At 44.7% G+C, this 144,179-nt stretch overlaps 2 protein-coding genes across 3 annotated transcripts; one reads left to right on the forward strand and one right to left on the reverse strand.

The window, feature by feature from the left end:
- The first annotated feature begins 2,443 nt into the window (after positions 1–2,443).
- LOC117059328 (myelomonocytic growth factor-like) lies at positions 2,444–12,886 on the forward strand. 2 transcript variants are annotated; one of them, XM_033170967.1, is made up of 5 exons: positions 2,444–2,622; positions 5,069–5,223; positions 7,059–7,166; positions 9,965–10,111; positions 11,060–12,886. In XM_033170967.1, the coding sequence occupies exons 1-5, from the start codon at positions 2,607–2,609 to the stop codon at positions 11,210–11,212; spliced, it is 579 nt and encodes a 192-aa protein (XP_033026858.1). In that variant the 5' UTR covers positions 2,444–2,606; the 3' UTR covers positions 11,213–12,886. The 2 variants fall into 2 exon arrangements, with proteins under 2 accessions (XP_033026858.1, XP_033026859.1); XM_033170968.1 differs by having other exon boundaries at positions 2,612–2,682.
- A 13,338-nt stretch (positions 12,887–26,224) lies between these two features.
- On the reverse strand, positions 26,225–80,006 carry MED24 (mediator complex subunit 24). The gene is given in 32 exon segments (XM_033169167.1): positions 26,225–26,414; positions 28,598–28,746; positions 29,676–29,756; positions 33,525–33,624; positions 36,888–36,981; positions 38,163–38,344; positions 39,672–39,936; positions 40,787–40,962; positions 42,250–42,349; positions 42,937–43,115; positions 43,669–43,751; positions 45,335–45,372; positions 48,428–48,449; positions 48,452–48,569; positions 49,930–50,015; positions 50,018–50,040; positions 52,305–52,394; positions 54,823–54,905; positions 56,175–56,222; positions 58,996–59,109; positions 60,876–61,026; positions 61,136–61,247; positions 61,833–61,905; positions 61,908–61,951; positions 61,954–61,998; positions 62,001–62,056; positions 66,112–66,191; positions 68,794–68,813; positions 68,816–68,831; positions 70,045–70,127; positions 75,343–75,479; positions 79,956–80,006. Coding segments are annotated over 31 exon segments (2,961 nt in total). The 5' UTR covers positions 75,476–75,479; positions 79,956–80,006; the 3' UTR covers positions 26,225–26,297.
- Between the last annotated feature and the right edge of the window lie 64,173 nt (positions 80,007–144,179).

The following is a 144,179-nucleotide window of genomic DNA, read 5'->3' on the forward strand; positions in this document are numbered from 1 at the left end:
AAGGGCCTCTCCAAGCGAAATTATAGATTAAAAACACAGCTGAAATCGAGAAACCAGTTAAAAGCAAATATACATAAAGCCATCATAATTCAAAACAAAGATAAAACCAATAAACAACAAATCTGGGAACTAAACCATGTCTCTTGCTGATAGGCTTGCTGAAACAGAGAAAGTTTTCAGTAGGCATCTAAAACAATGTAGTGAGAGGGCCTGCCTGGTATCAATGGGTAGGGATTTCCAAAGTACCAGTGCTGTCACACTAAAAGATCGACTGCTCATAAATGTGGCATGGACATCATGTGGCCCTTTAAAAGTGCACGTTCCACAAGCCAAAGCAAGACAACCGCTTAAGTAAACTGGTCCAACATTGTGTATGCAATCAAATGCCAACAGTGCCCTTCAGCTCTCTATATTCGACAAACAGGCCAAACTCTACGCCAAAGGATAAATGGACATAAATCTGATATCAGGAATCATAAGACAGAGAAACCAGTAGGAGAACACTTCAATCTCCCAGGACATTCTATAAAAGATCTCAAAGTAGCTGCCTTAATACAAAGGAATTTCAGAAATAGACTGGAAAGAGAAGTGGCTGAATTGCAACTAATCACCAAACTTAAAACCATGGAGAAACCTGGTCTGAACAAAGACATTGGATTCTTATCTCATTATACATGACAAAGCTATCTTTAGCCATCTCACCCCTTGCCTTTTCCCTGCAAGACCAATTGCAGTCATTAACAGCCGTCAACAGGTTTTCCACACCTATCAGTTGATCACCCATTCCCACCACCCTTCTTAGTAATACCCCTCCCCACTCCCTCACTATATTTAAGGGTCTGGTGACTCCTATTTCAGTGTATCTGAAGAAGTGTGCATGCACATGAAAGCTCATACCAAGAACAAACTTAATTGGTTTCTAAGGTGCTACTGGAAGGAATTTTTTTTTAATTTGTTTTGACTATGGCAGACCAACACGGCTACCTACCTGTAACTGGTCCCATGATCAAGTTATTATGGTCCAGGAATAGTTGGACCAGCTGAAGATGGTGAAAGGCACTCCTAGTTGCTGAGGCCACTTGAGTCTCAAATGACAAAGCGGTACCCAGGAGCACCCCTAGGTTACATACCTGACGCCCTCTAGAGTAGAAATCCACTCAGGCAACAGACCAATTTCTCTGACACAAAATTTAAAGTGGTTTTAAACTGATACTTGGTGGCAACATTGTGGCCAGTCAAAAGCTTTTTGGCTAACTGATGGATATGTAAGGTGACCCCCTGACATGACCCCTGGCCATTAGGTCCAGTCGCGAACCACTCTGGGGTTGCAGCGCTCATCTCACTTTATTAGCTGAGGGATTCGAACCGCCGACCTTCTGACTGGCAAGCCCCTAGGCTCTGTGGTTTAACCCACAGCGCCACCCGCGTCCCGATGGATATGTAACCCCTGTAATAAGCCAAGTGTTGGAAGTGACTTTAAAATGCAGAGATAACTGTGGATTTTCGCTTTGCTAATGTGTTAACTAATACCCAGATAGAAATTGTTCGGCATATTCTCTTTACCTAGAGACATTACTAGATTTTAAAACCATCTATGTAAATGAGCTAATTCAACTAAAGGCACAGTATATACCAGCCTCTGCTTTATTATATATCCGATGTTTTGGGCTACAGTTCCTATCAGCCCCAAGGCAACACAGCAACCTATATAATTTGTGACTGTGGCGATACTGTATGCAGGATAATGGATGCAATCTGTTGTATCTTCTTAAAGAGAGCTAGCTGCTTGAGGGGGTGTGAGGTATGATCTGGCACTAATGTCAAGTCTGGTCAGCTATGTGAAAGTAAGTGTGTGTGTGGGGGAATATGAAATGGTTGAGAGACCACTACCATTTATTAATTTCTGGTTTGCAAACAGTAGATTTCCGCATGTGGGTGCTTCCTTAACTTGGTTACTATTTACGGTGCGTTTTTCTGCATTATTGTTCTAACAATTCTTTTTTTAAAAAAAAACAGAAGGGTAACAGTTTTTAAATCTAACATACATTTTAACCAACACATGTATTACATTTCAACCACAGAACCAGGAAATGCAATCCATTTAAATCAAATTTAAGCAAAACACCTGAAAACAGCCCAGGTCACTGAAACTCCCATTCCGCAGGAGGGGGACGAAAGGAAGTTCCCATTGCACAAATAGGGTTAACTGTGAAAAGGTAATGATTGGAGCCCTGCTAACTAAAATATTGGATCCCCACCCCAAGCACATTATGAAGATCAGAGCCCATTACTCTATTTACTCATCGACCCACAGGATATATTTTTTTAAAAAAATTACTCCCCTTTCTCAATTTGCGTTAATGGCCACACCTTTAATTCCATCGGAGGAATTTCCCCAAACTTCCTATAAATACCCCTAATGGCCGAAGGATCTTTTCACACTCCTCTTTGGACACAGAAGCAGCCAAGCCTCTCCTGCTCCTGGTGTGTTCCTTCCCGGCAGAAGTACAGTACAGGCAAGCCGTCATCCGGCATCTCGAGAGGAGGAGGAGGAAAAAAAAAGTGGGAGGAGGTCCGGAGCAAAGAGATTCAAAGTCTTTTGAAGGATGAGCTCAGAACGAAGTAAGTACCGAACTTTGGTCAGCCCGTCCTAGGCGCCTGGCGCAGAGGTCGAGCGAGCTGGTAAGTTGCATGCTTTGGGACAAGCGCTGCTGGATTTGGTTATTTATAAGGAGGGCAAATCTATTTACCTACCTAGCTGAAAGCCTGTTTCATACATTTGTGGGGCGGCGGATAGGGAAGGAGGAAGAGTCTCAGGTTTTAGCAGAAGAGCAGGTTTTCTTATAGAAAGGATGGTGGGCTGTTCGGTTTAAGGTAAAACCAGCTTGGAGAGATTTTTTAAGGCTAATAAACCTTGGGCTTGTTCGTTTGTTTAAGTCTTTTCTCTGAGCAAGGGGCTGATTCCTTGTTTTAAGTCTTAAAGGGGCAGGGAGACTACTCTTCGCTCAGATTTCCCAGCCTCCCTATTTAATCCACGGGCTCAAGAAGAAAAGCCAAATTCTTTCAAAAGTTATTCTGTGTTATATTTCATATCGTTCCTCAAACGAGCTCGAAGGAGACACTTTTTTAAGTTTCACAAGAGGTCCCCCTGTGACTTTTTGGAAAGGCGGAACAGCGTTAACCTCTGGAACTACCTGCCGCATGACTCCCTGATCTCCACACTACTTTAGCAGTACTTTTCGGGGTCTTCAATTTGCTTTCTAATTTGCTTTCAAATCTGCGGGTGGAGATCTTGCAATAAAAACCGGCCAGGATTCACCCCGGGTTTCTTTAAGCAAACAAACGACGGCAGCAAAATTCCACCCTAAATTGCACTGCAGAGGTGGGTCTTTGCGTGGAGGACTGCGAGCGCGGTTTAGTTTTCGTACTCGAAACAACTTCCTGGGGTAATTGTTCAATTCTCAATGGGCTTTCGTTTCCACCCGGCTCAGATTAGCGGGTCTACTTATTGAAAACACAAGGAAAACACTCCCCCTCCGCACCCTCGCAAGCCTGAAGTCCGCCGCCTATAGTAGCTAAAAAGTGATTTGCCACTGACCAGCCAATCCAGCCGAAACCACGCCCTGCGCGCAGGCGCGTCTCAGCGGCTGCCGCTCCCACGCCGCTTTTTAAACCAAAGGGCGGCGGGTTTAAGCGGCGTGGGAGCCAGAAACTTCGGGATGTATATAAGATACTATGATCCTCTGGGTGGGGTTGAGTTCCCCCCCCCTGACTCTTTTCCCATCTCCAACCCTTAACAGGAGCTTCTGAAGTGTGCATGCACAGGAAAGCTCATACCAAGAACAAACTTAGTTGGTCTGTAAGGTGCTACTGGAAGGAATTTTTTTATTTTTTATTTTGCCTTAACAGGAGCATAAACTAACAAGCGCCAGTTCTGTTTTACGCTTGAGTACTTTTGGATTTACCACCATGCATCCTAAATGTGTGGAGAGGGGGATTTAAGACGTCTCCATACTCGTGTTGCCAGCCCCGCCTCCGCCTCCCCAACTCATGGTTTTCTTTGCAAAAAATAAAAAAGCCGCCAAAATGGGCTGAGCAAGCAGATGACTTACTGCGAGAACAAATTTGGCAAAAGTACCCGCTGCGACCCGGCAGCAACAAGTGGAAGCGGGAGTGTTCTGGCTACTTCCTCCGCCTGCCGGAAGATATACTTGACCAAGGGGAGATCCCTCCAAAAGAACAAGATCCCTTCATTTACACCCCTCTCCCATTTGTGCGTCATGAGACACTTAATCTCGGGGTTGTGGGTGCGACCCCAAGTTGGACTAGAATAGATGACCCTGGTGGTCCCCTCCACCTCTACAATTCTGTGATCTAAATCCAGGACTTCTCCCTCTCCCCCTTGCCTAGTGTGGACACAGCACTTTGTGGACCCGAACTCCAGTTAAAATAGAACACACTGTCTGGGCTGAGTTGGTAGTAAGGGCAGCTGTGTGGTTTTTAAAAACCGGGTTTGCGTTTTAATAATCTTTGAAGTATCAACCCATATTGGGCAGAATACTTGCTGTATCAGGCTAGGCCAGCCATCAAAAGCATTTCCTTTTGTGTCTCTTATTGATTAAATTGAAAGCTTAAAATTCAGGCCAGGGGGGCTTGGAACTTCTCTGAGGGCCAGCCTCCCATCCTCCCTGTAGCTATGGCTCTGAGATGAGTAGTACATCTAGCCCCCCAGTTTTGTAACGAAGTGGGTAAGTGACCCTTGGATTAAAGAAGGAAAATGAGTGTATATTTATATTTTTTTAAGAAAGCCATGTGTTTCTAAATCATGCTTTCCCTGAGCTTGTTTGAAAGGTATTCCTTCCTGTCATGTAGGAAGGTGAAATGGCAAGTAGTACCTTTAAAGGTGGGAGTGGGAGCCTGGGAGATCTGACCTGCAGGATGCAGCCCACTGGGAAGTTCTCTTGTACAACCTCATGGAACCAATGATACTGGTGCTGGAAATTATTGTTTCTTTGTTCCACTGACTATCTTTATGACCTCATTCATTCCCTCTCTCTTCCTCCTCCAGGTGTTATTTTCCCCCTGATCAGCGTTGCACTGTGGTGGTTGATGTGCTCAGCTACACCCCTGCCAGAGACTTCCGGGTACCCAGACTCCGTCCTCGACAATTTGGAATTTGTGCTTAGGATTAGGAAGGATGTTGCTAAAATGAAGAATGATCTGGTGAGTTGTTGCGAGCAAAAGAGGAAAATGCTGGGCAATGAATACAGCAGAGATGAAGGTGTACAGTTTGTCTAGAGCAGCCTTTTTCAACTTGGTGCCCTCCGGGTGTTTTGGAACTACAACTCCCATCAGCCCCACCCAAGCATGGTCAGGGGTGATGGGTGCTGTAGCCTAACAACACTCAGAATCCGACAGGTTGGATAAGTCTGCTCATGATCAAAGCCTAAATCTACAGTTTATGCACACTGGCAGAACCTGTGGATTTAGGCAGCTGTCTAAAAGGGATGCCTTGATCAATGATATAAAAAAACTTCCTGAGAAATCCTGAAGGACCAATTCCAGTTCCTCGTATTATCCCTTGTTTACCCACCTTTTTAAAAAGTGTCAACTCCTTGAAACTGTGGTGCATTGTGAATCTCAGAGTACAAATATCAACTGATGATCCTCCCAAACATTGTGCCAGGAAGGGTTTGAGCAGAAATGGAGCCCAGTCCTGAAAAACTGCCTAATTTATCCTGTATATAACACACCTCCCCAGTAACATAACAACTTGGAAAGTGATTATGCCCTGACAGTTATTAGTGTGAAGCTCTTGGCTTTGAACCACTGTAAACTCCAGTACAAATAACTTATTCCCATCGGGCTGAGTTCTCGGATAAACAAAATAGTTGGCAAGTCATTCTGGTATGGGACTCCTTTCCCGGCATTTCCTTGAAATTGCAGCTTGCCCCGGAGACTTAACCCCATAGAGAGCGCAGCTTTCTCCCTTCTAGCATTGTGGGAGTCTCTCCCAGCCCTGGCCCCATTTAATCTGAACAAATGCATGGATCTTACCTTTCCCAGCATTTGTGAGGTTGTGCCAACCTGGAAAGGTCACCTCCCTCAGTGACAAAAGGAGGGAAATTGTTTGCAGACAATGAATAAAGCTTTGGCATTCTCATTGGCTTCCCTGCAGAGGGCGGAGGGGCTAGTTTGACTAGATCTGTCAAACTGATGTAAAAATGCATTTAATCCTTCTCTTATCCAAGCCTAACTTAAACCGGAAGAAAAGTCACGTTGTGATGAATGCCAGTATGTGCTGCTCAGTCTGCCACCCTTCAGCTAGAATCAGATTCTTTGGTTGGCATTTTGGGTGTGCGATATTTGCGTGTTGGTGCTTTCAGTAGTTTCAGTGTGGCATAATTTATTCCAATTTTGTTACGAAAAAAGGCAGAGGTTTCTGCAGGTCTTTCCAAACAGTAGAAATAGTATTCATCAGTCTCTTCCTCCAACTTCTGAGAGTTCATGCACTTGAGAGCATAACTTAGCTTCCCAACATAAGGACTGGAAACTTTGTGGTTTGCAAACGCTGCACTCATAAATTATAACTGTTCTGCACTATTGTAGTGTTGCTGTAGAATTCACACCTCCCTTTATTCTATGAAATAATTTACTGCTGCATTCCAAGTGATCCCATAGATGTTGATCTGTCTATTGACATGTAATCCTTTACTATGGACTCCTTATTCAAGCGAAGGCACTAAATAACGGGGCAGATTAGGTTCTTGTGAGGGCAGGGCAGAGACAAGGTCTTGTGTTAACAGAATGAGTAGATAAGGTTTCTGTACTCTTACGAACTGCAAGGCTGGGTGGTGGGCAGCAAGTATTGGGGAGCCCTTGCCTTCCTGGTAGTATCACCAATGCCTTTTTAAAGTATTGTAAAAAAAATTACAGGTGGTAGGAGCTCGTGGGGTTGCCAGTAGGGAGCAAGCAAGCTATATGTCTGTATTGGCTACTGGGGCCTTTGTCTCTTCTGGCCTTAACTCCTTGTTTCTCCCTCCGCCTGCTGCCCACAGCGCAAAGAATTCAGGCTTGGCAGTGACAGCGAACTGCAACTGGTGCAGGAAATCCTGCGCATCGAGCAAGTTGATTATTCCCATTGTCGGAAAGACCTCTGTAACAAGGTGAGCAGCAAGCCCTGAACAGTTATATTTCCCGTTCCTGTTAATGTGCAATTATATTTCCCGCCCACTCCCACCACCAGGGAGGGGGGGGGGAACCAATTCAATAAGGTGGGAGCTTTGCAATATCTGTTTACAAATAATGCAGGCAGCAACAGGTGGAAGGAAGCCAGAACCAAAAGGAGTGTTGGGTCCTCAAAGAAGTGAGCAACCGGCTTCCTGACTGCCTACCAGCTATGGAAACTTCTTGCCAGGCTCCTCACCTCCAGCTTCTTCCCACATTTATTTCTCATGCCCGCTATGAGAAACAGCAAGTGTCTGTCCTTTCTCCCATTTTTCTTTTAGCTGTAAAGCTGTAGGGAAATGCTTAGAGAACTGAGGCCATTTCATTTGGGGGACAAAACGATAGCACAGCTATAACATGGACAATGGCCAGTTTGTGGCACCCTCTGTGAGCCCCATCCTTGAGTGAGCTTGCCTCCTAGTTGCCATAGGCCTAGGGGGCTCTTCCTAATGCCCCCCCCACCTTGATTGGGTGTGGTCCTTCAGCAAATGCCTGGCTGTGCCGCCAATGCAAGGAGATGTATGTGTGCATGAGCAGGGTCTGTGGCAATAATTCTATGTGTTTTGCATGCCTTATCCTTCATTCATGTCAAAATCTTGGTTAAGATTGGCAGTCCACGCCTGACGTAGTAGTTCCCTGGCCGACTGCCAAAAATACACTTTTGAGGGTTAAGGGGGAATTCCTGTCGGTAAGCAAACCAGATGTCATCCATTTCCCCTGGTGCTGCAATCGTGACTCGGCGCGTTTTCAGGTTAAGCAATGAGCCAGCAAAGTAAAGGATTCTGAGTGGATTAGATTAGCTATGTACTTAACAGAAGGGCTTGCTCATGAGAAACAGAAGGATCTGCCTTTTCTGATTGCAAAAGGGTGGGGTTGGTGGGAAGAGGAAAGAATCTCAGGGGCATCTAGATAGCCATGTAAAAAACTGTAGCATTACAATTTCCAGGGGGTAGCTCTGTTTGTTGGAAGCAGTAAAAGGAGTTTTATGGCACACTTAAAATATGCTGTACTTGACTAGTTTTGGACAAAATGGTTGTTATGTGGAGGTGAAGTTTTTTAGGTGGCAATGTGTATTTATTAACACGGCAAGCTAGCCATGATGCTTTGCCAGGGTGGGGGCTCCTTCTCATTCTGCTGAGCGTAGCACTGGACCTCTGCCCTCAAAATCCAGCCCTGATGGCTTCACTGCATTTATAATGGCACAAACTTTTGTGGATTAGAGCCCACTGCACCAGAATATCTAGCATTAGTATGTTCACTGATAAATTGGACAACTTTATTACAAATCAACCAGGAGCATTTTTTCTCTGCTGGGCTACTGACTTGCAGTAATGACTGCCCTCCCCACCCACACAAAAAAATTGCTGGTTATAGGTGCAGTCTTAGTTGCGTGCGCGCACACACAAGCCTCTTCCAAAATGAATGCCTGGGTGCCACATGGATTCTCTGTTTATATTCAATACATGCTTTCTCTTTAGAACTACATGTGCACATTCAGTTGAGCATGGACTATGAAATTGGTAGCCACCAGCAAATTAAAACAAATTACACTTTAAGGCTAGCTGTTAAAAATCATTGAGGCTAATACGTATCTAATCTAGAAGCCCTGCCCACTCATTACAAAGTTTGGTTATAGTTAACCAGTGACAAAGGAAGAAGACTCCATACATGCTCAAATACCCAAATACGCTTCCATAGGTCCCCTCCTAGCACTCAAAATGAGTTCTGAGGCCGATCATGGGCTCAAATGAGGTTTGGTGAGGGGTACCCTTATTTCCAGGGGCTGTTCAGGGTACACCTCTGTAACATGTTGTGTATTCAACTTTGAGGAGTATTACCAAATAGTTAAGTATCCCTGATAAGAGCATGCAGAGAGAAAAATCCCCTTCATGTTTTCTTAGCACACAACAAATATTTCTTAACAATCTTATTGCTACTGGCCTGCTCAGCGAAAGCTTGAGCAATAATATAGATGTTGGACTGCTGTGCCTTTGTACTTAAGGAATGTCAATGTCTTGGCTTGCCTACTATGGGAAAACTTTTTCTCCTCTTGCCACTTATTCTGAGTGACCCTCTTTAATTTTCCCACCTTAAGTTAATATTTAAACCTGTAGCCTCTTTCTGATTTGTTCTTTGGCAGGGGAAACTGAGTCTTCTGCTTTATACCAACTTGAACTGTTCATTTGTTCTTCTGCTCTTTCCCCACCACATTTGATCAAACTGAGCCATTTCTAATATCTCACATGGTTTTACTTAAACTCACAACACACCCTAAATTGGGTTGCTGTGTATAGTGTTTAAGAGTTTAAACTGGTTTCAGAGACATTGCTTTCAGTGATCCACATCAGGTGTGAAGAAATTTGTGTCCCTACTGAAATGGCTGAACTACAGCTCCCATCATCTCTGGCCATTGGCTGTGTTTGCTCGGGTTCATGGGAATTGTAGTTCCATAGAAGATCCTCATCAGCCTACCTGAAAGCACCTTTCTGCCTCGCTGTAATGATCTTGCTCTGTAGATGCAAAAATGGATTGACTGTATCATAACTGCCCTGAGAATGAATGTCCTAAATAATTTAAACAAGCCCCCCTTTTAAAATACTGTCAACACTCTGGATGTGAAAAATTGTGGTCTCCAGCCTAAACGGGAACCAGGGAAAGTTGTGTGTGTGAGCGAGAGAGGTCTGTCCAGACAAAAGCTGTAACCCTTCTTCCCCACCCTTAAATCTTGTTCTTGCAGGAAGATTGCTTCAACCAGATACAGGCAGGCCTCAGCACCTACCAGCACAGCCTCTCGCATGTTGCCCAGATACTGCCAAGTTTCTCTGAGAGAGTGACTGGCCTCCAGCTGGACCTCTCAAACCTCTCCACCAACATCCAGCGGCAGGTGAGAAGCTGGCTTACTACTTGTTTAGCTTGGGCTGAGGGAGGGGCAGAACAGGTGGGAAGAAGCCCTTGCATGCTTGCACCAAGTTCTGTGGGAGCAGGAATATCCGTAGCCATTTTAGCAGGGTCTGTTGTCTGCACTTCATAGTTGCTTCCCCTCCTGGAAGACTGGTGATGCCCCTAGTGGTGACAGCAGCCGTGCTGGCTGCAGTTCCACCAACCCAGATGCATATTCTGGCATGGCTTGTCTTGGCTGCTATTGTATCAGTGTCTGTTCCACCGAATTCCATGGGCAACACAGAGACAGAATATGGAAGACTTAACTGCAGATGAAGACTGTTTCTGAGACAGGCAGCTCATCCCCTCTGCTTCCCTTGGACTCGTTCCTTGATTTCTTTTGGAACATATTGATTAGCATGTCAGGGTATTAATCTTCGATACCTCTAGCTGTCATTGTGTCCTTTCTTCAAGGAACGCGTGATTGTTAAAGGGTGTAGTTGTTTAGGATAATTCCTGCTCATGGAAATTGATGACCCACAATCCCCTCCTCCTTAAGACACAGCCCCTGGAACTTCAGTTCTTCTCCCCCTTCTCAGTGTTCCCAGTTTGCAGGCATGGGGAGCTTATAGCCCCGTCGATGCAAATCCCATAATCCTGGACCACTTGCCTTGCTGGCTGAGGCTGATGGGAGTCCCACCCTGATCTAGAGTTCTCCATATCTAATGTTGTGAAGACTGGTGCTCTGTATTTCAAGGAATGTTTGATCTCTCTTTAGAAAGCTTCTTAGTTTCTCTAAGCTCTGGGGTTGCAAGGTGCAAAAGGGTACCAAGTTAGGCCATCCAATTGTCAAGAAAAAAATGATCCTCTAAGGCACTTAGCAAACAGCTGCATTTCAATAACGGATGTGATTTCTCTTCTCCCCACCCCACTTTCTATCTCCCTGCTTCAGATACTTGAGAGTGCAGTGTCCACTGTCACCTACCCCCAGGGAGAAACCCTGGACTTGCAAAATCAGAGAGCTATCGGAAGCTATCTTGTCGTCCGCAACCTTGAGAAATTCATGGAAGCAATTGCCCGGGCATTGAGGCATTGTTATTCATAATGTGAAGGGATAGATGATTAAGACACCCTGGAGGTGGAAGCGCCCTGTGCATCCTAAGGAGGATCTAATAGGTGATAACAAACTGAAACAAGAGGATGTACTTCTTCTGCCTAGACTCCTCCCAACCTACAGAATTCCAGCCTCCTAACTTTTTATTATTTATTTATTGTATTTATTGTAAAGTTTTAAAAGCCGCTTGTTATCATGCAAAAGCAAGAAAAACAAAAGGCACAAGGATATTTAGAGAAAGAAGTAGCAGAACACCATACGCATCATTTTTAAGGAGTCACTTTGTGCCCAGTTTGATGTTCTGCTGCTACCAGCAGGAAGTACCGGCAACTCTTGTTAACTGAACTAATCTTTATCTTTTTTATAATCAAAAGTCAAGCACAGCCCCACGTTCTGATGTCTCTCCAAATTAATTGGACAGCCTTCTCCATGTTTGGGCATTTAGCATTTCTGTTTGTGCCAAACTAAATTCCTTGGTTGTTGTTTTTTTTAAACTAGACTTTTTAAGAGACTGATGCAGGGCATCTTTAGCAATTGGGTGTTGTTGCTGTTTTTATCATAGTGTTGACTTGAGACTCCTGCAACAACTCCATGGGTGAACTATTGCTATCCTCCAGATGTTGGACTCCAGTTCCCATCAGCCCCAGCTAGCATGACCAGTGCTCAGGGATGATGGGAACTGGAATCAACCCAAGACATTGGCTACTTCTGGAATTGGCTCATCTCAAGCATTTTGTAGAATTGCAATTTTGGATTTGATTTTTAATAAAATGTACTCTTCCTGCGACGCCAACTTGACATTTGTATGGAAAGATCTTGTTTGCTTTGCTGGATTTCTAGTGAAATATCCTTAAGAGTCAATTCCTACAACTGTGCGTTTTTTAATTTATTGTGCTTATTTATTTTATTTTTTATTTATCGTATCTTAAAAACAACAAATGTTCTACATCTTATTTCCCCCCCCCCTCAGACCTTTGGTCATTTCTCTGGTATTAAGAGTATTTATTACTTATTTAATATTTATGCCGATAACTGTCAGATTAACTGTTTGATAAGAACCTTTGTTTATCAAAGGCAAGGGAGTTTCAGCAAGTTTTACGTGTGCATCTTGCAACACTTACAGCCTTGCTGTGGCGCACATGTCAAGATGTATGCAATGTTAAATCACTGTTTAATATTTAAACATTAAGAGTACTGGCTATTGGTAGTCGGACCAAACTGCAGGGGGGTGAACAACAGGAGTATCTAGTTCCCACCTCTGGCAGTTTCCTGGGTACATGCTGGGCTGTGCATCTTCTTGTACTTGTTATAGATAAGCAACACTGAATATGAACCATAAGCACACATACCTATTGTTGGAACAGCACCAGTAGATAATTCTGAAACTGCTATGAACAGTTGCTGTATTATCAGTGGATCCCGGATTTGGCCAGAGGCTGCCATCTAAATTTCTCGCAATCCTCTTGTTGGGGGGATTGTGAGAAACTAAAATGGCAGCTAGACTCAGCTGCCTGGTGAATCGTGTAGTACTAGGCCATAAAATAAAAGTCAACACAAACATATGTGTGTCAGCCCCGGAAGTTGCATGAAGCAACCTGCTTCACCCTGTTGAATGGTAGGGCTGGTCCTGCCTTTACACCACTGATGGGGAACCTGTGGCCAGCTACAGGCTGCTGGACTCCAGCTCCCATCAGCCCCAGCCACTGTAGTCAGTAAGTCAGGGTTGATGGGAGCTGTAGTCCATGAAACCTCTGGAGAGCCATATATTTCCCCACTCCTGCTTTAGACAGAGAGATGTATCTAGAAACCAAAGCATTAATTTCCTGTTTGCTATCTGATTTATTCCTGTAACGTTCTACGCTAGAGGATGTTGTTTTGTTTTTAACTGAGGTTTTTAAATAAATGTTAACTTACGATTGTAAACTGTTTTTGTTATTTAAATGAACTTGTTTTAAACCAACGTAAATCATCGATCTGTGCAGAATTCAATTTCGTATTTTGTTTAAAATCGCTTTGCAGTTTGCTAGAGGTACGATGTTGCTTGCAGATTTTAGTCCGCCACCAATGCTAACTGTTCTTTCCTTCAAAACTGGACCAGAACTCTTGCTAGCTTCATATTCTTCCATTACAAGTCTCTGCAACAGAAGGCAGCTGGAATGATATGACTTGTAAATGTCTTGAGGTGATAGAGAAATATCTGGAATTTGGCTAAGAGCCTAAGCTCAGCTGAAGCATTGCAAAGCATTTATTTTTGAAGCTGTTTAGATTTTCTGTCACATCACTGCAGGAGTAGTTGTGCTTTTATTGTGACTGTAAACTGCTCTGAACACCCCCACACAAGTAGAAAAGGCAGGATATAAATACCTATTTATTTGACCATGACACTAAATGGAATGGACATTGTACTTTTAAATTTTATTTATATTTTTATTTTAAAAGGTATAAATAATTGGCTACTGGGTCATTGATTAGTGCTGAATATTTCTATTTAGAGTCGATGGTATTACAATGGAAGCAATCGGGTTTTAATTCTGTTACTACTTCTTCCGAAAATGAATTTTATTTATTTTATTTATTATGATGATGTGGTGTATGCAATTTCTGAATAGAAATAAAAATTAACATTTGTTCAATCAAAAATGTGGTGTTGAAGTTCATTAATGTGTGAGACCCAACTGAAGCATGAGAGTAACTAATTCATACGAGGCGGGGTATAAGTTGGGGGAGCTGAGATGTCCCCAGTTAAAAAGTGACATTCACATGACAAAGACGGGTCTAATGTCTAGTTTCCCCATAATCGTAGGCCACCTTATCGTGAAAACAACTGCAATAATGGATTGAATGCAAAGGCTGGAGTTCTATACCCACATACCTGTAAGCCCTACTGGATTCAATAGGATTTACATCTGAGCAGAAATGTTTTGAAATGCACTTAACGGGTGTTCTTGGGTCCAACTGAAGTCAATGTGAAAATTTAATTTCAACTAACTGAAGATGCATAGATTTCAGTGGAATTGTGAGTAATAGTGCAGTATAACCCTGTATATAATCTATTCAGAAGTAATAGTCTCGCTTATCCTTCATTCTTTTCCATCCTACTCCAATCGCCCTTATTCTGTGCCCATTTGGTTCTCCCTGGGAAGTTTGGGAACCCTCCATTCATTTAGGGTTTGGGGGGGTTGTTTTTTGTTTGCTAAAGGGTGGGGGTTATTTTTGGTACTACTACAAACCTCAGGCTTAGACTGCTTGTTGTTTAGTCGTGTCCGACTCTTCGTGACCCCATGAACCAGAGCACGCCAGGCACTCCTGTCTTCCACTGCCTCCCGCAGCCTTCCCTTTTCTATGTAGGTTTTGGCTACGCTGGTATGAGCAAGTGAAGAGACAAAGCTGGAAACAAAAGGAATCATCATCCATTACTCTGTACAATCACAAGACAGAGAAACCAGTAGGAGAACACTTCAATCTCCCAGGACATTCTATAAAAGATCTCAAAGTAGCTGTCTTAATACAAAGGAATTTCAGAAATAGACTGGAAAGAGAAGTGGCTGAATTGCAACTAATCACCAAACTTAAAACCATGGAGAAACCTGGTCTGAACAAAGACATTGGATTCTTATCTCATTATACATGAAAAAGCTATCTTTAGCCATCTCACCCCTTGCCTTTTCCCTGCAAGACCAATTGCAGTCATTAACAGTCAACAGGTTTTCCACACCTATCAGCTGATCACCCATTCCCACCACCCTTCTTAGTAATACCCCTCCCCACTCCCTCACTATATTTAAGGGTCTGGTGACTCCTATTTCAGTGTATCTGAAGAAGTGTGCATGCACACGAAAGCTCATACCAAGAACAAACTTAGTTGGTCTCTAAGGTGCTACTGGAAGGAATTTATTTTATTTTGTTTTGACTATGGCAGACCAACACGGCTACCTACCTGTAGCTGTACAGAGAGTAACACCCCACGAGAGGCTGACAAGGCATCAGATATTTTGTTTAGTGGGTTGAGGGCAGAAATGGGGGTGGCGGGGGTTTGAAATGAAGGCAAGGCAGGGACATTTTCTGAAGAAGCAAAGCAAGGGGCTCATTTTTCAGACTGACGGTCATATTTCCCCAGGGGTAACCTTCCAGGGGCCAAATGCTCATGGTGAGCAGGGCCAGAGGAAAAAAGGAGGTGTTGCCAGTGTTATAAGGGGGGGAAATGCTCCTTTTCCCTTATGGGATACCCAAGAGCCCATATAGAGTCCTTAAGTGGGTTTCCTATTGGTAGGAGAAAATAACAGAGGCCAGCCAGAGAATATTGAGAACCAAAGCGGCTAGTAAGCCTGATCTTTATACTGTTGCAACAGGGTCCCTACTCCCCACACACAGGAGGGAAGAGAGAACCCAGATCAATGGTGCACAACCCCTTATAAAGATTTTGTAAATTGCCCACCCTGTAGCTCTAGACCACCCCAAAAAGCATCATACATACATCACAGAAGGAGGCAGTCTACAGCAGAAATGCATTACAGGAGGCGTTCTACAGCAGAAATCCTGTCTCCCAGGGTACCTGATAATGGTCACTGATTGCTTTACCTGGGCAGTCTGACCATTCTTTTGTGATGGTTAATAGTTTAGTTCCTGAATCCAGGTCACAGGCTCACCCTATTCATACACAAATATGCCCTTAAGACAAGATTCGTAAGCAAAAGACAATGGGGAGGCTTTCCCATTTCCTTTCTCCTTGCAGAAAAATATTTGAGGTCACCGGGAGAGTCAAAATGGCTTCAGGACTGCTCTCCTGCACTATTTCAGACACGTGTTTTATATACTTATGTATGTGTTTGCCTTGTACATTTATGAACATTTAATTTATATCTGAGACCTTATAATTCTTATAACACCAGACGCAAAAGTGAGCAGAGCAACGGATGCAACTCTGACCTTTGTACCAAAGACATTCCAGTTACACAAAAGCAGTAAGTTTCTATGCACACCGTACACATATCTCACTATACAGGAAACCCAGAGGCATTGTCACAGTCAAACACTTTCTAGCTAGGCAAAAGCGCCTCAGGGATGTGTAGGCATTATCCCGTGGGTGGCTGTAGCCTGAGGAGGCTGTTCTCAGGCTTTACTGAATTGGCTTTATCCTGTGAGCTGGTGCTTCTGTGTTTTATTCTGTCCTTATATGGCTTTATGCTGGGAAGCAGTCTATAAATTTGTACACAATTAATATGGAAAATAAACAGAGGCCTAGAGGGCTACACTAGAGGGCCCTCAGGTTTGAGGCGTCTTACCCCTGCCATTAAGGTCCCCTTAAAGAGGAGGCCAACGGGACGCAGATGGCGGTGTGAGTTAAACCACAGAGCCTAGGCTAGGGCTTGCTGATCAGAAGGTCAGCGGTTCGAATTCCCGCGATGAGGTGAGCTCCCGTTGCTTGGTCCCTGCTCCTGCCCACCTAGCAATTCGAAAGCACGTCAAAGTGTAAGTAGATAAATAGGTACCGCTCCGGCGGGAAGGTAGATGGCGTTTCCGTGCGCTGCTCTGGTTTGCCAGAAGCGGCATTGTCATGCTGGCCACATGACCCGGAAGCTGTACGCCGGCTCCCTCGGCCATTAAAACAAGATGAGCGCCGCAACCCCAGAGTTGGACACGACTGGACCTAATGGTTCGGGGTCCCTTTACCTTTTAAAGAGGAGGCAAAACAGCCCTCAGAGGATGTCACCATATGGTTAAAGCACATTTATACTACTATAGCAGTCATGGCTGGGAACTATAGATTAAGGTGCTGGGGGTTGTAGCTCTGTGAGGTGTAAACTACAGTACCCGAGATCCTTGGGGAGAAAGTTATGACTGTCAAAGTTTTAAATGTATGGTGTGGATGCAGTTGATACCAAAGGAGTGGCACATAACAAGCCACGTCCCTTTTTTCTCTAGTTTGTAGTACAGTACTGTAATAAATATAATTTAGGCTGTGCACATGCCATAAATCAATTTATTTATTAGGAGCCCAGGTCGCCACTGATCCACAATTCCAAAACGAAAACATTCTAAAACAATTATATTTAAAAGCATTAAAAACAGTGACCACTATTCCTTCTGGTGATCCTGGGGTTGCCAGAAAACCAAATTCTTCAGTTACCAAGTGCCAGGGTAAATTTAAAGAGCACTGCCTCAAAAGAATTGTGGGAACTGTAGTTTGTTCCTCACAATTCCCAGAATGCTTAGAGAGAGCTACAGTTCCCAGGGTTCTTTGTTAGGGTGGATGGGGATGTACTTTAAACATATGGTAGGTACACAGCTTTATTTTGGTTCTTCAAGTTGTGTTTGGAACATACCAAATATACGAAGGGGCACTATTAAAAAGGTGTGGCTGAAGAGAAAATGGCTGCAGGGCCAAAGATTATTATTATTATTGCTGCTACTACTACTCCTACTACTACTAATTTTTTTACCCATCCTTCTCAAGCAGGTCCCAAGGCAGGTAACAATAATATAAAATTCAGAATTAAAACCAGTTAAAATAAAATTGTCAAGATTTTTCTCCCTACACATGACCCTCATTTGATGGCCAACACGAAGCGTGACGGAAGAATCACTAGGCTAAGAAGCAGGGCTGGCCTAAAACATTTTGCTCCCTGAAGGACGAAATGACACACACACACACACACACACACACACGCACCACCTAAAGAGGCTGACTGCAGCTTTACCACACCTGAGTGCAGTAAGCAAACTTAGGGCAGGGACTAATCCCTGACCACTGGCCATGCTGGCTGGGGCTGATGGGAACTGGGAGTCCAGCAACTTTTTGAGGGTACCGTGTTGGCTATTTCTGGCTAAAGAGATGCAGGGCAAGGCACTGTGGCACACACCTCGCTGCCATTCCCCATCCCCAGCACTTGCCATTTTAGGCAGCCACCTCACGCCACAGTTGTCCACACATGACAATGAACACACCCACAAGCTGCCTCTGTACATGTGCAAGTAGTTGTATGAAAGGGTGTACGCTTGTTCATTTGTACCACTCGGTTGTTGTGTATATTTGGGGAGTGTTACATGTGAAGATGGTACAGGCTCAATTATCTGCAGATTGTACACTGATTGTGATCTAACAGTCGATTCCTCAACTGTAAATAATCTGCAGAAAGAAATAAACAGTCAGGATAAGCTGGGCTGGGCTAGGTAAAGATAAAGGGACCCCTGACCATTATGTCCAGTCGTGTCCGACTCTGGGGTTGCGGCGCTCATCTTGCGTTACTGGCCGAGGGGGCCAGTGTACAGCTTCCGGGTCATGTGGCCAGCATGACAAAGCCACTTCTGGCAAACCAGTTCAGCGCACGGAAACGCTATTTACCTTCCTGCTGGAGCAGTACCTATTTATCTACTTGCACTTTGATGTGCTTTCGAACTGCTAGGTTGGCAGGAGCTGGGACTGAGCAACGGGAGCTCACCCTGTGGCCGGGATTCGAACCGCCGACCTTCTGATCAGCAAGCCCTAGGCTCAGTGGTTTAACCCACAGCGCCACAGCTGGGCTACCTTTCAGCAAACTTCAGAAGAGAAAATGGGAATCCTCACATGAACACACGAACACACCCTGCAACATTTTTTGAAGCTCCAGATAGTCAAGGCAATAATAAGAATAAACACCTTCAAGTCACCCTCAGGCATGTTCCAGACTAGCTGAACCTACTCTGAAGGCAAACACTTCTCCTGGGTGCTGAGTTATCAGCTGGATGGCTGCCAGGGCCATCTTGCTCCTTGAGGTGATGGGGCTGGTGTGGAATGCGTCCAGACTTAAACCTGAATTTGTCACACACCTGAAATAGATTTCCAGCAACACATTTAGCATCACATGTAGCTACACCCCAATAACAGCAAAAGAGGAGGCGGTTCCACCCACAAACGTATCCAGGTTTCCGATATAGTCATCTTAAAATTTTATTGACTTGATTTGAAGGGAGGAGGACCCATGACTCAGCTCTCACACTGCTTTGTCTGAAGGCTTACAATCCCAGTTTCTGACTCTGACCACAGATCTCAAGTCCATAGACACCATACCTTTAAAGCACTTCGCTCCCGCTCCCAAAATCCTGGGAACCAGGGCTGACCCAATATATTTTGCCACCTGAGGCAAATCAGCGGTGGCAGCAGGCAAGCCCCCTGCCCAGATCTGGGTGAGGCCAAGGGTGGGAGAAGGGGCAGCAGCTGGGATACTGAGAATCGTGAGGAGGTCTATATTCCCTTCACAGAGCTACAACTATCAGAGTTTCCTGTAAGGAAGGATTGATTGGTAGAACTGTAGCTCTGTGGGATGAATAGGGGCCTCCTAACAACTCTCAGCACCCTTAAGAAACTGCAGCCCCCATAATTCTTTGTGGGGAAGCCACAACTGTTTAAAGTGGTATCATAGCACTTTAATTGTATGGTGTGGAAATGGCCTGAGCCTTTCCGAAGTCCAACACATTCGCGTATGGTTCCTGAGGCAAATAAACTTTTGCACTAGGATTACCCAAACTCGGTCACAGGGTCAGATCTCTGTCAAAGCTTGTTGGTTCATACCTACTTTTTCCACTTCCTGGGCAGCTTGCCATGACATATCAGCCCTAGACCAGAAAGTTTTCCAAAATTGCTACATTATTCAGTGGCACTTCCTGCTTGCTGTTTGCCTAGGTTGCAGGACCAGAGAGGTGGAGAAAACGAAAGGTTAAGAGCTTAGTGTTGGAAGGTTAAGACCAAATACTGGAAAAACAGAAAGAAAGAGGGTGGGGGGAAACAATAAGGAGAGTGGGAAAACAAACAAGGAAAAAACCCTTAAAATGCAAAGCAGAAAGGGGAGATGGGGATGGGGAAGCATACTTTGTTTCCAAACATCAGGATTTAGCATTATGTTGACTATCCCAAGTATGTAATCCAAACAGCTGTGCAGCTAAGCAATTTGGACTTTGGACTTAATGGTCTTGGAGAAGGGACTCTTTACTTATGGCGGGTGCCTTTAAATATTAACATGTACTACTTCACTCACTTCAACTGATTTTGAACCACCAAAAAACACAGCCCAAAAGGAGGATGTGTTCCGACTGTGTTGGGTCTGGCATTATTCTTATTTCAAGCTGCTGGCAATCTTTTCATCCTGACAGTGGTGCTTTCAAAGTTTTGTGGTTGGTCACACATTCTTTGAAGGGGCCAGTAGAATGTTTAAAATAATTGGCCGCTATGAAGGAAAGAACATCACTTTGGTTGGGGAGGCAAGGAAAGCTGGATTTCACAGATATGATCCAAAATACAACCACTTTAGTGGGTTAGTGGAAGTTGAAAAGTTGGGTACGGTGAAGTTGTTCACTCTCCCTCATTCTTGGCTTCATGCTTGAAATTTGGGCACCCAAATGAGAATGACACCCCACCCTACTTTGAGGTCCCTCAGACACCTGTGGGATTCTTTGAAGTCATTCCTCATTGTTGCTAAATTCTGACTTGATGACATATTCTGCTAGGCCAAGTTCTTTGAAAGCGAAAGCATTTCCTTCTGCTTTCCACACGTTCAGACAGATCCCTGCAGAAATCACATTTTCCTAACCTCGGTTTTGACAAGTGCATCAGCTTGACTTAGCTTCAACAGGCTGGGCCAAGGGAAGGGAAGCCTTGAGTTGCAAAATGTTGAGAAGTGTCTGCAGCTGCCAACAAAAAGGACTGAACTTCTCAACAGGAGAGCTCGGTTTTTCCCACAAACCAACACTGCTTTCAGTTTGGGTCAACAGGACAAGCTTGTGACTCTGACCATGAGTTTGGATAGAAAAAGCAGTTTTGGAAAATGTGTAAGTTTCACACTGGCTTGGAATACTCCTTAGTTATCCATTTCTATTTGTGTTGACTATTTGTCCCAGCTTCATGAAATCTTGCACAGAGAGTCTGCACAATGACAGCTGTAAGATGGTAAAATTTTAAAATGTTTGGATTTTGAATGAGACAAGACATTTAAAGAGTTTTTGCTTGCAATTGTCACCTGTTTTTCCTCGGTTTGTGTGCGTCAGTCATCTCTAGTTTTACCTTTTGCTAGTTAAGAGTGTATCCAAATGCAAGGGAAATAAAACAGCTGTTGGACTTTCATATAATTTTGCCCCTGTATCTTCAATAAAAAACATGTAATACACTATAGAAAAATAGAACTCATATAGTGTTACTCAACATAACATAATATCAGGTGCTACTTCTGAAAGCATACACTGTTCTGATTACAAAACAATAAACACGTCCCTGTTCTGAGATGTAGCTATTTTGGCAGCTGTTTGGATTTTCAAATTTGCTAATTTGCTGGGGGCATATGCAGATACGGCCCACAGGCTACTCACTTCTGCTGTTGGGCCACTGCAGTCTCTAACAAGAAGCTGGGGCGGGAGAGGGGCTGGTAGTTTGCTTCATTTGGGCTATGTTCTTTTCACATTCTTATCACACCCTGTCATGCTAGAGCCTAGGCTCTACAGACATACTTTCCGCATGCCAAAGGCCTCCATCATATTTCAACTCCCTAGATTTACAACTCTGGCCTCTGTAGTCCCTTGCTCTACCAACGTCAATCAACTGCTGTAACAGGCAATAGACCTTGATCATCCCCTCCCTGGGCTGTGGGATTTATGGCCCACTCTTTCGTTTTTAAGAAGTCACTCCAACTCTAGGGGGTTACATAAGAATTGGACGACCACTCATGCTGCTATTTATATCTTGTACACAGGAAATAAGAAGGAAAAAAACAGACATAAGCACTCTCCAATACAGAGTGTAACCACTTTACTTTGAGTCACCCTGAGATTAATTTCATGCGTACTTGCTCCAGTGCAAATCCTGGCAACCAACAGTGTTCTGGACGATGATCTGGGGTCAGTTGTTGCTTCCTCATCCAGCCAAACAGGAAGGAAACACAAACCAGACTCCAAGAACAGCATCCACTCCAAATCCACTAGGGTCCCTTTTACGTGTTTCACCAAGCCAACCAGGCAAAAGGCTGACCATCCTACCGAGTTCAGATCACAATTCCCATTAAAATTTGTATGGAATACATATCAGCAGAGTCCAGTTTGCAGAGATTGGTTGGCCATCTTTCAGGCTAGCTGTGCGCTGGCTATGTGCCTGTGTGTGATTGAGACATGGGGATGTTGCCATGCGCCAGCCAAACAAATAATCTAGAATCTGATTGGAAACCCTGCTCATTCCCAGTTTTTCCTTTGCCGTCTTCTTTGTACATCACAGGCAATTCCCACAAGCATGGCTTGCAGGTGGTGAGGTTTCCTTACCTCATGCTTAGGTCCTGCTCGTGTCTAGAATGCCTCAGACTCTCTTGGGTTTCATGATTCATATTGGGAAACGCTTGAGGCAAATGTGCAAGAGCTGCTATGACACCCAGGATATCCTGAATGAAACGGCTTTAGGAATACCTGTAAATTACACTCAGATATTACTGGATCCAATGGGAGATCAGGAAGGGCTTACTGAAGATCCTGGGAATTTCCCTAGTCCCCCTCCCTATAAGCTATCAGGGACTTCTGAACCACTAAACATATCATTAGACTCAGCCCCAATAATATTTGGATCTCATACAGAAGGACAGAGGGTGGGGTGGGGAAAAGAGAATGCATGAGTGACTCCTCTTTCCATGCCTGTGGGTTATGTCCAGTGTGATGATTTGGCATCTTAGCTGTGGGAACACGCACAAGTTTTAGATTAGCATCCAGCTCAGGCTTGGTCTATACATGCAGCACCATGAGGAAGGAATGAGGTGGCAGAATGGATCGTATCACTTTAGACTGCAGGATATATGGATGCATTCATATAGATAGGTAATAGGTAGCTTTTCAGGAGACAATGGAGGAGTGCGTCTTTGGGGGGCGAGGTCAAGCTTTGGCAGGCTGCAGTGCCTGCCATGGCTGTAGAGAACATAACTAAATATTAAGCCTCCTGCAACATCTTTCTGCAGGTGAAGCAGCAGGAGTCTGATGCTTTGGATGTTAGCTGGAAGTGTCGGAATAAGTTTCACAAGATACTCTTTTCAGCCCTTCTGCACTGACACTGCTTTTAGCAAACAAATATTGGCTCAGGACAGGAATGATACTTGTGGTGGGAAAGGAACTGTCATGCCATCACTCAGGTTGGACTGTTCAGTGGGCAGGGCTTTTCATGCACCTTCACCAAGCAACTACAGCTTCATTCACTTGCTTGAATTTCCTGCCCATTTTTCTTCTGTATGCACTTAATTAACCAGTTTTGATCTGAAGGGGAAACCACTTCCTTACAGAACTGGTACAATTGAATTCCAGTGAGGGGAGAGACTCCATCAGGCAAGGCCTTCTTCCACCTGCCTTGCCCCACCCTCTGGCCCTGGGACTCTTCATAAGGGAGCTGTTCCTGAAGGAAGAACTGTGAGGGGAGAGACTGTATCAGGCAAGGCCTCCTTCTACCTGGCCCTGGGACTCCTCATAAGGAAGTTGGTCTTGGAGGAAGAACTGTGAGGGGAGAGACTCCATCAGGCAAGGCCTCTTTCCACCTGCCTTGCCCCCACCCTCCAGTCTCTGTTCCTCAATTTGTATTGTATTGTTTTCTGCGCTGTGGCTTTCTGTTGTTTTATCGATTGTAGTTTTGAAATTATTTATTGTAATTGTTAAGAGTGGGTTTCTGTTTAATTTTTGTATGCTGATATTATTATTCTATTCTATTCTAATGATTGTTGAACGTTATTTGATTGCTTATTTTAAAGCTATGTTTTATTATCACATTTTTGTATTGCATTAGATTGTTATAGGGTGTACATTCTTTGTTTCTTCAGCTTGTAAACCGCCTTGAGTATTGTAAGATAGAAAGGCGGTATACAAATTAAAAGTGATGATGATGATGAATTCCACCCCCACCAAATGAGCAAAGCCCATTCATCTCCATGAATGGATTCTGGACAACTTTTCCCTCCACCCACAAATTGCTTGAAGCTAGGCGGGAGTCTATCTGACATGGCTGCAGTTTTGCCAGGATGATGCCACCCTACAATGTGTGTGGAAGTAGGGTGAGGCCAACGTCATCACAAAGTGTTAGTTTTCGGCTTTGAGTTTCACCCAGCATGAAAATGGTTGGGTTCTAGATTAGGAACCCCACCACTCTCATGAGCAAACTGTCCCAGCTGTGTGGCACATAAGTGCATGACACGAAGCCTCTGGCGGAGTCAATTGGTCAGACTCTTCTCCCCCAATTTGTAAGCCACCCAGCTCTCTGACATCCCCTGTCCAACTTGCTAGAACTCAAACGAAATCTGCTACACACTGGGATGCAGGTTTCAAGCAATGTCACAAAGAACTCAACTGGTGGTAGCAATAATCTTTACAGCTATCTCCTTAATGATCCTCACCAAGTCTTCCATGGTATATTGAAAGGAAACAATTCCAAAGGTAATTTTAAAAAACCCACCACCCCTTGACCTTGCCACAAGGATCAGAAGGAATGCAGGATGAACTGACTATTACTCATGTGTGCAATAAAATAAGACAAATTGTTTGCGATGAGCGATCACATTCACAAATTCTGGAATTTCCAGGAAACCATAGGGTTTAGTGGCACTTCCTCATCTACAGCAATCCTAGATTAGGAATGTAAAGGCAACCCATTTCAAGGCAAACATTTTTCCAGAAGGGTAACCAGGTTAGGCTGCTGTAGCAGAAAAATAAAAGTCTAGTGGCATCTTAAAGACTAACAAATTTAATATGGTGTAAGATTTTTTTGATGGTAGGCTCCAGTTCATGGAAGCTTATGCCATAATAAAGCTACCGCAAGACTCCGTTAATTTTAATGTGCTGAGGGCTAAATAAAATGAGGTTGGGTGCCTTGAAACCCCTGCTCAATAGTCCAACACTATCCTATCTGAGCTCCTGGGATTCCCACCAAAAACGGCCTCCTTTTCAAAGTCTATTTTGCATCCATAATGATTAGAAATTTGCTGAGATTCCCAGAATGTTCAGTTATGTGTGCAATCCCAAACTCTGCTTCCAAGGTATGGTCATGGAACCAGGGGATAAACACAGCTCAGTGTTTCACCATATGAATTTATTAAGAGGGGACAAAAAGGATTCTCCCCAGTATTTATACAAAAAATCAATTGAAATCATCTACACTTATATGCACAAAGACAAGGAGGGGAAGCATGTAGGATTGTCAACGTTCTCCTGCTTGCAAAATTCAGCCTCTATATTCCTGAAGAGGAAAATAGTGTTATAGAATAAAGCTATTTGATAAATCAAGATTACAAGATATTACCTCTGCGCTAGCCAATCATATAAAACACTTCTTGTACAAATTGGTTGCCCCAGACCAGGCTGGCTTTGTTCCACGCTGAAACATAATAGACCTAATTAGAAAATTGTTAAATGTAATTATAATGATGTCTTGATCAGAAACTTTTTTTATTTGTTTTTGTATTTTTTAGATTGAGAAAACATGTACATTGTTAAACTGCTATATTGTTGAAAATGAATAAAAACTCTCTCTCTACACACACACACACACACACACACACACACACAAGAATACAGCTGTATTCTGTATTCTTGATTTCTGTAACTTTTAAAAATATCAAAAACAATGGCACTTCTGAGACACCTTGTAATGGGATGTGCTGCTTGTAAATGTAGCTTCATTCAGGTATTTGACCATTAAAGAGAAAAAGATACACCCAGGCATTTATAAAAACAAGACAAACAAAAGGGGGAGGGAAGCAGTAGCAAAAACTGATGGACACATTCAAACGTCACAGGTGTGAGAAGTGGAAGTGTGGCTTGAAAGACTTGGAATGCCAAGGATCCTTGGTAAAGCTGGGGTGGCAATCATGGGGACTCCAAACTGACTGGAAGGGCACTCTTGAGATGCCTTGGAAACAGACTCGGGTGTCTGCCCTGGTGTATTTTCTCATCAAAGCAATGCCCACTTCTGTAGAGCATGTGCGCAATTCAACACACACCAAGTGGCAGCTTCCTTGGAACAGAGAGTGTTCTCCATTATCCCACTGGTGGGATTTTGCTCTTAGGGTTCCCCCTCTCACCTGCAGCAGGGCCTGTGGAATGCTCACAAGGCAGCAATGGCTTTGGCAGCCACCCTGCGTCCCAGAGGCAAGCTGAGATCCGTGATGGCCAGCACAATTCTGGGGCTAGACATGGTGGATGCTTTCACCAACTCCGACACCTGCCCAGAAGTAAAGAAGGGGAAAGATGTCAAGGAGGACATGTCAGTGGCAAGTAGATACTAGCAGAATGAGCTCTGGGGTGTAGTGTGTAGGTTCCTCTTTGAAGCGACCCATTTTCCTCCATGGCAAAGCAACAACTGAAGAGAGCTTGTGGCATTGGTCCAGATGCACTGCCTAGCCTGTGTCTCATATCGCATGTTTATATTTATTTACTGCATTTGTAAATATTAGCAGACTTGGGCATGATTCATGGAATTGTAGGCTATAAATGGCTACAAAATGTCAATAAATTTTTTTTTATTGTCTTTCTTTCTTCCAAGGCATTCTGGGCAGTTAACAATTTTGAAATACAGGGGATAAGGAGAGTTACAAGAGAACAGCAGGCGTATCTCAGGCCACTGGAAGTTTGTTCAGGAGCTGTTGACCTAAACTCCTTGGCCTGGGCTTCTTCCTTTCTGCTTTCCCTCAAGGCATGAAAGTCTTTAATTGGCCTTTACACAACCCTCTTTTCCCAGAGTCTTCTGGATGCTGAGGAAGCTGGAAATTCCAGGGTGGTGCAGGAGTAGATTTCCCCATGAAATCTTTTTCCCTTTAAGAAGAGGTTGATAATGAGAATTTATACCTTCTGGCCTAGGCACTCCCAGCATAGGATTAACAGTAGCTGAGGAGATACTGGAACCTTACCTGTTATGCTCAAAGTGGAATAACAGGTAAAGCAGAATAACAGGTACAGCAGAAGTTCTGCTTGAGCCTAAACCAGGAGCAGGAACTTGTGGTCTTCTAGATGTTGATGGATTAAAAGTCCCAACATCCCCAATTAGGCACGCTGGCTGGAGCTGATGGGAGGTGGAAGACCGCAGGTTCCTGAGCCCTGGTTTAAATATTAAAAGGATGCTTTTAAATATAATAATGACAACCGTTGTTATTATTATTAGTATTTTGTTCCTTTCAACAATTGTTCCCTCTCATCTGTTTTTCTATACACGTGATTTGGTTGATTTTGAAAAGTCTGCAGGATTACATTCTACATCAACCCCAACGTTCTGTAATGTGCATACTCAATAAAGCTTTACACATACAGTTTTACATGCACACAACAGACACCATCAAAAGCTGGGGACAATTCCCACCTTCATATTTCTGCAAAACTCACATCTCTAGTGCTTCTTCAAACAGGAAGGTATGTGCATGTACGAGTCAGAGAAAGGGATCAATTATGTTACTTGAGTACATTTTCTCTCAACCTAAGACATGTGTTTAATGGTACATTCCTATGCATGCTTATTTAGCAGTTAAGTCCCACTATGTTCAATGGGCTTTACACCAAGTAATTGTACACAGGATTGCAGCTAAGGGTGACCCTCACTTACTCCTCTGTCATTGTCTCTGGAGCTGTCATTTCCTGCCAACAGACTCCCTCTAGTGTTTGCCTTTCCTAACAACAGTTAACGAAAGTGACTTGAACTCTTAGGATTCATATGGATCATCTGTACCGTCCTTCCTCCACCTGGTGCTCTCCAGATGTTTTATAGTATGTCTCCCACCAGTCTCAGCCAACAACGCCAATGGTCAGAGAAGATAGGAGCTGCATCATCTGGAGGGCACCAAGTTGGAGAAGACTGGTCTACATGCACTGGGGAACTGCAAAGGGGAGATTTGCTTGTGCCTTTCTGGGCCAGGTCATATGACTGTTGGGTATTTAGAAGGCATCCCTCCCCCCCCCCCACACCTAGCTCATAGTAACACTTTTGCTGGCATACAGTGCATCATCGCCACACACACAAAACCACCTGTTTTGTACACCACTGTTTAGCTCTAACATTATGTGGGTCTCTATCTGTTAAATTCATCCAAAACTGAACTCTGGCGTGCAAAGAACCAACTAGGACCGAGATCCAGGTGACAGTTCTTTCCACACGGCTCAGAAGTTCAAGGGGCTAAAATAGGGCACCCAAAGGTATGGAGGTGGCTTCTCTTAATGATTCCTTACTTCCCAGGGGCCATGTTGAATTGTGACTGCTGAGTGAGCAAAACTGCAGGGAATGGGCCTTTAATCAGGTCACATGGAAGAAGTCTTCCTGCAACCCCCTATAAGCCAAAAGCTTTGCTAGAGAGCAGCAATGGACCAAGAGCCCGAAGAGAGACTACAGAAATCTTCAAGAGGAAAATGGGAGTCGCTCACCATGGTGAAGGGCATGAACTGGAGGATGCTGCCACGGCTTCCTTGCTCCAAGCAGTCTACGCACTCCTCCATGAACCACTGAACAAACTGTGTGTGTGTCCCGGCTGTCTTGGCTCCCAAGATGGAAGAAATCAGCAGGAAGAGGTTGGCTGGGGAGCAGAAGAGGGAGGAACTAAGCATTGTCTCCTCTAAACCCCTATTTTGAGGCCTTTTCAGTTTTTTAAAAATACAGTCATACTTTGGTTTTCGAACACCCTAGTTCTGAAACATTTTGGCTCCTGAATGATCGAAACCCGGAAGTGAGTGTTCCAGTTTTCGAACGTTCTTTTGGAAGCCGAACGTCCAATGGGGCTTCTGCAGCTTCCGATTGGCTGCAGGAGCTTCCTGCAGCCAATCAGAAGCTTTGCTTTGGAAGTTGAACGCTTTGGAAGTCGAACAGACTTCCGTAACGGATTCTATTCGACTTCCAAGGTACAACTTTAATAATGTTAACAGTAATATTTACCATACATACATGCATCTATATCTATAGATAGAATTTCAAGTGCATCTTTTCTCTGTGATCCTTACAAGAACCCCGCAAAGTGCTGTTGTTGCAGTTATATCTCCAACAGGTTTTCGTTTGGCAGCCACGAGGTCCCAGATTCAGTTTATGTCAACATCAGTAACCGCACGCTGGCAGGCTGTGGCTTGCCCAAGGGCACCAAGCAGGGAGTTCATGGTACTGGAGAGATTTAACATAGTGCTACCTGACAGTGGAACAGACTGCCTCAGGAGGGGATAGGTTCCCCTGCTTTGATTTAAGCGAAGTCTGGATGACCACCTGGCAGGGATGCCGTCGTTTTATTCTGCACTGCAGATCGTGCATTGATAGGGGGGGTTGGATTAGATGACTTCAAAGACCCCTTCCGCCTCTATCATTCCATGAAACGTTCAAAAGCAGGTTTCATAGTTGAGCCCCTGGTGATCATCAAATGAAGCCTCACATAAACTGAGCTACATTTCAACCAAGCCAGCTGGGTTCCTGGCCTGCTTCTATAACTTTCCCCTCTGCTTAGCTAGGACTGAAGAGGCTTACCTAGGACTCTGTTGAGAGGATCTCTCATGCTGACTGTGTGCAGCTGCGAGGCAGACAGCGAAGTGCTCATCGTGCGGTCTGCTGAAAGTGGAGAAAAAACCAGAGCTTGGTGACCGGTACCTCGGCATGCAAGGTTAACTACTTGCGTCCCAAACAGGAAATGCCTTTGAATTGGACCTTCCTTCCCTTTTCTAATGGTTGCCTGAGGAGCTTGGGATGACAAGATGGCAGCAGCAGCAGCAGCAGGTTTCTGGCAAGTCACTTTGATCATGTTGGATTGCCATCCTAATGTTCAACAACGTTACACTAAACTAACAACACAATTTAGTATTTCCAAGTGTTCAATGTACGATACCTCCGCAAGGCCTCAAGCCATTTTCTCTCGGGCAATAGCCTCACATTTGCATTATGGGGATAAGAGCACTTGCCTACTACGCACGACTATTGGAAGGATTACAACCTAGTAATGTACGTGAAAGAATTTGGGCATATGAAAGCAGTCTGTAAGAGTTGGGAAAGCTCCAGCCTGCAGGCATAATTAGGCTTGTCAGCCCACTGCCCCCAATTTGTTTTGTGAGGCCATTTTGGACAAGCCCTACATCTGATGTAACATATGATGTCAGGTATGGGATGCATAAAGACCTGGCTCAAGCCAAATGGGGGTTTGCAGCGTTGGCGATCAGTTGATTGGTGGCACTAGCAAAGCCCTGTGCACAGGGCTTTGGAAGAATCAGCTGATCATCAAGTCCTGAAGTGTTCATCAAGATCCAGCAAGATCAACAGTCTTCCAGAGGAGTTTGCAAAGGGATTCCCAAGACCCAACAATCAGTTAATCACTGGCACTTTGAAGGCTGTCCCTCTGCCAGCACATTGATTTCAAACCATGTGGGCAAATAAGGGTCACCTGATATCATTGTGTGATGTCAGATGAATGACAGGTGGTGGCAATGCCCACTTGTCAAATTTGGACCTGGCTGTTGGGAGAGAGAGGGGAAATGATCTGGCCCACTAGTTATAACCAGTTCCCCACCCCTGCACTATATAAATGTAAAGATTTAACTTCATCTTACCACACTGCATGTTAGAACACTAAAAAAAGAAAAATGAACAAGGTGTAATTGAGCACCTGCTGCAAGTATCCCAAGAGGAATAGAAACTTCTTCTTTTTTCAAGAAGAAATGAACACGGAGATTGGTCAACTGTTAAATCCAGTGCCAATTGTGCCCAGATCTGTTCTATGTGGTATAACTGAGGAATGTATAAAGATAGGCTACAAAATCAACTGTACCACCAAGTGTTTAAAAGCAAAGCAGTCCAGCCTTGGACGGTAGGTTTCACAGACCTTCTCTATACATTTCCACAACTCTGCCATGGAATTGCTCTGAGAGTGGAATTGGATGCAATGACGCTGGGGGGGGGGGGGAATTCCAACACTCCCTCTGATTCATAGGTGGATCAGGGATAGAGGCTTGGTTGTAAATATTCTCGTATGCAAATCAGAGAGGAAACACGGATGTGCCAACTCACTGCTATGACAGGAGGAATTATGGGGAGAAAACTCCCCAGTTGCATTGTTATGTAGACCAAAGTAAACAAAAGGATAACGAAATAAAGGGAAATCACGGGCCTCAAGAACAATGGAAATATACAAAAGCAAGATCTCTGAATCACTGGGCAAGAATCCAAGGTGATGAGCAGTGATGTTCTCCATATCCATAAACAAGAGGTCACCAGTGTCCCTTATTGACAAAGTTACTGATCATTTGATCTCCTTGCGTATCTGAAGAAGTGTGCATGCACACGAAAGCTCATACCAGGAACAAACTCAGTTGGTCTCTAAGGTGCTACTAGAAAGAATTTTCGATTTTGATTTGATCTCCTGGTTCTCATCTGTAAGCCGATAACTGGAGCTGCATAGGAAAGTGGCCTTTCTCTTTGCATGTGGCTCTTGGTCCTCCAGAACACAGAAAGCCCAAGTGGCATTTGTGGCACGAAGCACCTTTTACAGTCAAACCTCTACTCAGATACGGAATCAGTTCCGGAGGTCCGTTCATGAGTTGATCCTGGTAGAAGCACCGTTCTACCAGAATGGCGCTGCCACCGAATGCCGCTTCTGCGTGTGCACGAATCGCGGCAAACTTGGTATTTACTTCCAGGTTTGCCGCGGTCGCGAGTCAAATTATTTGCGAGTAGGGGCAGTGGTAAGTCGAGGTTCTACTGTACTAGCTTTTATACCTCCTCCTGGACACAGCCCATCCAGGTCTCAGTTCTTTCTAAGTAGTTTTAAAAAAAAATATTTAGTTTTTCAGTTTAAAGTTTTACAGTCAATTATCCAGCTACCAACATAAAAACAAGATTTCAAAGAATCTCCTGAACTTCCCTCCTCCCCTTTGTGGGTCCTTGTGTTAACCATTTCCTCCTGTATCTTTTATAACAGTGTTTTTCAACCACTGTTCCGCGGCACACTAGTGTGCCGCGAGATGTTGCCTGGTGTGCCGTGGGAAAAATTGAAAAATTCAAGATAATTACTTTATATATAGTCAATATAGGCACAGAGTTAAATTTTTTAACAATTTCTAATGGTGGTGTGCCTCGTGATTTTTTTCATGAAACAAGTGTGCCTTTGCCCAAAAAGGTTGAAAAACACTGTTTTATAATAACCCAAATCTTTTACATCTCCATTATATCCAAAACTCAACATTAAGCTACAAGTATTATTCCAATTCGACTAATGGTTTTAGCTGTTTCCACAATGGTTTTTTAAGATAAATTATAAATTTTCCCCATTCCTTATTGAAATTTTGATCTTCCTAATTTCTTCCAGTCATTTTTGCCATTTCAGCATAATCCATCAACTTAACCTGCCATTTTTCTCTGGTGGGGACTTTTGTCTTCTTGCCATCTAGTAGTTTTTGGTTTTTAGTTCCTGCGTCATCTCTTCCTTCATATCAAGAGATTCTTCCATCCGAGTTGGATGCCTACGCTGAGCCAGACACGGTTTTGGACACTTCCACAGCTGACAGTGTCCTGTGCTGCACTGCTATCCTTAACTTTTAAAAAGTCAGCAAGGTAGGATTCTTTACCTTTACATGCTCCTGGTAGCATACCCTCCCAGGGGGCACAATAAAAATCAAAATGATGTGTAGAAACATCCAGGAAGGGCCAGAACTGCTAGATTGCCGAGGAGCTGCATTGGCACATGACCTACGTTGAGCTCTGACGCCTCTACCAAACAGCACACCTAAATTTTCCCTGAAGCAAACAAAGTAATCCCCACATTCATTCCCTGTGGCTTATACCTATTTACTTACTATCTTGGAGGAAGCACAGTTCACAATAAATAACTTTTTTAAAAAAGGCAAAATATTAAATGTTTTAAATAGATCAGGGGTCGGCAAGGCTTACCGGGAATGGGCTGGATCACTCCACTGGAGATTGTCCGTGGACTGGACCGGCGCAGTGTGACACCAGAAACCACATCTGCGCATGCCCAGATGCCGGAAATCACACCTGCGCAGAAGTGATTTCCAGAGAAAAAATGGTGCAACACAAATGATATGAATCAGAACCATGCGGTGATTTCTGGACTGTCCGCGGGCCGGATCCAGAACCCATTCGGGCCGGAACCGGCCCGCAGAGCTTAGGTTGTCGACTTCTGAAATAGATCCATCTAATCTGAATCCTCCTAGATGGGGAGAAGTTGTTGTTTTGACATGATACAAAGGAGAGAAAGTGGAATGAGCTCTAGACAGGTTTAGAATGGATTCCAGATTGGCCTGTCTTTTCCAGGGAGCCTGTTTGGACGCATATTAATTCCAGGAAAAGCTTTCTCACCATGATTCCACTTACTGGGGCTAGACAGGATGCTGGTGTCTTCCTCATTGGAGCTGAGCAGGCGCATCAGTTTGGAAGGCTGGGTATCATCCAACGGGAAGAGACTGGTGTAATCCTGGAAAAGAAATCCAAAAGGACAGAAAAGAGTCCATTGCGGTTACTGATAAACACAACCAGGAATAAGGCGGCCTGGTCCTGATTTTGTCACTCCTGTATGGGCTTGTACTCTCCTACCTTTGCCTCTCTAAAAAAAACCAAAAATGATTTAAGGATGATTCACATACTCCATTTCTCATCAACATATTTAAAAGAAGGAGGTAGAGGTGCCAGAGAGCCACTGTAGTGCGATGCTATCCCTCCTCTTGTTTGTAAAATGTCTATTCCATTTGCAAATGTGACAAGCTGCTTTTGCACACTGATCTCATGGAAACAGAGGAATAATAATAACAACTATTTATTTATTTATTTATTTATTTATTTATTCATACATACATACATACATACATACATACCCCACCCATCTGGCTGGATTTCCCCAGCCACTCTGGGCTGCTCCCAACATAATAATAATAATAATAATAATAATAATAATAATAATAATAATAAAGCAATAAAACATCAAACATTAAAAACTTCCCAAAACAGGGCTGCGTTCAGATGTCTTCTAAAAGGCAGATAGTTGTTTATTTCCTTGACATCTGATGGGTGGGCGTTCCACAGGGCGGGCGCCACTACCAAGAAGGCCCTCTGCCTGGTTCCCTGTAGCTTCACTTCTCACAGTGGGGGAACCGCCAGAAGGCCCTTGGCGCTGGACCTCAGTGTCCAGGCTGAACAATAGGGGTGGAGACACTCCTTCAGGTATACTAGGCCGAGGCCATTTAGGGCTTTCAAGGTCAGCACCAACACTTTGAATTGTGCTCGGGAACGTGCTGGGAGCCAATGTAGGTCTCTTAGGACCGGTGTTATATATGGTCTCAGTGGCCAGTCCCAGTCACCAGCCTGGAAGCTTGCTTTGTACCAAGGTCAGACTGTCGGTCTGCCTAGCAGAGTGTTTTTTACCCTGACTTGCAATGTCTCTCCAAGAATTCAGGCAGAAGTCTTTCGCAGTCCAACCAGGAGATGCTGAAGACTGAAACTTGGGCCACCTTCAACCTAAGTATATACTGTATTTTTCCATGTATAAGACTAGGTTTCCCCCCTAAAAAATAATGTCAAAAATTAGGGGACATCTTACACGGATACATCTCCCCTCATTTTCTTAAATCTGAGTCCTCCAAATAGGGGGCGTCTTATATATGGGGGCGTCTTATAGACAGAAAAATACGGCACTCTTGCTGAGCTATGGTTCTTCTCCTTCACTGGATCAGCTGAAGAAGCATCCAGGGAGCGAGCAAGAGATAGAATGAGAAAAAAAAAATGACCTTCCGGTTCTCCTGTGTGCCACACCTCTTGTTTTCAAACAGAACTTTTATTCTCTGTGTGCTCACTTACTAATAATTGTTTTTGGGATTTCTGACACTGCAGAGCCACATTCTTTAATGCATGGACTTTGGTGAAGTTCCCAAGAGCTTAGCGGACATAGGAGTCACTTTGGTAACATAAAAAGGTTCATATTTCAGGGATCTGCATATATTTTTTAAGATGCAAGCAAGTAAGGAAAACTAAAGTCTGAAGTTGTTTCAGACAGGGTTGCATGCAGTCCGAGATGCTACACATGCAGTCTGCCTGTGCAGAACATTTCAGCTTCCATTTTTAAAAAGGCAACAAGTTTCTAATTCATATGGCTTGAAAGTGAGCTGGCTGGGCCTTGTGAAATCTCAGAAAAGGAGAGCTGGGTAGCACTTACATGGTAAGGGAGTTGCCTGTTGATCCTTCCCATAAGGAAACAGAAAGCAGACCAAACTAGCAATATAAGTCAACAGGCACACGCCGCACAGTGTGTTATTTAGTAAGTCAAGGAAGTTGTGAGCTGAGCAAAAAGATAGCTAACCACAGAATGGCAGAATAAACTGATGGGACTATGTAGAACTGGCAAAACTGGCCAGAAGAATTAGGAATCAGAAAGACCAAAATGTTAATAAGGAATGGGGAAAATGCATAATTTACCTTAAAAATCACTGTAAACAATTAAAACTATTAGTAGGACTGCAATGACGCTTGCAGTCTAACGTTAGACTATGGTTTTATTGGATATTTAATAGAACTGGATTAACAGAGAAGATGCAGGAGAAAAAAGTTAACATAAGGACCCACAAAGGGGAAGGGAGAAGTCCAAGGGAACTTATGGGAATTCTTTTATTTGTTTGCTCAATGTTTGTTTGTAAATGTGAATATAATATTATGATCACACACACCATACCTTTCCATGTATAAGACAAGGTTTTTTTTTTACTCTAAAATAATGTTGAAAAAGGGGGGTGTCTTATATGCAGATAGTGCACAGGGGGGGGGGTGGTTGATTGGTTGTAGCCGCAAGCTGCAGCTTGTCAGGAGCGATTTTGTGGGTGATTGTTGGCTGGTGCTGTGGTAACAGGGTAGGTGATTGGTTGCTGCGTCAAGGGCCGCTGCAGCAACTGGGCGGGCGATTTCCGGCTGCTGTTGACGACTGGGCAGAATAGGCTTCTGCGATGCGAGCGGCCGCCAGCGTTTGTCGGGATACTGATTTACTGCATCCCCCGCAAAAAATAAGCTCAACAACATTGGGCAATCCTCCCCCAAAAAAGCTCAACAACTCCACGTCATCTCCCCCCATTTTATTAATTTTGAGTCCCCCAAAATAGGGGGCATCTTATAATATATAATACGGTATATATAGTGTCATCACCTTGAATAAAGCCAATATGTGTGGGTGGGTGGGAGATAGCTAATCACGATCAGACCACCTTATTGAAGGATTGACAAATTCATGAAGGACACATCTATCAACAGCTATTAGTCATGGCAGTGAAAAAGAACCTCAATACCAGATTGATTTTGGGAACATAAATTAAGGGAAGGTTGTCACTTCCATGCCCTGTTTCTGAGCCTCTTGGAGGCAACTTGACTGCCTGTTGCTGGAAACAAAACACTAGTTGATTTGAATCCTTGGTCTGATCCAACAAGGTGTTGCTGGTTTTCAATGTTCTTAGAGGTCAGGGAAAGACAATTCCTTTGCTACAATCTCAAAACTTACAATTTAAAATTGTAATTAATTTTTTAAAATGAAAAATCGTAATTAAATTTTACAACTGAAAATTGTACAAGTTTGCTTTCTTGCACAATTGTCCTTCCCCCATTCATTCTTCTCGCCTCTTCAAATCTTGCCACTCCAATTGCACTTATCAATCCACTGCGGCCCATTTTCCTTTTCCCAATATCCTTGTGGGAACAGAAGTTTACCTCTATATCTTCTCGGTGCCTCTTGCGCTGCCAAGCCGAAGTCTGCCCCTTGTTGTGGGAGGAGTAAGAGCTGGAGGCACACCACACAGACAGCCTAATGGAAAAAGAAACACACATCAGCTCCAAAGGAGGACAAGTGATTGATTTATTTATTTTTTGCTTTTTCCTACTGGATGAGGGTTTTCCCGAACCATGACATTCTCATACCGTATATGGAGTACAGAGAAACTAGCATTGTATTTGGAGGAGATTAGTAATCAGAGAATGTCTCCTTAAGTTTACATCAATAAATGCATTCTTCCACTCCCACTCTGCTCCCTGGACCCCATCATCCCTGCTACCCCAGCAAACAAGATGACATGCTAAGCTTGGAAGGCGGCCTCAACGGAGGAAAACAACATATTGCTGGGGCAATATGAGAAAAGCCGAGCTTGTGGTTTAATGGAGTGAACCCTAGAAGCTTGCATTTGGGTTGTGAAACTGTGCCATTTTTACTGCCTCGATGCATAAAGATATGTTTCTTGTTAGTGTTTGTGGGAATTCAGCTTTGACGTTCTAGGAAGGCCTTGGAGATGGGCTGGAAGGATTCCCATGTTTCTTTCCCAAAGTCTGCCTCTAACGGCATTTGCAATTTGTGGTCATTTTTTAAATTCCCATGTCTTATTGCTTCCCTGCTTCCAGCTATCATTATTTGACATTTTTTTAAGCGCTTAGCAAAATGCTTTCACAAGAAAGAAAGAAAGAAAGAAAGAAAGAAAGAAAGAAAGAAAGAAAGAAAGGAAGGAAGGAAGGAAGGAAGGAAGGAAGGAAGGAAAGACTCTAGTTTTCATGGCCTGAAAGGGTACAGGGCAATAACAACAATAATAATTTATTATTTATACACCACCCATCTGGCTGTGTTTCCCCAGCCACTCTGGGCGGCTCCCAACCAAATATTAAAGACTTCCCTGCCTTCAGATGTCCTTTAAAAGTAAGATAGTTGCTTATTTCCATGAAATCTGATGGGAGGGCATTCCACAGGGCAGGCGCCACTACTGAGAAGGCCCTCTTGTCTGGTTCCCTGTAACCTCACTGCTACCTGGTAACTACTGAATGCAGGATTCCCAGGAAGCTTCAGCACTCAATATTTTTTCCCTTTCTCATGGCAACCAGAAACTGAATAAATGGTGCGAAAAAATGGCACCCGCGTCCTTAACTTTACATCAAGTTTTGGCTTGTACATTTAATACCAGCACAGAATTGGGGCTCATTAAGACCTGTCTGCTCATCTCTTACTTGGCCAGAGCCTTGCCTGGAGGGTCCATCAGCATATGCCACTTGGAGGAGTCTGTGAGCAAATTGGGCAGGATGTGTCCGAGGAGGGTGAGCGTCAGCTGCTGCATGTCCAGGCAGAAAATGGAGTAGAGCAACTCCACAGCCCGCATTGCATGCTCTTTCCGTGTCTCTTTCAGCAGCTCCTGAGAGGGAAGAGAGGATGACAGAAAGTGACAAGAGCAGAGAGGTAACGAACAGCGACATTTACTCCTCGCTTAATGCCATGAGCGCTGAACTACTCTGGGAGCCTATGGCAGCATAGGGCCGCGGACAAAACTCACACAGACTCTCTCTCACCCACACTTTGTCAGTGGTCAGAAACAGCCCCATAGAAAAGCACTGTGCCACTAAACACAGCAGAAGAAACATTCCTATTGCAGTATCCCCAACAGAAAGAAGTGGAGGGGGCAGGTAGAGAGAGGTGCATAATTTTGACCCACATAAGCCCACCTCTCAGAGGCTTAAGAGCAGGGAATATACTTAGTAGGCATTCAGTCCACCACACGCAGCTACAAATACCCCCAGGGCTGTGTCTGTCATGGTCCTAAACCTTTGGAATCTGTCTGCTCTGCAGTTCCACCTGGGTCCATCACCGTGGACATTTTGTCTCTGTCTCCATCGTTCAGCCTGGACACTGACGTCCAGTTCCGAGGCCCTTCTGGAAGTTCCCTCATTGAGAAATGTGAAGCCACAGGGAACCAGGCGGAGGGCCTTCTCGGTAGTGGCACCTGGCCTATGGAACGCCCTCCCATCAGATGTTCTAAAGACACCTGAACACAGCCCTGTATCATTTTAATGTTTGATGTTCCTCTTTGCTTTTTTATATTCTGTTGGAAGCTGCCCACAGTGGCTGGGGCAACCCAGTCATATGGGTGGGGTGTAAGTAAATAATAATAACAGTAATAGTAGTAGTAGTAGCCAATGTAACGGTGGGGGGGGGGAGAGTGAGCTTAGAATTATGTGACTTGACTATTCCTAATTAGATCACATGTCCTTCTCAAATATGCATATAGGAAGGCATGCAGCTGAGGCCAGGCATCAGGAGACTGCAATTCCGAGTATCCTCATCTAGGCTGAATGTAGCTGCTAATGAGCTACGAGGCCAAGAATCCAAATCATGGCGTCATTGTGAGAATCCCCTGGGTGACTTAGAGGCAAGCCACTCTCTCTCTGCTTCAGTCTTGCCTCACCCAACTGGGAATGCAGAAAGAAATCTTTTCTGCCTTGCAGGAGAGTGGGCGAGGGTTTTCAGAACAAATTCAGAGCCCTTTGACCACTTAGGTAAAGCAACCTGTATTATGAAAAGCAAAGCTATTCCACTTATTTATTAAGCATTTACAACCCACATCTTCTGCTAAAGCATGGCACTCACAACAATTTCAGGAAAACCATTTACAACGTAAGCCTCCAATAGGTGAAGTCTTTTTTTCTAGCTGTTGGAAAAGTGCAGCACTCACGCGTGCCCCGTACCTTGACAAGGTTGTTGCAGAACCAGTAGACTCCACCCATGTGCAGAAGGGTGTCAAAGATGTGGATTGATCGGCTGTCCACCCAGCCTTTCTCTAGCACCTTGGAGAAGACGCCCATCAGCACCTCTTTGATTGGCTTCTTGGCAGGAAGGAAGTTCCAGTAGGGCATAGTGATGACCCCTGTGGCTGAGAACTTGATATTTGCAGCTGTCTGCTGCAGGACGTCAGCACACATGTGCTCAAGGATTGAACTCATGATCACCACTCTGGACGGGGGGTGGGGAGAGAAAAAAGGATAAAGTATGACCACCCTAAACCTGCATCCTTATCAAGGCTTCTTCGGCAGCTCCAAGTTGCTCATGCCCCCAAATTCCAAGCAACGTCAACTAAAGGCATCGGGTTGAAGCTCTAAGGAGACAACAGCCTACAAAATGTGCTGAAGGAATCTTTGACCAGAGCTTAGTATTTGCAAAATGACCCTTCAGAGCAGCAGTGATCGGGGAATAACATAACTATCTTAGTACTGCTGTGTAAATTTAACACTTGCTCTGGGACAGGAAACCATTGTCTCCATTCAGACCCAGATGAATGAGTGGCAATTCAGCAGTTTCACGTTGCAGGTTCCCTCTGATGTTGTTTTTGTCCCAGGACAGTGACAGTGTGGCCTGGTAGCCAGAGTAGCCCGATGTGGCTGATCACCTGTATTGCCTGTGGAGCCATAGAATCACAGAATGGTAGAGTCGGAAGGGACCCTGAGGATCATCTAGTCCAACACCCTGCAATGCAGGAATATGCAGCTGTTCCATACGGAGATCAAACCCGCAACCTTGGCATTATCAGCCCTATGCTTTAACCTAAGTGTATTTGAATTTTTTTCCATGCAGCAAAAAGCCTGGGCCGCTTCCCAGTTATCTCTGATCTTTCAGGATGCTTAATTCAGTGTGTTTTATGAGACACATGATATCAGCATGGAAATCATACAAAAAAGCAGAACACGCACCGGGGGCACAAAGCAGAACACAAGCAGGTTATCCTGCCCTGCAGATGCAGCCTTTACCTCACATTTTAAACCCTTAGCTTAACATCCTGTTTTTTGCTACCTGGACTCTTACTTGCCTCTCACTGTAGAACTGCAGGGTGTTTTCACCATACAGGGGAGTTGCCAACTGCCGGATCATCTGCAATGACTTCTCTCTCTCGTCCAAGCCCAGCATACGGACGTGAGCTACGAGCCAGGCCACAGCGCACACAGCCATGCTGCACACCTTCCCCTTGATGTTGTCTGTGATTTTCTGGGGAAGGGAGGAGGAGGAGGAGGGAAAGTGAGGCAAGAAGGCAGCTGTTGAGACTCTAGATTTTTTACTTTTCATTCATTGAGGGATGGTTTGGATACCAAACATACTGCAACTGCAGCAGTAGTTCTAAGATCACTTCCAACTCTCAATTCATAGAATCATAGAGTTGGAAGAGACCACAAGGGCCATCCAGTCCAACCCCTGCCAAGCAGGAAACACCATCAAAGCATTCCTGACAGATGGCTGTCAAGCCTCCGCTTAAAGACCTCCAAAGAAGGAGACTCCACCATACTCCTTGGCAGCAAATTCCACTGTCGAACAGCTCTTACTGTCAGGAAGTTCTTCCTAATGTTTAGGTGGAATCTTCTTTCTTGTAGTTTGAATCCATTGCTCCGTGTCCACTTCTCTGGAGCAGCAGAAAACAACCTTTCTCCCTCCTCTATATGACATCCTTTTATATATTTGAACATGGCTATCATATCACCCCTTAACCTTATCTTCTCCAAGCTAAACATACCCAGCTCCCTAAGCCGTTCCTCATAAGGCAACGTTTCCAGGCCTTTGACCATTTTGGTTGCCCTCTTCTGGACACGTTCCAGCTTGTCAGTATCCTTCTTGAACTGTGGTGCCCAGAACTGGACACAGTATTCCAGGTGAGGTCTGACCAGAGCGGAATACAGTGGTACTATTACTTCCCTTGATCTAGATGTTATACTCCTATTGATGCAGCCCAGAATTGCATTGGCTTTTTTAGCTGCTGCATCACACTGTTGACTCATGTCAAGTTTATGGTCTACCAAGACTCCTAGATCCTTTTCACATGTACTGCTCTCAAGCCAGGTGTCACCATCCTGTATTGTGCCTTTCATTTTTTGCCCAAGTGTAGTACTTTACATTTCTCCCTGTTAAAATCCATCTTGTTTGCTTTGGCCCAGTTCTCTAATCTGTTAAGGTCATTTTGAAGTGTGATCCTGTCCTCTGGGGTATTAGCCACCCCTCCCACATGTACATCTATGCATCCCACATGTACCGATGCAAGAGAAAGAAGAAGCCTATAACACCAAATCATCAGAAATGTGTAGTGAGTTTGTTGCTACAGTTTTCTCTCTTCAGAGAGGTTTTATATAAAGGGAGAAACACGCAGCCTCCCTGTTGCATGGTACAGCCCAGAATGTTTTTGCACCATTCCCGATTGGGATTTTTGCTTCTGAATGGTGGTGGTGAATAGCAACACATCTCCTTTGTATACAAGGCTCACTAGAAAAGTCTGCTCTTTGTCATTACCTGGACGGACTCAAAGGTGAGAACCCCGTTCTCCCAGGCGTTCAGGATCTCCAAAATAGCAGCAGAGATGCTCAGACACGCTTCTTGCCATTTCATCTGTCTGTTCAGATGCAAAGATATACAGGGAGGGAAAGAATCAAGGGGAAAACTGGTCAGGAATATAGGAGATCATTAGCCATTATCACGCCCCCACCTCCATTCCAAACCCGCCTCCTCTTCTCTTGAAAGCGTATTAGCGATACCTGCTAAAAGCTCAAAAGCGAGGGCTGAGCAAAGATTTCTAAGTGGCAGAGGGCTGAGCTCCAGTCTCTCCCTCCCCCAGTAAGCAGAATTATGCACCATTTTCAGGTTTTGTTGGCACCAAACTTAAACGTTGGTGAAACCATGTATACAGGATAAGGAAGGAGGCAGGAGCAGCAAGGGATGCACAGAAAATCTACATCTTAACTATCAGACAGCTCTGTTGAGACTGCCTGCCCTGTGTTCAACCAAGAGGACTAGAAACCTGCTTTAAGAAATCGAAAGCCAAGAGGTTTAGGAATCCGCTCTACGGCATGGACAGAGAAAACAACGAACAGCCCTGCAGCATGAAGAAAGCGACTGGCACTCGGGAGAGGAGGGAACCTTCAGCCCGCTATTTTTAGCACACCAATTCCTCGGCAAAGCTATTCTAGCGCAGCTACTTACACCAACTTCATTTCTGACGAATTGTTGAGCAAAGCAACTAGAGACTCCACCTTGGTGGAATCGGGCCGGAAGCAAGGGTGATCAGGGTTGAGGATCTTCCCTTCCTCTGGCATGCAGGTCTGCATCCAGGTCTCAAAGAAAGGCACTTCCCCAGGTGGACCAGCTTCAGAAAGGATCACCTGAAAGAGAGACGGCCAAAGGGGTTGGGCAGGGTAGAGACATCATGAATCCCTAGACCAGGCATAGGGAACCTTCGGCTCTCCAGATGTTTTGGCCTACAACTCCCATGATCCCTAGCTAACAGGACCAGTGGTCAGGGATGATGGGAATTGTAGTCCGAAACATCTGGAGAGCCGAAGGTTGCCTATGCCTGCCCTAGACCACGGCAACTGCGCCACCTAGTGAGTGAGAGGTAAAGAACAACACATGCAGGGCATGAACATGGGACCTGGTTTGCCGTGCCTGGAATCAGCTCTCACTGTCAGGATTTTAGCCACCCAATTTGTTTATTAATGGCATTTTCATGGCACCCTGTTGCAAAGTCCTCAGGGTGGCTTACGACAAAACTCAAAGCAAATTAAAAATATTCCTCACGGGTGGAGGGGAGAAGAGAGTGGAAAGCTCGGAAGGTACCCCCCTTTACTTACATCTCTGTGCCTATGCAGAGAACCTTTCCTCCACCATTACCTCTCCCTTGCCCCCATATTGTATACAGCATAGAGAAGACCCTACCTCAGAGCCGTAGGTCTGGGCGACATGGCACAGCATGAGGAAGGAAATGTCGAAGAGAAGCGCTCTGACTGACGCCGCTTTGGCTAGAGAAGTGGGAGGAAACCCACAATGATAAGTCCACACAACAACAACAGCAACAACAACAACAACAAGAGATATATCAGTAATTTATTATGACCATTAACGACATCTGATGCATAAGAAGTGCTCTGCAACTACATTCTCGTCCACTGTACCAACACAAGAGTTCTCTCGCTCTGTGGTTTTTCATTTCTTTCCATTCCTGAGTCCTTATGACCCACATTGATCACTGACAGCCTTTGATGGGGCGCTTCTGGCAGTCCCTCGTCCCATATGCCTCCACTGCACCACTGACCCTGCCCTGTGGAACTCCTTGCCAAGAGAAGTCCGGCAGGGCTTGACCCTGCTTTCTTTTAGACACCTTCTGAAAACAGTGCTGTTGACTGGGCTTTCGGTACATGCATCTTTCTTCTCTGCCTTTCCTCCAAACATGCGTATATAAATGACACCCCCCCCCCCGAAAAAACCCATGTATCTATCTATCTATGTTAAAAGGATGCCCTGGATGGTTAGGTCCAGTCGGATTCGATTATTGGTGTTGTGGTGCTCATCTCGCTTTCAGGCCGAGGGAGCAAGCATTTGTCCACAGACAGCTTTCCGGGTCATGTGGCCAGCATAACTAAAATGCTTCTGGCGCAACGGAACACCGTGACGGAAACCAGAGCACATGGAAACACTGTTTACCTTCCCACCGCACTGGTGTGCTTTCGAACTGCTAGGTTAGCAGGAGCTGGGACAGAGCAACAAGAACTCACCCCGTCACAGGGATTCGAACCGCCAACCTTCTGATTGGCAAGCCCAAGAGGCTCAGTGGTTTAGACCACAGCGACACCCGCATCCCTATCTATTCATTGGCCTTCTAGTAATCATAGAAAGCAGCAAGAACAGAGCAATGGACATCCCTAATGAAAATCAGACTCAGGCCCCCCTTTCCAGCTTCTCACTTTTTATCAAACCCTTTTGAGGGTGTGACAAAGATTAACAATTTCTAAGCCCTCTAAACATCTTGAAAATGAACAAGGAGGAAACAAAACTGCCAATGGCTAAAGAGAGCTCCCTTTCCCATCAGTCCAATGGAAGGTCAGAGGGTCTTTTGTGCATTTAATCACATGCAAAATGCATTCAGAATCCTTATCTTGGGATAAGTGGGATTCACACATCACTCCATCCAAAGGACTTGAGCTGTATGGACACTCAGAGGACTGTGGGGAGGAAAGGAAGGGGAGAGGAGAGGAGAGGGAGGGCAAGCTCACAGCTGCAAGTTAACCCTTCGCCTCCCAGGACCGAGGTCCCCCACCAAGCAGCACAAAGTGACTATTCTCAGGGGTGGTGGGGAAACGGGAGGATGCACGTGGTAGCCCAAAAGACAAAGAGACCCCAGTCATAACTTCAATGCCCCCCTTGTTGCATCAGGAATGCTGCGCTGGCACTGCCTACGCTGCCAGGCACTGTGGCTCACTTTCAATTCTTCCCCACCCCCTCCAGACTTTTCAGTAAACCCGCGAAAAACCTAGAGCCTCAGGAAGGAGCTGCGGTAACATTAGACTGAAGAGAAAAGAAATAAAGCAAGACAACAGGGACTTACAGCCTTCTCCGCTGATGTGCTTGGTTAGTTCATTAAGCCTAAAATGAGAGGTGAAGGAACAGAAAAGGGGGGGAAATGAGCTAAGACTGCATTTATTTCATAAGGAACCAAACCAAGTATCGTAACTGCCCCCACATATTAATTTTTTTTGCTTTCTAAAATGTTGATCACCTTGCGGTGCAAAACACAATGCGAACTTAAAAAGTAGGTCGCAATCATTCCCATTCCACAGATGATAAAAAGAACCAAGACAGCAACTTGGCAAGACTAAAAGCACATCTCAAGTGGGACTCGAATTTGGGTGCTGCTCCATCCTTTCATTTTTGTATCAATCTGATCAAGGTGAAACCTTTTTAGCCATTCCCCGGCTCCATTCTTCTCCTCTTAGGCTGTGCACACACTATACATTTAATTCACATTTCTTCTCACAATGAATCCTGGGAACTAGTGTTTGTAAAGGGTGCTGGGAATTGTAGCTCTGCTGTGGGTAAGCTACAGTTCCAATATGGGGAAGGTTTTAGATATGCTCTGAGAATATACAGTGTGGATGCAGCCTTAGTCTGCCTTTACTCTTTTGAAAAAGATTCAGGCCTTTCCCACCCAGATGTGGCTCATCTAGCAAGCCAAGTTCCCATAATGCAAACATTTTGACATTCTGGCAGGGCTTTTTTTCTGGATAAAAGAGGTGCTGGAATTGTTTAGGAGGAGCACCCAATTTGTTGAGCTTTTGTTAGGGGTGGGATCGCCCTAAAAAGCTTCTCTTCTTCGCCCCGCTCTCCTCACCACCAGTTCCGGAGCCTTATGCCGCCATCCTCTGCCGCACCGATATGCCACCCGCAACCTCTGCCGCACACCACCGTGCCGCAGTGCTACAGAGCTGCTGCAATGCGGCACATAGGTGACAGAACCCACCAAACTCAGACACACTCAGTTCCGGTGAGTTCTGGCTGAAAGTAAGCCCCGAGTTCTGGAATGGCACAGCCTTTCGCTTTCAACTTTCACATAGGATGCCGAATTACATACACAGCATCATATTCCACACTTGTGTGGACTACACATGGGCACAGCAGCTATACTGCAGCGCTAGAGCTCTCACGCTTGCAGCTTATACGTGGAGGAGTAGAGTAGATTTATTCAGACAGGAGTCTTATGACAGAAATATACCATCACATGGCTCAAAAGACAGTCCAGCCCCACCTCCCACTCCCGGTTCCCCCTCCTGACAGCAACATCAAAAACAAATCTGTCTTTACCCTGCAGGAGAATTGTTTGCTTCTAATAACGGGTGGGAGAAGACCCCCACCCTGCAATCTTGCTTGATTTGCTCAAGTACAGAAAGGCCTGAGTGTGCTTGTAAAATAGCCACTTGTGGGAGGTTTAACAGCCTCGTGAATGGCTACCTAATAGCCCCTTCAGCTAAGACACAAATGGGTTCAGAAAAAAATGCAGCAGCCTTACATGGAATTGGGGATGGGGATGGGCAGTGGAATAAAAGAAGAGGAATGGAGACAGGGAGTTGATCTCTTGTCATTGGCAGGAATTTAGAAAAGCAAAATAGCCTTACAGCTAAAATACATACAGTACCTGTGGTTCTGTTAGTATAGATTGGTTTACGGGCTTAGATCCAAGGCCAGTGCTAAACATTAGGGAAGCCACATGGCTGCCATTGAAAGCAGCAGGTCTGTATTTGGCTGCCCCCAAACTGAACAACATCTAAGTCACCATGTCAAACAGTATTTCGAGTTTCCCAACTCCCAGGGCAGAGGAACACAACATGCAGTGATGTCATGTCACGAGTAGTGTTTCACAAGGTGTCTGGGGAGAGAAACATTAACGGGAACTGCTGATTTGACACCATTCATGCTGCTCTTGCTGTGGGATAGGTCAGCCTACCATGCTACCGAGGCTTCGGCCACCACCTCAGTTCCCATCTATGGGAAATGGGAATTCTAAGAACCCGCCTCATTGTTTCTGCAGGGGGAGGAAGGGGGAAGAACAAACTCCAGATCAAGAGCGATTCGTACGTGACAGTGATATTTAACTTGTTAACAGCTGGGGCGCTTTACTCCGACACCTCCGGCACCTTGTGCAATGGTTCCCCCTCTGAACTGTGCCTGGAAGTGCTGATGCGGATCTCAAAACAGCCTGAATCCTATGTAGACAGAAGCGAGGTGGGGTACAGCTTCCAACACGCTCAACTGCATTTTAGCCGTTGCACATCAGCCTTGCAAGCTCCTTTTGAATGACAACAGCACAATATTTCATTCTCCCAAGATCAGAACTGAAAGTGCAAGGCTGGGTAAGACTATAGCCTTGGAGCATGTTGTTTATCTGTTCTGTTCTGTTCTATTTCATTTTGCTACTCTTTTTTACTATTGTACTATTTTATGTACTTCACTTTATTTTACTATTTTACTTCACTTTCTTTTACCTCCCCCCCCCAATAATTTTTATTAGTTTTCAATTACAATAATCCAATGGTACCCTCATTATAACAATGCCAAATCATAGTACAATTACTAATCCCAATCATTCAAATGTCAAATTATAAAATTTGGGTGGCCCCTCACATGTGCTAGAACTGATGGTTTGATGATTTACTTTGTTTCTGCATTCCAACATCTTATTCATCTCAATTACATTCCATTCAAAATAACAATCCATCATACAACAACTGTAATATTAATGACATTTATTCGACTTAACACATTAAATGATTTATAAACCTGTAAGTGAAGCATTCAAACTATATCCTTATTCCTCCTGTGTGTGACAATTATTCTGTCCGTGGTATTCCTTCCTGTCCTTGTAAAATGTTTTGTCTATCTTTTCCCAGCCATTGCTGCTCCCCATCATGCCTTGGGCGGAGCTAATACCCATTGTTTATTTTTACTATTTTACTTTATTTTATTTACTATTAATAAAGACTTTTTTTTTTAATTGGCCAGTTGTGTGTGCTCCAGCTCTAAAGAACAGCGGGTGGGTGTGGGTGGGTGGGTGTTTTAGCACTTGCACACTCTTGTGACCTAGTGACAGACTCCAGCTCCCCAACTTGAAAGGAGGCAGTGGCCAATCATATCCAGACCCACTCACTTGATAAATTTCCGGGCAAAGACTTCAGCTTCCCTGTAGCTGCTGCAGCTGCCAACAACAGATCCAAGCTCTTCCCGGACAGCATATGTCCCAAGACGCCCAGCAGCCCCTTCTGGGTTTTCGAGTGATCTGAATCCATTGTCTGGAGTAGCAGAGATATAATAAAGAAAGTAATTGAGTCAATGAAGGTTCCGATTGGTAGCCGGCAAGGAACAAACTACAGAGAATTGTGTAAAGAGAAATCCGTTCTTAGCAACTTAACTACATGCCCGTGGGTATTCATCACCATTCACAGAATTCAAATTGTAATGCAAAAAAAAAATGCAGTATGAGAAATAAAGAAGAAATAAAATACAATTAAAATCAAGATGAATGTGGGCATGCTGTGGTCCAGCTGAACGCAGCCAGCAGTCCATGGTGGTCCGCAGATCACAGTTTGGGAATCCCTGAACTATGTGAAGGCTTTGTCCAATATTAGAAAGAATTAACACAGAAATGTTTCCAGTTCCATTCTTTTAAAAAGAAAAAATATGACTAAGTCACAATCAATCAATACACATTAACAAAGCACCAACTAAGAGGGGGGGAAACACAGAATGTGTAACTTACCAAGTTCTTCAGAGAATTAACAGATATATCTGGATTGCATTTCCAAGACTAGTTCTTGGATGTCTTTCCAGAGGCATTGTATACTTCAGAGAGGGTCTATCCATGTTTCTTCGGTTACATGTTCAATAAATGTTGTCAGGCCTTGTAAAATGTGCCTGGCTGTACTTAACTTCAGAGTAGCAAAACCTGGTAGTTGTTTCTCCAATAAACCATACTTTCAGATACCGTTCTGTCTAGGGTCACGCTGTTTGCTAACTGGTAAATGTTTGTGTGCCACCCCCAATTCCTGTGTCACTTTGTCCCAGAGGGCATAGCCACACAGATTATGTGTGACAGCCCAAGGGTGTGACCTAACAACAGAATAGTGTGTGCTTTACTGTGTTCTCTCTAATATAAGCACAGGCAAACTACTCAAGTGGCTTCTTGTGCCAACAGCTGACCACTGTCCAAGGTATTGTGTACCCTGTTCCCTTTCCCCAAAATGCCTTGAAATCATTTGATACGCTTTGGATACACAAGGGTAGGTTCAAATCCCCAGTCGTGAAGCTCTGCTATCAGCCAGAGACAAGACACTTTCTTTCAACCTAATTTACAGTGCTATTCAAACCATGTCTACTTGGATTGCAAATAGCAATGAACTCAGTGGGCTTCACTTCCAGGTAAGTGGGGTTGTTCAGTTTGTAGCCTTAATCTCATAGTCCAACATAATCATTTTAAAACACAACTACTGTGCATGTCTACACAGAGGTTAAGGCCCACCAAGTTCAGTGAGAGCTATTCCCTCATGTGTCAAGGCCTCAGTAGCACCAAAGACTACTACAGCAGTAGTACTAAAAATAATAAAGGTAATCCAGTTTCTGTGTTCAAGATGCCATCACAAGGTTAGTGCCTACTTTCAGGATGTTGGTGACGGTGGGCTCTGCTCGCAGGATGAGGCCTGGGTTGGGTTGAATGTTAGCATTCTCAGGAGACTTTAACGTGGTGCGTGTTCCCGATCAGCGGTCCTGGGTGAGGTCAGAAGAAAAATACCCAAAGTTGAAATAAGAGGGTTAAAGAGCTCTTTAATGAAAGTGGAATGCTCTGCTATAAGGGCCACCCACCGGTACAAAATTCACTAATCTATAAGCTTCTGATGAAAATTCAGGGCAATGAACTTTTAATTTCCTGAGAGTTTGACTCAGGTTAACTTGCATATTTAACCTGTGGGTTCTCAGAGAACAAGACTTCCTAGTCCCTGTGGGCTCAATGCAGATGACAAAATGACTGGAGTGGTAAAGTTTTTTCTACCATGGTTTTGCATGGTCTATACCTTTAACCCTTTGGAAGCTTTTGGACTCCGACTCCTATCAGATTCAGCCAGCGTGGCCAATGGTCAGGGGGTGATGTAAATTGTTGTCCAACATCTGGAGAACTGTAGGTATCCCATCCTCAGTCTGTATTAAAGAAAAGGTGGGGGATTCGCCCCATCCGCTGCTGCTCATTCTAACGTGTGCTAAAGTTGAAGACCTTGTCATGTGGCTAGGCTCCCCCCACATTTACAGCTTATTTATTTGAAACATTTCTGTTCACTCTTCGGTAATATATTGGTGACAGGACAGTCCCTGTCTCCAGGCTCGCAATCTAAAAAAGACATGGCCTAAAGGAAATGCAACTGAGAGGGTGGTGGAGGGGCTGGGTGGGGAAGCCAACTCGGGAACTATTATTTCTTAGCTACAGAATTCTTGCAATGGCAAGCTAGAATAGAAGGATTTCAAGGAAAGGTGGAGCAAAAGGTTGCAGGGCTTTTGGAAGAACAGGTGAAGAAGGCCTGCAGTCCCAACCTTAATAAACTGGTCATCTGTATTAGTAATCTGTGGCAGGCAAATATGACCTGGAGTAAGGAAGACAGTCCCTGAGTTATAGCATTTCACAGCTACTGCTGTCTTTCAAAGTGAGATTTTTTGTCTCCCCTGCTTTTTTACCATAGTTTTTTTTTTAAAGAGTTTTTTATCCATTCCAAGTGCTGTTTATCATTTAAACATGCTGAAATATCTGCAGCCTCTGACAGGTTTTTTTTTTTAATTAAAAAATTAACTTAAATGTTTTAGTGTATTTTGTCGAGGAGCAACCTTTAATATGCAAACAGAACTCCTACTCACAAGCTGTTTGCGGCTGGATACCCTGAGCAGAAACTGAAAGAAAATGGAAGGAAAGTCTACGTACATCCTTGCCAATCCATATTAAAAAAAAAAAACAAGACTAAATCAGCATGGTCAGCTTACTACAGTGTGTCTGGGGGTTTGTTTGCTAAGGCGTCAGTTTGTGCTGTGTGATGGGAGGCAGAGTGGGGAGAGAGAATACAATTCCCCCAGCACCACCAACCAGTTTAAAAGGTGTGAAATTAAGACCAGCAGACGCTTCGCAGGCTTAAAAGCAATGCATTTAATGACTTTGCCAGCTTAAACAAATGCAATCTTTAAAAAAAAAAAAGCCGTATTTTTTTCCCCTTAAGAGAAAGAAAATTTGAAAGACGAGGGCGAGAAGTTTCACTGGCCTCTTTGAAACAACAACACTATTATCAGTATGAATAAACCCTTAAGACTGTGGGAATATACTGTATTAACCATCCACTTCCCTAAAGAAAGAACTAGTGACAAAATGCTGCCGCAAGGCACAGAGGGCGATGTCTTCCCCCCACTGCAGCAGAGCAAGTCAGTAAATGAAGCTGAAGCCATAGCAGCCACAGATTAAAACAAAGCCTGCCACAGTCACTTGTGTACACTTTGCACTCTTAAGCTTACATTTAAGAAATGGGCAAGCTTCCTTGCATTTACCACTTGTTAAGTTGATCGCATGCATTCGCCATGGTTTTAGAGAAGCTGAGAATAATGCCACAGCTGCTGGGGGAATGCCTTCAAGACAGTTGTTAGGCATCCGAGAACTTCCTTTCCTCTTCTCCACAAGTTAAAGGGCAGAAGCTCAGGAAATGCTGAAGCAACCACTATACAGTGGAACCTCACAAGACGAATGCCTCGCTAGACGAAGGCATTCGCTAACGAAAGGATGACTCATAGACGAATTTCCCTATAGCCGCGATCTCAGAAACGAAAACGTTTTGCAATTTTCCCCCCGTAAAACCACGCTTCCTCCGACCGTGCTTTGCAAGACGAAATTTCCGCTATACACAACACTTGCGAAACGAATTAATTTCGTCTTGCGACGGCACCACGTATTGCATTCTTTGTCCCTGCACCTAGCCTATCGCCCCTTTGTGCAAAGCTAGATAAGCCTACGTTTGGCTATAAGGTTGTTCATGTTGGCTTCGGAGAGCAGGCCCTGCTTGCCACATTCTTGAAAGAGAAGGCTCGTGCAGTCACAGCTGGAAGAACAACAACCAAAGAGGGAAAAAACATGTGTAAAATGTCTGAACAAACATGGCCCTAATGGAGACATGTTCTCTCGCTGGACCTTTTGGGGAAGGACACTAGATGGCACAAAGTGAATTAAGGAAGACGATGGCGGGAATACACTAAAGGTAACAGAATATAACTGGGAGGCACAGAAAGAATCCCCTGTTAAATGCCTCTCTTTGCATTGGGTATAAAGTCCTTGTGTTTCAGCTGCCGTAAAAGTTGTAGAGTTTTTATTGAGCGCCATTTTTGACATTGCAAATATAGTAACAATCGGGAAAAGGAGGAATACAAGGAGGATACCAGGATTCAACCTTCTAGTCTTCGCAGCGTTAAGGAAAGGACAAACCTTGAGTGGAAGCAACCACTGCTGAAAGGCTCAAAAGTTCAAAAGGGATCTGTGTGGTTTTCAGTGACTGACACTGCATGCTCTAAATTTCGCTTTGGGCCCAGTAAGGAAATTGCTCAACCTGTCCTGAATGGGGTTGCGCCTCCCACTCAAGGATTGGTTAGCATTTTGAGAATGGCCACAGATCTAAGTGGCCCACTGCGGTATGTTTTGCATTTGTATCCGTGCTACTCCTAAGTTTTGCTTTCATGGGGAATATGTCATTTTTGCACACAAATGCCTTCCGGGTAGAGACAGAAGCTGCTCAATGCTGCCAACCAGTCTTCCTAGTTTTAGGAGCAGGGATATGAACCCTGGTCTCCTCATCCAAGCTCAATGCTCCTTCCCATTACTGCACAGCTCCCTACAAGACCAACAAATTGGTTGGCTCAATTCTGTAAACAAAGCACATTTGCATGTATACCCTCACTTCCCTTTGCATAATCTATCTTGAGTTTTTCTGCCAGCCATGAGAGAGAGGGTCACTAACTACTGGACGTTTCTGAGCCCTATCCACTCATTTTTCAAGGCTACTTAACGGCATGACATCTAAAAAATAAAACCAAAAACCCACCAGAAACCTAAAACAAACACCGGGATTCTCAAGATGCTGACTTATGCAATTCTGCACTTGCAAGTTGAGATCACAGGAGCACAGAATGAACAGAACCCAGGAGTGTTGCCCATTCTACCCTACACCCTCCTTGGCTGGCAATTTATCATGTATCATGCACAGAGCACATCCAGCCCTGGCTGAAGGATTAAGCATAAGAAAGAACCACCTCAAGTCTGTGCTTATGTCTCCATAACAGAACAAAGCGTTCAAGAGCTGGGCACAATAAATTGGACAAAGTGATTCAAAATACTACTTTATGCAAGAGCGACACCGACTGCTTCACACATTGGGGAGTTTGGGTCTTAATCTATCATGCAGAACAAACAGTTCTAATTGCGAATCAGCAGCAAACCTATGCATGGCGAATTCTGTTTACAAGGCTGGTCCGCTTTCCCTGGCCCTTCCCCCAAGTTCTAATCTCCTGTTATATCCAACCCAGCAGGGGAAAACAGGGAATTTTCCTTGAAAATTTCCCATTTCAGATTAAACTGTACTCAGCTTCTACTTTTCTGTGTCAGTGCTATCGTTCTGTATTTTGTATATCTGTATTTCCAACGTTCTCTTTCGGTGTTTTGAATGCTTGGTGTTAGCCGCTTTGGACATGGCTCATTGTGGGAAAGCAGCATGTAAGTAAACTCAGTCAACCAATCAACATCTGGAATGTTACTGTGTTAAGAAAACACGGAGTAGGTTTGAGCAGGTGAAGAAGAGGCCCAGTCCTCCCACAGGCCTCTTTACTAACCAAACCAGTTTCTGTGGACTGGTGACACTTCAGAGAACTTATACCAGGTTCCAGTTTGAGTAACAAACACACCTCCCTCACGAGTTGGTCCATTTAACTTCCTCTGGATGACAACCCCCTCCAGCAATTTCTCCCACTATCTAACCCTGCTCAACTCTGCCGTGTCTATCAGGTTGTTCCCATCTCAACCTTGACTGTTCTCCCACCTTGCTTGCCCCTACTCCAAATAGCAAACTGGTTTTGGCCAAAATATCCCTCCAACCTAGCCTTCAATGCTCATTATTCAACTTGGTTCAATGGGGGGAAATAATGATGTGTTTATGTCCTATCATATCTCTAGTCACTTGCTGTATTTTTTTATGTTCAATTAAATATATGAAACAACAACAACAACATTTAATTTAAAAAGCAGCCTTCATCCTGACAGTAACTCTAGGGTTGCCAAGGTCCCTAAGAGTTAGACCCTGAGATTCAAGGAGTGGAGCTTTGGAGGACAAAGGATGGTGGCTGGCAGCTAAGAGAGTGGCATCTCATGGGAGCAGAGACCCTGATAAACATGGGAGTGAAACTGAGAGAACTCCCAGGCCATGCAGGAAAAGCCCTTGGGCTCTGTCCCCTCTACTTGAAGGGCCACAAAGAAGGGGAACCTACTTGCAGCGTTGGTCGGCCTTGTCCAGAAGGGGCGTCAGCTTCAGGAGGAACTCAAAGGCACAATTCACATCTTCGGTGAAGTCCTGCAATTGCATAATTATTTTCTTCCTTACATTCTAAAGGGTCTGTCAATGCTGTACTGGAATCCCCACCCATAATCCCCTATAAAGATAGGCCAAGGCAGTGCATCCCAATAAGCCCACTGAGAATATTAGCTCCTGGTAATTTATTTTCGGCAAGTTTCATGCTACAGAATTTGCCATTGAGTGAGCTAGAAAAAAAAAAATTCCAGCAAACTTAACAGGTTGGTTGTTTTGTTTCTCTTCTGTGGTGTAGAAGCTTGAACCACTTGATTAAGTAAACTGAAGCTCTGCGGACACATTGGTGAAGAATTACTTCTTTTGAACTGCTCTTTGCAAGTGGTACATTGCAGTTGGGGGGTTTATAGAGTAAGAGAGAATATGATAAATGTTTGTGGAACTGATTTTTTGTCTCCCCCCAGATTTTATGTGGTATGGAATTTAGAAAGAAAAAGAAAACTTATGCTGAGGTTTAAAAGAGGAAATCTGAATAGCAGGTGATTTATTTATTTATTGTATTTTTTAAAGGAAGCAGTCTCAAAAGTTAAGCTTTGAGGCTAATTTGTTTCCATCTGCCTCTCTTAAAGACCACATTAGATGACCTCTAGGACTGGAAAGACAGGTTCGAATCCCACTTTAGCCATAAACTCACTCAGTGGCAGAAGAACTACTTTTTAACCAAAAGCTCCATTTAGCCCAGCATTCTGTCTAAGACAGCAGACAGCAGACAAATGCCTCTGTGAAGCTCACAAAGAGGGTATGATGGAAATGCCTTTCTTCTTTGACCTAAAGCATGATAATCATAGAAATTCTGGCTCTTCATCCTTACCCATCATGGCTAGAGTCACTGATGGGCCTTGTTCTCACTGAAAATCCCATCTTTAACCTAAGCACTCTTAATTGCAAAACTAAAATCATGATGACTTGCTTCCATTTTTCTTCCCAAATAATTTTTCTTCCCAAATAATCTAAACAAATACAGTGGTACCTCAGGTTACGAACTTAATTCTTTCCGGAAGTCCGTTCTTAACCTGAAACCGTTCTTAACCTGAGGTGCACTTTCGTTAATGGGGCCTCCTGCTGCCGCGGCACCGCCACCGCATGATTTCCATTCTCATCCTGGGGCAAAGTTCACAACCCGGAGCAACTACTTCCGGGTTAGCAGAGTTTGTAACCCAAAGCATTTGTAACCCGAGGTACCACTGTAAATAGAACACTGACGTAGCTGTTGTTGTGCTGATGATGATTTGCTTTTCAAAAAGCAACCTTTACCTTTTCTCCTTGAGGATATTTTTTCAGTTTTACAAGTACTTGTGGAATCTGAAAAAGAGCAAAGTAAAAATTTAATAAGGGACCTCAAAACTACCGCCCACTCCCCTTCATCTCCTTGTGAATTTTGCTCCCTGGCTCACACATCCTGGACTGCCAAAAACTCCCTTTTCCCTTTTCACAGCCCCTCCTCCTCCTCCTCCTCCTCCTCTAGACCCTGCAAGACAGTTGTTCTTGACTTCTGTTCCATTCAGTCCCATTGCCCATTAACAATCCTCTGGCCCTCCAGATGTTGCTGAACTACAACTCCCATCACCCCCAGCAAGCATGGCCAAGGATGGTTCAGCCATATCATGAGTGTCCGAAGTTTTCCACAGCTGCTTGTAGTCCTCTTTGTAGTCCTCTTTCCCAAAACACCTTCCTACCTCTATTCTCCTGTGAACCCTAACTGCACACAGACCCTGTGCAAACTGGTCTTCACTTTCCTCATAAATGCCAAGCTGTTTTTCAACTTCCTATTACTATTATCTTCACACTCCAATGTTAAAACATTTCATGTTCCATCTACGAACATTGCATGACATGAAACTAGCCTAACTGATGCTCAGAAAAGGTTCGAAGTCAAGTCTGGTTGTTGCTTCCGGTCTCCTCATCAACCAAGTCAAAGTCGCAAACTGGCTTAATTACTTCCAGTGACAAATTGGGGGGCGGGGATGCTAATGTGGTCGAGGGCACTAAATATTGGATTGGAAGGTTTCAAATCTCAACTCGGCTGTGAAACCGATTTCTCCCTTGCTTTTGAAGATAAGAAAGCATTTTGCACACGAAACTGGAAATAAATATTCAAAAAACCAACAAACTCCTAAATGTAGAATTAGGCATGCCTAATCTTATCTTCATGCTATCATATGGCAACATGCTCCAGAGATTAACTGTTTGTTATTTCTTTTGCTTTCCACTTTGTTCAGGAGTGTGTGTGTGTGTGTGTGTGTGCATGTGTTTGTCTCTTTCATACTTCTTAATTTATTCCTCTTTGCATGGCTGATAAGTTACATGATGTACTTGAGTTGCAATGGAGATTTACTGAGCAGGCAGGGAATGCTAAGTTGCAATTTGCTGGATCTCTTTGGGGGAATCTAGCAGCGTCAGAGTGTGTTTACCAAGAAAGCCAGGGAGAAGGAAGACAGAGCCATCTGGCTTATGTTTACATTGCAAAAAATAAATAAATAAATAAATAAATAAAAGCAGTATATAGCTAAATACAGATACTCCTCCAGGCTCTACCAAGGATGACAGCCCAGAAAGAGCATAAGAAGAGATTGGTGTTTCCACTCACTATAATAGTGAATGGCATCCAACACCCCAGCTGCCAGTAGATTGATGCATTGATGCAGATGGGGGAAACAATGATTACAAAGGGCAAGAATTAGCACGGCAGAGGTTACAATGTGAGAGTAAAAGTCTTTGACCAAGACCCTAGAGGACTTCAGTATTTCTTCCTTTTTGTTCTTAATCCCTAATGTTGCACCTGCATTGTGCCAGGACTGACACAGGGGCAGCCATATTTGATCCTGATCAGCAGCGTGTTTTCCAACCCAGGGTTCCTGAAGCCAGAGGTCAGGACTGGAGTAGAGCTGGCAGAAGTTACTGTTCTGTTGACCAGTCAAAAGCAAAAGGCAGGGCTCCAAAGTACTCGCAAGACTGGCCAATCCAGAAGTCTCGTGCTGCCTGCCAATTGCAGAGGTCGATGTTGGACACACCTATCCATGCCTGAAGAGAACTCCGGGGCCCAAGCATACACAGCCCCAGGCTGTGAACATTAGGCTGGGTCCCAGCCAGAGTTCAATAAAGGTTTTAAGCAGAGATTGAGAATCTGTAGCTTTCCAGATGTCATTCAATTACAGTTCCCAATTCCTGACCCCTGGCCAAACTGACTCAGGCTGATGGGAGCCTGAGTCCAATGACACCTGAAGGCCACAGGTTTAAATTCCCTGGTTGAGAACCTAGAAAGGAGCACTAGAGTGGTCAAGTTATTGAGACACTCTCCTTCCCCACTTTGCTTAAATAATATTTCTAGACCTTGCAGTTGCAGAAAACAACCACAGCCTTGAACATATAACTCAGTTTCTGCTAAAAGTTTGGAATCAGTATCTGAATGTTCCACAGACATGTTTCCAAAGGTGTCCTTATCAAAAATGAAGCCAGAGACAGGGGGCTGCAGGTAGACCCCAAGGCTAATTGGGTTTGTGTGTGCAACCAGGCTGGAGAAACAGGAATATCAACCAGATATTTGGGAGAATCTATCAAGCCTGTGCAATGTCAGAAAATAGAAGCAGAAAGAAGCCTGATGCAGGAAGGAGAAAACTGTTTAATTACGGAGAAGCAGGGTAGGCGAGGGATTAACAAGAAACCCGTTCCCTTCACCTAGGTCAGCCACACAGCTCAGGAAGACACATGGGCTAAGGCAATGTATTAGGAATGCAGGAAACTGCTTTATATCAAGTCAGACTATGGGTCCCTCTGGTTCAGTACTGTCTGCACCAACTGGAAGTGACCAACTGTCTCCAGGATTTCAGGCAAGGGATCTTCCCCAGCCCTCACATGGAGATACCAAAGATTGGACTTTGGGCATGCAACGCATGCGCTCCACCACTGAGGTACTGCCCTCTCTCTTGTACCTGATGCCCTAAAACGACCACGAATTTATCCAACTTCCCATAATCCTTTTGGCCTCTGTTGCTCGGTAAGCTGGGAAACTCAGATGGCAACAAAAGAACTTTACAAAAGGGTGAGCCCCAGCGATTTGGGCCTAAGGGCACCTTACCTTGAGGAACGTGAAGGCTGTCCATTTGAGCTCCTCTGTCCCTTCAGGAGATTCAATCAGCCCCACAAAGCAGGCTTTCCAGATTTCCAGAATGAAAAGCGGGGACGGAATGCGCTAGCGGGGAGAAGAGACACAGGAAGAGAAGGCCTCAGGATCTTCCTCAGGGAACACAGTTTGAATTCAGAGTGGCGCAGTGTTGACAAAAAAAAAGGCTGGATGCAAGATTTCTAGCACACTCATTGTACTATCCAGCAGTCCCATTCCACCATCACCCCAACTTCTCACACAAGCACACTTCCCACACTCTGAAGAGTGTTGTGCATCATGATCCTTCAGCCAAGAGTCCACAAACCACAGCTGGGCTTGATAACCTGTAATAATTTATCCTAGCCAACAAGAATAAGTTCCTATAAGCACTGACAGTGCCGCTTTCCACTAAGCGAGTGCAGCGCACCCGCTTTCTCCTCCCCCACCCATAAATGAATGAGAAGGGCTTAGAGGACAGATGGCATGGCTCCTGTGTAATTCTCTTATTAGAAAGCAGATACAGCCCCCAACTCCCTTATAAGTATAACATATGCTACTAAATAACAGAGCCTCCCTTCCCCCAAAGTCTAGTCCTGGTTTTTCCCAACCCTGTCCAACAGCTCTTCACAAAAATACTGCCTCCGTCTCAGCTCCTCCAAACTCTCTCTACTCAAATAGCTTCTTCCCTGTTCTTTGCACCCACTTATACACAGATTCATTCATGCCTATACACAGAGAGGTAGGACTCCATTTCAATACCAGGGGCAAAAGGCCAGTAAATATATCCTTTCCTATCATAGACACCCACTCCATGTTTTGCTCTCTTCTTTGCAGCAACACACACACAAACACACACACACAACACACACAAAACTGCACACAACACATTTTTCTTTTAGTAAGGGCTGCACCCCTGCTCACCAAACCCCCTGCCATTCCTCCACATTAACCCCCTAGAGCTTCCTTCCCCTTTGCACCCCATACAATACTAAGCTTGTTTTCCACCTTCCCAAGCCATTTCTGAAGCCACTTCTCTTTTGTATTCTGCAGCCCCACCACCTACCGGTACCTGTTTTCACCTTCACCCTCATGTCCATTCCTCCCTCCTTTACAGAAAGCTCCCCTATGCACCACCTCTGTGGGTAACTTCCTGCATCTTCCTCCTCCTACTACTAAGCACCCTTATGTCCAGTTAAGAAGCCACCATCCCCTCCTACACTTCAGAGAGAAAGAGAGAAGCACCACAAGAAAACTTGGGCCTTGGTCTTCAGCCTGCTAAGTGAATAACGGCGGGAGAAATTATGTTGAAGCATTCTCTCCAGAGACTAGAAGCTCCCAGCTCTCCCAAGTTTCCGGCAAAAAGCACAGAAAGTATGCAAAAAGCTTTATCTGCCTTTTTCCTCTTTCCATCCCCAAACTTATAGGACAAAGCCAGCACTATACAGCCATTATAGGTCTCCTACAGTCATCTAACTCTCTTTTAATTTTCCATTGTTTTAATTTGTATTTCAAAAGAGAGGTACAACAGATGCCCAGGACTAGATAAACAGTTCGCCTCATGGTAAACTGATCCTGGACAGTACCTTTTCGGAATGCAAAGGAGGGACACAAGACTGAATTCACTACTGTACAAGCATGTATTCATATAGAAAGCTCTGTGCCAGGGGGAAGGGATCTAGCACAGTCTTCCTGCGACATGGTAGCTACTTAAGTGCTGGATGTTCTTCTTATTCATGGAAGAAAATTCAAATATGCAAGCATTTCTACCATGCGATGGGACTGCCTAGTCCAGTCCAATGGGAGTCAGATGCAGTGAGACAAAGCACCCTTCCTATGGTCCAGTCCAGCCATACCTGCATCCTTTTGACCATCATGAGTTGCTCCACCAGTGGCTGCGGCTCTCCAGTCAGGTTCATTGTCCCCTCTAGCAGCACCACGGCATGGATCGTGGGGAAGCCAGTTTTGTTCAGCTGTTCCGCATGCACAGAGAGCATAATGGGGATACTGTGCGGAAAATTGGGGCAGGGAGGAAGAGGGGGTATTAGAAGTTCGGTTCTGTTTGTGTACGGAGAGGAAAAAGCTCGCTCCTCACCGTGCAGCTGCATCTGCCCACCTCTTGACAAGGCCGATGCACTCCTCTGCCTGGCTTTGTAACTGGCTGTTGCTGATGTGTCCTAAATTGTCTCCCAGCTTGGAAAGAGACTGTTCAATCGCGCTCCAGGAAGCTAGAGAGGAAAAGCAGTAATGTTAAGTTCCAATAAGCTCTTAGCCCTTGGTAAGAGATTTCTCCCCAGTTCTTCTGTCTTGGGAGATTGCTAGGGGTTGACCCCAGGACTTTCTAAGCATGTAGTCTACCTCTTTGCGAAACCGTTTCCCTAAGCTGAGGCTTTTATCGTGACCAGGTAAATTTATTAATGTCTGGGATCACACCTCGAACGTTGAAGATGCTGTTTCCATGTTGAACTTTTTAAAAAGGCAATAGAGACCCTGAAGTTTAAAAACAGGCATCAGAGTATTTCCAAATATTAAATTTTTTTTGAGGGAAAGCTGTGAAACAGCAGGCTTGCCCAATAGGGAAGCAGCAGTGCAATCTCCATGTAGGCAAAAGAGAAGAAACAAGGCCCGTGAATAAAGAAGACTGGGGTGGTGCTACTTCAGATCTTGTAAAGGGCCCTTTTTTGAAGGGGGGAAGCCATATCAAAACTACAGGAGAATTCTGTAGTTGGCACTGGAATCTTGGATTCAACTCAAGCCCTACAGTTCTCAATGTGAATATTTGTCTCTCTCCCACAAGACCACCAGCCACGTACGTGTCTCTTCCAACTTGGCTATGTGAATCAGGGCCCGGTTCTTGGTGCTGCCCAGGATCTTTGCCAGCCGCTCTCTAGGCACATCGTGAGCTGGTTCTCAGCAGACCCCTGCTCAGAGGCTCCTTCATTTTCTCTGTGTAGAAGGCAGCACAGCGCAGCATCCAGTGAGGACACTCATCAAGGCACGGCAGAGGCCAATGCACTCTTCTGCCTTGCCATGGCAGCTGCACAAAAAGCAAAAAAGAGGACAAATCCAGTCACATGACTTCATTGGCCCTAAGAACTTCACTTTGGGACACCTGCATCATTTTCCAGGTCTCATTCCCCCCCCCCCCACTCCAAGTTCCACTTAGATGTGCATGGGAACTTGGGAGACAACGAAAGAACCACCAAAAGAAAAGTGTGTCGAGTACCATCCTGTAACTTCTATGGGGGGGGAGGAGGTGGCAGGACAGAGATAGCAGCAGAAAAGACAACTTGAATGTGAACACACAGGGAAGGTCTTTTTCCTATTTGTGTTCTGCTTTACTGTGCCAAATGAGACAGGCAAGACTGGAGGCCTGAACTAGTAGAAAAACAGTGAATGGCCACCTAAATACCTTTTCATGCCCCCACCTTCATCTTCAACTCCATTCCCATGCCTCACACTCCCTCCTTTTGTGCAGTCCCCTTTGCCCTCTCATTTTCACCTTCATTCCCCTTTTCCCTACACCCTCCTTACTTTTCTGAACTCTCTCTTGCACCGTTTCCTTGCCTTATCCCCTTTCTCCTTTTGTTTACCCCCAGCTCTGCTATTTCTCCTTGTTAAAACTAGTTTGCTTGCTTTTTTTTAAAAAAAAAGAACAGTCCCTCAGTGTTTCTCCATCCTTGCTTACTCAATTTCTGCTGCTGTCTGAGTACAGCAAGAAGGGAGAAACACTGAAAGGGGTTGGAAATTGTTGTTGGAAATTTTTCTCTTCCTCAGCTGCCTCATGTGAGTTTCACAGTAACTGGTTTTTCCACAGTGGTGTCTGAGAACTCTAACTGCCCTTACTGAAGAGATACAGTAGCCTCATTCCTGAGAGTCCCAATGGTCTGGCAAGTCTAGGCATATTTACTATGTGAAGTTGCTGAATGCAATAGACAAGGGGTTGGGTGGAGGCAGGATGCATTCATGGCATAAGGGGAGTGCCTTCACTTCATCCACAGGAAGTAGTGAATAAAAGCTGCAAGCTGTGTGGTTCAGTGAAAAGAAGACCAAGTACATTTTCAGGGACTCTGTGCAGCCTATTAAGAGACTAAACTGCAAACAGGAAGTTCCTGGTTTCAAATCATATTTTCAACAGGAACTTGCCAAGGTGCTCAGGCAAGCCATTAACTCAGCTTCAACCCTTCATCTGCTATATAAGCGTAACGACACTCACCTACCTTACAGGACTATTTTAAGAATCACTGAGATAATACGTACATAAAGCTAGTTGAATATTCACGATAATGTGGCGTATCCTTACTGCCATCACACAGCAGTACTTGGAGAATGTAGGGGCTCAGAGAATGGCTCAAGTCGCAAAACTCTGTTGCCCAACCTCCTTAAGCTTGCAAGCATCTCTGCCCAATACTGTTTTACTGGGGCTTCACAGCAACCTCAGGAAGGGAGAGGATAATGGGGATTTCTCCTACCATCCTGGGATGCCAGAATCGATGACTGGAAGAAATCAAGCATCTAGAGCTTGCACCCTGTGGCACTGCTGGGTACACTGTCACATTCACAATCACCACAGTACTTGCCTTTGTTTAAACAAATTAAAAGGGGGAAAGGAAAATATCCAAGCCTATGATTAAAGTGGCCTGGCTCAGGAAAGCGAACGAGGATTGAGGAAGAAACCCCTCTCAACGGGACAAGCACTACTGCAATAGGAAAAATAATCCCAGACCTGAAGGGTTTGATCAAATTGAAAAACAGAAGATGAATTAACCAGGGAGAGGATTAAGTCGTCGGCTTTGTATATGGCTGAGAACAGCTGTTTATCACATTCTGGTGAAGGTTAATATTCATTGTTTCTGTTTTTCTGTAGGAAGGGAGAGTTCCTGCTTCTCCTGTTTCAGTCTGCTCCAGTGTACTCACCTGTTAGCTCTAAATTAACTAAGAGCTCTTATAGAAAAATCTCACAGGCTTTGTCAAGATTTCAGAAAGGCAGGGGTTTTATTCTTTGATAAAACCAAAGATGTAAGAGTTCCATGAAAAACTGTGGTTCTCCTGTCCGGAGGGCAGAACTGGGTTTCCTGACAATTCTTGTGTTCTTTACTGATGCATCATTCTGTACATTTTTAAAAGTGCATTCTAGTCCTCACGGTTGCGAATCATCTGCAATATCAGTCACTCCATGCAACTCGGGGGTGGGGGTCAGCACATATTGCTGCCAATTTAGGTCTTTTCATTCTAAGGGCTCTTCCTCGCCAAAACTCCAATGCACTGTATTTTGTGTGCATTGTATGTATGTCCTGTACGAACTCTGTCCCTAGCTACTTACGGCTACTGGACAAGGCACTTGATGAATCTATATTTTAAAAGTAGCACGTTTGTCACATTTAATACTGTCATATAGCATGTATATAGGCTCAAAAGCTTTCCTGTGGCTCCCCATTGCTTTACATCACAAGTCTAGTAGCTGATTTTGAGCTACAAGGACTTTTGCGGCTTGGGCCAACCTACCTAAGAAACTGCCTCCACTCTAGTATGCATCATAGGGTGGTATCCAACATTGGTCATACTCAGAATAGACCCGCTGAAGTTAATGGACATGACAAAACTTCAGTTCATTTTTTTCAATAGGTCGCTCTGAGTAGGACTAGCATGGCAAACAGCCCCAATGTTTCCAAGACGCTATATCAAGAACTACTCTAAGACACTCTGGACTAGCCAGGCCTTCATCTGATCTAGCAATATACTTTCAGGTTCTTTTTTATTTCTGTTTTTGAAATGGTTTTTTTATTTTAAAGATATAAATTTATAACCATACCAAAAACACAACCATATAAGGAGATTACTCTGAATCTCAAGACTTCTCCCCATCCCCTCCATGGGTCCTATTGTCAACATTTTCAACTGCATATTATTTTGTAATCTATATTTAAACCTATCTATATTGTCCATAGTATTTGTTACATTACAAGGGAGATTAAAACTCTGCCAATGTTTTCATCAGCTTACAGTGGTCTCCTAAATAAATTATAAACTTTTCCCATTCTTTCTTGAATTTCTTGTCTTCTTGGTCTTCAGCTTTTCTGGTTAGTTTTGCCATTTCAGCGTAGTCTTCCGCTTCTCTAATCTTTTTCTGGTAAGCATTTTGTTGGGTGAAGAAACCTCTCATTACACTTCCATGTTCTTACACAGGCAAGTATACTGTATATCCAATGTAAATTAGTTCTGCTTTAATTATTAGATGTAGTTGGTGGCTGTTAGTTGTTGTTTATGTCTGCTGTGGGTCAATTTCAGTCTTGAAGGAGCTTTTTTTTTTAAAAAGCTAGAATTACCATGATCCAATTTACAACACAGGGGTACATACTTAGGATCTCCTAACAGTCAAGGCACAATAAAAAAAATTCCTTCCAGTAGCAAATAATAAACTTAGTTGGTCTCTAAGGTGCTACTGGAAGGGGGGGAAATTATTTTGTTTCAACTATGGCAGACCAACACGGCTACCTACCTGTAGTCCAAGGCACAGTTCAGCAAACAGACGCCCCCAATGTATTAAGACACCCCCTATTTGGTGGGACTCAAATTTAAGAAAATGGGAGAGACGGCACAGAGTGCTGAGCTTTTTTTTGGGGGGATTGCTGAAGATAACTCACCTGCAACGTCGCTAAGTCTGCTTCTCGTCTGTCCCCTCACCAACAGAAGCTGCCAATTGCCCGCCCCAATTGCTGCAGCATCAACCAATCAACATCAACCATTGATGCAGCAACCCAATAACACGCACAAAAGTTGCTAACAGCTGCGGCAGAAGCAACCAATCAAACACCCCCCTTATACCCATGTATAAGACAACCCTCTGTTTTTTAGCATGATTTTTAAAGAAAAAACCCTAGTCTTATACACGGAAAAGTACGGTACGTGCTCTTATTTAAGAACCTAAGGAGTCCCTTGCCAGATCAGATGAAGGCCCACCTACTCGGTAATTCTTCTCAACAATCCCAACAACCAACAGGTGCCAGGTGGTCCATTAGCTGATTACTGTTTAGCTTCTGCCCACCCTGGATTATGTTGCACTACATAAGTGTACTGAAAAGTATCCCTCACTCCCTACCTGAGCGGTCACAGAACATATCCATGATTTCCAGCAATGATTGGACACAGAGGTCTCGGGAGAAGTCATCAAACTGAAACAGGTACAAACAAAAGCAAGAGCTGGTGTCAAAAGAAAAGCATGCAAGACACGGACTTGGGACGGCTTCAAAAGGGAATGAAGACAAATTCATGGCATGTAAAGCTACCAGCCATGATGGCTGTTGTACTGCCAGTTGTTTGGAATCACAAGCTGGGAGCCACCATTGCGCTCAGGTCTGGTGTGCAGGCTTCCCATAGGCACCTGGCTGGCCACTACAAGAACAGGATACTGGACTATATGGGGTTTTGGTCTGATTTATAAGGCTCTTCATACATTCTGTGAGAAGAGAGAAATCAAAGCATGAAAAGAAAGGAAGGAACTGTGAGCTGGAAGTGCACACCTGGTCTTATAAACATAGCTAAGAGTCACAGCTGGGTGATACCTGGTTTTCAACATTACAATATCACCAGGTAAACATCGCGATAAACTAATATATCACAATGTCTGAAACATGGATGGAACTATGTAGAGGCAAACAGTAGGGCTGGGCGATGTCTGGTTTTCAGCTTTGTGATATATACTGATATATCACAATGTCTGAAATAAGGATGGAGCTATGTAGAGATTTTGGCTGGCTTCACATTTAGATTTTTGCATAGCACGTACACACACAATTTGCAATACATTGCCAGGTCAAAAATTATGAAACCAATATCACGATACGAACTTCAAACTGTTTTGAATGATACAGACCAGGCCTAGGTCAACAGAATGGTTAGACATGTGTGAATTTAGGGAATCTAATGTGGTAGGTGGGGAAGAGCCCCAAGACTGTGGTCATGCAGAGATTTCAATCCTCAGTAGGCTAAGCAGAACACTTGTACACTGGTTTCTAGTTTTAATTTCACATTTTGCCTTGTAGATCCTTATAAAACTGCTATCCTTGTGATTTTTATAGTCCATGACACAGCGGCCATTCATGTCTACATTCTCAGCAAAACCACTTAGTAGATTGCTCCAAAGACTGTACTACTTGAGAGTAGAGTTGTGGGACAGTGTTTTTAAATGATCCTTCATGTTAAAATTACATCAACCTCACACTTTACATTAAAAACTGACACACTGAGGAAATGGCTAGGATAGGACCTTGAGATCTTCATTTTCTTCCTACACAGGTTTTTGTAATTCCCTTCCATTTGAAATGGTGCAGTCCAAAAATACAGTACAGCACAGGGTTTTTTTTCTTACAGTCAAGTGCCATACAAATTTTTATGAAATAAATAAAATAAATAAGTAGTACAGTTAAGCTCAGTTTCTCGAATTGAGTCCAGGAATGCACCAGTACCAGCACATTTTTTAGACTCAGTATTGGAGTTTCAGAATTATTTAACTCCAGCGATGTCTGAACCAGTTGCAGCACCTCATATAGTCTAGCCTGCCTGTCACAAGAGCAATGATAATTGCACCAAGGCCATCTCTGCCTAGAAGGGGCCATAATTAGTACGCCTAGCTGATGAAAAGGCGCTTTGTCCCATTTATGCAATTCAAGCGTCTAAGGAGGGGGCTGGATGTAACAGAACACCCCCACCCCGCAAGTTACAAACCTGCTCCTTAAGTGAGAGTGCAACTCAATCCAGAATGGGCAAAACATCAACTCCCCAATCCACTGAATCACCAACTATCAGCACCTTGGTTTTGGTTTGGATTGCGTTTTGCCCTGGCTATCCATTAAAGAAATCCAGAAGTGATTTTGAGTCTTCCTGGTGCAAAATGAGGGAAGAGGGGGCAAGAGAGGGTCCATGGCAAACACCCTCTGGGGCATATATTTTTAAACTAGGCCCACTTACTAAAGTAACTGACGAGAGAAACTCTGCAAAGAAACGCTAAAGGAAAAGTATTGTATATTCCATTCGTTCTGTACCATTTGGATTTCTGTTGGCTTTTGCCTGCTAACCTCTACTCAGCCTACACTTTTGCAGGGTTGGAAGCCCAGCAGTGAAGAGGATGTTTTAATATATGAACATTCAAGTTCAACTCCGGTAGCTGCAGTTAATGGATCTCAAGTAGGGGGTGAGCAAGACTACCATGTGGTAGTCTCAGGATGGCTGGATTCAGATCTGCTGCCTGTTAAACATCATGACCTCTTTTTTCAATTTAGCAAGGGCGTTATAAGTCTTTTAAAATCTCAAATTCTGTAAAGATCCCTGGATTCTGAAAAGGCGACAAACCATGCTGTTTCTATTTATTTTCTACCATATTGTGAAGTACTAGGAAATAAGGGAAGGACTAGGAAATAAGGGAAAGGTACATGTCTGAAAAAGAAGGCAGGAATAAACTTCGAGAATGCTAGAATGCAAACAAGCCTCATCTCCTCTCAAAACTTCAGTTTAGCACAACCTGCAACGTATATTCTGATAGCTTTCAGCCATCAATAGTATACATTTTATACATGATGAGGGCTAGAAACATGCCATTGCTGTGCTTCTTTTCCTGAGCTTACAAAAGCTGCTGGTTGTATATCATACACAATGCTGCAGTGAGGTTCCACAATCCCTCAGATTCACTGATGCCTTCTACCAAGGGATATTAGGAAAGAAAGCGGTGCTCAGGATTTAGGTAAATAAAGGTGGAGGAGAGAAATGCTTGAATGCTACCTTGCTGATGGCCATCAGACTGAAGAGTAGGACACCATCTGTAAACATACAAATGAGAGAGAAGAGAGAGAGAGAGAGAGGGGGAGAGGGGAGAGGGAGAGGGAGGGGAGGAAGAGGAGAGGGAGAGGGGGGGAGAGAGGGAGAGAGATGAGAGAGAGAGGGCGAGAGAGGGAGAGGAGGAGAGAGGAGAGAGAGAGAGAGAGGAGAGAGAGAGAGAGAGAAATGGTTACAAGCCAAAGATAACATTTAAACAAACCAATCCACAAACAAGCCTTGCCATTTCGACCGCCGAGGGGGGGCGACAAGGTCACTAAACAGCGACGCAGCTTGTTGCTCAAGCACTGGTCTGGCACAAATTTAAACAGACATTTTTAGGTGATGGCATATTTGCTTCACATCAACTTTACAGTGAGCATGTAGAGAGGAGGAAAGAAGTTAAAAAGCAACTGAAAAGCTTCTCTCAGTGGCGGGGGTCTTGCAAGCATCTTGTATGCACAGAGCCAAGCACCTCTTGTAGCAAGAGGAAGAGAGGAAATGCCATTTGTTGTTTTCATCTTGGGGAAATTGCTATGTGGGAAAATGCACTGTCAGTATCAACTTGGCATAAGGTGAACAAGATATCCAAAGATTCTCTTTCGACCCACAGGTCCTTTAGTAGCAACTGCTTAGTAAACATTCACTTATTTTTCTTTCTAATTGGTCCAATGGATTGTAACAACCCTTGAACTCCTAAACCAAAAATATAACATTCAAGACTACACTGGCACAGAATTCTGCTTCTTCAGATCCACATGTTTTGCTTTTTAAAAAAGCAAGTGTCTTGTGATTGCAAAGATGTGCCCAAAAGTGTGTGGGTAACTTATTTTGAAATTTCAGAATCCAGAAAAGGCACTTAATAAGATTTTCAGTGGTTTGGGGTGGAGTTTCAATGCCCTGCATATAACCTCCCCTACAATTTAGCAAAACCAGAATAAATTATGCAAAAAATAAGAACTACAGAATCATGCAAAATACCGTAAATAAATATTTGATTATTTGTTTCATAAAAATTATGCACTGTAAAAATAAAAAAAGTGGTCAAGTACTTCAGAAAGGGAAAAAAAGCAGGAAAACTTTGTTGAGTTACTTAGGTCATGGTTCTGTCAAAAAACCAATTTTTTAAAAAAACGTACAGATTTCCTAACTAAATAATTCACCCATTAATGTGTTCACACACTCTGAAGATGAAAGGATCTACGATGGGATTATTACCTGGGAACTAATGGCATACTTCAGATAGGACAGGAGCAGTGGGTTTGGAGATGGGCCAATCATGGCTTGCTCAAGAAGTGCTTCTGCAATTAAAAGAAGAAAAAAAGGAAAGAAATTCAATCTAGGAAATGTATATACACTCTCATGAAGAATAAAGACTATGATGGCAAAGGCCTCTCACAAAACATGGGGAACTCTCAGGAATTGCAAGGATGCTATAATATTGCATTCTCTGGTGGCAGCGGTGGAGTAAATAATTCAAGGAAGAAAAGAGGCAGTTGGTGGCATTCTGGATAGGAAACGGACACCGTGGCCACACACTCTACCCATGTGCAGAAATTGCTGCAGTCAGTGCAATGACCTCTGCCTGACCTCTGCGGCCTCAGAGAAAAGGACATGTACACAGAGTCTTCTCAGACCTCACCTCTGCTCACTGGCAGCAGCAGCGGCATATGCAGATACTTTTTCCTAAGACTGAGGTGGTGTGGAGGGAAGGGGCTTTGAGAGATGGCAGGCAAGATCTCTCAGCAGAATGAGCACCAACTCCTGGCATGCGCTTCCCAGTGGCAGCCTGCCAACATGCCAGATCTGGCAAGGCTGAAAGGGGCAGCATACGTCTTATCTGCTCAGTCAAGCTTTTGATTAACCATCTGAAAACTACAGGGGTGTAGGGGGGGGCGGATTTTCCAAGTCAAACCATTTTGCTGTGTGCCCTTTAACTATTACTCCCCGCTCCCTTTTCGAATCAGACCAAAAAAAGGCCGCAATCCTCCGTTGCACGGTTGGCCCTCTTTGCCTACCGGGTATAAAAGACACACCCCTCCCATCAGTGCACATATAGCTAAACAAGCTATAGCTTAGGGCACCACTTCTTGGGGGCCCCAAAAAAATTAAAAGGAAAAAACACGGGATGTACATTTCCAAAATATAAGATAAAAAAAACAAATAAAATAAAACCTACATACAGCAACAGTTACAGGTAGGTAGCCGTGTTGGTCTGCCATAGTCAAAACAAAAAAAAAATAAAAAAATCCTTCCAGTAGCACCTTAGAGACCAACTAAGTTTGTTCTTGGTATGAGCTTTCGTGTGCATGCACACTTCTTCAGATACCAGAATTTCAGAAATAGACTGGAAAGAGAAGTTGCTGAATTGCAACTCATTACCAAACTCAAAACCACAGAGAGACCTGGTCTGAACAAAGACAGGTTTCTGAAGAAGTGTGCATGCACACGAAAGCTCATACCAAGAACAAACTTAGTTGGATCTAAGGTGCTACTGGAAGGATTTTTTTATTTTTATTTTGTTTTGAATACAGCAACAGTGTTTTATGTTGTATATGGACCTATTAGGTCCACCAATTACCATATAGCATATATTCAACACAAAAAACAGTGACAATTTGTTGTTGACAAAGGACAGCTGGACATATAGAGTGCCCCATTACCTTCAGTAGCTTAGGGCCTCATCAAACCTAAATCTGGCCCTGCCTCCCATCAACATCCACAGTGTACTCAAAAGGTCGCCAACCACAACTAGAAAGAGACCACGCCAAAGGCAAACTAACAATTCAGGCGATGCACACCTTCACAGTGAACTACACCCCTATCAACAATTTAGGCCGGGTGGGGGCCTACCCCAAACAGCAATCTTAGCCATTAAGTTGTTCCAGTGTTAGCAATCGCTAGGCCTAACCAGTGGTGCTGCAGCCTATGTCTAATGCTATTGCTTACAATGCATCATTTCTCAGTTATCTGTATTCTGGAGTTGCCCGTAGCAACAGCTACAGCCACCACAGGTGTGCCCTTTTAAGGCTGACCAGCCCACTCAAGGCCCAGTTTACTACAGTCCTTCCTAAGGTACCCTTCACAGTGTTGCCTTAGCAACCGCTAGGCCTACTCACAGTTCCATCTACCCAAAGCAGTTCACAACACGAGGACTTCCCTCCAATGGGCATATCCTTCATATCCATCTCTATTACCTTTTGAGAGTGATCAATGTCAACATCGTGATTATTCCTCCTCCAACTACTACAGCTACAAAGGCACCCATCTTTACAGACCCTTGTGGGGAGGAGAGTTTCCACAGCTTATGCAGAGATAAAGTTGTCATGTCCAAACAAAGAGCCCAAATCTTCTGTGGTTCAGCTGGAAAACTCCAGAAGTCACGCAGGAGTATTAATGATGATCACTGCTGTTTATAGTTCATCATTAATCCACATGGTATGTTACAAAATTAAACAAAACAAATCCCAGCCGTAAAAGCTTTGCAGCCTTTTTTTTTTTAAGTGCTGTGCAAACTTAATTCCAAAGCTTGTACCGTACAAGAAAAGATAACTAAAATTGACATAAAAGTGTCATCTGGGTTTTGAAAAGAAAAGAAATTATTAAAACAGAAGAGGAATGTAAGCAACAGCCAAAAGAGAGGGAAGCCCACAAAACTACAGGAGTGATAACACAAAATTCAGGAATATAGAAGAATTCCAAGTATATATATATATTATATTTTCCCTAAAAAAGCAAGCTTTTAGTCCTTAATGTTATGAAACAAAGTATGACAACCTGTGGACAGTGTCTACTTAGGTCTCAGGTTTCAGGATCTAGAGGGCAACATGGTCTGAAGGTGTAACTGTATTAGAAAATTAAATCTGAAACTAGTTTAATTTTCACTGTGGTCCCATTCGGATGGAACAGCGAACTATGGTTTATCATTATGTGAACAAGCCAAGGAGAATCTTGGGCTTGCATGTCATCCTCATCCTCTGGTGTGACCATGAAGAGATGCTCAGACACTTCCACTTCTGTTTGTAATTTACTACAGATTAGCATTATGTTCAAATCCAGACAAACAACAGATAAACTATGGTTTAACCATAGTTCTCTACTTCAGAACTGCCAACCTAGCAGTTCGAAAGCACACCAGTGCAAGTAGATAAATAGATACCAATGTAGCAGGAAGGAAGCTAAATGGCATTTCCATGCACTCTGGTTTCTGTCACAGTGTTCCACAGCGCCAGAAGTGGAAAGCTTCTGGAAAGCTGTCTATGGACAAACACCGGCTCCCTCAGCCTGAAAGCAAGATGAGCACCACAACCCCATAGTTGCCTTTGACTGGGCTTACGGTAACAGTTCAGAGATTCTTTACCTTTACCTTCTACTCGAGAGCAATGACAGCATGATTTGAAAACAGGCTTGCTCCAAAGTTTAAACAGGACAACAAATTGATTTGAACTCTGTACTACACTGTACTTTTGAATTATGGTGCTGGAGGAGACTCTTGAGAGTCCCATGGACTGCAAGAAGATCAAACCTATCCATTCTCAAAGAAATCAGCCCTAAGTGCTCACTTGAAGGACAGATCCTGAAGTTGAGGCTCCAGTACTTTGGCCACCTCATGAGAAGAGAAGACTCCCTAGAAACGACCCTGATGTTGGGAAAGATGGAGGGCACAAGGAGAAGGGGACGACAGAGGATGAGATGGTTGGACAGTGTTCTCGAAGCTACGAACATGAGTTTGACCAAACTGCGAGAGGCAGTGAAGGATAGGCGTGCCTGGCGTGCTCTGGTCCATGGGGTCACGAAAAGTTGGAAACAACTGAACGACTGAACAACAACAACTACACGTTCTTGCTCTAAAAAGACAACCAATAGTTTTGCTCTATAACTCCACCCATTACTTCTTCTCAATCACTCCAGTTCTAGCATTCAGAACATTAAGAGACCCCAGAATAGTTGAGTTGGTCTGACTTCCCTTAGGTCCCTCCGTCTGCCTTTCTTCTTCTTTAATTTTCAATGCACACAATGTGAAAGTCATGCTTCTAATTTTTATAACTATGTGCTCTTTAATTCATTTCTATCCCACCTTTTGGTCTGTATCAGAACCACGCATCAGCCCAATCACCCCCCCAAAAACCCCAATTTAAACTTTCCAAAGCTAACTTTGGTATAAGTTTTTAGATTCATTTTCAATGACTGCGAGGTGTGCAATAAAATTGAAGGATCAGTATGGAGATAGACCTGCTAAAGTTACAGCTCATCAAAAGGCCTTCCAGAAACAGATGGATCTTAACAAAAAGTTTGAAGGCCACTGCAAGCCAGTCTGACCACCTCAGTTTAATTGGTTGATTAAACAACAAAAACTTGGGTTTGTTCTTGGTTTCGCAGTCCATGGCTTCTCTGAAGCAAGGCAAACCACCATGCAACATCAGATGGCTGAGAGGTGGACGGTTCCACCCACCCGCCAGTGTGGCCTTGCAGAGAGTTGAGGGATTTTTGGATCTGGCCCACCAGCCAAATTCAGTCCCCCACCCCATAATAAATCATAAACACAAACCATAATTTGCCTGCAAACTAGGCTAGCCATAATGCTAAACCATGGTTTGGTATTATGTTTGAAAAATGGTACTGAGGTACAGCAAAAAAAAAAAAATGTGGATATACATCCTTTATGTGGGCAAATGGTGAGACACAAATCAGGCACACACAGACAGATCGGTCTCTGTCAAATCATCTGCATGCATCTTCATAACAGGAGTAGGCAGAGGCAATGTCAGCAGCAGCCTCTCTCAAAACTGCCCACAACTTGAGTCTTAAAATACAAAATAAAACAATTGATGAATCCAGAATATTCAGTTGCATGGAGCCCATTCGGCTTAACCAATTATCTTTTGCAGCACCAAGATGTACAACTACACTGTGATTTAGCCATGTTTACTGCCTTGTATTCTGACACAATACACATGAAATGAATTTTTTTTTTTATTAAATTTTTATTCTATTCCCAGTGGAGCACAGGGTGGTACACATCAAAACAGAAAAACAATTTAAAGCACCTGAAAGCAAACAAACTAGACACACACCTTCTTACTCATGTGCAAGTAGCATAGCATAAGAGGGAAGAGATAAGGCATTTGGAAAAGCTGCAAGACTCGAATATTACTTTTTAATCCATTTCATAATTCGTAGCTGTCAACTTGCTAAAGTTCTTTAGGCAGCACCCAAACTACAGAAAATATATTCTTTTCAGGAGGAAAAAGGTAGTTACTCCAAACCTGCACCACCACCTGCATCATCTCTAACATGATGCAACTGATGGATCTCCCTGCAGCGACTCAACTTAATATAATGCAGCGCTAAAAAAGAACTAGAAACCACCGCAGTGGCTGGGGCATTTTCAGTCAAGTGCTAATATCTATGCTGTCAAAACAGTAGGCAACTGCAGTTTATTGCTTATAGGTCACAAAGTTAACTTTAGGAAAAACAAACTCAACACTTATGATTTGTACGAACTTTGAACCAGACCTGCTAAATTCAGGATGTCCCATGTAGTCCCCCGGGGAAAGAACTTCTTCATGTTTATGGCCCACTGGTAATCACTCCACCGCTCCTTCCAAGCCTGGAGGATGGCCTGTTTGAGGTTCACCACTTTCATCATCTTCCTGTCCTAAAGGAAACAGAAAAACATGACACAGCAACTCTGCCATATATCCCTGTCGTGTTTCCAGCACTCCAGTTACTATTAAACAACCCTATAACATTTTTCAGAGGAGGGATCGGCAAACTTACCCGGCCTCGGGCCGGTTCCTCCAGCACCGATCGCGCGGCGGGCCAGAGGGCGAGGGAGCACGCGCCCATACACGTGCGCACACGATATTTCCGGCGCACTTCGGGTTGGCGTAGCGCCGGAAATAGCTTGTGCGCATACACATGGGTTTCCTCCGACCTGGAAGTACGCCAGAAATTATGGTTGCGCATGCACACAAGCTATTTCCGGTGCTCTGCCAACCTGGAAGTGGGCAGCTGCGCCGTACTGGTAAGAGCGGGCGGCGGGCGGCGCCACGAGACCGATAATTGAGTTGCTCAGGCCATATCCGGCCTTCGGCCCTTAGTTTGGGGACCCCTGGCATAGAGTAACCCCTACATCCTTTAGGCTAAGACAGGGGTCCCCAAACTAAGGCCCGGGGGCCAGCTGCAGCCCAATTGCCTTCTAAATCTGGCCCACAGACGGTCTGGGAATCAGAGTGTTTTTACATTAGTAGAATGTGTCCTTTTATTTAAAATGCATCTCTGGGTTATTTGTGGGGCCTGCCTGGTGTTTTCACGTGAGTGGAATGTGTGCTTTTATTTAAAATGCATCTCTGGGTTATTTGTGGGGCATAGGAATTCGTCCTTTTTTTTTTTCAAAGTATAGTCCGGCCCCCCAAGAGGTCTGAGGGACAGTGGACCTGCCTCCTGCTGAAAATGTTCCCTGACCCCTGGGCTAAGATAACCCTTTCTCAGTGCCTTCCACATACTTCCTGTACACAAAGATTTGAACCTGTTTTTCCCAAGCCCATACTCTTATCCCTCCCACCTCCTGTATGCCATATATAGTCCCCATTTTGTTCAGTCATTTAGCTTATGGCAAGCTGTTTCCCTCAAAGAGCAGTACTTGACATTCAAATGTGAGAGGCGGCTAGATCCTGCCGCTCAGCCCAACATCCCTTTTCATTTCCACTTCCAAAAACTACATTTGAAAAGCAGCTGAGTTAGGGAGGGAAGCATTCACAATCGTTCATATAGCTTGTGCACACACATAAACATGTCCAGGTTTTAGATAAAACAAAATAAAATAAACAATTCCTTCCAGTAGCACCTTAGAGACCAACTGAGTTTGTTCTTGGTATGAGTTTTCGTGTGCATGCACACTTAAGCTCATACCAAGAACAAACTTAGTTGGTCTCTAAGGTGCTACTGGAAGGAATTGTTTATTTTATTTTGTTTGGGGATAACCAACATCTGGGATAACCAGTAATTCCCAGAGTGCCTGCTCCCACTGGTTATGATTGGGTCCGCTGGTTAGGAAAGCTGAAGGTCGTGAGAAGTTTGGAGTTCTGAAGGTCTTTCTGAAGGGTTCCGGAGATTCCGGAGAGGGAAAGGATAGGCAGAGCAAAAAGGTGCGGCCAAAAGCAAGCGGCCAAAATAAAATAAAGACTAAGAGACTGCAGTCAATGGTGGAGTTGCATTCTCCCGACTACTACCCTGTGCGGCTTGGTTTCTCGTTTTGCTTTCTCTCTCTTGGCTTGTCTTGCACGGTTGTTCTCTCTTGGCTTGTCTCGCGTACTCTACACACACCGCTACAGAGGAGCAGGGGCCATTTATTGATAAACTGAACAACGTCATAACATTAACATAACCAATCACAACATTGCATTTGGCTGAGTCTCTAGGCGGGAAACTGCTTCCGACTGTTAGTAGAGGCTTATTTGGCGCACTTTGTTACAGGCGCGGAGGGATCCAGGCAGCAAACCTTTGCCGGATCTCTTTACCTTCCGTGCATTGTGCGAAAGTTTACTGTGCTGTGGCAAGGTGCAGGAGCACCTGAAAACGTATTCCCACAAATTTGTTTTGACTATGGCAGACCAACACGGCTACCTACCTGTAACAGGTTTTAGATAGTTTGTTATTCTACAGGAGCACCTCTGACCAGCCCACTGGTTTTAAACAATGCAATCCTATACATGTTTTTAATCAGGATGTAAGTCCCTATGTGTTTAAAAGAACCAAAAAAATCTAATTATGTTTATGACTTCAGACTGAGTGACTATGTCAGGCATCCCATTAATTACTGATGACCAAAGGCATAAATTCCTTTGCTTAAAATATAGCGCGAATTTGCAATTTAATGTTGCAAATGATCAAAAACAAGTCTCTGAACCTTGCTTCAAATGTTGCATGCCCATAGAAATGCAGCAAATATGAAATGCACTGGTAGGTCCTGCAAATTTTCTACCACCCAGCTTGTAAGATTGGGTGGGTGGTAGAAAAAGTGGGAAACCTGAATTCGTGGTTTATACTCTCGAGCCTAGGAAGGAAATCATTTCTGCCTTTCAAATTCTAATGCTTTTTTTTTCTAATAAACAGAAGAGCTGAGCTACAGAAAGCAGAAGATATTTGGTAAATACAGTACCACCATTCTATCTGGTTTGCCTGACCCAGAACCAAAATTAAACAAATGAGATCAGCAGGACAGGTAGACAACATTTGCACATCACTCTAATCCAGGCTTCCTCAAACTCGGCCCTCCAGATGTTTTTGGCCTACAAATCCCATGATCCCTAGCTAGCAGGACCAGTGGTCAGGGATGATGGGACTTGTAGTCTCAAAACATCTGGAGGGCCAAGTTTGAGAAAGCCTGCTCTAATCCATCCCCCGTTTGCTGCAGATAGGAGAGAGAAGGATCGGGCCTGCAGATCAGGCCCAGATCAGGTCTCCCTACCCCTGTGGCATACATTCTGTTAAGCTCATCTCAAGAAGGATATGTAGCTGGAAAAGGTGCAGAAAGAGGCAACCCAAATGATCAAGCGGTTAGAGTACCTTTCCCAGGAGAAGGAATAACTCGCTTGGGTGGTTTTTTTTGGTTTTTGGTTTTTTAGGAAAGAAAGAAAATGATAGTGGTGAAAATGGCGACCCATAGCACTAGAACGTAGTCACACAATTAACTTGATTTGTGTGTGATTTTTGTCAGAATTAAGTCCTTCATCACCATAATGTATAATTTATTTATTCTCACTGTCACAAGATGTGGTGATAGTTTTAAAAAGGGATTAGACAAATTTAAGGAGGAAAAAATATATGAATGCCTATTAGCCATGATGTCTATATGGACCTTCCATATTCTTGCTGTAAACCACTGAATACCAATTGGAAGGGGCTAACAGCTGGGAAGGGCCACTGCCTAGAAACCAAGCTTGTAGGCATCCTAGAGGCATATATTGGACACTGTGGGAAAGCAGGTGCTGAATTAGATGGACTTTTCATCTGATCCAGCAGGCCTCTCCTTACGCCTCTTTTGGAAAAATCACAGTTTACTAGTAAACCAGCAGAGCTGGCTGGTCCTATGTTTACTTACAAGACCAGGAGAACAAGCACACCTATGCAGAGATTCTCACACAGAACAGGTGAGAAGCAGACATGCACACCAGCTTACATCTGCTCAGAAAACAAGGGCTTTTTCACAAGCCAGTATTTGCTGTTAAATATACACTCACAGAGCCATAGCTCCTGAATGAGCATATGTTTATGAGACACGTTTTAGGCTGTAGCTCCTGAACACTGGATGGTGCACTCATGTAGATACAACATATCTTAGTCCCCACTTTACAGTTGCACTTGTAAAGCATTTGGAGAATCCAATCCTGTGCATCATGCTTATTTGGAAATTCCATTGAATCTAACAGTGTCAACCTTAGGCTACATTACCAAAAAAAAAAAAAAAAAGAGTAATCCATGAAGTGGTTGTTAATATCTTCATCTCACATTTGAATAACTGCATCCAGCCACTCCTCATCTATTTGGGAGGTCTGAGAACCCAGGTCAAAGACACTAGTCGTTAAAAAAAATCCTAGGAAAATAATGTAGACTAGAAAATTGATTGCGAGAAGGCAGATCATAGTGGACCTCTGGCTAATTTATGTTGGACCACCTGGCACGTGCTAGAATTCTTACAAATAAATAAATGATGCTGGGCCTTGGTCTAAGCCAGCAAGACGCTTTTCATACTCTGAAACAAGAACAAGTATACTCAAGATCATTTAATACATACCATGTATGCCTGATCTGGAGATCCTGAGTGTATACTCTTAGCTTGCAATGTTAAACACGCTTACTTGGGAGTAAAGCGCGTTAAACTCTGAGGGACTTTATTCCATGTGCACACATATGGGATTCGCTGTTAAATTCTGAACACATCGAACGTGGTGCATTCATTCAACAACTAAAGAGATCACGCAAAGCTGAAGATAGTTAGCACCTGAATTAAAACAAAGGTGGGAGATTGGGATGCCCGGGTTGTATAACTAGCTCTGACAAGGAGACCTGGTTGGCCAAAGCGGGATTTGGCCGCTAAAAGGGGAGAATGCGCTGCCAACACTTACCGATTTCCTTTCCTGTACAAAAGAAACACAACTGCCTTAGTTCCTGGGCTCCGCCATCTTTGCACCTAACAAAGAACCTTGCCCGGATTGGCTGGGACAAACCTCTAAGCCGCACGGGCTTCTGGGAAATGTAGTTTTTAGGCTGCGAGACTGAGCACGTTTACAAAGGCGAAAAGGCTGTTGAACAGACCTTGTTAATGGGTTTACTTTAGCGTGATTATTTAAGAGTCTGGGTATAATTTCCCTTTAATCTGTAAATCAACACTGCATAGAAACAACAGAGGGCGAGTGGATTTTCAGTTATGTTTTCGCTTTTACTTATCAGGATTATTTTTAATGTCTCTCATTAGCCAGTTGAAACTTACGAGCTGAAGTGCAAATGCTATAAAAGCTACACCTTTATGGTTGTCATCATGAGCATGTAATCCTCCACATGAAAGAGTGCTGCCAGGGAGGAAGGTGTTGTTTGCCTCAAGTCTCTGGCAAATGAAGCCTACATTTAACTATTATGACTAATAGCCATTGACAGAACAGTTCTTCAAGTCAAGCAGCTTGATGAGCAGGCATTGGCAGTTGATAAAGCTTATCTCTGTTGCCATCAAGCAGACTGAAAAACAGTCTAGGCTGCTTTTTCCTGGTCAGTTGGCAATCTGATAAGCTCCTGTACACCACTTTGGGTTCTAGGATAGAATAAAGGCAGGCATAAATGCAAAACAGCAACAGCACACATGAAAATATTTTAATGGTCATATTTTTGAAGTCCAAGTTCAATCCAAAATAAGTTGCTAAAATGATCTGAGAGAGGCACTGTACTATTAGAATAGTACAAATCTTTCTTCACTTAAACATACTACAGAACCATACATTCAGTCCAACAGAATATACCATAATTTTTGACAGAGGCGGCAAATATAATTATCAATAAATTGTTTATATGGAGTCATCCATTGAAAGAATGAGTGGACAGATCACTGCCCCAGGAGGTCTACAAGGTCTACAATCTAGAAAATAACCCAAAGGAGACAAGAGAGGAAGGGGGTGGGAAATGGAGGTGGGGGGTGTTAAGGGAAAGAATATGCAATTACTGTGATTGCATGCACTTAGACTTAGTTATAGTAGGATGTGGGGACTAGGTCTAGGGATTTGCATCAAGGAAGCCACAGAAAAATCAAACATGCAGGTGATAAATTAATCTTTACTAACACCAATAACTTTTTATTGGCATTTTCATTTTCAATCAGTAATATCAAGCAACGCATCAAAACATCCAGCATGCATCGAAAACACCAATAAATTGCAGTTGTAGGCTGTGAACACACTATACTTTCAAAGCACATTCTTTCCTTCAAATAATTCTGGGCAGTGCAGTTTATCCTTCACAGTTCCCAGCAAAGCCTTATAATGAGAACCCTCTCCGCCATCCAGCAATTTGATTCAAAGAGCATCTCTCTTCTTTCCTACCTTCCAAGAAAGCCACATTTTCCCCATCCCAGGTATCACAACTTCTGACTATTGCAGCATCCATTTCTGTCACATGCCGTTCCATTTGCAGCAGAGGACTCTACAGTGTTCACCATCTGCCTGGAAGAATCAGGCAGTGATGTGGAAATGGACCTGAGGAGGTGGAGAGATTGATTCACCAGCAGTGTGTGATCCTGCTGAGCTGTCAGCTTTTTACCCAGGGAATGGATGTTGTCACAGATGTGACCTGGACTTTCTCATAATACCAGCAACCTGCTGGAATATGCTGTAATCTTATAATTAAGAGGTTACCTATATCAATTCCACTGCCCTGAAAAGAAAGGTGGTGTATAATAAGTCTTAATTTTGTGGGGCAGCAGATCTTAGCCATTCATATGTTTATGAATTGATCTAAGTGGCAGAGAGCGGGTGGCGCTGTGGTCTAAACCATTGAGTCTCTTGGGCTTGCTGATTGGAAGGATGGCAGTTCAAATCTGCATGACAGGGTGAGCTCCCGTTGCTCTGTCCCTGCTCCTGCCAACCTAGCAGTTTGAAAACACCCCTGTGCAAGCAGATAAATAGGTACCATTGCAGTGGGAAGGGAAACAGTGTTTCTGTGTGCTCTGGCTTCCATCACAGTGTTCTGTTGCTCCAAAAGTGGTTTAGTCATGCTGGCCACATGACCCAGAAAGATGTCTGTGGACAAACACTAGCTCCTTCAGCCTGAAGCGAGATGAGCCCCACACACCATAGTCACCTCTGACTGGACTTAACTGTCCAGGGGTCCATTACCTTTTTTACCTTATTGAGCTAAGTGCTGGTTTTTAAAACCCTCCTTGTGGTACAGAATACACTCAGCCTTGCCAAAAGCCAAGACCAGCCCCACACCAGTCTCCAATTTCCAATAGTTCCAACACCTTTTCCCCAATACATTTTTTTAAAAAACCGGTGCTGCTGGAGGGCTTAATTAGCAGCTGAAAGATGTGCTGGAACTCACCATTAACACCTCCTTTGTTCTCTTAGAAGGGCAATGGTGCCCACCTGAGAGATGCCAGAACTGAGTTCCAGCAAATTCCAGCTGTAAAAAGCCCTGGGGACAGGCTTTTGTTTAACTTTCACCTTAAGGGGTGAATCCATATTAAATGGAATGACTCCCCCCCCCGCAAAGAATACTGGGAACTGTAGTTTACCCCTCCCAGAGCTACAATTCCCAGCATTCTTAACAAACTACAGTTCCAATGATTCTTTGGGGAAAGTCATGTGGATTCTGCAAAATAATAATAATAATTACCAGTACATGCACGAGGAGCAGCAGTTCCACAATAAACACCCACCGGAAGCACCCAACACTGTCAATGAAACAGGTAACTCACATCCAGGGTGGGTTTGGGCCTAGCTTTAGAACTAAAACTGCATTTGTCACCCAGGTAGATGGTAACAGGCTGGATGTTGGCCATAAACAAACTTGGCCCCAACAAGATGGAAGTTCTGAGGTTGGATGGTTTACGTGTTTGAAAATAGGTCTTAATCTAGTATTAGATGGGGTCGCACAGCCTCTGAAGGATCAGGTTAGTAGTCTGGGAGGTGATATTAGATTTAGCTTTGTCACGAGATACCCAAATGACCTCAGGACACTTCACCATCTTGGCTTGATGTTCTGACTGCAACTATTAAGTAGTGGGTGGACAAACAGACGACACAGTGATTCTCCAAGCAGCTCTCTTTATTCTCAGGCTGGAACAGAACTGGACTGAAGGGCTCAGCCAGCCTGCTTATATAGTACTCAGTATCATGCAACAGTAACAACTCTCTCTAGCTACCCAATCCGTGAACAGCACCCTCAATCCTTCATTTGAATGCTGTGGACCTGAGTGAGAACTGCAGTCACGGTGGGCAGAGTGAAACTATATACACAACACCCCTAGTGGCCTAGGGTGAGAACTTCAATACATAACAGCAACCTCTGCCAAGAGATGGAGTGAGGTGTCTGTCACAGACAGCTGAATTTGCTTGTCATGAAAGGGCAGCAATTTGAGAAGGATTTGATGTTTTATTGTATTTTTAATATTCTGTTGGGAGCCGCCCAGAGTGGCTGGGGCAACCCAGTCAGATGGGCAGCTTACAAATAATACTAATACTAATACTAATAGCAGTGGCAAACGGAGCAGCTTGGCTGCCCGGGGCGGCAAACGCGGAGGCACCCCCCTGGAAACCAAGCCTTATGACGAACGGTTGAGAGAGTTGTAATGTTTTGCTTAGGGAAGAGGAGACTGAGAGGATATATGATAGCCATCTTCCAATATCTAAAGGGCTGTCATATGGAAGATGGAGCAAGCTTGTTTTCTTCTGCTCTGGAGGGTAGGACCCATACCAATGTATTCAAGTTATAAGAAAGGAGATTCCGACTAAACATCAGGAAGAACTTTCTGATGGGAAGAGCTGCTTGACAGTGGAATGGACTCCCTCAGGAGGTGGAGGACTCTCCTTCCTTTGAGGTTTTTCAGCACAGATGCTTAAGCTGAGATCTGTGCACTGCAGGGGGTTGGACTAGAATCAGGCATAGCCAAACTCGGCCCTCCAGCTATTTTGGGACTACAGTTCCCATCATCCCTGACCACTGGTCCTGTTAGCTAGGGGTGATGGGAGTTGTAGTCCCAAAACATCTGGAGGGCCAAGTTTGGCCATGCCTGGTCACTAGATGATCCTCAGAGTCGCCACTCTACAATTCAGCTTATTTTTATTTTTACCCATAGGGAGAGCTGCTTATGGGATTTTCTCCCTCAGGTACCAAAACAGCTTACTGTAAACCTACCCCATAAGTGTTGCTAGCTTTGCTAGGACCCCATACAGTTGGCTGATTTGGTGATGGATAGCTTTAACTGAAGATGGTAATCTTTAATTGGCAGGTAATGGCCAAGCTTCATTTTCTTATGCTGGCTCAGATATAGTACTTTAATATAAAATTAAAATGTTCTTTGAGTGGTAGCCCTTGTTTATTAAAATGTTAAGTCATGTTTTGCTTGCGTCAATCTCTCCAAAAGGCACCGTTGCATAAATTGTGTCGGTATGCAAATCAATTAATTTATTACATTTTAAAATAGTGAATTTAATCCACTAATTTTGTTAATAAATTGACAGCCCTAGATAATGGATCTTTACCCACTTCTAGAACGTGGGCTGAGATCCAATTATCCCATTTGTTCAGGCTGGCTTCCGATGATTTCCCTCCAACATATTCCGCCCCCCCCCCCCATTCCCACAGCCCCAAATTACAATCTATATTCTAAACAGCTGGGCAGTTCTAAAGCGCATTCCGCAGATTTAGAGCACAAATTAAAAGGAGAAAACAAAATCCGATATACCCCCCTTTCCTTTTTCAGATGAAGCTGCAGGGAAAATGTGTAAAATGTTTACTCAGTTGCAACATCACGTTGAGAATAAAAATAATATTTTTAAAAAATAGAAGAAAGGGGGAGGCCTTGATAGGTCTCCAGGAAAGCTGTAGGAGGTCTTCTGTTCTTAATAGAACAAAGATGGAACAGATATTGTCCAATGGATGAAGAAGTTCTCCCAATGATAATTGGGGTGTGGGGTGGGGAGAATAACTGGATGATATGAAGGACAAGGAGGGTCTTGCATCATGGCATAATAATGCACAATAAACAATAAGACTTTATTTATTCTCACTGCAGAATTTTTCCATGGCAAAGCTACATCTGAGTCTGGGAATGGCCCCAGAATCTGTTTTTCTGTGCCATGTTTTCAGCACTGGAACATGTGAAACATTAATAAGGCACACAAAGGAGGGGGCAGAGCTTAGCAGTACAGTGTATATACTCTGCATGCATCAAAGTTGCAGGTTCGATCCCTGGTATCTCCAATCTGAAAAGTTAACAGCTGGAAGAACTGGGAACTACCGGTACTTTTACCTGAGGCCTTGGGAAGCATCTACTACTAAATAGGCAATATTGGACTAAATAGCAAACCCTCCAGGTGTCCCTATTTTCCAGGGTCAGTCCCAGATTTACAGAAGCCATCCCAGTTTCTGATTTGATCCTGGAATGTCCTGCTTTTCCTTAGGACGTCCCTTTTCCCATCAGATAAATATTGCAGGGTATGGAGTTATGCAACCCCTTAGCCAAGGGGGTAAGTATACAACCTTTAGAAGACATCTGAAGGCAAAACTTTGCCAGAAAGAAATCCAGTAGGACAAGCTTTTCCCCACATTTCCTTAACTGCTGAATTTCTGGCTGCTGTGCCGTTGTTAAAAGGCATAGCATGCTTGCCAGGAGCGAAACCGACAATGACATTCCACGCCCATTCACAAAAGAGTGTGGGGAAAACACAAGCTTTGCTCCAGGTGAGCAATTGAATCCAGGCCAGGAATTGCTTGAGGCCTTACCTGAACAGGTATGGGGGGGGTGAACCTCATCAACAGGAATGTGAGCCAAAGGGACCCCACCCACATGCCTTGAGGCCTGATATCCTTCATTGTATTGGAAAGGAGCCAGAGAACTTGGACTGGACAGGGTGGGAGGTTGATGGCAGCGAGAAAGATATGGGGCAGGGTGCAAAGGCCTTTCTAACAATTATAAAGCTGTGCTCGAGATAGCTCTGCACACTTCTGAAATCAGTCCTGGCAGCAGCATCTGAGGCCAGGAGTCATAATGTTGCAGTGCGATTCCCCCACCCCTTCTGCTATGCCTCAAGTCGCTCTCTGTTTCTTTGAACTATCATTATTAATAACTAACAGAATGCCCATAATTATGGCAAACTCTCTCTGTGTGTGTTCATGCGTGTGCATGTTTGGAGGGAGGGTTCATGCCTTGCAAGGCTGTCTGGTGGGTGGTTACTTGTATTTGAGGACCTAGTCACCCACTCTCAGGAACGGTGAGCAAGTTTTTGGTCCATTTTTGTAAAGCTACTCCTTAAGGACCAGATTCGAAGCGTTTCAAGGGCTGCAGCCAGCCCTTAGACGAGGGGTGGCCTGTCCTGTTCTGAGGCCTGAGACAAAATGGGAAGGTGCTGCCTTGTGTGTGTGCCTCATGCCCCCTTCCTGTCCTCACCAAGGCCTCGCTTTCTGGGGCTGCATGGTTGTGGCTTCTGGGCTCCGTTGAGATTTCGCAAGAGGTCTGTGAGATAGCACAGAGGCCTCACATGACCTTCCTGAGACCCCCGGCGCATCGCTTATCGGGGTTTTGGGAAGGTTGTATCAGGCCTCTGGGCAACCTCGCAAGATCTCGCCAAAATGTGGAAGCCACCAGAGCCGCCTCTCCTCACTTCTCTGGTGCCCACAGAGGCTGAGGCGGCTGTCTCAATGTGCCTCATGGGCAGGTCAGTCCTGCCTTGGGCTGCCAGCTGGCCTGCTCTGCTACACAACCAGCCGCAATAATACCAAAGAAATTGACCAGAGGGATAATGTCCCTGTGTGTGCTGCCTCATTCCTAAACTAGACGCCTTGTATGAGGAGTCACTCACTAGCAATCCCCTCAGCCCTTTAGCTGATGTTCATCTTGCTCCCTTAGCCCCAAGTAACCAACCAAGTGATGGTTTGGTCCCCTGAAGGCTGTTGGTTATTGTTTGGACTGCGAATCGCTTGCCTGCCCCTGGCTCTGGATGCACAGCTGGTAGTGAAGGACACCACGTCCTTCCTTCTTTCCCTCTCAGGCAGCAGCCCTAGCAGTGCCTGCTGTGCCAGCTAAAGGCAAAACAATGAAGGGTTTTGACACAGGAGATGGGTGTGTTGCAGCACCGAGAGCCTAACATACACGGTAGAATCAGGATTTCCTGGTGCGGAAATCTGGTTCCTTTTGGTGCAGAATACAAGACTTTTGGCAAAAGTGCTAGAATAATATTTTCAAATTCTTAGGCAGCTCTGCACAGATATTTCATACATGCATTCTTTGGATGCCAACACCAAATGTTTTAAGAATCTGAACAAATGGGCATCTGAGTATTTCTCAGGCCTGTTTGTCTTTATTTCTCTCATTCGAGGTGAGTGAGTGAGTGAGTGAGTGAGTGATGCAGGCGCATTTGTGGTCTGTTTGTGTGCAGTGTTCACGAGAGAGGGATGATGGTGTAGCCATTTCATTTTTTCTCGTACTGGGAAGTGCTCCCTATTGTTATTAGCTACAGCACGTGTGTGTGTGTGTGTGTGAAAGAGAGAGAGAGAGAGACAGAGAGAAATCAGTACTGTATTGTATCTCCAGAAACAGGACCAGCGGGACATAGCTGACTTCCCTCAGGAAGCCTGAGGTTGTTCAGGTTTCAGGGAGCAGCAATGACTGTACTCTCTCTAATTCTGTGTCATGCCATACTCCCACAGCAGCCATTTTGTGACTGGTGCCCCAAGCACTTTCTCAGAATTCAAAATGCACCCACTGGTCCTAAAAGGTTGTTGACCACTGGCATAAGTGGGTATGCGTTCTCCCTGGAGGACAAGACGTATGTGAGGGTCTCACACTTCATAACATCCAAGCAGGAGATCCCTTCTGCTGTTAAATGTGTAAAGGTAAAGGTAAAGGGGCCCCTGACCATCAGGTCCAGTCGTGTTCGACTCTGGGGTTGCGGCGCTCATCTCGCTCTGTAGGCCAAGGGAGCCGGCGTTTGTCTGCAGACAGCTTCCGGGTCATGTGGCCAGCATGACTAAGCCGCTTCTGGTGAACCAGAGCAGCCCACGGAAACGCCGTTTACCTTCCCGCTGGAGCGGTCCCTATTTATCTACTTGCACTTTGACGTGCTTTCGAACTGCTAGGTTGGCAGGAGCAGGGACCAAGCAACGGGAGCTCACCCCGTGGCAGGGATTCGAACCACCGACCTTCTGATCAGCAAGCCCTAGACTCTGTAGTTTAACCCACAGCGCCACCTGGGTCCCTTAAATGTGTACCACCACTCAAGTTATTACAGTGGTACCTCGGGTTGCAGATGCTTCAGGTTACAGACTCTGCTAACCCAGAAATAGTACCTCAGGTTAAGAACTTTGCGTCAGGATGAGAACAGAAATCGTGCGGTGGCGGTGCAGCGGCAGTGAGAGGCCCCATTAGTTAAAGTGGTACCTCAGGTTAAGAACAGTTTCAGGTTAAGAACGGACCTCCAGAACGAATTAAGTTCTTAACCCAAGGTACCACTGTACTGCCATTCTGGCATGATCCTTCCCTGTCTCGCTCCATTGCTGATGCTCAGGAGACCAACAGGTGGGACTGATTTCTCTTGAGGGAAAAGCAGGCCTCTTATTGTGTGGTGCTTGAGAGAGCAGGCCAAAGTTACAGGAGGGCACATTTGGGTTGAACATTATGAGAAGCCTCTGATTGGTAACAGCAGTTGGACAGTAGAACCGACTGCCTTGTGAAGCTGGGCTACTTTGCAGACGGGCTACTTTTGGATATATATATTTTTGCCTCAATCATAAAGTTGGACTAGGTGACCCATAAGCAGGGATGTAAAGAGGCTGCTATTTCCATGTTTCCTGTCAGTCAGCACTGTCTCCAGTCCGTTTCATAGGCTTGGCTGCTGCTAAAGCCTATGATATTTATCTCACTATAAAGTATGGCCGAAACGAACATAATTAATTATGTAATTAACGCCAATGCATTTCAGTAGAAGGGAAACAGTAACAGTAATGCAAAAAATGACGAAATTACTTATGTAACCTTCACAGACTTAGAGAAAAAGAAGAAGATAGTGAATATCGCTTGTATTCACTTGGTGATTCTCTGCTCCTGATCTCAAGTAAACATGCAGATTGCAGCAATTTCTTCTCCCATTTCCATTTCCGATGGAATTATCCAGCTTCCCAGCCTACAAGGTACCCTCTGTGATTCTAAGATTATTGCCTGGGGCCCCAGCAAATATTCTGAAGGCACATGGTGCAGTTCTCATGTTGGGAAAAAAAAAAACTAATCAGACTTGGCCCCATTAATTGCCTGACTAGAAAGATACTTGGGAACTATATGTAAGCTACTCCGAGCTATTTGGAAGAACACCAAGGTATAAGTGTAATAAATTTATTTATTTACAAAAAAAAGCACCTGGAGATGGCCCTGATAAGACCTTAATTAAATGCTCAAAACTAAAAGGGAAAACACTCTCACGTTCACTGAGAAGACTCGAAAGAGTTCAATCATCTTACAGGTGAAAGGTATGCAGTCATATGGAAGGGCGACCTTGGCTCTGGAAGTAGTCCTTGTTTTTATCTGTAAGCCACCTTGAGTCCCTTTAGGGAAAAAGATGGGGTATAGACAAATATATAATGATAGTAACAATGCTGGCTGGAGCTGATGGGACTTGCGGTCCAAAGGATCTGGAAGGCACCAGGTTGGAAAAGGCTCTTCTATTGCATATGGAGATGTGGGCTCACTTAATTTGGGAGAGGTGGGGCACAGAAAGCAAGAATTATAATTATACCTGCGGGCCAAATTAGATGTAATAGCAGCAAATGTGACATTTGTGTAATCTTGGGTCTGCCTCATCTATTTAGAAAGCGGGGAGGTTGAGCGTTTGATTTTTACATCAAAAGGGGAGTGTGGGTAAAGGCTGCTGAACCCCTCTCTCAACTCCCACAGTCTGTTGCTCCAGGAATTATTCTCACTGGAAAATGAGCTTAACTGTGAGAAAAATGCCTGGAACAAAAAACAACAACAACTATGGGGCGCTGAGAAGGGGAAAGATGTTCCTTACCTTTTGAGAACCGTTTTTGAAGTTAAAATTAGACACACCTCACTTTGTACATGAACAAGGGAGACATGGGATGAAGCAAGCACAGATCCACCATTCACATCTGTTTCTGAAATTGTGGCACAGCTGAGGCAATGTGAACCCTTCGCTTGGCCTGAACTCAGGCAGTCCAAGCCATTTTGCTGCCTGAAGCAACATACAAGGTGTCGCTCCCTCCCATTCCATGTACAGGCTGTTTGAATCTTATCTTAACACTTGTCAAAGGAAGGCCTCTTCCACCACACCTGACGGCAAAAGTCTAAGTTAGGAAAACATGGCACAGATAGCTGTCCTCCAATGACTCTCCACTGGTCATTTCACCCCCAGAACCTGTTGCCTGAAGTGGCTACCTCACTCTGCCTAATGGTAGGGCCAACCCTGGAACAATTGCAAAAAGGACAATCTCACCAGCCTAGGAGGAAAACAACCGCAGTGCTTCCCTATGAGTTAGTTATTCATGTTTCTCGCTCTTTTCCTTAAGCACTGTTAACGATAAACATGTACATATTTTTGCATGTTGGTAATATTTGATCATTTTATTTCTGTCAGGATTTGACGGGTAGCATCAAAAAGGTTCGGGGGGGGGGGATTTACAGGGCAATGTGGCAATGTCATTGGGAAAAATCCAATAGGACTTCATTCATTCATTCATTCATTCATTGGAAGCGCCAGCTTGGCTGAGCCCTGACGGTGTGGAAGTGGGTTATGGTTCCACCCGTCAGGGTGACTGCGATTTAGTTCCATACCAAGAACAATGCTATGCCCCCTGCAATGAGGTCGTTCAGCAGCCGCCTCACCAATTTTGTCTTCCGGGGAGGCTCTGACCCTGTGGAGGCCCCGATGCTGCTCTAGTTTTTTTAAAAAAGTTTTTTTTTTTTATTGCTCCAGCAACTGAGGTGGGGGGATGGGGGAAAGCTTGTCGGCGGGCAGCTCTTCCATGAAACTGCAGGAAACTGGGGAGGGGAACGTCATGTCTTGTCAAACCTAATCCATAGAGCGGGAGGATAAATCTCTCAAATTCCCAGAGTAAGAACATCAGATATTTAGAGGCCAAACCTGAAAAGAAATGGAGCAAAACATTTAAATTTCTAGCCACATGTAGGAAATGCTTCGGTGTGTGGGCCCAGCCCCACCAACTCACAACACATACGTGCGCAAGACAGACTCTCAGCAGCTATTTTTCCTTTTAATTTCCTTTTGTTTTCTCTTTTCCTACAACATGACTACTGTGACGTTCACAGTGTCTTGTTATCTGTATGTTGCAGGAGTTATGAGGCTTTTTGTGTTCTAAGGGGCCCTGGGTTGCCATATTTTCCCAGGACACACCCTCTTTTTCACAAGGTACGTGAAATGAGGGTCGTCAGTCATAGGGATCCATAGCTAAAAGCAGAAGTCGGCAGATGTGTCCTCTTTTTTGCTCTTCAGAATATGGCAACGCTACATAACAGGTTGAGCCCTACACTCATAATGGTGTAGCTCCTCCCAGTTCTGCTGCTGCTGCTGTGTTGGGACTGGTCTTCTGTGCTTGCTTTAAAACCCTTGATTTAAAGACTTGGAGATCTGGACTCCCCAGTTCAGATATTATAGCTGAGTACACTGGAAGCAGGGGTAGAATAATTTGTGCAACTTCCATTTTTGGGTTAGTTTGTTCTTATTTTTATTATGTATTTTTTTGTTTTTATATTATTTTTATATTGTATTTTTATGTTGTGAACTGCCCTGAGATCTACAGACGAAGGGCGGTCTACAAATTGAATAAATAATAGGAGTAGGGCTAAACACATGGTCCCTCGGCTTTATGTGAGTTTATGCCTAGGGAGAGCTAAACCATCTGAACCTTTGGACATTACAGTACTAAAAAAAAAAGCTAAATAACTTTTGGGGTGTCCTGGTCTATATGGCAACCCTAAGCTCAGTCCTATGCATGGTTACTTCACTGTGCAGGACTAACTCCCAGGTAAGCGTGGTTTTAGATACCATCTGCCGCCTCCTTTTTTATCCAATTGCCATCTTAGGAAACCACAGGGGGGCTCCCTTTTAATATACACTATACATCAATTGGCAACGGCTTACAGAGAGGCATGTCTGGAACTCACTTCCAGTGCAGATTCACAAGTCCAAACCAAACTAACTTTTGAAAGCATTGGAAGAGCTGCATGTTTTTGATAGCCCCTTGGGATCTTCAAGCAAAGAGGGACAATCTCACGGAATTGTCTGTTAGTAGATGTTACTCCGGTTTGCCATTTATTTATTTATTTTGCTTTAGTTACCTACCTTTGGGAATATTGTGCAAGTGATAGTTTGCATAATTTTATTCTGCTTTTTCTCGATAGATGCACATAACTAGATGGGGCACATAAGCCCTTCCCACAAAAGGACTGGAAATCCTCCAATCCTCTGACAATTGGAAATCCTGCTCATCCTCAGTTTCTGAGACTCTATCAGATATTGCCTGAACATTTTCAAGCTTATCCTCAGAGCCTGAAGGGGTAGAATAAGTTAATTTTTAAAAACAAGGGTGCTGAATTCTGCATGTCACCACATTTTGCAGTTGTGTGGTGCAGACAAGGAACATACACAAGCTTGGTAATGCACATATTGCTTGTAAGGTTGGGAGTTTACACACACACACACACACACACACACACTATCCTCCATGGGACATATTCCAGGTAGGCAAAAAAGGAGGGTGTGAAGCAGGTAGGGATGTAAGAATCTGTCATTTTCAGCTCCCTTCATTTCTCATTTCTCCAGTCTTAAATTCAGTTCCCCCTATTTGACAGCATTTTTTAAAAAAAAATTCCTCATGAAAATTCACCAGCATCTTATTGCAAATTTCTCCTAATACAGTAAGTACGTATTTATCTGCACTTTTGATGAGTGTACACATTTTTGCAAGCAATCTCCCTAATATAATGCAATTGTGATCATTACTTTCACCAACACCTTCATTTTTATGCATGCTTCCCCCTCATGTATGCATCTTTGTAAGCATTGTTTGGTTGGAGAACTACATTGCAACATTCAGGTAAGTGTGATTTAAAGAAAGAAAAGAAACGCTATGTTTCTATTTGCATATTTGGGAAAGTACAAATTTGATAGATTCGGCTTTAAACATGTGTTGAACTGAATTTCTCCCCCATACCTAGAAGCAGGGCTGCTGTGGGGTGTTGCCCGGAGGAGAGGGCATGCGATGTAGGGAGAGCCCCATCGGCCAGACAGAGGTGCTTAGACTGGGCCATATTTTTGAAGTACTGAGCCTGGGTTTGTTTATTTATTACATTTATAAACACCTTTATCATCCAAGGAGCGCAAGGTGGTGCACATGTTTCTCCTCCTTCCCATTTCATCCTCACAACAACCCTGTGAGGTAGGTTAGGCTAAGAGATGGTAACTGGCCCAAGGTCACCCAGTACTTACCAGCACTTACCTGGTCCGCCAAACTCCACCACAACCGCTCCCTCCAAATGTTCTTGCTCAAACTCCAACTCTTCACAGGTGTCAAAGGTCAGTGCAAGGGCTCCTGGGATTGCACTTACAAAGGCTTGTGGGAATGCTAGACGCTGTTTACTTGCAATGTTTGCTTGCTGTTTACTTGCAATGTTTGCTCTTTTAGGGCCGTTTTTGCCCCTTTTCGTGCCACTTCTGGGTTCGCGGCGATGCATAAATGGGGAGCTTTCACAGGACACCCATTAGCAATAATGGGCTGCAAGTGCAGCCACCACTCTCGTGTGACTGATGATATGTCAGGCACAAACATATGCTCTGACATATATGTACATTAACAGTAAGAAATGAAATCCTCAACAGGTTGCTGGAGGCAGTTTTAGAATAAATTAGGGCTGAAACAACCCATTTGAGAATTAAGGCCCCGTCTGGAAGCAGCCCCAAACAAGGCAGGACTGGTGTTGGTTGGGCAGACTGCTAATCTGGATGGAGGTTTGCAGCCAGTTGTGGATGAGGTTTCACTCCCCTTAAAGAGCCAGGCTCACAATATGGGGCTGCCTCTGAAAACGGCTCAGAAGCTTAAGCTGGTGCAGAATTTGGTGGCCAGGTTGCTCATTAGGACAAAACGGTTTGAGCGTATTACTCTTTTCCTGGCCCGACTGCATTGGCTGCTAGTTAGTATTTGGGCTGGTTTTGACCTATCAAGCCTTAAACTGCTCAAGACTGCAATACCTGAAGGACCACCTCTCCCCCCTATAAACCGCCCCAGACTCTGTCTTCATCAACTGAGGCCTTTCTTTGTGAGGTCTGGAGGGTGGCAACACAAGACCAGGCCTTCTCTGTAGTGGCTCCCTGTTTGTGGAATGCTCTCCCCAGGGAAGTTCGCCTGGCACCTTCATTATATATTTTTAGAAGCCAGGTGAAAATGCTCCTCTTCAGCCAGGCCTTTGGGTGATTAATATTCTACTGCCTTTTAACTGTGTCTGTGGGAAGGGGGCGGCTATTGTTTTACTGTTTTGTTTTACTTATTTACTTGTTTTTATCCTGTGTTTTATTCTGAGTACTGCCCTGAGATCATATATAAATCTTATAAACACCACCACCACCACCACCAACAACAACTACTGCGTAGGTGTTGGTAAGCAGATATGCCTTTTATCAGCATTAACAATTTTGGCTGGTTTATCTGAAGGACTGCCTATAAATATTTGATATTCTTGGGCCCTAAGTTCAGACTCAGAGACTTTGCTCTCTGACCTGCCCTTAAGTATGACCAAGCTGGCAGGTCTCTCTGGTCAACAGCCTTTTCAATCATGACCCCCCACACCTTCAGAACTCCCTTGCCGCTTCAGACTTTTAAAGTGAGCCCTGAAAATGCTTATGTTTTGCCAAGCCGTTGGCTTATCCGTTTCTCATTTTTGTTGCTTTTTAAAGTCATGTGTGATGTGGCTTTATTATATTGTTTAAAAGTTTTTTATTGTATGCTTCCTTGGGAGGGTTTGTCCTAAAAGGTGGCTTACAGATAATGGAAATTCAAGTAGGTAGCCGTGTTAGTCTGACCCAGTTGAAATAAATAAATAAATAAAAAAAAAAAACAAATAAATAAAAATGTAAAAATTGTCCAGTAGCACCTTAGAGACCAACTAAGGGATGTATCCCAGGACAACCTCCCCCAATACATCATACATACATCACAGGGGGTGGTATACGGTAAGCTTTCGTGTGCATGGTATCTGAAGAAGTGTGCATGCACATGAAAGCTTATACCCAGAACAAACCACTGGACAATTTTTACATATTATTTATTTATTTAGATAATGGAAATAAGTACATTTATTATTATTATTATTATTATTATTATTATTATTATTATTATTATTATTAAAATGTGTAAACCACCCTTTATCTGTATGTCTCAGGGCAGTTCACAACATAAAATTACAATATAAAAAACATTGGCTGGATGGCAAAGACATAGAAGCAACCCACCACCCCACCTTATTCCAGCAGCAAAACGTGGAGCCTGAGACCTCAAACTGAGGCTTGTCTCCTTTAAGGAGGACAAGGGGCTCCTGCTGTTGATGTTTATTCTCAGGCACCAGGTTCCCTTCTTGCTGCAAACATTGGCTTTTACACCTCTGCCCTTCAAAGGCAGCTTCCTCCAGCTAAGTCCTGTCCATTCAGCCATCCAAAATGCCTGTGGTTTGGCCTGGGATTGGCTATTGAGGTCACCGTGCCCTTGGGGACTGGCCATGGAGAGGATTTCTTCCCGGGGATACATACCGGTACATGCATTGCTTAGGTGAGCAATGGACTGCCTCTGAGGCAAATCTTTTTCCTAATGTGGATGCCAGCATCTCTTCCAAACACAGTTTATCCGGGGCCATCAACCTGAAGCAGCCCAAATGATTCTTCAATTAAGTTTCTGTCCTATAGGCTCAAGTGGATTGTAAAAACCCCAGCCCAACTCGTATACAAAATTAGCTGAATAACTGAAAACAGTCAACATTTTTTTAAATTAAAAAAGCAATGGGATTGATCTAGGAGCCACATTATCTGAACTACCGTTGGACTTTCTCCCAATACTGGTGGCCAGTTGTGGTTAGTAAGTAGTACGCTACGAATTATCAGCAGCACACCTTGGTTGTTGTTGTTGTTGTTGTTTTAAAAAAACATTTTTGTGTTGTTTTCCCTGTGATAAAACTCTGGTTCGTGTTACAGTCTTGACTACACCTTCCACTGTCAGACATCTTCCTTCTCACCTTCATCCAAAACCGATGCCAGGTTTACCACTCTCAGTATTCAGGCCACGTGATGTCTCCTTTTGTGATTCCAATCATGGCTTCCCACAATGCATCTGGTGCAAACTTGTCTATATCTTTAAAGTGACTTTTTGGACCCCCGTACCACTCTCTCCTCATTTCCTGTTATATTTCTGACTATGATACCTTCATTTCAATCTCTTTCACTTGAACAGATGGTGACTGGCCCAAGGTCACTCAGTGAGCTTCAAAGCTGAGTGGGGGTTCAAACCCTGCTTTCCCAGGTCCTAGTGTTGTAAACAAAATCTGCCCTTATTCCCTTATGGGGTAAACAATAGCCCTTATAGGGTCCTTTGTAGGTTCTTCACCGGTAGGAGAAAATAACAGAGGCCAACCAGAGAATATCGAGAAGCAAACCAACTAGTAAGCCTGATCTTTATTAAAGCTGTTGCAACAGGGTGCTCCCCCACACGCAGGAGAGAGGAGGAGGAGGACCCAGAACAAAAGTGTGCCCACCCTTATATAGACCTTTGGAATTGCCCACCCCCAAACTCCAGACCACCCCCAGAAACATCATACATACATCACAGAAGGGGTGTATCCCAGGACCACCTCCCCCAATACATCATACATACATCACAGGGGGTGGTCTAAAACAGAATGCTGAGTGTGTTGTTTATCTCCTGTCTGGCAGGTTACCTGCTTGCATTATCTGGGTTTTGGCCACTCTTTTTTTATTACGACTACTTAATTCCTGAATCCAGGTTGTGGGTCACAGGCTCACCCTATTTACACCTTAAATGTGCCCTTAAGGCAGGATTGGTGAGCACAGAGACAATGGGGAGGTTTTTTTCAGTTCTTCCCTCCTTGCAGAGGAAGGTTTGGTCAGTTGGGGAGAGTCAAAATGGTTTCAGGACTGTCTTCCTGTACTGTTTCAGACATGTGGTTTATGTATTTATGTACATTATGTACATTTATGTACATATTTATGTAGAGCCAGTGTGGTGTAGTGGTTAAGAGCAGTAGACTCGTAATCTGGGGAACCTGGTTCGCGTCTCCGCTGCTCCACATGCAGCTGCTGGGTGACCTTGGGCTAGTCACACTTCTCTGAAGTCTCTCAGCCCCACTCACCTCACAGAGTGTTTGTTGTGGGGGAGGAAGGGAAAGGAGAATGTTAGCCGCTTTGAGACTCCTTCAGGTAGTGATAAAGCGGGATATCAAATCCAAACTCCTCCTCCTCCTACAGTGGTACCTTGACTTACGAGCGACTCGACTTCCGCATTTTTCGACTTCTGAATGACCTCCGGAAGCAAAAAATGGCCGCCGCTTCCGAAATTTTCGACAACACCTCAACTTACGAGGTTTTCAATGCGTTTTTTTTTTTTACTTGCAAAGTTTTTTTTTCCGTTCCGAGATGGCGGCTTCGACTTGCGAAGATTTCGACTTACGAATGCGCCTTTGGAACGGATTAACTTCGTAAGTCGAGATACCACTGTACATGGTTGCCTTGTACATTTAATTTATATATTTGAGACCTTAAATTCTTATAACACTAGTCCAACACTCCAACAACTATGCCACTCAGGCTCTTAGACTCTCAATCACAGGGTAACAAGTTCAAGCCCCATGTTGGGCAAAGATTCCTGTTGCAGAGGGTTGGACTAGATGACCCACGTGGTCCCTTCCAACTCTAAATTCTGTGATTCTGTGTTTCTCTGTAAAGTGCTACAATCAAGTGTTTTATTCTATTTTGTCTTCCTCTAGCTCTGCTCCTGCGCGTTTCACAGCAAATTTCTGTGCAGTAATGTAGGACATGCAACTTTCCCTTGCATAATTGATGGGAAAACCTTAACCTAGTTGGCTTATGTTTATCAGTTGGATGTCGAAGGCACAGTGGCAAAGCCAGTGGGGGGAAGGTTGGCAAAGTTAGCCAAGTTTCCTCATCATATAACAGGCAGAGATGAGGGAAGCGAAAGTGACTCGTGCTTCTTCATTTGGCATTTCCTGCAAAGCAGGAACTTATGCATCTCCCTCAGGGAATCACTTCCTCTGTCACCATCTCTTCATCACATGGGAAGCTGCTCTTAAACTGCGATACCAGAAGACATTTCTGCTTCTGAGAACTTAGATAATAATAATAATAATAATAATAATAATAATAATAATAATAATTTGCTTATACCCTGCCGCCCTTCCCCACCAAACCGGGCTCAGGGCGGCTAACACCAATAAAATCACAACAAAAACATAAAACAATTCAATTAAAATACAGATTAAAATACAATTTAAAATTTAATTTAGACTGCAGCCTCATTTTTAAGTAACCCACCAATCACACCAAAAGAATGAAACATCAGGGTTAAACTGAAACCATCCCAAAGGCCAGGTGGAACAGCTCCGTCTTGCAGGCCCTGCGGAAAGATGCCAAATCCTAGCAAGAAGCAATGGTTCTATGAGGCCCAGGGACAAAGATTGGCTTGTCAACTGGCTGAGGAAGGAAAGATGGGCCAAGAATGTGCCTTCTGCACAAGCTAATTTTGGAGCGGGGTTCCCCAAACTTGGGTCTCCCGCTGTTTTTGGACTACAACTCCCATCATCCCTAGCTGGCAGGACCAGTGGTCAGGGAAGATGGGAACTGTAGTCCAAAAGCAGCTGGAGACCCAAGTTTGGGAAACCCTGTTTTGGAGGGTAAAGCCGCTGCTGAAGCTATTGGGTGGTTGTGGATCTGATACAAAAGTGGCAACCCTAATGACCCCAGCTAGGGGCCTAACTCTATGCCATAATGTTTCAAAACAAAATATAAAATCAAAAAATCCTTTCAGTAGCACCTTAGAGACCAACTAAGTTTGTTCTTGGTATGAGCTTTCATAAGCTCATACCAAGAACAAACTTAGTTGTTCTCTGAGGTGCTACTGGAAGGATTTTTTGATTTTATATTTTGTTTTGACTATGGCAGACCAACATGGCTACCTACCTGTAACTGAAATAATTTTTCAAGATAGTCTCCATTGTGGTGGGATGGGTGGCACATTAATATCAGAAGTCTTTTTTAAATGAGCAGGAGTCACCTCGTATTTCTGACTTTTATTACCTTATTGCCACTGTTGCAGGGCTTGTGTGCTTTTAACACAGGCAGAAGTTCACCAGGCATGGTTTTGTTCAAAGGGGAACTGTTGTGAGGATTTTAATGCTTCATTTGTTGAATTTCTACATGTCAGGCAGGTATTTGAAGCACAGGGATCCGACCAGGAAATAGCATACCTGATAGAGAGATGTGGCTCAAGTTAGACTGCTCAGAGAAAAGTCACCTTCTACACACACTGCCGTTATTGATCTAAAAAAAAAAGTCAGGAGTAGGGTTGCCAACTGACCAGGGAAAAGAAGCTTGCTCTGCTCTTATGCCTTTAACAGCAGGTTCAAACTGCAGAAATCAGCAGGTAAAGCTTTCTGCAATATGGAGATAAAACAAGACTGTGTGCTAAAGTCAGCAGACCAAGCTGCTATTAAATATATAGCTATTTGTTAACCAGGGTGGGTTCAGAATGGCTACAAATCTCATAGAAGGTCTCTGGTAGTTAGGTGGGGCAGCAAGCTATTGTAAACAGGCCCCTTGGCAGTTTGCTGCAAATTTCCCATTACAGTATTCCTGAATGACTAGGTACCCCATCCCCCTTCCCACCATATTGCCCCCCCCCCCGGCCTCCCAGCATTGAGTTACAGCAGTTGCTACTACCAGGCAGGCTTGAAATTAAAGACTGGTGTATTTGCAGAAGAAATGGTAAATACTAGCTGGGTGTTTGTTTGGGGGGGGGAGCAAGAGGCGGTGGTAATTGCATGAAAGTCGGTTTTAACAAAAGCCAGCTAATTCTCATTATTAGCTATTCACTAGGCTGTGGATCTCCTGGGGATTTGGGAGATGTGGAAAGTAGTTGGGTGAGGGGGGGGGGAGTGCACTGTTGATCTTAATAGATGAGAATTTTTATTAATGACAGCTGAAATAAGACACCCAGGTCTCACTGCCCTTTCCAGGAGAAATAATGGGATGCTGTTTTGGCCTCTCAATAGGAGGAGGGGAGCATTCACATGTGCATTTAAACCTGACTGTTCATCCTTTTAAAAACAATTTAACCCCTTTTCTTTTGTTCACACAAAGTCATGGGGGTGGGGGTGTTTAAGTGAAGTCAAGTGAGCAAGCTTCCCCGCACCCCAAAAGAAAAACTTTTCTCAAATACAGTATAATATAAATGGTGGTATTGGAGCATTCTACAGATAGCATAGTTGTCTGGAACCCTAACAGGAGCATTCTACACTGCAATATTTTGTTGCACACCTCACCTTTGAATTCTAAGGGGTCTCATGCAGGAGAATGGCCTATCGGGCAGTGCTATGTGGGTTAGATCTCTCTGCATCTCACCCATGCTGCCTTGAGGTACATCCAAAATCTGCTGTCCAAATTGCCCTTCTCATGTTGCCTTATGGTAGTACCGGTACATTGGCTCAGGGCTGGGCAAACCCCAGAGAACGGGAGGATGGTTGAGGGTCCGTTTGGAGATGTTTGAGGGGTATGTAGCCCCTGAACGAACATACTAGACTCTTTGCTCTGTTTCTCTGTTGCAAAGCTGTAGAAGTTAAAGCATAAACAATCCCCCCTTGCCCCCCTTCCCCAAACTGTGTTCTAAACTCATATCCCCAGTGGCTGTTTCTTAACAAATTGTGCAACATCCTGGATTCCATAGACCACAGAAGGTTGGGGGGGGGAAGCTGGGGGAAGAGGAGGGGAGGTTTGGAGAAGGCAAAGGGTGGTTGGGATACAGAATTTAATCTAAAGGAAGGACACATGAGAATGATGATGGGAGGAGGGGGAGAGCTGTGATGCTTTGATCCATGACTCCTGGGTTATTCACAGGGACTCACCTATTTGTGGGGTGGGGGGGGGTTGCAAGGTCTCCTGTACAGTTGCATAGCAGGCAGAAATTCAGTGGATGAAGTTTCCACCCTCCAGTCTGGAGAACGGAGATGTGATTTATGAGGAGATAGTTGCACCTGTTGAACTTCTGCCTATACTACACAGTTCTTACAGCTGGACGAGCCTTTCCAGGAAAATTATTAAAAATTATCCTTAAATTTGATAGTGCCCAGACCGAAAGAAACCAGAGTGAGGCCTAGAGGAGGAGAGGTCCGTTCTGAGTGTTTGTACCACTCCTGTCCAAGGAGTGAGCCCGGTGTGCAGGAGACAGGCCTGGGAATCAGCTTTCCTAGATATGCTCTGGGTGTGAAATGCAGCCAGAGCTACAACCAAGCCTGGATGGATGGATTCCGTTTTTAATTTCAGAAGCAGAGGGAGGCCAATTGGGGTGGGGTTGTTGGCAGAGAGCCAGGATTCCTAGCTTCTCTTGGGAGATGAACTCCTCTGGATTATTATACAAGGCGGTTTTTACAAACCAGGATTTGCGGGTTCCACCCACCCACCCCCAGCTTTGCAAGGGGATTTATGAATTAGAAAATGGGTGGAAATTTCGTGGGGTCCAGATTTTCTGGCTTCCCACCATCTTGGAGAAGAGTGGGGATCCACTGAGAGAACCAGTGGATCAGGTGTTGGGATACACACATTCTTAGCTTTGTCCCTGCGCAACTGAGAAGCTGTTTCTTGACTTACTTATTGGGAGTGTTTGGAGGTGGAGGGTAGGGGGACCAAAAAATATAAATTAAGAACCCCCTTTCCTCCAAAGGCTGTTGCAATTCTTCCTTCCTACCTACCTACCTACCTACCTACCTACCTACCTACCTACCTACCTTTCTACTATATTCCTCCAATTACCCATCCAGCAACACCTCCCTCAAGATAGCAGGCCTTTCTGTAAGTTGCAGGTGACACTTGCGGACTTACCCCTGAGATATCCCAGAGGGATGGCTGTTGTGTGTATAAGTTATTGTGTTGTGTATGTATGTGCGATGATCTCAGCCTGACTGGGGGCTTATCAGGGCCAGACGGAGCTTGCACTTGGGGAAGGGGCCGCCCAGACACTGCTTATTTGCAGAGGATAAAGTGTACTGTACAGGGTGAACGTCACAGACATGAAGAACCTTTCCCTTCCCTTCCCCTCCCCTTCCCCCCCCGCCTCCACCCCCCTCCCTTGCAGCATCCATGCCACGCTGGCTTCCTTCCATTCCACCCCCATCCCCAGACAGCAGAGCTTGCTTGAACTCTAACCCCCCTAGGAATAACCAGCCCTCCCTCAGCTATTCTGTGGCTGGAAAGACTCCTGGCAGAAGTTCTATCTATGGGGAGGGTGGGGGGGCGGTCTGAAGGGGAACTTCCCTGTAAGCTGTAGGGTGGATCAAGGTCCTTTCTAGGCATGTATGTAAGGACAAAGTGTCACAATTCTTTTCTAGGAAGCTTCTCTAAGCCAAGAACACTGGAATCACCAGCTTATTGCAATGCAAAAAATATATATATCTTAAACTGAGTGCCTCTGAGTATATGCAAAGTATCTGTCCTCTCCCACTGGGATCAAAGTGTTTTGTTTTAATAACTTAAGCATAGTGCTTAGGAGCATATGCAATAGAAGGGAAACATCTTTTCTAATAAAATTATGTAACAGTGCCTCTGGACATGGGCAGTGTACTGAGAGTAGCCAACTCACACAACATCTGGGAATTAAACGCCCCGAGGGATTCCTGGCATTCTGCTTCTGCTTGTTGGCACCTTACTGATTGCAACGTGCACAATGCAAATTAAACTTCTGCCCTGGGCTTTTATTCCTCTCCCATAATCATCCCCATGGATGGCCCCATTCGATATCACTTACTGCTGAGAAAACTGGGTTCCACAAACTCCTGGGCTTTACAGCCCATTGACTACCACGTGGTGGGCCTAGCCAGCCCACTTCTAAGTCACCATTTCTGGAGAGGGGGGCTGTCATAGCTACCACATTTCCTCATGACAATACTGGGCATATTTATTACAACAGAGACATTTTGACCGGGGTAGCAGCATCCACTAGGAGCCACAGCAAAAGGCACAGGTGAGGTGGCAATGGGAACAGGAAGATGAGGGATGAGGAGGAGGCGTGGCCTCGTTGGGCCTGAAGGTTATTTGTGTGTTGAGTATTTGTTTTGCTCTTATTTTAATTTGCTCTTATTTTAATTATGTATTTTGTGTTTTCTTATATTGTGATTTTATGTTGTGAACTGCCCTGAGATCTACAGATGAAGGGCAATATACTATTATTATAAATTATTATTATTATTATTATTATTATTATTATTATTATTATCATTAACAAGTATCAAAAACATTCTTCTTTACCCAGGGCTACGGCTATTAAATAACTACAGCAGGGGTGGCCAACTTCCAAGAGACTGCAATCTACTCACAGGGTTAAAAACTGGCACTGATCTACTCCCTTTTTGGGGGTTCAGGTCAAAGTTGTTGAGCTTTTTTTAGGAAGGAAAGCCCTGTTTTGGGGGGGTTCACGTAAAACTTGTTGGGCTTCTTTAGGGAGGAGGAAAGTGACATTGAGCTTTTTTTAGGAAGTGAAGTCCTGTTTTTGGTGGTTCAGGTCATTTTAGGGGTGCAGGGCAAAGATGTTGAGTTTTTTTTAGGGGAGCCAAAGTTTTTTAGCTTCTTTGGGGGGAGCCACTGATCTACCTGTGATCTACCAGAGATGTCCAGTGATCTACTGGTAGATCACGATCCACCTGTTAGACATACCTGATCTAGAGCCTCCTGAGAAAGTGTGGAGGAGAAGACTGCTATTATGATGTCTATTTTGTTATTAGGTTGTCTTTCAGTATGCTTTTTATTATGTTTTTACCATTGATGTTCTGTAATATGTTTTTAATGTTGTACACCACCCTGGGATCTTTTGATAAAGGGTGGTGTATAAATGGAAGTAGTAGTAGTAGTAGTAGTAGTAGTAACTCACCACTAAGTAAATATAGCCCCATCCCACAAATCTGACACTGATAACAAAGGGGCATGAATTCCAGATGCAAAGGCTTATGATCAGCACCTTTGCTGGAGAAATTAGGTATCACTCCAAAATAAATGAGTTCTCAAAAGGATGCTTTAAAGTTCCCAACGTTCTGGGAGGAAGGCAGCACAAATTCACAAAGCTGGCTTTGGTGATCTCCTGCACTGTAGCATTGTAAAAGCATGCCTTATGGGGAGGGGAGGGAGACTGACTCTCTGGAGGGGCACCACCTCTATATTTCCATGTGATTCCCTGGGGGGTGGGGGGGGGGAGGAGGAAGGGATGAAAGCTCAGAGAGCTTTGCAACATCTCTGTTTCCACCAAACAAGGATACTGCCATGGCTCCTGTGTGATATCACCATCTCCCCCAGAGCAGCCTTAAAAAAAATGTGGCTGGTTCTTAATCCCAGCTTTGCTGCCAGCTCATGTTTTTTTATATGCTACTGATTTATGTGCAACCGTCCACTTGGCTGCATGGGCAGAGATGTCTCAGGGAGCTCCAGCATGTTTGCATGCTATCTGTGTGCATGGATCAATGAATCCTGTCGTCGCACTTGCTTGTACAGTTCAAGGGCATTTGTGTGCGTTCCCTGCTTTTGTGCATGTGTGTGTGGTCATACTTTCTGCTGCAGTTCTGTACACAAATAACTTTGCACAGGCTGATATGTGTTCACACACAGGTCTGTCTGCTCTGTTCATCTGTATTTCTCTTCAGCTGATAAAAGGTGGAGGCGAGTGCCATTTTTGCCACCTTGAGCAACTTGGAGAAGAGGTGGGATAACAAATGCAACAAACAAGCAAGCATTGTCTCCAAATTTAGCCTGTTTTTTTCTCTCTTCACACTGGCACAGTGCATTTGCAATGTTTGCATATTGAAATCAGATCATTGGGCAGTGTGGTTGTTTTATTGCGAGGGTTGGTTGAAATACAGAAATAAGGGATCATATTCAACAAAGTTTTGCTCCGAGTAGACCCATTTAAATGAATAGAAGACCTGACTGTTGGCTCATTACATTTCCACTTGTCTCATTGTTTTCCTCTAGCAAAACTCACTGTTTACCACTGAATCGAAAGAAATGGCAATAGAGTTTTCAGCAGATTGGTATTTGTTCCGATTCAGTGGTAAACAGTAGGTTTTCCAGGGGAAAGCAACGAGACAAACAAACAAAAACCACACAGACTGGTGCCGAGAAAGCACAGGACAAGTGAAAACCTCTTGGACTCAGCACTGGTCTGGACAAGTGGAAGTGTAGGTGAACAGTCATGTACAGTAATTTCAGTGGGTCTACTCAGAGTACGTGTTAGTTTAATTCCATCCATTGCCATTGAAAGTAATAAACCTGTTAGTTATGTCCATTAAATTAAAGGGGTTACCACCAATTGTAATCTACCTTGAGCTCTTTAGATAGGGTGGGGAATCTAACTAAATAATCCATCACTAGCTTCGTTCCTCCTAGGCCTTTTCAGTGACCTCTGGGTTCTTGTTCAGATACTGAGAATTATAGACTTACTTTCTTTCCCTTTTATTTAAGCACCAACAATGAATGTTCCAGCCCTCACGTTCTCCACGGTTCTCCATATGCCAATCAGAGAGAGGAGCCATAGTACCGGTAATTATCTTACTTGTATGGAAGAGATGAGTCAGTGCAGAATCTGCCTCACCTCCACCTTACTACCCCAAACTGATATGCAAATAGGACAGGCTTCTTCACCTCCTCTAATCAACTGTGCCTGCTTTTGCAAAGGGAGTGGATGATATTATCCCCTCTGCACATACTGAAAGGCACTGCTTCCCCCCCCCCCACCTTAATATTACTAGTTAAGGTGCCTCCAGAAAAGTCACTGTTTTGTGGGAAGGATTCAAGCACATGCCATAACTTTTGGTTTCCTCAGATATAGTGGATTAAAGGGTTCTGCCCCCCTAGTGCAGTGACTCAACCTTGGGAGGAACGAACAACTAGTAGAAAAATGTCCACATAGCTCACAAAACAAATCAGTTTGAATGCAGAACAGATGTTCATTAGTTGTATAACCACCACACAAATAAACTGGGACAAATGCTCAATGAAGACCAGAAACAGTCTAACCTCCACCTAAGCTTTGTGCAAGCAAATCAGGACAAATGCTTGATAGAACTGGTTGTCTGGAGGGGGCGTTAATGTGCTCCAAGGCTAAGCCACAAATAATTTTTAATGTTCAAGGAAGGGGGGAACCAGCCAGATTCCACTCCGCTGATCTGCAAAAGTCTAGCTCTCTCACCTGTGGAAACTCCGCCCTTGAAATTAAAGACCACACCTCCCTGATCATAGCCACGCCTACTGCCAAAGGAGGACAGAGTGCGCAGAGAAGTCGCCACAAGCACTGGAGTTATTTGAACAGTGAAATGAACAAACCAATAAGGCCTTTATTGGCCCATAAGCATAGGTTAATAATTACAATGTTTGCCGCGTATTTTTCACTTGCAGCTGTGGTTCGTAGTCACATTTAACACCTAAATAAGTTCACTGAGTCCGTGACTTTTGTGGAAGAAGGGCTCCTCTGCACCGCCTGTTACTAGGGAAAAGTGGTGGACTCAGGAATAGGGCTTGGCTGACCCAAGATACATTGGAGGTAAACCTGTGTCTTTGCAGGTGGCTGCATGTTCCTTGGTGGGAAAAAAGTTCCCTGCACGTGTAAAGGCCTAGGCAAAAACCGCCCTCCTTGGCATTTTAATTTCCTGTGCAGCGCTCGTTTTTATTTTTGCATGGAGAACTATTAGCTCTTTTAAGCAATCCAACCAGTCACAGGTTGCTCTGGAGACAAAAAGGAAGTGCTGCTTCACACAGCGCATGGAATTCGATGTAGTGGCGGCCGTCAACATTGACGGCTTTAGATGGGGATTTGACAAATTAATGGAGGATAAGGGAATCAATGACTATGGCGGCTATTTGCTATCTCCAGTATCACACACTTCAAATTTATGAATACCAGTTTCTGGATAACTCAACTATGGGAGATGGCTATAACACTCGTGCCCTGCTTGTGGGATCCCTGGAAACATCTGATCAATGCTGCATTGATCCAGGAAGGCTCTCACTTTGTTTTTAAGTATACTGCCTCACTGAGTACCTGGCTTCCATTTGCATGGCACCCTCAACCCTGCTGTGCAGTCCCATTGTATTCTTTGGTGTTCTTCACCAAGGGAAGTTGAATGGTCCATAGCTGGACTATCAGACAGCATGCAAAGGGGTTTTTTTTTGTTTTTTTTGGAGAAGGCTATCTCCTGAAGAGACCAAGTCAATTGTCTCTCAAGAAGAGCCTTATTGCAACTCAAGATGTCTTGAACCTCAGTATGTTGTTCTCAGTTCTCCTTGGTGGTCTCCTTCCATCCCTTGCTATTCCTCAGGTGGAAGGATGCAGGTAGAAATGGCTCTCCAGGAGTTTGAAATCTACCGAGAGGCTTGCCTGCTGCCAACTTTTGTTATCAATTCTGTGTGGGGCCTTTTCTTTTCTTTTTTCTTTTTGCCAAGCATTTTAAGTATGAGTCGATCGTCATCGTTGGCTTTGTGCTGTTCTGCCATATGCTGTTCTACGTTCTGTAATTTAAAAAAAATAAATGTATTTTTATCACTACAGCTTGAATTGCTTATATATATATAGAGAGAGAGAGAGAGAGAGAGAGAGTTTTGTGTAATGCCACTCTGGGGAAGTGGGTTTGGGGTTGTTGTGGGAAATGCATATTTCAAAATAACTTAATAAATGGGGCTTGACCACGGATGGAGAACCCGTCGCTCTGCAGATGTTGTTAGACTCTGACTCCTGTTAGCTCCAGCCAGCATTGCCAACAGTCAGGGAGGATGGGAGTCGTCATTCGCCAACATTTGGAAAGCTCCAGTTCCTTTACTTCTGGATTAGACAATCCATTTGGCTCCTTCAAGCCTTACCATTTTATTATTGGGGTGGGACCCAATGAAAGCATGATTCACAAGACGAAGGAAGGAAGGAAAATTTTAAGGCTACTATTCACAAATTTGGGGTGCAGGGGTTACAAAGCGTCAGCAGACAGAGGCACAGATAGGCAGCTACTAATATCATGTTTGGTTGATATCTGATTCCACAGTGAATTCCTTGTGGCAGCGAGCAATTGTTCAACTTTCCTCAAGCTAATAACCAGATACTGGCTCTGGAAGTATTGTGACTCAGATGCCACATTTTTGGAAGGATTTGCTGAGCCTAAGGCTGTGTACTCAGTGGCAGTTTAAAGTGGGTTCAATGCACCAGATGATTCCGTGCTTTTCACTTTGTCAACATGACGTTGTCGTCCTCCCAGTAGTAACCTGTACTTCCTCTTCATTTCGTTCTGATTTTCTCGATCTATGGATAATGTAGTAAAGGGGAGGGAGGAATCCAGCATAAAATCACACATTACCCAACTGTGGACATACTGAAGCGTGTTGTGTGGGCAGGTGTTTTTTCTTTTAAAAAATGTGTGTTGTGATGTTTCCCTGGGTGCTGTCTGTCACTGCGCCACACGCCCTATTTCCATTGGTGAGGTGCTCCTTCATAGGCTGCTGGTGGGGGGGTAGGGTACAGTGCAAAAATGATTTTTTTGTTTTTCTAACCCACTTTGTTGTTGTTACCACCATCAGTTTTATTTGTATACCACCCTTCATCTGAAGATCACAATATAATAGTACAAAATGAGAACACAAAATACATAACAAAAACAACCCAGTAACAATCCACCCACAAACACATATAAAAGGCTGTAGAATGTTAATCAGCCCAAGTCTTGGTTGAAGAAGAACATTTTCACCTAGTGCCTAAATACTGTAATGAAGGCACCAGGTGAACCGGCCTGGGGAGAGCATTCCACAAACAGGGAGCCACTGCAGAAAAGGCCCGTTCTCATGTTGCTACCCTCCAGACCTCTCCTATAAAGAAAAGCTCATCTTGCATTGATTTGTATGTGCCGAAATTTCTCTTCAGGCTACCAACAGTTTTATGAAAGTCTGGTATATGGAAAAACTTGTATCTCAAAAAATAATTTTTAAAAAAGGCTGCACATACAGATCAACAACTACCTGTGTGCATTCCACAGTAGACCTCAGGTTTCTGGGAGGGTGGCATATATTAACTGTGAGGGAAGGGGGCAACAATACAGGCATCACCCATTAGTGTAGATTGGGAAACACTGAGATAAGAGTTCAACTGAAAGTTTTCGTGTGGACGAACATGCACAAAAGAGCACATGGGAAACTGGATCTGTGCCCACCCATAAATGCCTCTCAGAGTACTTGTCTGTCATTTCTTCTTAACTTTCCACACTTCGCTTGTACCTTATCCCCCTCATCGAAACTCCTTTTTTCTTTCATCCCTCCTCCAAGTTCCTTAGAATTTTTTCCCCTTTTATAACAGCTTCCCTCCCTTATCTCCTTCCTCTCTTTTCCTAGTTTATTACTATTACTTAAAAAATATATATTAACCTTTTATCTCTCTTTCTGATTTATCTCAATGCCCCACTAGCTCTTTTCCCTCAGAGGAAGAAAGAGAGGCCTTGGCAGCATATTGGGAAGGAAGGGAGGAAGACTGGTGTGTGGGTGGGGGAGTTGTGAATGGTGTGTTATAAATTCTGTCCTTTATCCGATTAAAAACAATTTGTCATGTCGGTATGAGATTTGGCAAGAAGAATCTAATTGAGACGGTGTATAATTCAGCCAGCTTCCTCTCACTGTGTCTCAAACTTTTAGTTCCGACGATGGGTTTGGTATGTGCACCCTGGTGCGTATCGAGACAGAAATTCGCCTGATGCATTTGTCACAAGTTTGGGGATGCTGTACCTCACTTGAGCATTCACCACATGTTGCTGTGGTTAGGGAACACAATATATTTTACTGCAGAATGCACACCAAGTGTTTCAGAAATATGCACCTGTAGAATTAAAGATTTCCTCCTAAATAAAGACATTAGCTTTGGAGGTGTTCTGACTTAGCTCTCAATTTCAGGAACAGTTTGCTGACCCAGAGGTTCCAAGTAGGCAAGGTCATTTATTTTATATTTTCCATCCTCCACTCATCCCTCTCAACCTTCCCCCCCCCCCCCACAATTCCTGTACCCACTTTCCTTTGTTTTCATAATTAGCTTGTATCTCATCCCCCCCTCCCCAAACTGCTACTTTCACTCTTGCAACATTCACTTCAGTTATTATTATTTTTTAATTCCTTTTATTTCTCCAGTTTCAGACCCTCCAAGTGCCCTGATTTTCCAGGGGCAGTCCTGGATTTACAGAAGCCGTTTTGGTTTCTGATTTGATCCCGGAATGTCCCACTTTTCCTTAGGACGTCCCTATTTTCATCAGAAAAATGTTGGAAAGAGTGGAATAGGATGTCTCTGAGGCTTTTTTTCCAGTTGGAACTCACTGGAACTCGGTTCCGGCACCTCTCAGGTGAGTGCCATTGTCACTCTAGGTGAACGAGGGAGGTGTTCCTGGTGAGTTCCAGCACCTCTTTTTCTAGAAAAATAGCACTGGGTGTCCCTATTTTCATCAGCGAAATGTTGGAGGGTATGCAGTTTCCTTCAGTGTATCCTCAGGTACTGTTCTACCTCTTCTGGCCCTCCCTGAGTCTCAACTCACCATGCAGGAAGTTACCGGTGCTGAATTCAGATCCAACCAAAAGGCTACAACACATCCAGGTGGTTCTATTCAACCCCTTCCCCGACTCTACTTCACCTCTCAAAATAGGTTTGTAGAAAACATGCATAGGGATATGCCCTTACAAATCCCCGTTGATAAATATTGTCTACAAAAAATGCCTTTTTAATTAAAACTACAAATACATTAGGGGACGCAGGTGGCGCTGTGGGTTAAACCACAGAGCCTAGGGCTTGCTGATCAGAAGGTTGGCGGTTCGAATCCCCGCGACGGGGTGAGCTCCCGTTGTTCGGTCCCTGCTCCTGTCAAGCTAGAAGAAAGCATGAAGTGCAAGTAGATAAATAGGTACCACTCCGGCGGGAAGGTAAACGGCGTTTCCTTGTGCTGCTCTGGTTTGCCATAAGCGGCTTAGTCCTGGATGCTGCCTTTGAATTAAAACAGCTTGTTTCCCAAAAGGAACAAAACAGATGGATAAATGTTTCTCCAAAACCCATCCTAGCGAAGGAAATGGCAGAAAAATGTGCATCACCTGTCAGCTTCATGAAGTCACTTGTCAAATGTTTAACTTGTTCAAAATAAGCCATTTCCTATCCTTTCTACCTCAAACCTGGCTTGGACCATCATCAAACTTACCTATCCTACCCAGCCAAGTTTCAAATCAAGTTAGATGAGTCATTTTGTAACTAGGAGCCTAGAACTTCTCTCCCCTCCCCAATCTCTCATTACGATGGTGGAGTGGGATTCAGCCAAACTATAATTTTCATAATTAAATTTTCCCCTTCCAAATATACACCAAACTGCTCAGCTACACTTTTTTAAATAAGTACTTGAATTCAAAATGCTTTAAATAAACTACGGTAAATCTTCTGCCCTATTACCATTTTTAATTAATTTTAGAAGTGGCATTTTCTTGGAGGGGTTGCAGAGCTTAGAATCTTAGAACTGTAGAGTTGGAAGGGACCACGAGGGTCATTTAGTCAAACCCTCAACAATGTCAGAATCTTTTGCCCGATGTGGGGCTCGAACCCACGACCCTGAGATTAAGAGTCTCATGTTCCGCTGACTGATTGTGCACATGTAGCCGGAGTGTAGGTTTGTGGAGCATTTCTCAACCATGTTTGTCATATGTTAAGGGGGTGGTGATTTAAAACCACAAAATAACCAGTATGTTTTTTCTTCTTTTTTCTAATTTCGTTTTTCTTACAACAGTTCAATTTGTCCCCTCCTCTCTATCTATTAGCATTTACACTCCCCACCTTCGTGCATAACCAGGCAGACACGTTTTTGTATTGGGAAAAGGTCAAGTTAAAATAGAATAATCTATACATCCAAAGATAGCACAAGTACTTACCGTACGTTGATGATATTACTGATATTAAAGGGTACACAATGGGGAAGAGGAAGGGGGAAAAAGAGTTCCATCTTTCACTCAGCTTGGTGTGTCTGCCACGTTATGAAGCATCAAGTGTTACTCAACAAACAGTTTCGAAAATCTGTTCCAGAGTTTACAGAATTTAGCTCCCTTTTGTAGTCTGCTGTTTCTTGCATCTAGCAGGCAGATTAGTGACATCTGAACAGCTCCTTATCAGAAAAAAGTGTTTTGTATGTAAATTGTTAGGTTGCTTCTAGGCAGGAGGTTATTGTGGAGTTGTGGTGCAGCTCATGCTCTGCGGGGTTTTTTTTAAAAAACGAAACTTTATTTATTTATTTATTTAATTTCTATTGTGCCCTTTCTCCTGAGGGAGTGCAGACAGGCCAACACATCAACAATAAACCACTATTATTATTATTATTATTATTATTATTATTATTATTATTACTGCTACTACTACTCTAAACACAGTTTAAAACTTTCTCTCATTCTATAATATCTCTGCTGCAAGGTACGGTGTCTTTCAGCCATCAAATGCCTGGGTAAATGGGAATGTTTCAAAATCCTGAAAGTCTACAATGAGGGAGTCAGATGCCCCTCACTAGGGAGGGTATTCCACAAACAAGGAACTGCCACTGAAAAGGTTCTGTCATGGGTAGGCCTACCAGGCATTGGTGCAGTGTTGTTACAGGCCCATACTTTCCCTTCATTTAATCTGGATTTACCTGTTATGCAGAAAACTCATAAGTAAAAGTTATGCCATTATACATGGCATGTATTATACATGGTGTAGAAAGTTTGATGGCATATCGTTATTTTGAGAGTGGGTTGTTTGTCACATAGTGGTGCTTCAGTGTGCGGCCTCCATCACCATACCCCTACTTCCATTTGCTCCTTGCCTAAGCACAATCTTGCCGTTTTGCTTCTGTCAGCCCAGACCAAAGATTCTTCGCCATTTCCAGTGAATGTCGCATGCTGAAGGCACGTCCGAATTTCAACAAACCAGTTTGGAAGAGCTATTTTCTCAAGAACTCCACTCACCACAAGTGAGGGATTACCTCAAAGACTGTAATTGCAGTACATATGCAGGGCTTTAAAAGAAAAAAAATATTATATGAAGGTTGTGCCACAAGACCTCTGTATCAGAATTCAGTACAGTTGTATCTCTGTTTTTGAATGTCTCCATTGACGAACGTTTTGTTTTTCAAACGCCATAAACCTGGAAGTAAATGCTTAGGTTTTCGAACACGCCTCAGATGTCAAACATGCCATGCGGCTTCCGTATTGAGTTTTCTGTATTGAGGCTTCTGTATTGAGTTTTCGGTTTTCAAACGTTTCGAAAACCAAGGTACCACTGTATTCCAATGTGGCTGCATGTTTTTGAGTGGGTGGGGGGGAATGTGTGGTTGGTTGTGCTGTTAACGGGGCTAACTGGGTATTTTATATATACAGCGCTATTTTTCTAGAAAAAGAGGTGCTGGAACTCACCATGAATGCCTCCCTCTTTCTCTTAGAATGGTAATGGCATCCATCTGAGAGGTGCTGGAACTGAGCTCTGGCGGAGGGGGGGGAAAGCCCTGTATATATTCTGTATATATAGCCATCCAGCCCCAATGAAACAGCGTATAGGTAAATATTTTTCTTGTGCAAGACCTTGGTATAATTACAAAAAGAAAAGGAGATGTATATTGCCATTCACACCTCAAAAGCTCAGCCCTCCATCTTGCCTATTGAGAAACACGCTAACTTCGGTCTGGTAACATTTGCTCTTCTTCCAGTGATTTTCTTGTCTGTTCGTTTAAAGGTGTGCGCACACATGCCCAGAATGGAGGGGGGGAAGGGTACCGGAGTGGCTGAGGAAAAGAGACAGGTTTGGGCGGCAAACAAACTGAACAGCAGTGAATATCCATGTGGACTGTGTGGAAGCGATGTTGTCAATGGTCACACACATCTGACTGGCTTGTTTGCAACACACAAAGCTCCCAGCTGGAAGCACCCTAAGTTCCACAGTGCAAAAGGACTCCGTGTTGTTGGTCACTGTTGTTTCTTGCTCTTTTATTATCCTGTTAAAGGTCAGCTAAAAAAATGTTTATCATCCCCCCCCCCAAAAAAAAGGAAGAAAGAAAGAAAGAAGAAGCGGCATTTTCTTTTTGGCGTGAGGGTATGTCAGAAGAGCTCTGCTAGATCAGACCAGAGGTTCCATCTAGTTCAGCATCCCTGTTTCCCTCCATGACCAACCACACACCTCTGAGAAACCTACAAGCAGGACATGGCGCCTCCTCTGCTGCTCTACCCTAGCAGCTGGCAGTCAGTAGCAAAAGTCATCCGAACCTGGACATAGCATGTAGCCATCATGACTAACAGGAGCTACTGAGAGCTTTACTGAATGAACAGTCCTTTTAAGGCAATACCTGCCACTTGTACTGTTTTAACTGATCTGAGGGCTTTTCATCAACTAACTGACCAAACTTTGCAGCCTTAGAATTAACCCCTCAGAGGTGCCCACTCCTGATGGTTCCAGCACGAGTCTTTGTTCTGAGTGTGCCTTCTAATTAGAAGAAGTCAAGCCCAGAAATGCAACATACAGCCAGCTCGAAAGATGAGTAACTTGGCTGGATCTCTACGCAGGAAGGGGTTGTTGAATAAGCCAACTATTATGGAGGTCCCTCCATATTTGGGGGGATGTTGCAGGTCTCACAGCATGTCATTGATACAACAAAAGTGCATTAATGCTGGATTTATACTGGACTGTTCACACACATTCCTCTTTGTTAGTTTTATGTTCCTACCCCAGTGTTATTAATTTATTGTTGTCTGGAGGGGCACTCTTGCCCTTTGGAGGTTTGAGGGTTTTTTGTTTTTTAAAAAAAACAATTAAATGGTGTATATTTTTTATAAAACAAACAAACACACAAACACACAAACAAACAAATAAGTGGGACCAACATACCCTAGCCTTGAACATTTGTGGTATAAAAAGTTGCAGGATTTCAGCAGGAAGTTACGGTGCCGGACATGCACTGATGGGAAACGGAGCATTTTGGCCGCCCTGAAACCTTTGCAAACAGTATTGAAAGAGGGATGACACAGAACTGCCTCAATACCACTGTGAGCACAAATAATAAAGAATTCACAATACAAAGGACATCAGAAGCGGCCCACAGTCAGAAGCCCATAATGTTCCAATTATTCAACACAGCCAATAACTATGCCTTTTCAATCAATCAATCAATCAATCAATCAATAAAGCATTGTTTTCACTAATGAATTTGGGATATTCCCCATGCTTTAGATTATTATGCTAATGCTCTTCTAGGTTGCATCAACAGAAGCTTAGCGTCCCGATTGAGGGAAGTAATAGTCTTGCTCTATTCTATCTTGGTCAGACTGCACTTGGAGTACTGTGTCCAATTCTGGGCACCACATTTTAAGAAGGATATTGACAAGCTGGAAGGTGTGCAGAGGAGGGTGACCAAGATGATCAAGTGTATGGAATCCAAGTCTTATGAGGAATAGTTGAAGGAATTGGGTATGATTAGCCTGGTAAAAAGAAGACTGAGAGGATATATGATAGCCACCTTCAAATATCTAAAGGGCCTGTCACATGGAAGATGGAGCTAGCTTGGAGGGTAGGACCCAAACCAATGGCTTCAAGTTACAAGAAAGGAATTTCTAACTAAACATCAGGAAGAACTTTCCCATTTACTCCTTGGCCAAACTCATGCTAGTCGCTTCGAGAACACTGTCCAACCATCTCATCCTCTGTCATCCCCATCTCCTTGTGCCCTTCATCTTTCCCAATATCAGGGTATTTTCTAGGGAGTCTTCTCTTCTCATGAGGTGGCCCATACCTTATTACTTACAATTGGGTGGCCCCAGCTGTCAACACCTTATGGAACCTCCATACTTGGCTTAATGTGGATTGTGAAGCCACACTTTCTCCTGCTTAAATCTGAAGACTCCCTTTGAAACCAATGCAGCTGTCCTATTCCAAGCATAGGGAATCTCAGGATTTAGGAAGGATAAAGTGTGGGACAGCAGTAGTTGGAGGGGATCGCCACATGGATGAGAGAGAACTGAAGGAAGTACCAAGGGGGTTGACAATCCACATTAAGCCAAGGAATGGGCAGGGCCTTGGACCTGGGTGGGCCCATTGAACTCAGCAGGGAGGATGATAGGGACAAAACAAGTTGGCTCCACTCCCTGTCATTGGTCTTTGGCCTCCATACCTCCCACATAATGCGCTGGATTATGGAGAAAGCTAGAGAGTTCCAGAAAAACATCTACTTCTGCTTCATTGACTACACAAAAGCATTTGACTGTGTCGACCACAGCAAACTATGGCAAGTTCTTAAAGAAATGGGAGTGCCGGATCACCTCATTTGTCTCCTGAGAAATCTCTATGTGGGACAAGAAGCTACAGTTAGAACTGGATATGGAACAACTGATTGGTTCAAAATTGGGAAAGGAGTACGACAAGGCTGTATATTGTCTCCCTGCTTATTTAACTTATATGCAGAATTCATCATGCGAAAGGCTGGACTGGATGAATCCCAAACCGGAATTAAGATTGCCGGAAAAAATATCAACAACCTCAGATATGCTGATGATACTACCTTGATGGCAGAAAGTGAGGAGGAATTAAAGAACCTTTTAATGAGGGTGAAAGAGGAGAGTGCAAAATATGGTCTGAAGCTCAACATCAAAAAAACTAAGATCATGGCCACTGGTCCCATCACCTCCTGGCAAATAGAAGGGGAAGAAATGGAGGCAGTGAGAGATTTCACTTTCTTGGGTTCCATAATCACTGCAGATGGTGACAGCAGTCACGAAATTAGAAGACGCCTGCTTCTTGGGAGAAAAGCAATGACAAACCTAGACAGCATCTTAAAAAGCAAAGACATCACCTTGCCGACAAAGGTCCGTATAGTTAAAGCTATGGTTTTCCCAGTAGTAATGTATGGAAGGGAGAGCTGGACCATAAAGAAGGCTGATCGCCGAAGAATTGATACTTTTGAATTATGGTGCTGGAGGAGACTCTTGAGAGTCCCATGGACTGCAAGAAGATCAAACCTATCCATTCTCAGAGAAATCAGCCCTGAGTGCTCACTGGAAGGACAGGTCCTGAAGTTGAGGCTCCAGTACTTTGGCCACCTCATGAGAAGAGAAGACTCCCTAGAAAAGACCCTGATGTTGGGAAAGATGGAGGGCACAAGGAGAAGGGGACGACAGAGGATGAGATGGTTGGACAGTGTTCTCGAAGCTACTAACATGAGTTTGCCAAACTGCGAGAGGCAGTGAAGGATAGGCGTGCCTGGCGTGCTCTGGTCCATGGGGTCACGAAGAGTCGGACACGACTGAACAACAACACCTCCCACCCTCCCAGTCGCAATGGGCACCAAACACCACAGATGTCTTCTACTGCAGAGACATGGTTTCTCAATTAAAGAGTAGGATAGCTGTTAGTTGTGGAGTGACATAAAATAATAATAATAAGAAGAAGGTCCCATTCTTTCCTTATTTATTGTGTCTATCCTGAATTTCTTCCATGACATTCAAGGCAGCATGGAGGACAGCCACTTGGTTTAGCTTCAGCAAGATGACCCAAAAAAACACAATGTGCCTTTCAGACCACACCCTGGGGCTGTTCCCAAGAACGGGAGTACCAACTTTCCCCACCATCCAACTGGTATGTAAAAATTTGCATGCAGCCAAGCAATGATTGATGGGAACGCTTCATCGGTTGGGTTCCAGTCTGTTGAACAGACTGTAAAACTTTCGAGGGAAAACACTAAAAGCTTCAACACCTTGGCACCTTTATTTATTTATAACCCCAGCAGCAACTCTCCGAGCATTTCCTTTGGAGTTATGAGCCCCGCGGAACTCAAGAGGGAATCGCTTTCTCATCAAGCCCAGGCAGGACCCGGCTTTACAATCCTATGGGAAAAGCTCGAGCAGAGATGCTGCAAGAAGCCGGCGGCTTGTCCGCTTGGCGAGAGCCGGCGTGTTTTTCCGCGTAGCGCGGGGCCAAGCTGTAGGGGCGCGCAGGCCGGCGAGAACTTGGCGCCGGGAGGAGTTGGGCGCTCTCTCTCCAAGAATCCACCTCCGGCCGCGCAAGATACTCCGCGCAGGGTCCGCCGCCGCGCGCCCTGGCGCACTCGCCCTCGGCCTGCAGGGTGCAGGCGTTAGTCAAGGCGGCGGCGGCGGCGGCGGCGGCTGTGGGGAGGAGGAGAGGAGGAGGAGGAGGAGGAGCCAGGCCGGCCTCCTTCCCTTCGGCTCTCGAGTCCATTTCCCCAGCTCGAGTGACACAAACACACCAGGCGAGCGCCGCCGCTGCCCAAGCCAGGATCTTACAAACCCCTCTCCGCCGCCGCCGCCGCCGTCCCTGCCGCCGCCTTCGCCTTCGCCTTCCCCGCTCCCGGCCCGTCTTCTCGCAGGCGCGCCGAGCACCCGAGCCGATCCCCTCCCCGGGGGCTGCACCGAAAGAAGCGCGCGGGGAAACTCCAGCTTGCAAGCAAGGCGAGGGGAAGGGGAGGGGGGCACGACGCCAGCTTCCTGCTTGCAAAGAAGGGGGGCGGGGGGAGAGAGAAGAAGAAGACGAAGAAGAAGAAGACGAGGAGAAGCGGCGGCGGCAGCAGCAGTAGCAGCAGCAGCAGCAACCCGAGGTAGGTTACAGGGGGCCGAGAGGAGGAGAAGGGGATGGCACGTTTCCGAGGATCCTATTTGGGGAGGGGTGGTGGTGGTGGTTTCCTTCCTTCCTTCGCGTTCCTGAACCCCAATATGTCTTCCGTTCCCGGCCCCCCACCCTCTCCCAGCTGTCTCCACCCTGCGCTCCCCGTCCCATCGCAGCTGTTCCTGTCACTGCCAACGTTGCAAATCTAAAGGAGATCGGGCAGGGGTGGTGGGAAAAAGGTGGAACAGCCCCCCCCCCCACTTTCCATATAGGGATTTTTTTTTTTTTGGTCTCTTGGAATCTTGTGGAGCGCAGTGTTTTCTCGTCTCTCTTCCACCCCCCACCCCCCTTCTCGTTTAATCTCATCACTTACTCTTCTCCAGCCCGCATCTTCTCTCCTCCCCCATCGGGTTTGGCACTATATATATATATGCGTGCCATATATGTGTGTGTATGTGTGGCACGCACATACAGACACATATATGCTGTATTTTCCCCAGCAATGGAGAGGAGAGTGCTTTTAAGGAGAGAGTGAAGGAAAAGGGGGAGACAAACACACACACACTTCCTTTAACATTTTTTTTGCTGGTTTGTTTACTACTCTCATCAAGAGCTTTGTGCCAACTTGGGGTTTGCAGTAGTTTTTCCCATGCAGGAATAAGAGGTTGGAATTGGAGTGATTCCCCACAAACACGAAATTCTCTATAATGTACCCCAGTAATCAAGATTATGTGTTCTGCAACTTAACTAGGAGATAAAGCAGCTATTTGGGTTGGATTGATATATCTCTTTTTTCTGTTTGTGAATCCAGTACTTGGCACTATTGGTGCCTCCGATTATAATCCTGAGTGGGTTTATGTTTTTCTTATTTCATTTTACTTGTTATTTTTAACTCTTTTTTAAAAAAATGGTTTGCAAAGGCCACAGCTAGGAAACTAGTTTTGACATTCACTTTGGGGTGGAGGAGTTTGGAGAGGGGATGGCGTTTTATTTTCTATTGGTGTTTAAAGGGGGGGAAATATGGGTAAATATTTTCTTAAAAAATAAGGACGTTTGGCATGTGGCTGGCTGATCACAAGTCTGGGGGGGCTGTAGGGGGGACTGCGTAGTGTTTGTTTCACATTGGCAGCAGGGCCCATTTTCTGGTTGAGCTGGATTTAACTTTGCATGTTGCAGTCCTTCTTGCCCCCCCCCCCCAAAAAATATGGGAGGGGAAGGCTCGGAGGGGTGAGTGATGAGTTCCCCCTCTTGGCTTGATCAGAGAGAGGGGGGGAGGAAGGGGGTTACTTTGGGTTGAAAGGGACCCATGCAGCAGGGAGCCTGTCCTTGAAGGAAGGGGGGTCCTGAGGGTCGACGCTGATCCTCAGTTCTGTGGTCGTGGTGACAGCTGTCCATGATGGGACATGACTGGGGGGGGGAGGCGGTTTAATCCTTGCTGCTAATGCATCCTGGTTCTTAAAAATCAAAAGCCTTGAGATGTGTGCCTGCAAAAGCTTCTCACCCCCAGCTCCCTGTGACATATTTTATTTAAATGTGAAAATGGAGGCAGCGGTAGTGGCAGTGTGTGCCGGGTGCAGGATAGCTCCGATATGCTGCTGTGGCCTGGAATTGTGCCCCCGTTTTTATGTCCATGGCAGCCCAGACAGCATGCAAGTTTTTGCACGCATCTGGCCCGAGGGGGGAACTGCAAACGCTGCTGCCGCCGCCACTGCTGCTGTGCAAGGAGGTGCCGTGCCCTGCCCCTCCCTCTTCTCGTCAGACTTGGACTTGCTGTTTGTATATGTATATATATATTTAATTGCAGCAAAAGTTCCCCACTTCCCTCTCCCGAAAAATTGCCCTAAAACACATTTTGCTTGCTGGTGCCTGTTAAGGTGGGGTGCGGAAGAGGGGCCTGCCCTTTGACACGAGGCTGTCCCTAGAGGGCTGTCCCTTAGTGTGGGTCAACAAGAGGTGACAGGGTCAAGCCAGGCACCTTTCAGCCCTCTTCTCCTGAAAATGTGGGGCGTGGGGGGTTTTGGGTGGGGGAGAGGAGGGGGCAGGTGTATTGAAGGGGAAAGGTGGCGTGGTTAGGTGGAGAATTCAGTCCGCCTCTCAGGTCGGACCTTGTTTCTTCTGCGTGGGTCCAGCGCTCTCTCTCTGGATGTGTGACCCCCTCCACACCCTCTGGACCCGTGCCCCTCTCTCTTCTTTCACTAGCCTTTGGCTCCCACTCTGACCCCCACGTAGGGATCTCCCTATGCCCGCCTTTAGCTGCCTTGCCCTGCCATATCACCATTGCCACATTACCTCCCTTGGGAGAGCAAGATGACTTTTGCTCTGTGTATGGGGAGCGGGGAGGGTGGTATCTTAAAGTCACCTTTTACTGCCAGTGCGGGGTGGGGTGGGGGGGCGAGGCGCAACTGTGCCTTTTCTTTCTTTTATTTTATTTTTAAAAATTCTATAGCTAGTGGGGCTTGGAAGGAAGTTACAAGTGTTGGTTGCATGTTGGTAGTGGGTAAAAGGGCAAAGGCCACGACCTGGAGAGCAACTTCAGCAGCCTTGCCCCATCCTCAAGGAGCTTATGCGGCCTGTAAGCAATGGAGGGGTGAGCGCAGGCCAGGCAATGTGACTTGTCCAAAGTCGGAGGTCAAAGCTGGGAATCCAACCCATAAATCCTTTATTTTCCTGCGAGAGCAGAGTTGTGTCAACATCACAAGGAGCTTAGGGCAAATGTGGGGCGTTTTCCTCCGCCGGTACACTGAAAGTACTTCACTGTCGTCCCGTCCCGTGCCCCCCCCCCGGCATTCCCTACCCTTACAAAACATTCCCTACCCTTATAAAACATTAAAGTTTGAAATGTCCCTCTTTGCCTTTGTATATCACAATGGCACCATTTGTGCATTTAAAAGACTCGAAAGGAAGTTGTGAGGGTCATTTGGTAACACATGTAAAACACCCCTGCTAGATTTGAAGTGTGTGTGTGAGTGTGTGTGTGTTAACATGTCCCCCTCTTTCTCCACACACACACACACACACACATATATGGAGGACCTGTAAATTCCCTTATTCCCAGGCAACTGGGGCTTGGCAAAAGCATCAGAATGTATTGTCCCTGCTGTTGGCTAAGGAAAGGAGAGAGAGGGCACTGCTTTTCAAGTATCCTTTCAGTTTCTGAAGGGAGAAAGAGAGAGGTGTTGTGCTGTCCCGCCTTGGAAGCCCTTCCGTCCCAGTTCCAGAGGCGTGGAAGAAGCAAACGGTGATTACTCTACAGTGGTAGGAAATACACTTTGTGTGTGCTCAGGTATGCTGTCCTTTGCATCAAAAAACAGGTTCCTGGCTCCGATGACATGTATTTGTAGGTGGAACATTTTCGGTTGGTACTGGAATGTAAGCAAGGGGCGCTTGTCCTGAAGGTGCGGCTGTGTGTGTGTGTGTGAGAGAGAGAGAGAGAGAGAGAGAGGGAGAGAGAGAGAGAGAATATACCTGATAGGGTGAATGGGTGCTCTGCTCTGCTATGGCTGTGCCCAGGCAATGTTTCGTAGATTTCAGTTCAGGAGCCCAGAGGTGCCAGTGTGGGGAATAATCTGCAGTAGGCAGCTCATGGATAGCATTCTGGTTGCAAGCCTGAACTGCCTGTACGATATGTGGGTGACTGTGCTTTTGCTGAAAGCTTCCCGACAACAATGAAACAGGTTTCCCTACCTGTAAACAGTATTAGCTATGTAAATAATTATTAGCAGACGGGTGCCTACACTCGCGTGGTACACCTTGGACTTGGTGGCAGCACCGTTAGCCGATGCTGTGTGCCGTGGCTTCCGGCTGGTGAATGCTACAATGCTGGTTTGACCTTTGGTTGGGATGACCCTGGGGGATACCCTTCCCCTGGGACCATTGCTGATTCTCCATTCCGTATTGACAAGTTGCTGCTACCATTGCAGAGAACAGAGCAGACTGCAGGGTGATATGCTGGGTTTGCTTACCCACTCGAACATTTGCTTCTAGGGTTAATCTTCCATCGTTCATTTCCCTTCTTGCTCGGGGACGTCCCAGGCCAGTCTGTTTACCGTCACAGATTACTGGATTATTTTTCATTGTAAACATTTCTTTACGTTAACGTGATTGCATGCACCCCCCTATACCCAACACTTGCGTACATTGGGGGTGCTTATGTGTATCTTCCTTTTAGAGGTGTGCACTGGTGTCTAGTCTGCGCATTGTACGGGTTTGATGCGCAAGGGTGTGTATGCACTCGGTTGCGGTGTGTGCCCAAGCTTCTTGCTTGCTGTATATGCAGGAAGTATAGTATTTGCACGTGCCTTGTAGGAATACAGTACAGTACCTATATACATTTCCTCACAAGTGTGCAATTATACATACAGTTAGCACTCATCTTGCATGACCACCCAAGCAATTGTGGGGGATATACCTATGAGGAAGCTTGGCCAATAGATAATACCTTGCTTGGAGCCATTTGGTGAGCTTCATAGTCAGGCAAGGGTTTTGCATCTGTCCCTGGTGCATTTGACACAGTAGTCTTTCCATTGCACCACACTGGTTCTTGTGTAGCAACAGCAGCATAGGCTGACCTTTTACACAGTATTGCTGTCTGAGTTTCACTGCTGCAGTGGAGGAGGCCCTGGAAGTGCTCTGCCAGCATTAGTGGCACTATCCTCTGGTGCCAGAAACCAAGGACACATGGTCTCTTTGGCAGACTCTGCTCAAAGATTAGAGATCTTGGGTCCCAGGAATGGGCAGAACACTGCCGGAGAAATAGCCGCTCTTTGCAAACTTTCAACAAAGTTAAATGCCCACTAATAAAACAATTTCCAACAGTGTTTTGTTGTGCCTAGAAACATGTTATTGGGAGCTGGAAAATCTGTGCCTTTAAAAAAATGTCCATGTGCACATTGGTTTTCCGAGCTGCGGACTAAAAAGCTGACATTTCCAAGGGCATGCAGAAACCCCCAGAGTGCAGGAACTGTGAGTTGTGTGTTTTCGTAACCACGGTGTGTAGCGGCTGTGTTTTGTAGGAGAGGTTGATGCCAAGAAGGTTATAAAATAAGAGGTGCTGGAGCTCAGACCTAGATGGGAACCATCTCTTTAATCCCAGAAGTTGTGGTGATTCAGTAATGAGGGAAACACTTTGCACATTCCCATAGGCATTATTTCCTTTACTGTGTTCCAGGCGAATGTTGGTATTCATATCTAGGGGTTTTGTGCTACAGCAGTGAGATCTGAGGGTTTCTTTCTTTCTCACCGCCACTGGTGTTGGTGGTGGAGTGCGTTGTTATAACAATACGCTGAAAGATGTAACACTCTGTCTAAATTGTAAGTGCGCCGTGCGTATTTATCACTGTAATCCTTACAACAAACTTGTCAAGAAGACCGGTGGTGGTATTAGGCTGAGGCGCAGTGGCATGCTTAGGACAATCTAGCGAGCAGTTTGTGACAGAAGCAAGATCCGATAACGTGACAACAGCTTATTAATGCCCTCTCTGCCAAAAGTTTCGCGTGGGGAATTGGAACTCCCTGGTTAGATGCTGCAATTTCTCCTTTTGGCCCGCATTTGCACTGTCACTTTTCCTCTGCTTCTGGTAGGTAGCAGCAGCTGAACGCTGCACTCCCATAAGCCACCCCTTTGGTGAAAAGCAGCTCTCGGTCCCTGCAAGGCGTCAGGGAAGGGCAAACCCTGCTGGAAGGAAGCCACCCGAGAAGCTGGTCTGGGGAGAACTTGTTGATCAGACGCGAGCCAAGCGGACTCGCCCCTCCCCTGTTGCTGTGGCCTAGCACGTCTTCAGGCAGTTCGCCGTCAAGTTACAGTACGGTACAGGTCGCCCCGGCTGGGTCTTCTGAGGCAAGCAGGTCTGCTGCCGCTCGGCCAGGCCGCTTCTTTTTCTCTTTCCAAATTCCCTCTTGCTTCCCGAAGGGAGATGTAGAAGTGGAGCAGAGTTCACCACGCCTGGCAGGAGCAGGTGGGTTCGCTGTGTGAGGGTGGCGGTGGGCGGAGGATATGTCAGCTGAAACCCACGTGGAGAGTCTCTTCCCCTGACAGTTTTGATATAAATGGTTGATTCAAAGGGGTGGGGTCTGAGGCCTCCTCTGATTGAGGCCTTAAAGATTCCCTCAAACATCTCCCTAGGAAAGGGGCAAAAATGGCATAGCCAGGAAAAAAGTGGAAAAGGAGCCAGGCCGGGCCGGGGTGGGTAGGGAAGTTTTGGATGAATATTCTCACTGTTTCCCACATCCCATCATTTATCTTTCCTCTTGGTTTTAATGTATCTCTGTGGGGTTTTATTGTCTGCTTGTTTGGTTCCAAGTTGCTATTGGATGCCTTGGGCAAGACGAAGCAGGTAAAAAGGTAAAGGACCCCCAGACGGTTAAGTCCAGTCAAAGGTGACTATGGGGTGCAGCGCTCATCTCGCTTTCAGGCCGAGGGAGCTGGCATTTGTCCACAGACAGTTTTCCGGGTCATGTGGCCAGCATGACTAAACTGCTTCTGGAGCAATGGAATACCGTGACAGAAACCAGAGCACACGGAAGTGCCATTTACCTTCCCGCTGCAGCGGTACCTATTTATCTACTTGCACTGGCGTGCTTTCTAACTGCTAGGTTGGCAGGAGCTGGGACAGAGCAATGGGAGCTCACTCTGTCGCAGGGTTTTGAACCACTGACCTTCCGATTGGCAATCCTAAGAGGCTCAGTGGTTTAGACCACAGCGCCACCCGCAAATTTAATTAATAATAATGATGATCATTCTTTCACCTTTGAGGACTTTGCCTCCCATCAGCGACGGGAGTTCTCACTCGGGCTCCTGTCTGTGTCTCCATTTTTGGACTACAGCCAGGGATAGTTTTGCGGACATACAAACTGGTCTGGAGGGGCTTTGACCTGGGCACTGCTGTTGTGGCTGTTTCTAAATGTACTGGGAAATCTGGGTGGGTGGGAGATTTGATAGGTGAGTGGTTGTTGCATTGGAATTTTATTTTTGTTGAGTTTTATTATTGCCATAAAAATTGTTCTTTGAATTACATATTGAAAAGAGGAAGACTGTACACTAAACATCTCCCTTGTACCAACTTTTATGTTATTGCTCAGCCTTTGGCCTTGAGGATACGGCTTCATCCAAGTCAGGTTACCTGGAATTTAGAGAGGGGACAGTTGCCTTCTTTCTGTCCTTGGTCGTTCGGTTGACTTGTTTGAATCTGCCTGGAGGTTCCTCCCAGGCCACTGCTGTAGATGCCTCTTCTGTAGTGCCTCTGCTCTCTTTTTGCACATGGGGATTTCAGCCTTGTGGATTAATGAGCAGATGCAGTGGTGGTGGTGGTGAAAAATTATCATGATTAGAGTACTTTGCAATTTTTTAGCACAGCAACAACAAACACTTCTCGTCTTTCCAGTAATGGCACTGTGTTTAAAATGAAATGAAGATGGTAAGGTATGGAAAGCTAACATATGCTTCAGTGTTAGTATGGGGATACTGCTAGGAGTTTGAAAAATATTCAGAAGCAGTTATCAGAATGCTGTCGAAAGGATAAAGGGGCAGTACTTACTGTAATTGTTGGAAGGAAACAGAGGTTACCAGGCTTGGACCAGCACTGGGAGCCTGCCGGCTGCCTTAGAAGTGAGACTGCTTCCTTAATTCCAGATGCGATGGAATTTGCTCAATAAAGAGGGGAAATTAGTCTGTGCATGTTCAGAGGTGCATTATCCTGTGTATCAGGGATGGGGAACTGTGGTCCTTCAGATGTTACTGGAGTCCAGCTGAAGGATTAAAACAAAATCCTTATAAACAGCCAAAGTGCAAGTAGATAAATAGGTACAGCTCCAGCGGGAAGGTAACCGCGTTTTCGTGTGCTGCTCTGGTTCGCCAGAAGCGGCTTAGTCATGCTGGCCACATGACCCAGAAGCTGTACACCGGCTCCCTCGGCCAGAAAAGCGAGATGAGCGCCACAACCCCAGAGTCGTCCGTGACTGGACCTAACGGTCAGGGGTCCCTTTACCTTTTTAAGGAGAAGGAACTCTAAACAGCCCAGTGTGAACTGAGCATGCTCCGTGGCCGTGGAACACAGTCCATTTGCTGATGGTGAGGAGTGGAAGCCTTGATCTGTGGTGGAGAGATGTGCAGTAGAATGAAATGGAGTACTGTATCCTGAAAGAGTGGTTGTGACCCTGAAGAGGAGCACTCCACACTGCAATGCTTTGTTGAAGATTTCATTTAGAACAGAACATTGTTTTGTTATCTCTGTCTTTTAATGAATGAGGCGGGACCGTCAAGAGGTGGCTAACGGAGGAGGGGACTTCAAGGCCAATGAAACCTGAACATTTATTTCTTGTTTCTATTTACATTTCCGTCTCGTGGTTTCTGTCGAGGCACATCTATTGCAGTTGCACTGTAAGCTGCATATGCAGCTGTTGTTGACTTTCTATGTTAAATGCGTGTTGGGGAAGGGGTATAGCAGGGTTCAGCAAACTTTTTAAGCAGGGGGCCGGTCCACTGTCCTTCAGACCTTGTGGGGGGCCGGACTGTATTTTGGAAAAAATAATGAATGAATTCCTATGCCCCACAAATAACCCAGAGATGCATTTTAAATAAAAGGACACATTCTACTCATGTAAACACATGCTGATTCCCAAACCATCTGCAGGCAGGATTTAGAAGGTGATTGGGCCAGATTCAGCCCCCGGGCCTTAGTTTGCCTACCCATGGGGTATAGCATGTGACATGGTTTCTCTCTCTTGCCCATCCTAATACAGTGGTACCTCAGGTTACATATGCTTCAGGTTACATACTCCGCTAACCCAGAAATAACGCTTCAGATTAAGAACTTTGCTTCAGGATAAGAATAGAAATTGTGCTCTGGCGGCGCAGTAGCAGCGGGAAGTCCCATTAGCTAAAGTGGTGTTTCAGGTTAAGAACGGACCTCCAGAACGAATTAAGTTCTTAACCCGAGGTACTACTGTATTCTGCATCTGCGCTGGTCTCTAGCCTAGTCTCTAGTTGGTACAATAAAGCCTTATAGGTCCCCACTCAAGACAATTCACCTGAGCACCTCGTTTTGATTTTTTTCAAACACTCTTTAAATAACTTGGCGGAGTGGAAGAGACTGTGCTAAGACACCTTTGAAATTTCAATGTTTCTGCACAGTTTCTTAAAGTAGAAGATGCTACCTAGGAACCCTTGAGGTCTGTGATGGAAGAAAAGTGATAAATATATAAGAAAAAACTAAATAGTGCTATAATAGTGCTGATGCAAAAGGAAACACAGACACACAAACACAGTTAAAATCATTGTTCAGAATTGCGCCAAAATGTTTGTCAGAGTAGGTGCTATTCTGAATATATTTTAATAATTTTAAAATATATATATAGAAAAGGTGCAAATTAAAAGATTGATTTTGAAAGGGGGACTGAACTGGCACTGGCGGGCAAATGAAATGTGCGCCAGTGAAGTTGTGCCAAATTATAAAGGTGTGTCAATAGATGCACCCACTGGATAGGTTGCTGCACAGGTCAAAGCCACAGCCGAAAGAGCAGCACCGAGCTGGGACTGCACTACTATTGCAACTTTTTTGTTTTTTGTTTTTTGTTTTGAGGGTGGCAGCGAGGGGAGGACAGATTTTGTGAAGTTGCAAATAAGACAGAAGAACCTTACAGGGTTGGGGAAAGCCAGTGCACTGTAAAAAGTGAGTGTCCCACAGTAGATTCCTAGCACTCTTTTATTCCCATTTTACAGAGAAGGGGCTGGGAAACACTAGGCTACAGGACTATAAAGGCATTGCTAAACAAGGCCCTAGACTTTTATACAAGGCCTTTCAGATATGAATCCAGTTCTCTGTTTGGTTATATGGATTTGATGGCCAGTTATAGTGGTTTACACTTGTCAGCGATCTCTGCCTGAACACCAGCTCTCTGTGCTTTCTTGTGGAGGCTGTATATGCAGCTGCCGCAACGTCGGGTATCTCAAAAAAGGTGCCGCCACAATCCGTGTTAATCGCCACATGCCTCTCCGGTGCATCTCCCCATACAGTCGTACCTTGGAAGTAGGACAGAATCTGTCCCGGAAGTCTGTTCAACTTCCAAAACGTTCGAAAATCGAATCACGGCTTCTGATTGGCTGCAGGAAACTCCTGAAGCCAATCAGAAGCCATGGAAGTCCCGTTGGATGTTTGGGTTCCCAAAGAATGTTTGCAAACTGGAACAATCACTTCCAGGTTTGCGGTGTTTGGGAGCCAAAACGTCTGAGTTCCAGGGCGTTCGACAACCAAGGTACGTCTGTATAGAGACTCCAGTTCACACGAACCGCATTTCCTGGCGAATTCAGCCTGGGGCAGAGTTGCACTTCCTATTTATATCTCCACCAAGGAACGAGTGCGTGCATCTGACACAAGGCAGGAACTGTGCAGAAGTGGTATGTTACTTCACAAGGGCATAGCCCTGGTAGGCTGCCTACAAATCTCTTAAACAAACAAACAAGTAAATAATACCAGGCGGCCTTTAATCTTTCCCCAAACTGCAGTGTTACAGGTTTGCAACTCCCAATAACTGGGCTCTAAGCCATTCTTGTTCTAACCTTGTGGACATTTAGAAAAACACCAGAATGTGGACTCCCAGATCCATTTCCAAAGCTTATTAACCTGTTAAACCCAGTTTGGCTTTCCACATCTATTGGGCCGTGAAGCAAAAATTGTGGATGCCTGGCTCCAATGCACCAAGAAATATACTGCAGGGTGCAAATGAGTTGTATCCAACTTAAGTTGTACTCGATGAGTAGACCCATCAGAATTAATGAACCTAAGTTAGTCATGTTAATGAACTTCAGCGGGTCTACTCTGAGTAGGGCTAGTATTGGATACAACAAGGCTAAGGCTTTTGAAATATTTATTGTTCCGCTTGGTTAAAACACGGATGTCTGGGCATTTTTAAATGAAGACTAAAACTTGGGGCTGTGAGGTGATTCAGGGAGCCAGTATAACAGAGCAGAGCGACTTGACGGTTTGAGCATATTACACGGATCCAGGCCCAACTGCACTGGCTTTCAACCGGTTTCTGGGCCCAATTCAAAGTGCTGGTGGTTTTTTTTTTTTTTTTTACGGCTCAGGACTGTAATACCTCAAGGACCATCTCTCCCCATATAAACTGACCTGGTCTCTGTGATCATCATCATCTGAGGCCCTTCTTCGTGTGCCACATCCAGGAGAGGTCAGGAAAGTGGCAACACGAGAACAGGCCTTTTCTGCAGCAGCTCCCATTTGTGGAATGCTCTCCCCAGGGAGGATTGACTGGTACCTTCATTATACATATTTAGGTGCCAGGCGAAAATATTCCTCTTCAGCCAGGTCTTTGGCTTATTAATATCCCACAGCCTTTTCAATGTGTTTGTGGGAGAGAGCGGTTGTTTTGTTTTGTTTTGTTTACCCTATTTATTTTGTGCTTTTATCCTGTATTTTAACTTGTGAATTGGATGAAGGGCGGTATATAAATTTAATTAATAAATTAGCAATAAAGACAGGTTGCATGCAAACACATTTATTGAAGGGCACCTTATTCCAACAGGCTTTTGAGAACTGACTGCTTTTAATGAAAGGGCTGGTGCCATGCTGTTTTTATTTGTATGTATGTTTTTAATAGTTCTCACCTATATATTTCTATTAATGTTCAATTGTTTTTCCACAATATCCCCCCCCCCCAATGCTTTTAGCTGTTCTTATTTTATCCGTAAGCCACCAGGGGTCCCTGTCAGGGGAAAAAGAAAGGTTATTTAAAAAGTATGTTAGAATAATAATAATAATAATAATAATAATAATAATAATAGATGGCTTTTAAGAATGAAAAGAAAAATAGCTTTGAGAGACTGCAGTTTTGAGCAGTGAGGAAGCAGAGGCGGTGCTCCCTATCAGCTCTCCCTGCACAACTGAAGGTGATTTTGAGTGGGAAAACAGCCGGTGGGGAAAGGATTAAGTGCCCCCCCTGCTTTTCTGCTCTCAATTCCCTAAGTGGAATAACCCCTAAGTGGGAAAGGGAGGTTGGATCAGCCTGTAAGAGACAGATTAAGGGTGAAGACAGGAGGAGCTTGTCTGCGATTGTGTCATGAAAGTAGAATGTACAGCTGCTGACAGAAAATCTACTGGCTTGTCATGAATGTGGGAAGCTTATATTGTAGGCTCCTCATGGCAGGGACCTGCCTGTGTGTCTTTTATTTTGCCTGTGGCATTACGCTGTAAGCTACATAGGTAGCCCTGTACTGAAATACTGTACATTCCTGTGTTTATCTTTCAAAAGTCGCACTTCTAGTCCTCTTGAAAAAAAACAGAAAGCCTGGCTGCAGTTTCCACATCTCGGCAACAAATCTAGCCTCCCTAGGAAATGCTAGGTATCGGGAGTCTCAGTCAGTACAATCTTTTAAATCCTTTGCTGTTCTCGCAGCCGTCCAATCAGTTTCTGACTCTCTCATTCCTCTGTGACCTGTTACCCCTCCTTACTCTGCTAACTAGGCAGGCTGTGTTGGCAGTTGGATGCAGCAGCTAGAATTAAAGCTTTGTTTCCATATGCTCATCTGTTAGTGAGAATTGGAGGGGTTTCCTGAGTGGACCGCAGTCCTCTGTCTTCTGACTGTCTTGCATATCCGCTCTTCTGTGCTTTCATGTCAGGACTGGGATCAAGCTTCATGACAGGAAAAGGCCATAGCTCAGCAGTAAAGCAGAACGCCCCACGTTCAATCCCTGGCACCTAGAGTTCGGAATGAGAAGGTCTCCTGTCTGAAACTCTAGAGAGCTGCTGCCAGTCAGTGTAGACAGTACTGAGCTAGATGGACCGATTGGTCTCACATGGAAGGTGGAGTATGTTTGTTTTTTCCTGCTCCGGAGGATAGGATCTGAAGGAGTGTCTCTACCCCCATCGTCCACCCCGGACACTGAGATCCAGCTCTGAGGAGTTTCTGGTGGTTCCCTCATTGCGAGAGGTGAGGTTACAGGGAACCAGGCAGAGGGCCTTTTCGGTATTTGCGCCCGCCCTGTGGAACGTCCTCCGAGCAGTTGTCAAACAGATAAACAGCTATGTGATTTTTAAAAGACATCTGGAGGGAGGTTTTTAGTGTGTGATGTTATGTTGTGCTTTTACTCCTTTTTTTTTTTTTTTTTTTGGTTGGGGGCCACTCAGAGTGGCCGGGGCAACCCAGTCAGATTATTATAATTATTAATTGAATTTATATATCGCCCTACACCCGGAGGTCTCAGGGCAGCTCACAGAATAAAATCGAAATATAAAACCACAAAACATATAATCAAAATAAAAAACAAAAACCCAATAACTCCCCCCCAAACCCCACATTTTAAAAAGGCACAGAATATCAATCAAATCAACCAATAATAGCCTGGTTAAAAAGGAACGTATTTGCTTGGTGCAAAAGGTGTATAATGAAGGCGCCAGGCAAACTTCCCTGGGGAGAGCATTCCACAGATGGGGTGCCACTGCAGAGAAGGCCCCGTTCTCGTGTTGCCACCCTCTGGGCCTCTCGAGGAGGAGGCACACAAAGAAGGGCCTCAGAAGATGATCTCAGGGTCCAGGTAGGTTCATATGGAAAGAGGCGGTTCCTGAGGTATTGCAGTCTTGAGCCGTTTAAGGCTTTATAGGTCAAAACCAGCACTTTGAATTGGGCCTGAAAACTAATTGGTAGCCAGTCCAGTCAGACCAGGATTGGTGTAATATGCTCAAACCATCTTGCTCCAGTGAGCAACCTTGCCGCTGAATTTTGCACTAGCCGAAGTTTCTGAACCACCTTCAAAGGCTGCCCTACGTATAACACATTGCAGTAATCTAACCCTGAGGTTACCAGAGCATGGACAACAGTAGTTAGGCTATCCCTGTCCAGATAGGGGCATAGCTGGGCCACCAGCCGAAGCTGATGGAAGGCACTCTGGGCCACTGAGGCCACCTGAGCCTTGAGTGACTGCAAAGGATCCAGGAGTACCCCCAAACTACGAACCTGAAGAAGAAGAAGAAGAGTTTGGATTTGATATCCCGCTTTTCACTACCCAAAGGAGTCTCAAAGCGGCTAACATTCTCCTTTCCCTTCCTCCCCCACAACAAACACTCTGTGAGGTGAGTGGGGCTGAGAGACTTCAAAGAAGTGTGACTGGCCCAAGGTCACCCAGCAGCTGCATGTGGAGGAGCGGAGACACGAACCCGGTTCCCCAGATTACGAGTCTACCACTCCTTCAGAGGAAGTGTAACCCCATCAAGAGCAGGCGATCTCCCATCCAAGACAGTGCCTTGGTCTTACCTGGATTGAGTTTCAGTTTGTTGGCTCTCATCCAGTCTGTTACTGAGGCAAGACACTGGCCCAGCAGTTCCACTGCCTTACCTGTAGATACAGCATTATAAAGGATAAATAGAGCTGAGTTTCATCAGCATACTGCTGACAACGTACTCCAAACCTCCAGATAACCCCACCCAGCAGTTTCATGTAGATGTTAAACAACATAGGAGATAGGATTGAGCCCTGCAGAACCCCACATTGAAGGTTCCACGGGGCTGAAAAGCATTCCCCAAGAAACACCCTCTGGGAACAACCATCCAAGTAGGACTGGAACCACCACAAAGCAGTGCCACCCACCCCTAGTTTGGACTATCACTCCAAAAGGATACCATGGTCAATGGTATCGAAAGCTGCTGAGAGGTCGAGAAGAATTAACAGGGACATGTTTCCCTTGTCTCTCTCTCAACAGAGGTTATCATACAGGGCAACCCAAGCAGTTCCTGTGCCAAAACTGGGCCTAAACCATGATAGAAATGGATCCAGAAAATCAGTTTCTTCCAAAAGTGCCTGGATCTGGTCTACGACCACTCACTCCAGAACCTTGCTCAGGAAAGGGAGATTAGCAACTGGCCTGTGGTTAGTTAGATTTTCCGAATCCAGGGAAGGTTTCTTAAGGAGTGGTTTTACCACTGCCTCTTTCAAACAGGCAGGGACCACCCCCTCTCGTAAAGAGGCATTGATCACCTCCCTGGCCCAGCCAGCTGTTTGTTCCCTCCCTGCTGATTTTTAGCAAGATGGGCAGCATATAATAAATTACTACTATTACTACCCGGACTTTTTAAGCTGGAACTTGCCAGAACTCTGGCACCTTTCAGGTGGGCACCATTGCCATTCTAAGAGTACGAGGGAGGTGTTCATGGTGAGTTCCTGCACCTCTTTTTCTAGAAAAATAGCCCTGATTACTATTATTATCTCCAAGAAAGGAGATTCCTACTAAACATCAGAAAGAACTTTCTGATGGTAGGAGCTGTTTGACAGTGGAAAGGCCTCCTTTGGGAGGTCTCTCCTTCCTTGGAGGTTTTTAAGCAGAACTCTACTGTTCTGTAATTCTAAGGCAACTTCTTGTGTTGATGTAGGATGCAGGGTGCAGAGGGGGTCAAAATCTGACACTGCTGCTCCTATGGCTCACAGGCAGGAGGTGTGGCCATGAATGGGAGGCTGGGAGGTGAGATAGTGGAACAGGCAAACAGGAACCAAGGGCCTGAGGGTGAGGCAGAGTCTGCACTACTTCTCACTGCAAAGAGTCGCTTAGACTGAGTAACCAACCTGGACGGAAAGAATTTATAAGGCCAGGTGTTTCTCCATTGGCTCGTGGGATCATATGACAATGCTGAGTGTAGTACAGTGGTACCTTGGTTCTCAAACGTCTTGGTATTCAAATGCCTTGGTTCTCAAACACCGAAAACCTGGAAGTAAGTGTTCTGGTTTTTGAATGTTTTTGGGAAGCCGAATGTCCGATGTGGTTGTCTGCTATTGTTTCTGGGGCGCCTGCACCAATCAGAAGCCACGCCTTGGTTTTCAAACATTTTGGAAGTGAAACAGACCTCCGAAACGGATTAAGTTTGAGAACCAAAGTACCACTGTATTTGGCGCTTTTGTTTTTGCTATTTATTTTGTGTTTTTGTTTTTGAGGCTTTTTCGGTTAATTTGTTTTTGTGACTGTGTTGGAACCCAGTTCAGCTACTGATTGATTGATTGATTTACTGATTGTGTGACTGCGGAAATGGATAAAAGCCCCCCATCCAAACAATGACTAACTATCATCAGTGCAGGTAAGAAATATTTTTTTTTAAATCATCTACAATACTGTCTTATTTATTTTATAGTACAGTACATTGATGATTGCTTTCATTTTATGGATCAATGGTCTTGTTAAGATAGTAAAATTCATGTTAAATTGCTGTTTTAGGGGTTGTTTTTAAAAGTCTGGAATGGATTAATCCATTTTGCATTACTTTCTATGGGAAAGCGTGCCTTGGTTTTGGAACGCTTTGGTTTTGGAACGGACCTCCGGAACAGATTAAGTTTGAGAACCAAGGTACCACTGTACTGCAGCTTAGATGACACCCTTGACCCACAGAGGCTGAGGAACCTGGATGAGGTGGTGCAGATGGCATGGTGCTGGAGGCTGGTGGTCCCTCTTCAAGGCTCCACCTTATTGTTTATTCTGTAGGCCTTAATTAATGCCCCCCCCCGGCAATCTGCTCAGCCCAACCTTGTCACAGGTGTATGAGATTGGGTCAAGATCTGAGCCAAACTCAGGGTTAGTTCTGCAGCTATGGTGGTCCGTAGATTCTGGAATGGCTTGCAGAACATCCTCGCTGTTTCACTCCATCCAATAAAGAGGTATGGTACAGCTCTGATCTGAGGGCAGATGAGATCTCTTGGTGCCTTATTGGCTCTTCCAGCCTTCCAAGCCTCTCTTTTTTTCCCTGGCTAATGGTAGAGGCCCTTCTGAAACCTCCAACCCCTGCTGTGATGTTGGTGGCCCTCAGTAGGCAAGAAGGGCGTTATCTCAATGACATGAAAAGGTTCACTTGCTGAATTATGCAGATCAAGCGGCTGTTAAAGGCGCCTGCAGTTATCTGTTCCCTCACCTTCACTGATAATCCTAATTGCAGAGTCACGGGGGATTCCCTGCTGACAAAATCTGAGACCTAAGTAGTGGCTCCTGGAATTCAGTTAGTATATATATTTTAATAGATTTCAACATGGTTCTGATATCCCCCAAAGGGCCTAATTAATAAGAGTGTTGCCTATGGGATCCTTGCCTCCATATATTTCTCTCTCTCTCCCCCCCCCTCTCTCTGATGTAGGATCTAATTCCCTCTCTTCCTCCCCCCCCCCATTTGAATTTCCCTTGCCAGTTGTCGGAAAGCATTAAGCGATGGGCTGCCACTGCCTCTGTGCCAAATGAAAACTGAATCCTCCTTTCGTAGCTGCCTGCCGGGGTGGCAGAGAAAGGGGGAGGGAGTGAATGGGTGGGTGGGAGGAGAAGAGCTGACCCTTTTTCTTAGATGTCCTCCCCTCCCCACTCTCCCCCTTTTGGAGGCTTGTGTGTGTGTGTGGTGTGTGTGTGTGTGTGTATCAGGAAACAGTAGCTAGCTATGTCACTGAGAAATCACTGTGAGCTGAATGACCTTCTCTCTGTGACACAAGGGGGGTTGATAGTTGTATTCCTTTACAGGCAGTAGGTTTGGGAATGAGAGGGCAATGCTGAATATCTGAAATGAGGAGGGGCCAGACTTTCCCCGAAGGCCCAGGCAATCTCCTTTCCTACATTTTCTCTATTTTGTTACTTAAGCAACGTGGCGATTTTTACTAGATTTTATCGGTCGCCTTTTCTGGGTGCTCAAGGCGACATGCTGTGGCGTTACAATAAAATCGCCACAATAAACAAACCTGAAGCAACAGTAAAAATAATGGCTAATGAGAAGCTGAAACGAGGTTCCCTCCCACTTCAAAAAATTGGGTCTTTAAAACATAAAAAAAACACACTGAGAAGGCATTTAAAAACAGGGCAGATAGTGTAATGGTTGAGGTAGCCAGGCCAAAATTAGATGTTACGTTACTCATGTTGTTAGCTCTTGCGCAATTATTTTTGTTTTATAATTTGCAGGGTGATGAGGCAGATCAGGACTGTGGCATGGGAGGGAAAGGGGTAGTGGTGGTTATTCCTTTGCCCCTTCTGCTGTTCCAGTTGGATTTGGGGTCCTAACTGGAACAGGGGCTTTCCTCCCCCATTGCAAAGAGAAGGGCTTCTTGATCCCAATTGAGGCTATGGCAGGGCCAAAGGCTTAAAGGCCCCTTCCTCTCACCCCATGCCACACAGCCTCTTGGACTGGGGAGAACTGAGTTTACACTCTTGTACAGCTAAGAGTGGATCCATAAGTCACAAAGGATGGCCCAGTAAGATCACAGCAAGCCACCGGTTTTAATGGACAACTCCACAGTAATACTCAGAGCAATACTCAGAACCTCTAGTCAGGCATGGCCAAACTTGGCTCTCCAGCTGTTTTGGGACTACAACTCCCATCATCCCTAGCTAACAGGACCAGTGGTCAGGGATGATGGGAATTGTAGTCCCAAGACAGCTGGATGACCAAGTTTGGCCATGCCTGCTAGCTGAAAGGTCCAGGTAATGGGGGGGGGGAGGAAATTGTGCCCGAGGACTCTGGAAAGCTGCTGCCAGTCAGAATCAACTTGTTCCTAAGTCTTGATCTAACAAGACTTCACATGTTTAAAACGTGGCTCCTCCGGCCATGGAATATGGACAGCAGTGAAAGCTTAGGAACAAGTTGAGGAGATGTAACAGAACTGGCCTGTATCCTTTTCAGTGGTGTTTATAAAGTGAGCAACATATAGCAGCTTACTTTTAATATTTTAATCACATATATTGTGTTTAGCTTTTGCTATCGTTCTCTTATCAGACCTGATTTCTCCTCCCCTCTACTACTTCTTAAAAAAAAACACCCCACCAAAACATGATAGTTGTGGTTTCTTGCTGGGCCGCAAGCAGTCACCATTTCAAAGCAAAAGGTATAGAGCAGCCTCTCCAAACCTGGTGGCTTCCAGATGTTGTCATATCCTTTCAACTCCAGCCAGCATGGCCAATGGTCAGGGATGGTGGTGTTTTTTAAGAGCCCAGCAACATGTGGGAAAGTCATGGGTTCCCCAGTCCAAGACTAGAGATTGGGGCTGAGAGATCCATATTAAAGCTGTGAAGGCTTCTGGGTAGCCCCTGACAAATTACGCCTCAGTTTCCCCCTTCTAAAGCGGGATTATTAGGCTACTCTGAAGGTAATGAGCACTAAAAAAAGTGCTAAATTAGCACATGCAAAAAGGGGTCTGAGCTGCAAGGCAGGCTTTCCTGTTCAAATCCCATCTTAACCACTTAGTTACTAGGTTGGTGGCCTTAATTAAGCCCTGGTCTCTCAGCCTCATTCCACTATTTGCATATATGTGTATAATGCTGCCTTTCTTATGGAGTGTTGAGGATTGCTGAGATAATGCGTGTGAAGTGCTTTGAAACACTCGCATGACATTCATATCTTGCTTTTTATCACTAATAATGTTAATTATAGTCCATATGTGGTGGGGGGAGGCAGGTCTGGGTTTTGCATTAAGAGGGGCTTATAAGGTGGGAAGCTGGTTGCCTAGGCTTGGGCCTAGCTTTCTCAAAGAGCAAGCCGATGAAGCGGCAAACCTTTTCACCGCCCCCACCACCCCCATTGCCTGTTCCGCTTCAAACTGCGGTTGGGGGAAGGAGGATAGAGCGATAAAAGTGCCCCTCCAGAACCCATTACAAACCCCCTTCACCCGCCTGAGAGGGAATGGAGATGAGGTTGTGGACAAGAAATAAGAGGAAGGCCTCCTTTGCCATTGTGTAATGCCAAGGGGCCCTTTCGCACCACACACGCTGACCGTGTGCATCTGCCACGGTGCTTCTGGGAAGGCCAGGAGGCCCCCCAAGTCGTTGGGCGGAAGTTCCCTATCTAGCTGTATCGGCCGCCGGTGCTTCCTGTTGAGAAGGACTTTGCAACATCCATGTAGGGTGGAGAAACTGAAGCCCCCATTTCTCTCCCACAACAGGGACGAGGAACCCAACAAGGCTTGTTTCCAGCCTCGCTACTCCATTACCCATTGGAGTCCCACATGCTCTTAACATCGCAATGTTGCGACGGTGGGTGCATTTTTAAAAGGCGGGGTGCAAATAGAACGAAAATGCTAAACAGGCTACATGGCAATGGGAATGGGGCCTGGTCTATTCAGTGGCATTCCAGACTCTTTCCTTATGTTTCCAGCTTTCCATTTCAAATAAATAAAGAAATACATTTCCCGTTTTGCAGATTTCAGGAGAAATGTACGGATGCTATTCTACCAAATTGTTTAGTAAGGAAGAGCTCTGCTCCCAGATTCTAGTCTCCCTCCCTGTGAGTACAAAAAACCACCAGGGAGATTTCGGCATCCTTTTTAAAAAAATTAAAATTAAATTTGCCCGTACTGGGCACTGAGCCCAGAGGGTACCACAGGAGGCATCGCAACAATGACTTAGAACGGAAGGTAGGGCAGGGGTCGCTGAATTTTGGCATCTCACCTCTGAAGTTTTTGAAAGTCCACTGGGGCTGCGTTTGGCCCCCGAGCTGAAAAGGTACCCCACCCTTCCTATGCAGGTTTGTTTCAAAAGTTGAAGAAGAAAAAGGACACCTTTCCTACTCTCCAGAACTGCATCCTCTCTAGTCCCTGGCTGTATAAGATGTTCTAGTTCCAGGCTGGAAGCTCTCTAGCCTGGGCCACTTTGAGGGCAGCCTGAGCAGAGGGCTCTGTGGTGACCCCCTCCTCTTCTATTAGTGGGCCCTGACAAGTCTTCCTGGACAGTGCTGGTGTTTGTGTGCACTCTGGTGAAATTTACTACAATGTCCAGAGCGACCCCACATTGTAGGAACTGTAGGAAACTATAAGGCAGCAGCTAATCCAAAGCAGCAGCAGGCCAGAAAGAAATTAAGCTTTGCCTAGGGCTTGATTTGAGCCAAGTTTATCTAGTTTCAGAAATGGCTAGCCTACCTGTGTGTCTCTTGTTACAAGTAGGGCATGAAGCTGCTAGATATCTTCTCCATTTTTTCCCTCCCTTTAGAATCGGGTAGCATTTAGAGATATACTGCCTCTGCACATGGAGGCTCTCTTTTCACAATCCCTAATACCGGTAGTAGCCATTGATTTTGCTTCCATAAAAAATTGCTTGCCTAATCTTTTTTCCTTTCTTTTTTTTAAAGCACCAGTGCTTCTTTCAAAGGTTCTTCTTTTGTCTCTCTCTCTCTCTCCCCCCCCCCCCTTTCTAAAATATTTTTTTTAATCCCAGAGTCATTTAAACCTTGACGAATTATGTTAAGGCTGATTCCAGGGGACCTTTGACCTGCTCCCAGAATGGTTGCCATAGGTTCTGTTGCCCCCACCCCCGCCCAAGTTTTTGCTGCGCATGTAACTTGCATTGCCCAATGACATTGATTGTTTGCTTCAAAATCCGAGCCTTTCCCATGGCGTTTTTAAACAAGAAAATCAACCTTGAGATTGCTCAAGGGAGCTCCCTTTTGCCTCCGCTTCCCACTCAACAACAGAGAGCTGTCACAGAATCAAAAGTACGGAAGGGGGAGAAAAAGGGTGAGGTTGGGGGAGAAACGTCTGGCTGCTACTTTCGCAGAAAAGCTATTTTTCCTGTTTTTCTGGGCGTGCGTTGGGTTGGGACTTTGCATGCAGAGACAGAAAAAGTGAGAAATGTAGATTTTTCGCCGCCGAACTTTGCGATTGCTGCAAGGACGCAAGGGTGTTACACCAGTGTTCCTGCAGCCAGCAAGTGAAGTGTGTGATTCAGCGCTCATGTAAACATATGATTGGAAACCCTGGTCCAGGCAAGTACGCAGGAGTTTAAAGAGGCGTCTATGTGTAGGTATTTCGTTCACACTTCGCATGTTGTGGGCAAGGTTGATGCCAGCAGCTGGCGTCCTTGGGCAGCTGTGGGGCAGATCACCAAATCCTACTTGCGCCCACATTTGAATCCACCACCAGGGAGGTGAGCCTAGGTGCTATTTTAATTTTCCAAGATTGCCCCAAATGTAGTGTGACTGTGGGTATTCTGCAAACTTTAAATGGGTGCTGTTTGGAATACTGCTGCTGCCAGAAAGAAGGGAGTCCCTCCAGATAACACTTTGCCCAGGATGTTCCCAGGCCAGCCTTGGGTACAGGCAGCAGCAGTGTGACAACAGGGTCGCTTGCACTAGTTGCACAACTAGCCCAAAATATTTGTGGCACAGTGTGTGTGTGTGTGTCAGAGAGAGAGAGGGAGAGGGAGAGAGAAGAGAGAACAGGTGTGTGGGTTGTGCACCTTGGTTCCAATGGGCAGAGGCAACAAAATAACTAAAATCTTTGTTGGACTGAGTGAGTTTGTTGTTGGAATCATAGTGTTGGAAGGGACATCTAGTCCAACCCAATATTTTGCCCAACGTGGGGCTCGAACCCACGACCCTGAGATTACGAGTCTGATGATCTACCAACCGAGCCACACACTTTTGCATGCGGACTTTGGAATTCCGCAAAAGTAAGCAGCAGCCAGATTTGAAAAGGAGCAGAACCTTGGTTACTTGCAAGGAGAAAGTGCCTGGGAAAAAAAAGGAAAGGGTTTTTTTTGGGGTTTTTTAAAATGTACGAAAGCATTCTTTTTTTGGGCGTCCACCTAACAAGCAACACAGCCTGGATAAATTCCACGTTTTGCCTAATCCAGCATAGCTTGTGGGCATTTTGGAAATCTCCACCTCGTTGTGAAAACTGCCTTCTACATGAAGAGACCGAAGGCTTGCTCTCCGAACCCAAAGGATCGATTCCTTCTCCCAGCCTGCCTTGACTCATGCTAGCCCAGAGAGAGAAAGAGAGCGCCCTATGCCGTCAGTTCATGACCTCCAGATATAGGTCAGCTGTTTTCCGGATCAATCGTCGGGTCCGCCTGTCACAGGCCCAAGCAGAGGGAGTTCCTCTTTTTGCTTGATGTTCTTGGAATCGGAGGGACGTGCTGGCAAGCCATGTGACCTGGCCCTTTTTTTTTTTTTTTGTTTTATAATGCAGTCTCTCTCTTCACCTCTTACAAGGAGACGTGTCTGTTTCACAATAGCTTGTCCTGTCGCCATGCCGATGGGAGTGTGCGTTGCAGGGCGAGGCATTCTTGGACATATATCTGGCGTGACCTCCCCTGGCGCCTCGGTGTTCTTGGGCTCTGCTTTGCGAGACCTGACGTGATACTGTTGGGTAACCCCGGGCCGTGGATTTGTTGTGGGGACAGGCTTTGCGAGTGACTCAGTGTCTCTCCCACTCCAGGGACCACTCCGTTTCCTTTGCTTATGTCATCCTTGTGGCATCTTCCATCCAAACCAGAGCTGCTGGCAGTCTCAGCAGCTGCTGTCCCTAAATGCTTTGGATTCCAGTTGGGTTTGCTAATGGAGGGGCTCAAGATAGATCCTCTTTGGGGGAGCATGTGCCCAGGGAACAAGTACGTATTTATTTGCACGTTCGTCTGCACACCACTTTTTGCACAGGTATTTTATTCTGTATATCCCTTTGCCTTATCCTTGGCTTTGGATCTCTTGAACACGCTGGCGGCGTGCAGGGTTTGCCCTGGTCGTGACATTCGCTCAGAGGCAGTCAAGATTCCTGTGCAGATGCGTGCAGGCAACTCCCGGCCTTTTTGCTAGCTCGCTCTTGCTTGCTGGACTCTGGAGCCTAAAATCTGGGTGTTCATTTTGTGTGGGGTAAAACCTGTAGTCTGAATAGTTTTGGAGAGATATTTGAAGATATGATGGTGAGAAATGAAAGGTTTGGGATTAAGCATACAAAATGTCCAAAATCAATGTTTTCAGTCAACCTCCCCCCCCCCCCAAAAATAGTTGCAAGTTGCAGTTGCTGCAATAAATTGCCCAAATGTTTACAATCTTCATAGATATGATGGTCCAGATCTCAACCTTGGCTCCCCAGATGCTCTTGAACCACAACCCAAGGTTGAGAAAGGCTGGTCCAGAATACAGATAGATATGGCTGCCTGATTCATTTTACCTGGGGGTTTCATAGAAGAGAGCATTCTGTCCTCAGCGGTGGTGAGCCTTCTGTTCACCCACGAGCCATAGACCTATGCATTCGCTGGAGCATTTACTCAAACTCAGGCAGACATCTGTTTGTGTCTTCAGCTAGAAAGGCACTTACTGTAGGTGGGCAGAGACTGATGGCACAGGCTCTCCTAGGAAAAGGAGGCTGAATTTATTTTCCCATTGTCTCTCTGCACACATTTTAAAAGGCCCAGATTAAACCTGCACAGAACAGGTGAACATTTGACTTTTGTTACAATCATTGCCATCCATGCAAACCTGTTGGGCCTTGCAGCAAGGTATATCACCTGTTGACATGTCCAGCTGCTATTAGGCATACACATTTTTCTGTGTAATGTGTGTGTGTACATATAGATGTATGCATGCATGCATGCACACACATATAAAATGTTTATTTGTTTATATTTATATCCATATCCCACCTCTCTTCCAAGGAGCTCAAGGTGGTGTGCATGATTTCCCCCTTCCCCATTTTATCCTCACAACACAATGTGGGAGTGGATGGAAACTAGAAAGTCAAAATGGTTTTGCCGTGAGTGCTGTGGCCTAAGGAAACCTTGGAACTGTAGTTTGATCAAAGGTGTTGATAACTGTGTGCTGGAGGTTCCTGGCAGCTTTGTGGAACTACCAGACCCAGAGTTCTTTTCATATTTAATTGTAAATATTTTTAAGCTGGTTTTCTAGTCTTGGTGGTAATAGAGTCCCAACCAATGTGATGAGGCACACCATTGCACCATGAGAGAACTGGTAGTGTGCTGCAAAAAAGAAAAAGAAAGAAAAAAAGCCAAATAATGAAATGTTTCTGATGGGCTCAAAGCTTCCACCTGCTCACAGATTAGGCTGCCTCTTGTCTCGCTGTGTGATTGATTGCTCTGGCCTTGATTCCTTACCATCAGTCTCTGCTGTGGGTGGATATTTCTGCCACACCTGTACACTGAGGGAGCTTGAATTATTCAAATGCTCCAAAAGAAAATGCAGCAGCCTCTGAGGAGGTTACCCGTTGTTTCTCTGAACGAGTATCTACAGGTGAAATTTCGAAAAAATTAGAATATCGTGGAAAAGTCAATTATGTAAGGAATTGTTTTCATTAGCTACTGGAGTTTAATATATGAGATCGACTCATGACATGCAAAGCGAGACATGTCAAGCCTTTATTTGTTATAATTGTGGTGATTATGGTGTACAGCTGATGAAAACCCCAAAGTTGAAATTGTTAATTTGGGGTTCTCATCAGCTGTACGCCATAATCA

The sequence above is a fragment of the Lacerta agilis genome, chromosome 14, assembly GCF_009819535.1.
Source record: "Lacerta agilis isolate rLacAgi1 chromosome 14, rLacAgi1.pri, whole genome shotgun sequence".
In the NCBI taxonomy this organism is placed as follows: domain Eukaryota; kingdom Metazoa; phylum Chordata; class Lepidosauria; order Squamata; family Lacertidae; genus Lacerta; species Lacerta agilis.

Bases quoted from the DNA above. Each gene is read 5' to 3' on its own strand.
- LOC117059328 (XM_033170967.1), top strand. The intron at 5,224-7,058 runs GTGAGTTGTTGC...TGCTGCCCACAG, and splicing joins CTAAAATGAAGAATGATCTG to CGCAAAGAATTCAGGCTTGG. The intron at 7,167-9,964 runs GTGAGCAGCAAG...TTGTTCTTGCAG, and splicing joins GGAAAGACCTCTGTAACAAG to GAAGATTGCTTCAACCAGAT.